The 140,669-nt window shown below is 46.7% G+C and overlaps 2 protein-coding genes and 3 long non-coding RNA genes across 8 annotated transcripts; 2 read left to right on the top strand and 3 right to left on the bottom strand.

The window, feature by feature from the left end:
- Positions 1 to 8,349: 8,349 nt before the first annotated feature.
- On the bottom strand, positions 8,350 to 80,972 carry SH2D3C (SH2 domain containing 3C). 4 transcript variants are annotated; one of them, XM_083422929.1, is made up of 12 exons: positions 80,815 to 80,972; positions 74,788 to 76,042; positions 50,454 to 50,493; positions 22,612 to 22,740; positions 20,615 to 21,063; positions 17,536 to 17,660; positions 16,150 to 16,721; positions 14,258 to 14,373; positions 13,711 to 13,882; positions 12,918 to 13,029; positions 10,600 to 10,806; positions 8,350 to 9,715 (listed from the first exon to the last, which is right to left on the bottom strand). In XM_083422929.1, the coding sequence occupies exons 1-12, from the start codon at positions 80,849 to 80,851 to the stop codon at positions 9,540 to 9,542; spliced, it is 3,390 nt and encodes a 1,129-aa protein (XP_083279055.1). In that variant the 5' UTR covers positions 80,852 to 80,972; the 3' UTR covers positions 8,350 to 9,539. The 4 variants fall into 4 exon arrangements, with proteins under 4 accessions (XP_083279055.1, XP_083279057.1, XP_083279056.1 ...); XM_083422931.1 differs by lacking the exons at positions 74,788 to 76,042; positions 80,815 to 80,972 and adding an exon at positions 70,534 to 70,971; XM_083422930.1 differs by lacking the exons at positions 50,454 to 50,493; positions 74,788 to 76,042; positions 80,815 to 80,972 and adding an exon at positions 37,309 to 37,499.
- A 5,082-nt stretch (positions 80,973 to 86,054) lies between these two features.
- Positions 86,055 to 88,636, bottom strand: LOC310669342. The gene is made up of 4 exons (XR_014507110.1): positions 87,425 to 88,636; positions 86,638 to 86,697; positions 86,508 to 86,565; positions 86,055 to 86,414 (listed from the first exon to the last, which is right to left on the bottom strand). It is a non-coding gene; the product is annotated as an uncharacterized lncRNA (long non-coding RNA).
- A 12,207-nt stretch (positions 88,637 to 100,843) lies between these two features.
- LOC310669382 lies at positions 100,844 to 102,109 on the top strand. The gene is made up of 2 exons (XR_014507161.1): positions 100,844 to 100,915; positions 101,151 to 102,109. It is a non-coding gene; the product is annotated as an uncharacterized lncRNA (long non-coding RNA).
- Positions 102,110 to 122,876: 20,767 nt separating this feature from the next.
- Positions 122,877 to 126,448, bottom strand: LOC310669337. The gene is made up of 2 exons (XR_014507096.1): positions 125,766 to 126,448; positions 122,877 to 123,032 (listed from the first exon to the last, which is right to left on the bottom strand). It is a non-coding gene; the product is annotated as an uncharacterized lncRNA (long non-coding RNA).
- On the top strand, positions 123,264 to 135,150 carry CDK9 (cyclin dependent kinase 9). The gene is made up of 7 exons (XM_083423124.1): positions 123,264 to 123,534; positions 126,456 to 126,537; positions 128,128 to 128,218; positions 129,579 to 129,745; positions 129,908 to 130,079; positions 131,848 to 131,996; positions 133,819 to 135,150. Exons 1-7 carry the CDS (start codon positions 123,344 to 123,346, stop codon positions 134,182 to 134,184), a joined length of 1,218 nt encoding a protein of 405 aa, XP_083279250.1. The 5' UTR covers positions 123,264 to 123,343; the 3' UTR covers positions 134,185 to 135,150.
- Positions 135,151 to 140,669: the final 5,519 nt, after the last annotated feature.

Consider the following 140,669-nt stretch of genomic DNA (forward strand, 5'->3'; position numbering starts at 1 on the left):
ACTTTTGGGGCTTTTGTATTTTTTTCTTAGGGGGTTCCCTTTTTGGGGGTTAGGTATGCCTATCCCTTTTATGGCCAGGTCTCCCCTATCTTTCTTCCCACGGGTGGGTGGGCTTTCTTGGATTCCTTTAGGGATGGGTTCCAGGGTCTTCCTCCATCTCAGGCGTTCACCCAAGTCTGGAAGAAAAGAAATGGAGGTACAATCATTGTTTTCAATGCAACTAGTTTGTCTATAATGGAGAGTCTTCATTTATTCCAATGTTTTATATCCATATTTAGAGCTTTCCAAACCGTACTATAATTAAACTGATACAACTTGTTTGTTCAAGTTATGGGCAATTTGCACCCCCAGATATCTAAAACTTCCTAGCTATTTGAATCTTCAACATTGATGTAAAAGTCTACTGCATATGAATGGGGTGGTGTATGAAAAAGCATTACCTCTGCTTTCTTAAAAGTATCTTGCAATCCTGAGACCCTGGAGAACTGTTCCAGCTCTGTACATAGTATTTTGCCTGCTGTGATAGGGTCAGAGGTACATAAAATTATATCCTCTGCAAAGAGGCCTGAATTTTGTTTTGCATTGGGTCACCCCAAATTCACCATCAGATCACATAGCATGTCCATGGCTACAGCCTGCACCAAAAAAATCACGCACCCACTGTTGCCTGGGGCTGCAATGGTACAAAAACGTGGTTACAAAGCATGGATCCACATGGATCCTCAGGATCTTTGCATAGGGTCACCCCAAATTCAACATCAGATCACATAGCATATCCATGGCTACAGCCTGCACCAAAAAAATCACGCACCCACTGTTGCCTGGGGCTGCAATGGTGCAAAAATGTGGTTACAAAGCACAGATCCACATGGATTCTCAGGATTTTTGCATTGGCCTACCCCAAACTCACCGTCAAATCACATGTCTGTGGCCACAGCATGAAGCACAAAAATGATACATCCACTGTTTCATTCAGAATTTTTTTTCTTGTTTTCCTCCTCTAAAAACTATGTGCGTGTTATGGTCAGGTGCGTGTTATTGAGTGAAAAATATGGTAAGCCCCACTGAAGGCCATTGAATGGGCCTTAGTCATGGCTTATCTAAGCCCCATGGGGGTACTGGGGCCTTGACTAACTGGGGTGGCTTTTTCAAAGAATCTGCCTTTCTCCCTTCTCTCTTGCTGTCTATCACAGCATCCACTTGCATGTATGTTACCATCTCTAAGTTATCCAAAGATTTCATCCATCCCCTAGCTATAAATCCTTAACTTCTCAACTGGCTTCTCTGTCTGCTTCATGGGACAATGAAGCAGATCACGAAAGCATCTAGATAGCACAATTTCCTACCTGCCATGTTGATAGGAATGCTGACACAAAAACCACAATTATCTAATCTGAGAGCACGCCTCGCACTGCTTACTGAACGACGTCCGGTAAGAAGTGGGCAACGGAATAGTGATGGTGCAAAGTTGTTTCCTGCTGTCTCAACGGTAACCCTGCAGAATGTGAGGAAGGGTCGAAGAGAATATTAGAATCAGAATCAGATGATATCATCATGGAAGGTGGAAGAGCAGCATGGGCATGAGAAAAGGGTGATCAGTTCACCTTTCCTGGTTGACCATTCATCTTCACAAATGCTTCCAACACATTTTTAAACATAGTCACCTGAATTTTCCTTTGGAGTTTGTTACTATCTTCCATGGAGACGATGTTGGAAAAAGAGAATTGTACTCTGGAGATGGCCAGCCGAGAGGAAGTTGTAGGAAGTACTCAAACCGTACGGTTCCTGCCTTTGTAACTTATCCCCATAATATCAAAATAAGCTCCAATAGACAAGAGGGGAAGACTCAAGAGCAGCAGGTGCAGACTTAGAGCACTCCAAGCCGGCTTTGGAAGGCACAGCATATTGAATGATTCCTGCCCTTCCCAGAGGAGGAGGAGACGAGCGGTGGTGATGGGTGTCTCCCAACTGAGGGGAACAGAGGCACCAGTGTGTGGAGGAAACAGGATGTCCTGGGAGGTGCGCTGTCTTCCAGGTGCTTGATTGACGATGTGGTGGAGAAGTTGCCAAGTGTTCTCAAGCCCACTGAGCACTACCCCTTCCTTCAGATTCATGTGGGTACAAATGCTACTGCCACACACAGCCTTTAACATATAGAAAGGGACTATGAGACTCTGGGCACGGAGCTGAAGAGCCTTGGGGCACAGGTGGTCTTTTCCTCACTCCTTCCTGTTGAAGGTCGTGGCCCAGGAAGAGAGAGGGGCTGTGTTGTGAGGCACCCACTGCGTGTCCCGAACCCCACTCGCCAATGCTATAAAGGCATCAAGGAGGACAAGGAACACAACTTTGAGGCAGTGTGGCATGACAAAAGCAACCTGAACAAATATTAGCTCCTCAACTAACCAACCAAATATTAGCTCCTCAACTAACCAACCAAGGTGTTTATACCCTGAGTACTGCTGGGATTATAAAATTGTCATCCCCAATGAGATAAGAAATGTCAAGTTATCCTGGATGCCAAAAGAATATGAAGAAGTTAGAAGTAACTTATGACTCCGTGGCCCTCCTAAAATCACACCTAAAACTAACCTGGAGATAAAAAAGATGGCTTCCAAACAGCTACTCATCTTCACGTTACCTGCACCGCTCTCCGTGTCTATTGTACAAGAATGCAGAATGTATCATATCCTAACAAGAAATCACAAGGTGTGCAAGAGAGGCTACACACTGGGCTGCCTTCCCCTCCTTTTCTCACCTGTCTATAAAGGCTGGCTGGCTCCCTCCCTGACCTAGCTGTGCTCTGGTGTCCAGGCAGAGGGGTGGATGCTGGTCAGCAGAGCAGGCTCTGTGACCTCAGTGAGTAGCTAAGGGAGGCATTGAGAGCTCCTCATTCAGGGGCTGTTTAAAAGGCCAGGCAGGCAGGCACCCTACAAGCTAGCTATGGTGTCCAGGCAGAGAGAGGCTGGTCAGCGGGACAGCCTATGCAATTTTACTGAATGAGACTCTCCTAAGGCCAGGCTGCTGCTGCTGCACCACCAGCACCAGGTAGAGATGCAGGCCCCTGAATGAGTGTCTCTAAGAATTGCCTGCCTGCAAGTTAGGGCCCCTCTTGCAGTGAGTGTGCCCTGATGCCCTAGGGTGAGTCTGCAAGGAAGAGGTGGGAACTGCTGTTGTTGCCTCTTGCCCTGGCTTGAAGCTTAAAAGTTAGAATATCCATTAGAGGCAGTGCTCAAGGTGAGCTCTGCTCCTCCTTTGCAGATGAGAGAATGGTGGGGGGGGGGGTCCCACCCATGTGGATGCGAGCCAGATTAGCAAGGCCTCTGCTCAAATCCTCTATACCGCAATCCAACAGGGAGATTTCAACCTCATTGGCCACCCCTAGCTCAGTTTCTCCACCTACAGCACCAAATTCCCTCAGCTTGTCCATGGGACACCAAAAGGAGCCATGTTGGGTTGTCTTCCCCCCGCTCCCAGGGTCCTCAGGATGCTGAGACCAAACCAATGAGCGAGTCTGATATGGGGACGTTCTGACTGAGGGTGCATCTTGAATTGGGCATGGCGCCAGGTCAGGGTGAACAAGAGTGCCATCAACAGGGACAGGATTGGGGTGAGACACATAAGGGGGAGGGTCATATTCTTCAGAATCAGAAAGTACTGGGGGCGGGGGCAGAGGGTTTATGCAGAGGAGCCTTTTCTAAGACTGGCAGAAACTTACAAGGCTTTGTCATAGCAGGTTTCAGTGTCAAATCATGAAACAATTCTCCACAGTCATGTTCCATCCCATTTCCAAGTGTTCCTAAGGAACTCCAACAATTTCAAAATAATGCCGTGATCTATCATTCCGAATTCAGGCCAAACAACAAGTTCACTGAGGTCATAAAGGGGCCATTCCTGCTGGCAAAATTGCCTTAATTTTTGCTTGGTCAAGTTGCTCCCCAGCCCTCCCGCCACAATGGACCAATTATTTAGTGGAATTGCACCCATCCCTGCCGCCCACCCTGCACCCATCCTTGCCCCTTCGGGGGAAGTAGCCAGCACCCACCCACCCATCCCTGGGTGGTAGATCACTGCTTGTTTTTGATATTGGATCGTAGATCACAGGCTACTTGAAGTTGGACATGCCTGCTGTATCAGAACGCCTCACATACCATTGGTGACTAATCAAAGGCATCTCCAAAAAAGATACCTTTGATACAATCTGGTCTCCCCTTTTCTCTTTTATTGAAGAGGAACAGGATATTTTAATGCCTTCATCACAGAGGTGTCTGTGGAGGGGATATATTCATTGAAAACGTTAGGTTTTTTCCATTTCTTTTTCAAAAAAGCCTACCTATTTGTTAAGTCTGGCACCAGAGGTCCTTCTCCGAATAGGCTTAATAAAAATTACTATTATTTATAAGCTGCCACGTGACTGGGTTGCCCGGAGGGATATGTTTTAGACATTTAAATATATATACCAGTATATATTTCCCAGAAATTTAACTGATTTTATATGCACTGTTTTTGGATTTTTACTGTTGCTACAATAATTGCTTTTATTTCTGATGTTTTTGATATAAAGTAATTCCCAAGATTACTTGCCAACAAAGATCCGTATAGTTAAAGCTACGGTTTCCCCAGTAGTGATGTATGGAAGTGAGAACTGGACCATAAAGAAGGCTGATCGCCGAAGAATTGATGCTTTTGAATTATGGTGCTGGAAGAGACTCTTGAGAGTCCCATGGACTGCAAGAAGATCAAACCTATCCATTCTGAAGGAAATCAGCCCTGAGTGCTCACTGGAAGGACAGATCCTGAAGCTGAGGCTCCAATACTTTGCCCACCTCATGAGAAGAGAAGACTCCCTGGAAAAGACCCTGATGTTGGGAAAGATGGAGGGCACAAGGAGAAGGGGACGACAGAGGATGAGATGGTTGGATAGTGTTCTCGTAGCTACCAGCATGAGTTTGACCAAACTGCGGGAGGCAGTGGAAGACAGGAGTGCCTGGCGTGCTCTGGTCCATGGGGTCATGAAGAGTCGGACACAACTAAACGATTAAACAACAACAACAATTCCCAAGACTTCACAGGGATATGGGAATCTAATCCATGTGTGCTACTTTGTCAACCTCTGGATCTATTTTCCAGAAAGTAGCTGAGTCATGAGTCTATGATGCAGCAATTAACTTCTGCCAGTTCAATCTTGTCGCAGGAACCCCCCCCCCCATCATTCAGTTTGTACAAACTCTGACACACACACTACATATGCTACGCTTCTGTTATAAATTCATAGAAAATCAACCATACATCGGATCTGCACCGTTCCACTTTTATTTTACTCCATGAAGGAAGGACTACAAAATCGGCAAGGTTTGATACAGGGCAGCCATAATCTCTTGAGCATACCAGCACATACACAGGAGCCCTGCCCAGTTGCTATGCCAACCCTGATGGTCCTAGATAGAAGACCATCAAGGTCACAAAGGATTTACATATGGGAGTGGATTCAACACGGACTGGAACAAAGGACAATAATCAGCTCTTCCCTCTGGGGGCAGGAAAATGCCAACTCCCCTTTGTCCTCTGGAAATGACTCATGGGGAGGGGGAAAGGAGGAACCAGCCAGGTGACAAGATACTCAGGTTACCTCCACAACTCCTCCCTCAACCCCTCCTTTTTGTGATGTGTCAATGATGTAGTCGTGATGTAGTTGTGATGTAGTTCTAGAGGTGTAGCTTGGGGGATTAGTAACTAATAAAAGTTGGGGTCTTCTTTTGTTCTGGGCTTCCATTTTGTTTCACCTGGTGGCAGGTGGGAGTCCTGTTGCGACACTCTTCAATAAAGACCAAGCCTACTGGCTGCTGTTTTGCTCTGGTATTCCTGGCTGGTGTCCTTGTTTTTTTGTCCAAGGGAGCCCTCGGATTTCTCCGTTAACAATCTCAACACTTGTTTCTTTTTTCCTTAATTTAATTTTCATATTCCTTCTTTAGGGACAACCATTCCATAGGTAAAGATGATATATCTAGCTTTCCCAACAAGAATTTTCTTCATATCTAAACACCCTTTGTCAAACTAAGGTTTAGACATGTGGGGGTGGGGTTGTTTAGTGGTTATTACATAAGAATTTTGCAGATATGTAATTAGGTTCTGGTAGGAATGTAAAACATATTTTGGTGATCTTACAGATAGCAGGGAGTCTCTTAAAATGAGGCAGATTTCCAAGTATACCAGGTGGAATGAGGCAGTCCCATTGACACAAGCAAATCTTAAATCAGCCTCCAATCTTGACCCTGGTTCACAGTCAGCATATAAACCTTGCGCATTAAGATTTAAGATTACAATTAAAGGAAAGTGATCACTTCCAGTACTTACAGCATTCTTAAAACTTGGCACCAGATTTAGAGATACCATTATGTGGTCGATTGTTGATGCCCCCATGCCAGATGTATATGTGAATTCACCATATTTATCTTCCTCAATGCTCCCCCCTCCCACATTGAATATCACCAAATCTGTTTACCATTTATAGATGAGACATTCACCAAAATGTTTCTAAATCACTCAATCTTTGGGGCCCAGTCTGGCATTAATCAATCAATCAATCAATATTTATTACGGCAAACAGCCAGTATAGTCTGGCATTAAGGTCACCTTCCAAAATCACAGATGCTTCTGGGAAAATATTTTGTACAAAAACTAATATTGCTATTTTGTTCTTCTGTTTTCATATCTTAGCTCAATACATTCTGTTACTTCACGTCTAACACTGTTTTAAGCCTCCTATTACACTGCATGAAATTTGTATCAGGATGGACAATCTGGAAAATCGTTCCTCTTTTAAATTTACATCCTAAAATAAAATAAAATAAACCGTTCTCCTCAAAAATCTGCGTTTGAAAGCTATCGGGGGGGGGGGGGGACGGTACTAAGAACACTGCCACCAATTGGCCAATAATTTGAATTGCAGTGCTGAGGTTAAAAAAAAACCCCTATCTTCTGGGGGTGGTCAAACTGCTGTTAGCCGCACCAAAATAACCTCCCTATGGTGCAAGCCTGGGCAGTATGTATGGAGGCTGTGGGCTGTCAATACGACAAGACCACCCCCTTGGCCTTGCTGATGTGGTCCAAAGGAAAGCAGAGCAATGTTGGGGACCAGCTTGGCTGCAGCAGTTGAGGGAAGGAGGCGTACAATGCACCACCCAACTATCTCACAGATTTTACTCTAGATTTATGTAGAGTTTACTCCTTAGGCTTTTCTTCTCCCGAAGATATCCCACAAGGGAGGCTTAGGATCGAGAGTTTTCCTCCCTCTCCCATACGGACTACCTTCCCAGGCTGATGAGTCCCATTTGCCCCTCACTTCCCTCTACAGCACATGCAGAAACCACTTTCTTGACTGTTGGTGAAATATACTCAGAGTCGCAAAGTGATTTCACGCTCTTTATTCAGCTCATAGTGGTGAGGAGGAATGAATGAATGTCCCCTCAAAGTATCTGCTTTATGTACATAATTTACACAATGGGCTGCACATGATTGGCTAATTCTGGAATTCTACTGTAAGCCAATCAGGTTGTGGATTCACTTATATCTGGAGCATGATTGGGTGGTTCCTGCCAACCAATCATACTGCTGCATTGTTCTAGGACCAATCAGACTGCTGCATACTGAATCCTATTGTTCTAGGACCAATCAGACTGCTGCAATTTGGATCCTATTGTTCTAGGACCAATCAGACTGCTGCAGTTTGGATCCTATTCAACTCAGTACATAACAGTTGGACACACTTTTGCTCTCATCCACTCAGTCCACCAGAGCCGGTCTTCACATGAAGGGAAACTCCCTTATTCACCAAGGGTTTAAAATCAAATGCACATGTAGTAATAACAGGGAGCAATTCTAACCTTATTCCCTCCAGCCTTTATGGAGTGGCAGAGAGTGCTTGTCCACACAATGGTCTCGTGAAGTAGGTTAAGCTGAGAGAATAGCAACTGGCCCAAGTTCACTAACTGAACATTGCGGTTGAGCAGTGTTATGAACTTGGTCCTAATACAGCGTGGCAGCAGCAGGAGGCCCTATTAGCTAAAGTGGTGCTTCAGGTTAAGAACAGTTTCAGGTTAAGAACGGACCTCCGGAACGAATTAAGTACTTAACCTGAGGTACCACTGTACTCATCTTTTAAGCAGGATGAGTTGGACTTGTTCAAATTAAATACATTGTCAGATGAGAAATACTCACTTGTGTGTTGCTGTTATTTTTAAAATGTCTTTTTAATATTTTACTGTGTAAGTCGCTTATGGGCACTTGAGTACAGAAGTGCAATTTAAAAACAATAAAGAAATAAAATAATTTGAAAAAATCTACCAAAGAACATTTCTTGAAGAAAAAAAGCATAAAAGTTTATTGTATGCAAAAATCAAGAGAAGACACTCCATGGTATATGTACATTAATTTACAAGAAAAAAAAATAAAGAGGCAAGTAATTATTTACAAGATGTCCCTTTTGAGTACAAATACACACATACGCACACTCACACTCCCAACGTGGATCTTTTTATTTACAAGCAGAAAAAGGCCCCGAAACAAACAAACAAACCCTGAAGCAAAGCCAAATAAAATTTTAAGATGTTAAAAGGTGGAAATGGGGACTCAGGCATATTATAAGCTTCAGGGGAGAGAGGCATATGCGACGGTCTGTCTACACATTATGAGGAATGCTGAATGAAAGGACATATCACTAGTTGCTTTTACCAAATGTTGGAGAGTGAATGATGGTCAGCAGCAGCCATGTCTTCCTCATTATGTGTAATTAAAAACCCCTAAGGCCTTATTTGCTAAATACCTGGAGTTGTGGCTTTGAAGAAACCCCGTGCTTAATTTACTGGACACAGGAACAGCTGTGAACATTCAAAATAGGGAGTCAGCACTGAATGGATATGCCAGGGGCCTTTTTGCCTTCATTAATTTTGATGGAGGACAAAACAAAGAGCTGACAAGAGACTGGCCAGTCTAGATTATACTTCAACAGCAAGGTAGCAAGGGGACCAGATTTCTGCTCTGGACTCAAATGCAATTGTGAGGTGTAAAGGTCCGTTTTGACCAGGTGCAGGTTGATGCAAGGTTCTACCTCATACTGATGAGTTTTTGAACCAACCATGAACCACTCTATAGGCCTTAAATGCTATTTATTCTGGCTATTAAACCAATCTGAGCAAAGCATCCTTCATACACTGCTTGAAAGGCGCCAGTGGTAGGTGAGAGGAGCCATGTCACTGCCAACCTTTGAAAGCAGGAAGCCAGCCCTGTACAGATCGTATGTTGATTGTCAGTAACTCATGCAGGAAAAGGCCCATTTTACTACAGCCAACTTCTGGGTTGGCTACTTTGTTCTTAAGATGTTTTTATGGGCAGAAACTAACCATGGGGCTTCCCCATGCCCAGCCTGAGATTTACTTCCCACAATGGCAACATCCTACCAAGGCTGATGTAGAGAGGAATGTGCTAGCAGCTCTCTGCACCCTGCTCTTCCCTTGCTGTTCGTGCCCAGAGCTCACATTGTTGGGCTACAGCTCACTAGATCGCACTGCCGGTTCCAGTTTGTGGGACAATGCTGTTAGAACTTTGTTGAACTTCTCGTAGCGCTCACTCTGGCTGCTCTCGGCCCCTCGGCTGCCCCACAGGAGGCGCAGCTGGAACTCTGTGCTGAAGATCTCAAGCAGCTCTGGCTGAGGCTGGAAGCCTGTAATGAAAGAACAAGCATGCTTGAAGCACGTTTCCAGTACGTTTCCAAGCACAGTTCAAAGTGTTGGTGCTGACCTTTAAAGCCCTAAACGGCCTCGGTCCAGTATATCTGAAGGAGCGTCTCCACCTCCATCATTCTGCCCGGACACTGAGGTCCAACGTGGAGGGCCTTCTGGTGGTTCCCTCACTGCGAGAAGCCAAGTTACAGGGAACCAGGCAGAGGGCCTTCTTGGTAGTGGCACCCGCCCTGTGGAACGCCCTCCCACCAGATGTCAAAGAGAAGAACAACTACCAGACTTTTAGAAGACATCTGAAGGCAGCCCTCTTTAGGAAAGCTTTTAATGTTTAACAGACCACTGTATTTTAATACTTTGTTGGAAGCTGCCCAGAGTGGCTGGGGAAACCCAGCCAGATGGGCGGGGTATAAATAATATATTGTTGTTGTTGTTTCTAATTCAAAGAGAGAAACCACATGGGAATGCTTAAGGGTCTGAGGGCACAAATATTTCTTATTTTGACAACAATTCCTTCTGGTTGGTATCCATATAAATTATGGGGATTGTTGTTGTTGTTTTGCACCCCCTTTTGACACCTGTAGGATGGAAACGCCTGTACCACCCTAACTCCAGCACTGACTGGTGATCCAGGAGGACCCCAAACATATTGCTACTCAAGGCAAAAGAGAAGATGCCACCGTCCCCTGCTACATTCCGCATGCAGAAGCCAAGTTGACAGGCAGATCAATCTTAGGTCAACATTGGCATCAGGATGCCTGAAGGCTGCAGGCTAGTTTAGGGAGTGCAGAACAGGCCACGGGGCACACACTGCTCTGTCTTCCCAACATGCTCTTAGCTGAGCTTTGTTCCACATGGCCTTCCTTACCCTGCAGCTTCATCTCTGCGTTGGTGTGGTACAGTCCACCATGATGAGCCACCATTCGTGCCGCTTCCAGGTGGGCCATGACTACCTCCACACCATTGTCCAAGTTTTCCCAGGGCTCGGGGTTTTCTGGAACTGCTGCGTCTCGTTCCAGAAGTGTGATGAGGGGCACTATGTGTGGGAAGGTAGTGTTGGACAATGGGGGGCCTTCTGGAAGAAGAAAGCAAAAGGATTTATTTATATGAGGAGCTGAGCTGTCACTGCATATCTTGCCCTGCACCATTTCCTTTTGACTAGCTGCAGCCCTTCAGAAATACTCTGTTTACAAGTTTGAGGTTCCTGGTCTGCACTATACTAATCCGGCTATGCCCACCAACCCTTCCCTGGCAATATTAAAGAAATTGCACTGCATTAGTCAGACCTCACCTGGAGTACTATGGCCAGTTCTGGGCACTGTGCTTAAAGAAAAATGTAAAAGTGGTTTAGAGGAGGATAATGATGATGGTCTAGATTCTAGAAAGCTGCTGCTCATCAAAGCAGGTAATGCTGGACAACATGGGCCTGGCATAAAGCAGCTTCCCATGTTTCTATGTCTCTCGCATGCAAATTCTTTGCTATGCGCACTGGATCACAGCATCGAATTAAAAGCAAAACCTTCACTGGAGGTTTTAAAGCAGAGGTTGGCTGGCCATCTGTCATGGACCCTTTTGCTGAGATTTCTTCATTGCAGGGGGTTGGACTAGATGACCCTTGGGGTCCCTTCCAATTCTACAATTCTATGAAATATTTGCTAATGCTCACACAAACAACACTAGACAGATAAATATACAAGGCTAGTTTCTACATGGTGCCTAGAGAATAACTTGCACCTTAATATCAGCAAGGCAAAGGAGATGGTGTTGGACTTTTGGAGGAAGAGAGGGGAACTAGCCCTGTTGTATATTGGGGTGTGTGTGTGTGGAGAGAGCCTCTTCCTTTAAATTCCTGGGAGTTTGCCTTAGTGAAGACCTCACTTGGAAAAACAATATAAACTCAGGTGGTTAAGAAGGCCCAACAGACTCCATTTTCTCGGGGTCTTGCGAAAGAACAATGTCAAACAACAATTGATGACCTCCTTCTACAGGTCCACAATAGAAAGTGTCCTCTCATATTGTATCACAGTGTGGTACGTTGGCTTGACAGCCACGGACAGAAAGTCTTTACAGAGGGTGGTGAACACAGCCCATGATATCATGGGCTGTCCCTGAGCCCGCTAGATGACATCGCAAGGGATCATTGCCTTAGGAGAGCGAGAAAAATTCTCAGGCACGATTCACACCCCGGCCAGCACCTCTTTAATCTTCTACCCTCAGGCAGGAGATACAGAAGTATAATCAGTCGTACCAACAGGCTAAAAACAGTTTTTATCTGTGGGCTGTTAGGCTGCTGAACGGAAAATAATACAGTGGTGCCTCGCAAGACGAAAAGAATCCGTTCCGTGAGTCTCTTCGTCTAGCGGTTTTTTCGTCTTGCGAAGCAAGCCCATTAGCGGATTAGCGCTATTAGCAGTTTAGCGGCTATTAGCGGCTATTAAAGGCTTAAGGGATTAGCGGATTAGCTGCTAAAAGGCTATTAGCAGCTTAGCGCTTCAGAAAAAGGGGTTGGGGAGCGGAAAAACCCTCAAGAATCGCAAGACATTTTCATCTTGCGAAGCAAGCCCATAGAGAAATTCGTCCTACGAAGCACCTCTGAAAACGGAAAACCCTTTCGTCTAGCGGGTTTTCCGTCTTGTGAGGTATTCGTCTAGCGGGGCACCACTGTATAGTGCAACTGACTTTCAGGGTTGGTGTGTTGTGCGACAAGCACACAGAGTGCAATGAGATTGGGGGGGGGGAGGCTCGGTTAATTTCATTGTACAAAGGTTGTACATTGACAATAAAGATATTATTATTATTATTATTAGTTTCAAAACTTAAGCATTTCTTTCATTTTGCTGTCTGAGGCAAAAGACATGATGGCACTCTACTCCAAGACGTATACAGAAGCCAACTGGACTGGTAGCTGAGTCTTACTCCAGTACTGCTGAAAGGACTGTGCCTTCCAGGTGCAGGCTGCATTGTACTCCCAGGTCAGTCCACTCCCCGCCCCTGAGTGACTGCTGCCTGAGACAGCTGCCTCACTTTGTCTCATCATAGAGCCGGCCATGTCTGTTAAGTAACAAACACAACATGTGAAACGAGATGATGCAGTAGAACAGCAGACTCTGTGTAACCTAACAGGGAGTGCAATCTGAGGGCAGGCTCACCAAGATGGGGGTTGGCTAGCTTGCTTCCAAAGCTTACCTTTGCCTTCGTTCAGGCTTTTAAGGAAAGGCTTCAGCTTCTTCTCATAGAGAATAGCTCCCTCCGTGTGACGTTGGCGTAGAACCATCCAGGTCTGCTCCAGACGTGAAATCTGAAAGCCAAGGGGTGAAAGGGAAATGTAAGGGGAGGGGCTCTGAAGCAGAGCTATTTATTTATTAAATTTGTATGCCTCCTTTCACCCAAAGATCATGGGACAGCTCACAACATAAAAATACAAAACAAACAAAAAAACACAAAACACATTGTGGGGGCTGCAGGTGAACAACCTATGCCTGGAAGGGATACTGGATAAAACCTGGCCTGGCTCACAAAGCCCCTGTACTGAGAGGTTTGCTGGGGTGATATATGGTGATTTGGGGTGTCCCTCTGGTTCCCTTGGGTTCCTTCTCATGGTTTCTAAAAGGGGCTTTGGATATCATCCAGAAATGCAAATAAGCGTAACAGCCTGGAAACTCCACTTTCTTTATTTCTTTGCACATCCACTGCAGTGTCTGCCTGGGGCTCATGCTGAGCCAAAACTGCACACCTGTCCTGGTTCAGTTCTTCAGGCCTGACTATGGAAGCACTCAAAAAGCCAGCGAGGGTGTCTTGCACACCTGTGTAATGGAGCTTCTGGTAGTATCCAAAGCCCAAACTCCTTCTACGAGGATGCTGGTAGTCCAATTTGCTGATGGACTTCAGGGGAACCCAGAGATCAGCAAAAATGCAGGCTGTGGGTAGGGGTGGGGCAGTGGCCAAAAAAAAGGCCACTTGCTTGTGCTCACACAAGTACCTGGGTCATTTCAAGGGCATCCATCACAGCAGCAAAACTGAACATGTTGCCCATGGTACTCTTCAGCTCAGCAGCCAGCTGGATGGTCTTGTGAAGAAGAGAGGCCCTCTCTTCCATGCTTCCTGTGCAGCCCAGAATATCCACAGCAATCATTATGGTCATGGTATGGAACCTAAGGAAGGAGAAGAGGGAAGGACGAAAGTGAGGAAGCCAGCTGGAAGCAAAGAAAGGGGTGTAGAAGAAGCGCTTCCGGATTTCTACTTCCCCAGCCAGCACCTTGGGCATTCAGAACCTTTGGGCAATGGGTTTCTTAAGGGCCTTAAGGGCTAGATATTTTTTTTTTAAAGCAAAAGCTCAGAGTGCCATAATGCTAAACTCTGCACCTAGTTTCACATTTCCTGCCCTTGAATCTCTACAGTGCTGCCTAAAAGGGAGCAGCCCTTATCTCTGCAGGAGAGACAGGCATTGCAGGACTGTGCTTAGCAATGAGGGACCTGCCCACCCAGCCCAAAGCATCTCTTTTGTTTGCCTGCCCCTCGAACTCTACCTTTCCAACAAATCAAGCCGAAGTTGATGTCCGTGGGGCAGGGTGAGTAGCTCCATCCCTGAGCTCACTCCCATGAGCCTTTGCATCTCCTTGGTAACGCCCAGTATCCTAGCAACCTGCGACAAAGAGGGGAAAGTGGTTTGATTTCCATCCTTGGATGCAGAAGGGAATCTTCACAATGCAAAGGATTGATGATAATGATGATGATGATATTTTTAGTTACTAAAAAAGTCACTGAAGAAGCAATTGTTATTTGTTAGAATCTCTGCAACCACAGATCATTATTCTTAATTGATGCTATTTCAGCTTTATATCCCACTTTTCTGCATTTTTGCACGAACTAAAAATAATTTTGTAAAAAAGCAGCAGCAGTGGGCCTAACGCAGAGCCTTGACCCCTTCACAATTCCTCACACTAGCTGTGTTGAGCATACAGAATGGCTTAGACAGTGCTGGTTTTTCCCTTTCCCAGAGTCCTTCATGCCTGTATAACAGGCAATAATTAAACAGGTCACAGAGCTGGGTCTGTGTCCTCTGGAGCAAGGGGTGTCTCTGAGCAAGAGCAAGGCAAGATGGAGAAATGCTGTCCTCCTGCAGGTTCCCTCACTCTGGCAACTTCAGCTGCTGTGCAAAACATCTGGGGACGGGCTCAGCAAAATTCTCTTGCGACGGGCTGTCGGCTTCAGGCTGGGAAGAACAGATAAGCGTCTGTTCTGGACCAGCCAAGGACAGGCTTACTCCTGGGGCAATTTTGGTAGGTCTGCTTGCCAAGCAAGTGAATAAACACTTGGCGCTGACAAGAGAGACGGGCATCACAGTGCAGACACTTAAAGCCCAGAGCATGCCATCCTGTGTCATGAGACTTCAAATAAATTAGCAGCCATTAATTTTCCATGAACCTGTGATTGAATTACGGATGGGCAAGGAAAATTGGGGCTCGGGGCACAAGCCCCTAGGGGCCCTTGGCATGGGGGTCTCTGGTATGCCCTCTCATAAGTTAGTGCCCTAACCACCACCAGGCAACCCTCCTTCTATGCCAGGACCCCTTCCCAGCAGGACTGTCCAGTGGAGGTAATCCTCCTATTGGCTCCAGGTGGTCACCACTTTAATTTCCTAACAAGGTCCCAGGCATATCGTCACATCAAATCAATGTGGAATATAAGACTAATGGCCAACCTACATGTGCTTTCTCTGAATATGCAGGTCAGCCCAGAGCTGATCACCCAAACAGAATTCCTAGTGTCCAAATGCAATGCGCTCTATGTGGGGCTACCTTTGAAGGTGACCCGGAAACTACAAGTAATCCAGAATGCGGCAGCTAGACTGGTGACTGGGAGTGGCCGCTGAGACCACATAACACCAGTCTTGAAAGACCTACATTGGCTCCCAGTACGTTTCCAAGCACAATTCAAAGTGTTGGTGTTGACCTTTAAAGCCCTAAACTGCCTTGGTCCAGTATACCTGAAAGAACGTCTCCACCCCCATCGTTCTGCCCGGACACTGAAGTCCAGTGTCAAGGGCCTTCTGGTGATTCCCTCACTGCGAGAAGCAAAGCTACAGGGAACCGGGCAGAGGGCCTTCTTGGTAGTGGCACCCACCCTGTGAAACGCCCTCCCACCAGATGTCAAAGAGAAAAACTACTACCAGACTTTTAGAAGACATCTGAAGGCTGCCCTCTTTAGGGAAGCTTTTAATGTCTAACAGACTACTGCATTTTAATACTTTGTTGGAAGCCGCCCAGAGTGGCTGGGGAAACCCAGCCAGATGGGCGGGGTATAAATAATAATTTTTTATTATTATTAAAGCAATGCCACCAGCACAGCTGGTACTAACTGGCCCTGTTCTGAACAAGAGGCAGCCCAAAGAGGCCACCAGCAACCCAAAATCCCATACCAGGCAATCCACTTGGGTGATATGTTTGGCCAGAGTCTTGGCGTCCACTTCTGCTAGGAGTTCCTTGACCTTCTTGAGCACTGCCATTTCCAGGGGCTTATTTTCCAGAGGGATAAGGAGTGACTGGAAGATAGCTGGGTTGAAGGAGGAGGTCCTTTCCACAACAGGGACAACAAAGCCCACACTGTTCAGGTCCAGCCTCTTCCTGGGCCCCACCTCCACATCAGAGCCATTCAGAGCAAGCCTTCTCTGGCCCTCGTCCCCTTTTAGCCTCTCAACGTAGCTCTTGGCTGGCATCTGCTTGCCCTCTGCAGTTGGCCTGTCCCACTGAACTGGGGAAGGAGGATGGAGCTGGCAGTAATGTCCTGTGTCCGGATCGCTATAGCTGCTGACCGAGGGAGACGGAGAGGCCCTTGAGTAGCCATGGGAAGGGGTTGAGTGGGGGCTGTCGGACTGCTCAGCCTTGCTTCCATTTCCTTGGCACAGCTGTGGTTCACTGGAGCGTCTTATGACGGGGGATGACGGGGTTATGCCACTGCCTGCTTGGCCAGCCTGTGGTTTTAGCCGAGTAACTGCAAAGAGAGGTAGAGAAAGGGTTTTTTTATTGTAAGAGAGGACACAGGCAGCAAAACAAGTATTTGGTTTGCAACGGTAACGTGTTATGAGGTCCACGCAATCATCTGTGTGTGCCCATGTTGCCACTTTATAACAATTTCACCAAAAATCTGAACATCCAATTCACTCAAAAATGGTGCCAAACGGTTGCAAATTCTCCCCTTAAACGTTTGGTGGTGGAAAAAGAAGTTTTTATCACAGGCCAAGAAATCAGCCCTCAACTACTTAACCTGCGGAAAAAGCATTGTGAAGTGTGGGATAATAATTACTTAACACAGCATAGTATAACCCCCACCCCCCAAAGTCAAATTAGAATGAACGCTCAATAGTTGACATCATATGATCTCCCTGCAAGTTTTGTGCAGAGAAATTATCATTTATTTGTATGCTGCCTTTCCAAAGCTAAAACTATGCTCAATGCCGTTTCCAACATAACTATAAACATAACAAAAAGTAGTCATAAACAATAAACAAAGCAACAGAAAGTACACAACCAAACTGAACAATTTCCACATAAATCAAAAGATAAAAATTAACAGCAGCAACCTCTGCCAAAAAAGTCCCCTAAACAATTACTCAGCCCATTTATGTAGGAGGACTTAATAAAAGATAATCTGGAAAAGACCAGAAAGTTTTGGACTAAAGACCAGGACAAAAATGCTTTATAAACAGTAGGGAGAAGTTCTCACATGCCATTGTGATTACTCTTTATTATACGTTGAATATTTCTCTCACCCTCCTTTTTATTTGCTCTTTGAAAACCGTTCCTACCTGTGCTGTAGGCTGCAGTTGCAGGGCTCTCAGAGATGGGAGACATTGAAGAGTGGAGGTCTTGGATTTGATCCACACTGACCGCACAATTCCGGATGATGTCTCGGTGATGTGGCAAGGAGACGCTAGGCAAAGGATAAAAGAAGGTGTTGGCACAAAATCCTCCCAAGAGGACCAAGCAGGGCCAAACTAAGGGGCCAGACCGGTGGAATAAGTGGGCATTGTTGCTTTGAGTAAGGCTAGGGACTCTGCCTGTTTGTAGAAAAGCACAACGCCCACATCAAGCTGACCTGCCTTATCTTCCCTCAATTTTAGTCGCCTCACTTTGCCAATGACATGGGCCTGTTCTGTTTGTGTGGTGCCCTAGTCTGGGTCCAGGATGCTAAGGTCTCCATCAGCTGGGACACTTTTTCTGTATGAGATGCATGGTGGCATCACCCAGCCACAGTCCTCATCATGGAGGATGGATTACCAAATTGCGTAAGCCAGCAAGGGAGTCAGTTCTAATTGAAGGCCACAGTACCGTAAAAGTAAAATATTATTCAAAAGCAGGAGTTCTATTTCACACAGGGCGACTTATGAGCCCCGGGAATATAGAGAGGATGACTGAGTTGCTTCAGACCCAGAGCAGCAAACCTCTTGCTATTGAGAAGCTTGGTTCAGCTGGAACTCCACACAAACCTGAGAACCATGGGTGGTATTCAACTAGGTTCCACTCAAAGCAGACCTACTGGAATTCAATGGACCTAACTTAGTCCTGCTCATTCATTTCAAAGAGTCTACACACAGCTGAACATTGCCCTTTGTTTACTTTGCACATAGCCAAACAAATGAGTGTGGTGCCATTGCCAAGGAACCAGAGGAAGCTTTAAAAGGACATTCTCCATAGTTTCATGTCTTCCCACCTACCCACAATGTGAACAATGATGAGTATAATAAGCCCACTGCAAGTGTAATGAGTCCCCATAAACTTTTGTTATACCTAATGCAAGTGTATCTGATATTTTATTATTTTTATTGCTGTCTATTTTGTTTGTTTGTTGTTGTTTTACTACATACGAGGTTTTAATGTTTCATGATTGCAAGCTGCTCTAGGATTACATTCTAGCTGGAAATAGTTTATATAAATAAATAATAAGCAAGTGGAGGTACCTCTATTCAGCTGTTTATTAATTCTGAGAAAGAAATTAAGAGGCTTCCCCCAACAAGCATCTTCCCCTGGTAGTTAAGCCTAAGGACTTATCCACACTTACCTTTAGCACAGGCACAGGCTCACAATTTAACAGGCACGGGCCCACAATTACAGGCACAGACCCACAACTTAACGCTCCATATAAAAGCATTGTTGTTGCCATGGAGTATTTCCCACGAAAACCTACTCTTTAGCGCTCAATCGGAGCAAACATCAATTTGGGTTTTCTGCAGGTTGCCATTAGCTCCAATTTGGCTTTAAAGAGCAGGTTTTTGTTCAGAAAGCTCTGGAGCGAAAAGAAGAAAGGGGAGGTTGCATTTGGTCACAGAGCTTTAAAGTGTGGACCATGTCTGGAAATAAGCAGAGGAAGGGTAAGTGTGGAAAAGCCCTCACTTGGGAAATTTCCAGGGAAATGCCTCCATCTTTTCCCCATGAGGGGCGCCTCAGTCACCTAGCTATGGGTTCTGATTCCCCCACACCTTCATCTGACCTCCCCACTACTCTGTGACAGGAACTGATTTGTAGGACTCAGAGCTAGAGCTCATTAGAATTCAGGAAGTAGGGTGGGAGTAGGATAGAAATTTAATGAACAAACTATATATTTGACCTCATCTTTGCTTGATTCTGAACCCCTTTCCTGTATGTTTCTTGTCTTGGCTGCTCTCCAAGATATCCAGGCACTGTCCTCCTACAAGCCCATGCTTGCCTATGCCAGCAACTTTGGACTCTACTAGGAAACTCAGGATATTGCTTCTTTTTGCCTTCCCTGCCTCAGGATAGGTAATTAACAGAGTCTCTCTCCACCTTCCTCTCCCTCTCTGTCTCTGAACCTTCATGTTGACCCAAATACCTGGTGCACTGCGGTCCATACTGCAACTCTGTCCAGTTCCCAAGACACACTCCATTAGGAGCAATCTCCTAGCCCCCTGCCCCCAATAGGAACCATTTCAGTTTATGGCCCAGGCAATGTGGGCCCGGGTACTTGATGGAATTTGCAATTACGAAATCTCTTGCTATTTTATATTTATGTACTTGCAGTTCAAGCCACAAAGCCGTTTCACTCAATGCCTGCCATCTTTGCGGAAATGAAATTATATTCATTTATATTGGTAATTTGTTGGTTCTTCCCAGTTCCCACAAGTGAGAAAAGCAATACTGGCATTTCTTAAGTAACTGTGTCTGTTGCAGTAACCTCAGTTCCATGCAGCGGTCTCCAGAAAAGAACCTTGAAGTTGTATGACTATGAGCAGGTGTTAAAGGATACAAGCTCATGATCACTCGTCTCCCTTGGAACCAGAGGGTTGTGGCTAACTAAGTTCTACTCAGAACAGACCAATTAAAACTAATGGGCCTAAGTTACCCACATGCATCATTTTCTACATGTCTCCTCTGAGGTCGAATGCAACCCAGAGCAGAGAAGACAATGACAACTAGAGGGGCTGAGAGAAATGGGCAGAGCCGCTGAGACAACCAGAGGCAGTCCACCACTGAGAGTGGAGTCCACAGTAGAAATTGCACAACTGCAAAGGTGGTTCTCTAACACTCATAGCTGGTCTCCCTTAACATAGAAAGCTGGATGCACAAGGGGGCTCTGCAACAAGCTGTTGCAGGATGCAATGTTTTTGGTCAGGGTGCCATCCAGCCAACCACACCCTCTTGCAGGATGCTCCATTCCATCTCCTCTCCCACTGGCTTTCTGCCTACCCTGCCCTGCAACAGTTAGCAGTCCCCTACCTAGGGCTCCCTCTGCCCCCTCATTTTGTCTTTCTGTAACTCTTGGGAGTTCCCCCAAGCCTGCTGATGCTGCCTCCTTGTATGTGGACGGTGCCATTCTGGCTACATGCAGACTGGCTGTTGGAGAACAAGTTTGCCATTGTACAGGCTTACCTGGTTGGGCACCCATCACCCCTTGTGATCTTGTCAGCCGTCAATCCGTCAGTCATGGTAATGCTCCTCCGTTTGATGTGCCCCCCTTTCTGGCTGGAGTGGCTGTGCGAGCCGCTGTGTTTCCCGTTGGCAAGTCCATAGCTGGCCTCCAAGTAGCGCAAGGGGAAAGTGCGGTTGATGGGGCAGTAGAAGATGGCCCCGCTTTGCTCAGAGATTGGCTTGCGGTTGCCCACGTAGAAGCGCACCAAGGCTGGCACATTGTCAAAGCTCTCCTGCTCGAAGAGGTACTGGATGTGAGTGCGGCCTTCGCTGGACTTCACCATCACCTTGTTGATCTTGAAGTGGAGGGGCTCATTCCGCCAACGGCAGGTCAGCACATAATCCCCAAGGCTGGTGAGTGAGTCGCGTATCAGGAAGTCCCCGTTCCTCTGAATCAGGCTCTCGGACACCTGAAAGGCCAGATGGAAGGTTTGTTTAAGCAAATTTGCAATGCCCTGAAAGAAAGTGAGAGGCTCTTTGTTTGCTCAGATGAATGGCTTTTTTAAAAAAACCCAACAGCTCCTCGTTTTGGAACGAGAGCAGGATTCCATTCTGAAGGTAATTTGGGAAGAACTGTGTCTCTGATCATGTGCAGAGAACACCACTCACCACTAACTAAAGTTCAGGAACACAGATTCCTAGGGTACCATGTTTGGACTAATGATGGGTCCTTGGTCTCAAAAGGTTGAGGACTATTGAGCTAAAGGGTGGAGAAACTTGAGCCTTCGGGGCAGGGGTGAGGGATTCCCCAATGGCGTGATCATTCTCATGTATCCCACATTAGTCCCATCTATTGGGAGTGCTGGCCTCTTCCAAACACAATTATACTGTTAACTGAAAGTCCTATCTTTTTACAGCAAGTGCCTCAGATTAGTGATCCTAAGCCTGAAGAACAACGAAAGCAGTCTTGTTTCCTATAATTGGCTGTTTATTTAATCTCTCTTGGATTCGTATCTTGTCCAGTCTTAGAGTCAGGATCCTAATTCTCCCTGTTGGAGAGTGAGCACACAGTGTGCTTGTAAATTCCCAGGTGTGCTCTACCAGCAGGGTGGGCATTGCCATTGCTCCCAGTAATTCCTGCAGCGTTGTGGTTGCTCTGTGGGCAACAGCACATCTGTGGCATCTGGTTTACAGCCTTTTCCACTCTAAGGGGGTGATAGCTCCCCACAAATGTCTGGGGTGGGGAGAACCTGTGAGCCTCCAAATATTGGGACTACAACTCCCATTGTCCCTCATTGGGCTGATGGGAGATGTATGCCAAGAAGAAGAAGAAGAAGAAGAAGAGTTTGGATTTGATATCCCGCTTTATCACTACCTGAAGGAGTCTCAAAGCAGCTAACATTCTCCTTTCCCTTCCTCCCCCACAACAAACACTCTGTGAGGTGTGTGGGGCTGATAGACTTTAGAGAAGTGTGACTAGCCCAATGTCACCCAGCAGCTGCAGGTGGTGGAGCGGAGACGCGAACCTGGTTCACCAGATTACGAGTGCACCACTCTTAACCACTACACCACAGTGGCTCTCTGTGGTACTGGAAGGCCACAGGTTCTCCTCCCCTGAGCTAGTTCTCTGGATGTTTTGCATCAAGCAGGGGATTTGAGTAAATGGTCTACCAGATCTACTCCACGAGTCACAGCCATAGCAACAATCCTGCTGTGGAGGCCAGGTTCCCACAGGTTGGTGGGAACGAGACACTCCTGCCAAAGGGTGAAGCTTGCTTGTGAACAAAGCAAGGGAGGGACACAGGTGCAGCTGGGGAATCCCATGTATAAAGGAAGGAGCTTTGTGACACTCCTGCTTCAAACCAAGGAGGATGAGGAGACCCAGGCAGCTATGATAGCATCCAGCTCAAGTCAAGGGGGCTCATAGATCACCCCACACCCTTCTTCACTGTTGCACAGACACAACTCATGGACACACAGGGCTTCCTCTAGCCAGAGATCTTCCAGCTGCCCCTCACCTCTCGGGGGATACGCCCATGATACCAGGCGTGGCTGCGGAGGTCCGTGCTGCTGAGTTTGAGCTCCTCTTCCAACTCTTTGTGAAGCTTCTCTGGTGATGAGTCAAGGATATATTTCTCCTTGGAGAACTGGGGGGAAGGGGGGAGAGAGAGAGAGAGGTGCCACCAAGTCAGGCTTCAGTGGTAGACACAATCAGTATGCCAGAGCCAAGCTGTGCCAGGTGTTATCCTGACTCTGGGTGGTAAGTAATAAAATCAACGACAACAATAATAAAAAATTCAGAATACTACAATATCCACAGAAAGGCAATATTTACTGAAACGGACATATCTGAACCACTTCAATTCTGATAGTCCTGGAATGCATGGGTGGACAAGTAGTTTTTAAGCAAGCACTCAGAGCATATCACAGTGAGCACATGGTGTATTTCTGAAGAGAAACTGTTCCACATGGCGGATGGAAGGACCAGGTGCGCAGCCTGGGAGTCATTTTGGACTCACAGCTGTCCATGGAGGCACAGGTCAATTCTGTATCCAGGGCAGCTGTCTACCAACTCCACCTGGTACGCAGGCTGAGACCCTACCTGCCCGCGGACTGTCTCGCCAGAGTGGTGCATGCTCTGGTTATCTCCCGCTTGGACTACTGCAATGCGCTCTACGTGGGGCTACCTTTGAAGGTGACTCGGAAACTACAACTAATCCAGAATGCGGCAGCTAGACTGGTGACTGGGGGCGGCCGCCGAGACCACATAACACCGGTCTTGAAAGACCTACATTGGCTCCCAGTACGTTTCCGAGCACAATTCAAAGTGTTGGTGTTGACCTTTAAAGCCCTAAACGGCCTCGGCCCAGTATACCTGAAGGAGCGTCTCCACCCCCATCGTTCTGCCCGGACACTGAGGTCTAGCTCCGAGGGCCTCCTGGCGGTTCCCTCATTGCGAGAAGCAAAGCTACAGGGAACCAGGCAGAGGGCCTTCTCGGTAGTGGCGCCCGCCCTGTGGAATGCCCTCCCAGCAGATGTCAAAGCGATAAATAACTACCTGACATTTAGAAGACATCTTAAGGCAGCCCTGTTCAGGGAAGTTTTTAATCTGTGATATTTTACTGTATTTTTTGTTTCTATGGAAGCCGCCCAGAGTGGCTGGGGAAACCCAGCCAGATGGGCGGGGTACAAATAATAAATTATTATTATTATTATTATTATTATTATTATTATTATTATTATTAGTATTATGTCACTACCAAAAAGACCCTCCTCTCTTCTGAGTAGTGGAAAGAGGGAGCCTTTATGGCTGAGGCACCACTGGGACACTGGCTCTCTTTAATCAGCTGCTTCATCTGTCAAGTGATCCAATATCTGAATGATCCCCTGAATCTCTAATCAGTGTTGTTTATATGCGAGAGGAGAACAGTAGAGGCAAGAAAGCAATTCATCCAACTGCCCAGGAGACCAAGTCACAGTCCCGCCCACTCACACCCAAAAAGAAAACTTTGACAAATGGTGTAAAAATGAATTGGAATTCCACAAGAATTTACCTCTCTCCTAACACCAGAACTCATGGGCATCCAATGAAGCTAAATGTTGGAATATTTAGGAAAGCACTTTTTTCATGCAGCACAGAGTCAAACTAGGGAAGTCGCTCCCACAGGAGGCAATGGTGGCCATCAACTTGGATGGCATTAAATGAGAATTGGGCAAATCCACAGAGGCCTTGCTTGTGCATCTGGTTGGCCATTGTGAGAACACAATGCTGGACCTGATGGGCCATTAGCCTCAACCAGCAGCCTCTTCTCCTTATGTTCTTCTGTCTCTCTCATATAATAATAATAAACTTTTTATTTATACCCCACCCTCCCCGGCCAGAACCAGGCTCAGGGCAGCTAACACTAAAAAAATACAATAAAACATAATAGAAAAAGAAAACCCAGTTAATTAAAATACGGGTTAAAATACAATTTAAAACGCAGCCTCATTTTAGTAGTAACCCATAAATCAAAACCATAAGGGGTGGGGAACATAAGGGTCAGACTGAGTCCAAACCAAAGGCCAGGCGGAACAGCTCTGTCTTGCAGGCCCTGTGGAAAGATGTCAAGCCCCGCAGGGCCCTAGTCTCTTGTAACAGAGCGTTCCACCAAGTCAGGGCCAGTACTGAAAAGGCCCTGGCCCTACTTGAGACCAATCTAACCTCCTTGCGGCTTGGGACCTCCAAAGTGTTGTTATTTGTGGACCTTAAGGTCCTCCGCGGGGCATACCAGGAGAGGCGGACCCGTAGGTAAGTGGGCTTTAAAAGTCAAAACCAGCACCTTAAACCTGACCCTGTACTCCACCAGGAGCCAGTGCAGTTGGTAAAGCACTGGATGAATGTGCTCCGTAAGGAGCCTCACCGCAGTATTCTGCACCTGCTGGAGTTTCTGGGTCAGCTTCAAGGGCAGCCCTGCATAGAGCGAGTTACAATAATCAAGCCTGGAGGTGACCGTCGCAGGGATCACTGTGGCCAGATTAGGGCGAGAAAGGTAAGGGACCAATGGCTTGATAGGGCGGAGATGGAAAAATGCCACTTTTGCTGTGGCTGCAACCTGCGCCGCCATGGAAAGGTAGGAGTCGAAGGTTACACCCAAGCTCTTGACAGAAGGCGCTGGCCCCCCAACCCCATGTCCCGACCCAGGCAGAGGACCTCTGTCTTCAAAAGATCTAACTTCAACCAGCTCCCACACAGCCATCCAGCCACAGCTTCCAGGCATCTGGTCAGTGTGTCCGGGGCTGAGTCAGGGCGGCCGTCCATCAACAGATAAAGTTGGGTGTCATCAGCATATTGATATAGATGGTAAGTGTGGGGAAAGAAGCTGTAATGTAGGCCCTTACTTACAATGTTATGAGTACCAATTCTGGAATGATTTCCCAGCTCCCTGGAGTGCTTGTAGCAAGGCCCAAGGGAATGGTTTTTAAAAAATGAATAGAACGTGCAAGCAAAATGAAGGGCCGAATCTTGCCCGAAGGAGGGGTGGTGATCCAGGATGGCAAAGCCTCCTGTGCTGGCAAAGCCTCTTTATCGGCAGGCGTCCTGACCCTGGTTAACCAGGCACCGGGAGCGATGCCTCAGTCACTCACACGTCATTGCCACTGGCTGGGAACCAGGCCAAGTGTAAACAGACTCGTCAGCTAACATGAGCTGTGAAGTGGTTTCTGCTGTGAAAGGCCTGTCGGCAGAGAAGAGTCAGTTGACAGATCAGCTTGGCTAGCCAACTCTGAGGCGATGCACCTTGATTGGTGCGCTTGAGTGCACAAAGGACCCAGTGGTGGAGTTCGGTAATTTTAGACTTATTCAGGGGTGGGGAGCACCTTCTTTAGAGGGAAATGTGTGTTATTTCACAGCCTGCTGCATTTCTCTACTCGTCCCCCTCCAGTTCTGCTGATTGTGACCCTCGCCTCTGCCCCAAAGTCAGTCCCTGCTTGCACTACTGATGGGAGGAGCAGGAACCTCAGGCATGCCTCTTGCCTGCCGCTTGTCCTACTCATTGTCCCAAGAGGGACATTTGCATTAAGCTACCCTTTGGGGAAAGAATCTTCCTTCTGCCTCTCCCATCACAGCAACCAAACACACAGTGCCTGACGTTAGGTCATTTCAGTCTGCCTGAAGATTTTCAGCAGGTTAGGGAATTGGTGATGCAAGCTCAGCAAAAGTCATTCAATGGGGTGGCAGGGAGGGTTTGAAACAAAGATCTCGTCAGTGGAAGGGCTCAGGTGGCTGCCGCAGAGCCTTCTGCCCTGTTCAACCAAGCGGCAGGTGGTTCCTCCCCTGCTTTCCTGATCTCCTCTCTCATTAGGCAACTCAGTACAGCAAAGCCACTACCACTTGTAATGAGACCATGCTGGTTTTGGAGCACTGGGAGAGTGGGGCAACTTAACATGCCTTTGGTTCAAATTAATGGGAAGCAGAAGCCTGTTGTAACCACAACTCTCCCATAAGTAACACCCATTTGGACTTACCTAAAGCAAGAGTAGCCTCTTATTAGGGTAAATGAAAACACTGCGAGCAGGTTTTTGAGCAAAGGTCTTCTTCAGGCTGGGTTGATAAGCAATAAAATGGGGCATAGGACGTGAGAAAAAGACATTGCTCCAGTCTGCAGTCCGTAAGATGAAGTGCAGGAAGGTGTTGACTTCAGCATTGAATTCAGTGGGACTTACTTCTGAGTAGACATGGTTGGAATTGCAGGCGAAAGGTTGTTTGTATCCAACGTTAGCCACATTCTGAGCAGACCCATGAACTCAATGGCATGACTAAGCTAGGTATATTAATCCCAATGGACACGATCAACAGTATTATTAACAATGAATTCCTTATGCCTCATTTATGCACCAACTATTGTATTAAGGGAGCAGAATACCCCCTGACCATTATCTGTATACCAGTTAGATAAAACTGTTTTATCTCCATTTCCCCTCAATTATGTGGCTATATGAATATTTCAGCTGCCTCTAGGACAGGCATCCCCAAACACGGCCCTCCAGCTATTTTGGGATTACAATTCCCATAATCCCTGACCACTGGTCCTGTTAGCTAGGGATGATGGGAGTTGTAGTCCCAAAAACATCTGGAGGGACGAGTTTAGGGATGCCTGCTCTAGGACATCTGGAAAGAGGAGATAGTACAGTATTAAGATACAGCACTACCAATTCCTTTCACGGAAAATGTCCTCAACATTTTCCAAAGGGCTCCTGCTTGCAATGTGCTTTGAAGATAGAAGATTAAGGCTCAAAGGCAGTGGCTTTATCAATGGCAAAAGGAAAATGAAAGAATTTGTGGCTGAGTTTAAGCCAGCTTCGAACCACACTTTGTTTCCTGATCATGCCCTCAACATTGCCTCCAATGCGAAAGATCTGGTATTCAGTGGGACATCATCTCTTACCTGCCACGCCCACCATGGCCCTTTTCCTGGTGGCCCCAACCCTGACAACAAAATGGCCAACATCCCTCCCCACCCTCAGTCTGGCCCCGTGCTTAATTTTCAAGGAACCTTATACCTTCCATACAGAACTGACGGGATCCAAACTTTGGTGAACGAGCCCTGGAATTTCTGCCAGGCTCTGTCCCAAATCACTACAGCGCAGATGGGATTAAGGTGCCAGGCCTGGACTAATCGCCCCTGATCTAGCCTACCTATTAGTTTTCCTTGTTCTTTGCCCTCCAAATCCTTAGCTCCCTGTAGGGATTTAATGAAAGCCCTTCTCTCTCTCTCTCTCTCTCTCTCTCTCTGTGTGTGTGTATTAGCAAGGTTGCCATTTTCCAACACAGATAAGCTAAGATGACTGTGTCACGGATTCTACAGAGGGGTGTAGGGTGTGTGGGTGTGGGTGTGTGAGTGAGAGAGAGAGAGAGAGAGAGAGAACAATAACCAACAAGAAGCAGCTGGCAAATCTGAACTGAAATAATGCGCTAGTAGGAAATTGCTAGACCTCCCACCCCCCCTCCCCACCCATGCAGTCCCAAAATATTTCTGACAGATTGTGCAGAGAGGCATAAACAAACCCCACAAAGGGTTAGCCCTGCTGCATGTCATGCCGGCTGGTTTAATGAATAATAATGACAGATTTAAAAAGGGAGTCTTCTGCATAAAGATGAGCTTTCCGCTAATGCCCATTTCGCTAATGCCCTTGTGCACCTGAGCCTTAAACATACAATCCCACCCTCCCCATTTCCCCAGCTCTCCTCCCCATCGCTGGTTTCCTCTCCCTGGAGGAGAGGCGAGGCAATGATGTAATGCCTCAGCATCGCTGAATCAGGGACTCTGGTGGGTGAGAAGTAGCAGGGCGATGCTCTGGGCAGGTGTGGCAGAGTGAAGGAGAAGTTCACTGTCAGAGCACCTGCCTTGCGTGCAGAAGGCTCCAGGTTCCATCACCAGCATCTCCAGGAGGGGCTGGGAGGGACCCCTGCCTGAAACTTTGGAAGGTAGCTGCTAGTCTGTGTGGACAATACTGAGTAAGTGGGATCAAGGGGTCTGCCTCAGTATAAGGCAGCTTCCCATGTCTTTTGCAGAGATGTTTTCAGGTCTTCTAACACCTTCCAGGTGCTAGGATCCCCGTATTAAGAATGCTGGACTAGGTGAGACCAGATTTCTCCTGTACTTAAACCCAAGGATGACTAAAACTGGACAGCCTTTTGCTTTGTTGAATTTAAGACAGACTGACACCTGGGATTCTGGGGTTAAAAAGAAGTAAATCACGCTGGGCTAAAATGAAAATAAAGTAGCCACATACCTTACAAGGTTGATTGGTTTGTTGTTGTTCAATTGATTTTCTATACTACCGTATCACAAAGTGCTTTTGCCAGCTTTCAAAAATAGCATCCAGAACACATTAAAACACTCAATAAAACCAGTGCACGACAGAGAGTTAAAAGTGTTAAGAGCAGTTATGAAAGCCTAAGCATAATTTTGTATAGCAGCTAGCCCTAAAAATCCAGCCTTAAAAATATTAATAATTAATAGTGAGGAGTCTCTCCTAAGAGCTCCTCTGGTGGGTCTCGCTGGGAATCAAAGAATCATAGAACTGTAGAGTTGGAAGGGACCCAAGCAAAAATCTCAACTAGATCATACATGACAGATGGCCATCTGACCTCTGCTTTAAAACCTACAAGGAAGGGGAGACCACCACCTCTTGTGGGAGTCCGTTCCACTGCCAAACAGCTCATCATCAGAAAGCTCTTCCTGATGTTTAGTCTGAATCTCCCTCCTTGTAACTGGAATCCATTGGTCCTACCCTCAGGAGCAAGAGAAGACAAGCTTGCTCTATCCTCCATGCGACAGCCCTTTAGATATTTAAAGATGGATATCATATCTCCTCTCCTCTTTTCCAAGCTAAAAATACTCAACTCGCTCCACTGTTCCTTGTGAGGCTTGGTTTCCAGACCTTTGATCGTCTTGGTCACCTTCCTCTGTACACCTTCCAGATTGTCAATAAGCTTCTTAAGTTGTGGTGCCCAGAACTAGACACAGATCACAATGTGTAGCTGGTGATATATCACGGTGCATTGCCTAGCCCAACTTTTCATGTGTACAACTAATAAGCCAGGTGTCCCCAAACGTATATTTGTGCAGCTGGAAGGGTACTCTGTAGTAGGTTTGGGTCTGGCAGTCTCTCCACTGAGCTAAATTCTCAGGGACTTTAAAGCAAGCCCCCCCCCCCCCCGTTTTAAGTGATAAGAGAGCTTAACAGAATGGGGTGGGGATTTGCCTCAGAGATGCATCCTGAAAATCAGAACTGGATACTGGGGCCTCTGCAAGGTGCACGTAACTCTGGTTCATTGCTCACCCTTCACCCCCTCCCACCCCAACGTCCTCCAGTGTGCTTGAACCCTTATTAAAAATAAATAGTAACCCCAGGTCCCGCTCTCTTCCCCTTCGGCACTCCCAGGGGGTGTCTAGGCCAGAGCAGATGCTGTCACCATGGCAACCCCCATGGTGACCATGGGCCACTGATGCTGTCACCATAGTGATTGCTGCTGCTGCTGCAGCCCCATATTTCCTCTGCTACAACTTCCTCCCAAGGAAGGTGGAGGGAGGACCCCTTCAAGGCTAACTTTTCTCTGTGGCTATGAGAATTGCAGGGTGGGGTGAAGGAATCATTTTGGGTTTGCCCATTCAGGCAGGATTGGGGAGAGGATGGAGTTTTGTGTAGGAGAGGAGGTGAGATGAGAAGAGGGCAACAAGTACCGTAACATACAGCCTTTGCCAACCTGGTGCCTTCTCCAGATGTTTTGGGCCACAAAACCTGCACTGGCTGGGGATGATGGTTGTTGATGCTTGAAAACATCTGGAGGGCTCAAGTCAAATTCTGCCCTATAGCATTTCACAGATGAAAACAGTGTATTCTGATAAAGGGGTCAGGGTTTGAGCCCCACATGGATGCATGGTTTTCTTTGCCGTCCCCTCATTTTCACTGCAGCTGCCTGCCTGACACTACATCTAAGAGCAAAGAGGTTGTGTTTGCTTTTGGTTCAATATATTCACATGAGGGCAGCGGGGTGGCGGCAGAGGAGAGGCATAGTTGCTTTGAACTGCATTATCAACAGTTCGCAATAAACCAAAATGGTAGGTGCTACACCTGCCTTTAGTGATCATGGGCATGCATTTACCATACTGAATAGTGGTGGATTGTAAGAAGCATGTGTGTCTCTCTGGCCAAGCCAGATTTGACTTCTAAAAGTCATTGGGGGTGGAGGGATTGATCTCTGGACCCTGGAAAAAAAATGACAACTCTGTGGCCATTTGTCCTAGTCAGATTTGAACAAGGCAACTCCCAAAAGGCACGACAGGGGGACGCTGATTTATCAAACATCTAGACTGCCAGAGTGCATGTTGTTCCATTTGCGACCCCCTCCTCTCATTCAGCTCAGCTGTCTCTCTGGATTTTTCCTTGCCTGCTCTACTCCCTCCTACCACTCCTCCCCTCCGCCTCACTGATGGACCTCCTGCAGAGAATAATAAGGGAGTCTGGAGGGCAACTGCGACTGAGGGCAAGGCAAGGAGCAGGATGACCTTGGTGTAGTAAAGGCCAAGAAGAAAAGAATAGCAAAGGAGGGAGGAGGGGATGAACGGAGTCCGAGGACAACAGCAACAGAATACCTCTGAGCTAGTTAGCTTTTCTAGTAGGGCAGTTTCCTGTACAGTTTGGTACCACTGCTCCATAGACACTCCTGACAGGTCCCTCCAGTGTCTGGTTAGGATACTTCTAGCTGCTGACAGTTAGTGACGTATGAGTTCCTTGTTGTGTGGGTGCTCATTACTGCCTTGGAAGATATTTAGTAGGGTCAGTTCTGGAATTGCTTCTATTACCTGTTTGGTTATTTTGCAGGTTTCCTGTAATACTGATATACACAAGCCAACAAGACAATGACATATTCCAACCCCCAAACACACACAAAATCAAAACACACTACAACCAATAAGCCAACCATGCCTTGGGCTCTCTTGGTTTCTGGCTCCACCAGCAAAAATAAGATATCTATCCACATGTCACTGATACACAAATTCTACTCATATACGATGTAAAGAATGAAAGTTGACTGCCCCCCCAACACCTTTCTTTCTCTTTCTTTTGTTGTTGCTGGTTCAAAAGCCTGAAGTTCTCAGAAACACACAGTCTATGCCAGCTGTGGAACACTGTGGCATGGGTGTGGTACCTGCCTATACCATCTCTTCTGAAATTGGTAAGAAATGGCAACACACACAGGTCATGAGGGGAAGATTCCTACAATGGGCCAAAGAACCACTCAGGATTTAAAAGCATGGAGTTCTATTTCATGATACGGTCTATGCTTGTTTAAGAGCTCTGTGCATCTGGTATGCGTTACAGAAGGTTTGTAACATGCAGGGAGCAGAGTTGCACATCTGTGGGAGGTGTGGTGGGAGCTCAACCTGGCCCGTCTTATTCTCTGTGTGATGAGGAATAAACAAGTGGTTCCTCCTCTCATTCAGCCAGGGTTCAGAGATGTCCAGGGAGCAGAAACGGCATGATGACAAGGCCAGAGTCAACTTTTGGAATGTGCAAGTGAACAAAGGCAAAGGGCTTTACTTTTTGAACCTGATAGGGGTGAGGTGGGAAGTGCGGGGAGACCCAGAAGCAGCTGCTTTATACACTGTTGAATGCTCAAGGTTCAAGAGAAAATTGGGTGGGGGGTGGGAAGGCACCAAACAGCCATGGGTGGGGAAGACAGATATGAGTGAATGTCCTTGGAATGTACTCCTTACTTAAATGCCTTTTTCTTATTTGCATATAAATAAATGCCGACAGCTCCCCCCCCCAGATGTTCCAGAGGGGTCTCCTAAACTGCAGCAGGGGACAAAGCAATGCCTGCTTTGATGCTGGTGCAATCCCCCCACTCAGCTACCTCGATGCAGGATGGTGTGTGGGTGTGTATATGCTGAATATAACGTACATCTATCTATCCATCCCTTATCTCACTCCAAATGCTGCATCCCTTTCCTGGTCTGCTATTGGCTAGCAATGATGTAATTGCTTCAAGCGCCGGGTGCGCTGCCATTGGTAGAAAGAGGCAGAGATGCTGCTGTCAGCTTGAAAGCCCCCAGTCATTCATGCAGAGTTCAGCATGCCAGTTTGGGCACAAAATCTGCACACATAAGCCAGCCAGCCTAGAAGCAGATTGAATGTCTGAGGAGGGGACAGTGGGTGGGGTGTGGCTCTCTCAAGCTCTTGTGCTGTGCGGGAGCAGGGAAGCATGCACACACAAGGGCACACACACACACACTTAACACTTATCACACCTTTCTTAACCTTTACATTGCCAGGATGGAACTCTGCAATGCTCCATTCAACTCCGAAACCTTGATCAAAATCAAAAGAGACCAATATTATAAAAACAGGCCCTGGCATGTAATGCTTTGGGCACCTTTGCCCTGGTTGTTGTGACAGGCTTCCAGCACCAGCCTCTTGATCACAATGAAGGATACGCAAGGATATATTTCTTGACAGGTTTGGCCGGAGGGTCGTAAGAGGAAAAGAATGTGCACCTCGACCAAGCACCGCCCAAGCACACCTGCAGCCATAGTAACGTGAGCTTTGGCGGTTGGAGAGATGCACTTTTGCATTCAACGCACCCCAAATGGGTGAGGTGTTACCCTTATACCCAAGGGGGGTGGGGAATCAATTGTCTCAAGTGTACGTAATTCTGCTGGATTCTGGAAGGTGCCATTCAGTAGTACAGCAACTGCTTTGCATGCAGAAGGTCCCAGTTTCAGTCCCTGCAGTCTTCAAAGGATTTAGGGCAGAGGAGCCGGGGTGGCAGTGGGGGACCTTCCATCCAAGACCTAGAGGAGTTGCTGCCAGTCAAAGGTCTTGGGAAACATGCTTGGACGCCTAAGAGGAGACTACTGTAGCAATCAGGGCCAGCCCAAGGAATGCTGCTTCCTGGGGCAAGAAGAATGGTGCCACACACCTCCATGTACCAAGTCCAGTGGCATTGTTGATGAGACAGCACTCTCCAGCAAACCTGAAGGCTATAGGCTAGCTTTAGTTGTGTAAGGCAGTTGTGAAAGGCACACACATCTCTGTTCTCCAGCACCTCACCATGGCTGCCCAGCTCCTTCTCATTTGCTGCTTGAGGCAGCTGACTCACTCTGCCTTATAGTATGACAGGCCCCAAGACCAACCAGATTTTAAGAAGGCCTTCTCCAAAAAAACAAAATAGGGAAAATACTAGCGCCTTTGTGCCAGTGCTTATAACTGAGGACCCAAGGGAGCCAATGCATGATAAAGATTTTACCCAGGTACTGGCCTAAGGTGCAGCCGCAAGGTACATAGGAAAGGCCACCAGGCAATTCACCATCTAGAGCCAGCCCTATCATTGGGCAAAGTGAAGCAGGGTAACTTCCAGGGCAGCTAGCAGTCAATCATTTTGTTGGGGCAGGCAGCAATTTGGCCTTTTATGCCTCAAAATGCCTTGGAGCCACGTCACTAATTTTTGGTGTACAGTACTTGAACACGATAAACTGAAAGCCACTCGAAATTTCTTGGAATAAGGTGGAGGCTCAAACACAGGACATCTGTTTTTTCCCACATTTTCTGTTTTAGCACACACAAGATTGTATTTGCACTTCCAGAACTGAAATGCAAAGGACATAATAGGAGCCTTGCTGGATCAGACCCAAGGTCCACCTAGTCCAGTATGGTGTTTACCACTGCAGCCAATGGGATACCTTCAGGAAGCCCACCAGCAAGACACAAAAGCACTTTGCATTCAGAAGCAGACTGAAAGTGGAGGCTGCATTTGTATGTGATAGGCTGGCCTCTCCAGCTAGCTCAATAAAAGAACGACACTTTGGACAAGGTCACAGAAACAAAGGAAAGTGGCTTATAGTGAGTCGGACCAATACTGGTCCATTTTGCTCAGTATTGTCTACGTAGCCTGGCAGCAGCTCTTCAAGGTTTCAGACAGGGAATTATTTCCTTTCCTACCTGGAGACGCTGGGGATTGAACCAGGGACCTTCTGCACACCAAGCAGATGCTCTACCTCTGAGCTACACCCCTTCAGTATTCTCAGGGTAAGAGACCCAAGCAAATCCTACAAAATCTGCCTCTCAGCCAGCTGCCTTTGTCTATTTCTCCTTTTGGAAAGCAATAAGAGCTCAGTAGGATTGCACCAACAGTCTGCTTCCCACAGAGTCCAATCAGATACTTCTGGCAAGCACACACCACCTCCCAGCCAAGCAGGACATGAAGACAACAGCTCCATTCCCGTAACTGCTACCTAGAGGTAGACTGCCTCTGAATCTTGAGGTTCTGTTTAAGAACTGTCACCAGTCACCCAAGGTGCACTGGGCGTGAATCATTTTCTAAGGGCCCAAAGTGTTACTAGAGGCGAGGAACTGATTTGGGGCCAGGGTGGGTGGTGTTATCTGCTTTACCAGGCAAAATATTTATTTAGGGGTATAAATCATTTTAAGATGATAGTGTCTAGAGATGACTGATGGGGTGTATTGGAGTAGACCACCCACCACACCAGGACAGGGTGTGTGTGGGTGTAGAAAAAGAGCGATGGACACACACGTCATCTAGTAGGACTTGGATTGGAGCGAGGCGAATACCGTAAGCAAATCTAGTGCTGTTGCTTTCTGGTCTCTGGATGACATCATGCTCAAATAATCAATTTCCCTCCTCAGAGAGAGAGGCGGAGGGGAATGCTGCAATATTTAAAATACATTTTGAAGTCAGAAAATCAAGTGAAGATGCTGTTAGAAGTCAGGAATCCAAATAAAATCAAATGAATTGTACAAATAGGTGGGGCCAGGGGACCTTTTAGAAAAAGGTCTGAATCCTAGGCAGGTACACAAGCACACACACCCCAGTCTGGAGAATAAAAGACTTCTCCAAGACCTTCGTCTGTTCCTCCACCTCTACCTCCCTGCTCCATGAGCCAAACACTCTTCCTCCTACTGCAAAGTGGAGGAATCAAAGGTTGCAAAGTACTCTGGATATCTCCAAAGCCAGGAGGTCGGATAATATTTCCCTCCCACCCCAGTCCTTGCACCCAGGCAGCAAGTGCATAGGAAAGTTACCTGTGGTCATGGGGCATTACTCCAACCCAAGCGCCTTCCCTGCATCAAAGCAAGCTACCTTGGCAGACCCCAGCTGGTCCTGGGCTGGGCAACCTGGTTGTGGGCACCCCAGGGGAGCTGCCCTGCCAGCTGCAATCAGGGATTGTGGATCAGAGAGTCTCTCCACAACCACAAGTACTACCGAGGCAGGCATGATAGCCCACAAGAGCAAAATAGATGCTCCCTGTAAGCAGTTTTGGGGTGGCAGGGGGGAGAGACCAAAAGTCAAAAAATGGGTGTCCCCTAGTGAACTTAAGTGGAGATGGGTGCAATTCTCACACTCTCCTTTATTTGGCACAGAGCAGAAAGATAGATACCTGTGGGGGTGATTCTGACCTACTTTCGCTCACCTTGCGGCAAGAGCCCCCCCCCCCCATTCTCCAGCAGGTGTATCCCCCTCAACACGCCCTTGGTTTTGGCAGCGCTAAGAGTTGGGCCTCTTCCACAGAAGGCACCTCCGCTCTTCACAGCTGATTGGGACCAGGAGACTGGGGGGGGGGCAGGGAATTCCCTGCTTCTGGGTCCCCAAAGTCCAGGTCAGATCAAGAAGGCTGGACCTCCTTGCAAGTCATGACCCACTGCAAACCTGGAGCAAAGGCAAAATCCTGTCCCTCCCAATACTTTGCACAGATTTCTGTCTCATAGAATGAATGGGGAAAGAATGCAGAAGCAAAGTTTACACACACACACACACACACACACACACTGTGTCACCTAGAGAATATTCAGAGATGCTCACGAATGGAGAGATCAGCTAAAGCAAAGTTAATTTCTTCAGCATGGAAAAGTTCTGCAGCCAGCTGCCCCCATCAGTGCTGCTGCTGGTGGTGGCACTTGGGGGTCCATGTACAACAAACCTCTCTAAAGAGGGTCCCCAATCCTCTGGATCTGAGAGGTCTTGAAAGTTTTCTATCTGAACTCGGGGGGGGGGGGGAGTCATGGTGAAAGGGCACCTCATACTTCCTCCCACGCCAAGGAGTATTTCTGGATGTGGTTATTCATTTTGACATATGTAACGCAAAGAGATGAGGAACTGGGGTGGGGTGGGGTAGGGACTCCCCCTCTGCACCTAGAAAGAATGAATAGAAAACACACACCAGGGGATTCCCGAGGGTGTCCTCAATAACAGTAACCCTGAAGCTAGACAGAGACCCCCACCTGGACCCTCCTTGCGGAGAGGGTCCCTGGCACACACACCCTCAGCAGAGATATTGGTAGCCAGGTGCTGGCGAGGAGACTCCCCTCACATGCCACTCCTTCTGTAAAACACAAAGAATGAAAGGAGCTCCCACGGAAAGAAATTCTCCTCTGCACCCCTGAAAGCAGAAGCACCCCAGCTCTGAGCGTGGGGGTTGGATCCTCATTCCCACAGAATGGCCCTGGATAGAAGACCCTGCTTTGTCTACACCCCCTAACCGGTGCTGGAGAGAGCGTCCCCCCGCCACTGTACTCCCCAAAGCAGAACGAGAGCGAGCAAAAGAGGGGGACCCCTTTCTCGCGCACACCCTCTGCTTGCGCGCCCACGCCCTCTCACCTACCCTCCGGGTGGTCTGGGGGCGGGCGGGCGGTTGTGGGGCTCCGCTCACCTGCACTTGCATGAAAGACCCCCGGTAGAAGCAGCAGGCGGCTGCAGAAAGGGCGCTCCAGAGGCTGCAGCGGTCCGTCATGGCTCCTCCGTCGGAGATCCGAAGCACCAACACGAGCCGCAGCTTCGGCGCAACCGGCTGATGCTCCAATCGCTCCCGCGGCTGGGCTTTAACTTCAGCCGCGGCGGCTTCCCAGATTACCTCATCCCTTGTCGTGGGGGCGGGGCTGGGAAGAGGGAGGGGAGGGAGCCCAGCCCCCCAGCCCAGCGCCTTCCTCTCCTGGAGGACAGGGGTGCGGGGATGAAGGATGGGGCAGACCCTCCAAAGCAGTTCAAAGGGTCCCCCTCGCCCTTTAATTCGAGACTGCATCTTTCCTGCTGTCACTGATCTCCAGCCCAACTTTTATTAATTTGTGGTTTTAAACCTGCTTCTCAAATGCCTAGATTGCAGGGCTGTGTATAAGAGCAGCAAGAACAACACAGAACAAGTGCACACACCTGAAGTTTATGAACATGGCTAATTTAGGGTCATGCATTTTAATGGGTCAAGGACCTAGAGGCAGGTTTTTAAAATAACGTAAGCCAAGCAGGCAGGGTTTCAGGTAGAGGATGCTTCTGGCCCTACCTGGAGATGTCTGGGACTGAACCTGGGACCTGTGCAAGAAAAGCAGGTGCTCTGCAACTGAGCCACAGCTGTTTCCCGATAAAGTAAGGTTACAGTCCTCCTCAGGACCAGCCTTCTCATTAGGCAGAGGAAAGCAGCGGCCTCTGGCAGCAGATACTGGAGAGTAAGGTGTCATGGGCGGAGCTGTGACTGCCACCTAGCTTGTCCTGCACCCCCTAAACTAGGCTCCCGTCCTCAGATGTCATTGGGGACACTGGACATGAGAATGTGGAAGCAAGGGGTCATCCACATGTCCGAGCAGTTTTGCCTTTGCTCTGCTGCTCCCCCCCCCCCCGGAAAACCCATTCTTTACCTATTGATCGGAACAAACTGCAATCCACAGAAAACCCAATTGCCATTTGTTCTGATGTAGTGCTAAAAATCAGATGTCACTAAGCCCCCCGTTTTGACTGCCAGTCCGCTCAGCTTCCATGTGTAGAAGGGGAGGTGGCACCATCTCGCACTTTGCCTTGAGCATGTCCTGGACAAGACACGATTGAGGATCTGAACAAAGGGTTGAGTTAAACTGAAGCAGCTGGAATTGACCAAGTCAGACTTTGGATTCCTCAAGCTCAGCCCTGTCTTATCAAATGGCATACCACAGAGGAGAGGTCTGTCAGATACCTAAATGGAATAGTTTATGGAATCTCAGTGTATCTCTGAATGCCACCATCAATGAGAGGACTCTTGCTTTCACTGCCAACCAGAGCCTGCCCAACCACATAAGTCACCCCAGGCAGTCATTATAAGGTGCAGCTGCCAGACCCCTGCCACATGGCAGAGGGTGCTGAAGGCTGACTCTTGCATGGCCTGTGTGAACAGTGACAACATCCAGTACTTTGCACTTGGCATCTTTTTAGCAATGTTGCAACTGATTTGGGAGAGGTACAACATGGCTCTCACATTTTGGGGTGCAGCAACTGAGAGAGCCTCCTTGCGAACAAGGAAAGCACTATCCCAGCGTGTTGTGAAGTGAGGCGTTATCCACACTTACCTTTCCTCACAAAAACAAAAAGCCCCACTATTTAAATTTCAGAAAACCCAAGTTGACATTTGCTCCAATTGAGTACTAAAGAACAGGTTTTCATGGGGAAAGCTCTGGGGCAAAAAAACCAAAACTCATCCAAACTCAATGAACTTTTAAGTACCGACCTGTGCCTGAAAAAGGTAAGTATTGATAAGTCTATGGAAAGGATTTGGGGGCAGGTGTCCAGAGCCCCACTCAGCAGAATGAGCAAGAGGCCTCCTCCCCCCCCCCCCACAAAAAAATAAAATCAGCAGAGCTGTCACATTGGGAAGCAAATGGACCCATGACCATCTTTAAAACACAGGAAGCTGCTTTGTATTGAGTCAGATCATTGGCCCATCTACCAGGCGATGACTGAACCTGGAGCCTGTATTCAAAACAGATTTCCAGAGTCTAAAATTACCACACTGCACCACTGTTTGTGAGGGCCATTAGCTTAACAGCTTTAAAAGGGGATTAGCCAAACCTTAAGATCTCCTTCATAGGTGTCGGTGCCCCTGCCAAATAAAGTGTGGCAGCTAACCAGAAGGCCTTTTCGATCGTGGCTCCTTCGTTATGGAGCCACCTTCCCAGGGACACTTACCTTGCACCACCTTTGCCACCCTTTTGGTGCCAGGTTGAGAGACTTTTCTGCTTTAAACAACTCATGACATCCTGGCCCTCTCAGTTTTATCTCCCCCCTTTTTTTTCCTTTACTTTGGGTGAGTTTTCTAGTTTGTTGCACAGGAGTGCCAAATCCACTTTAACTGCACCTGCCAAATGTGCTTGAACCCCACCTGGAAAATGGTGAGAGTCTGGAAGCATCCCAAGAAACTTGCCGTCAACACTCCCCATCCTATTTATCCTGCTGGCCAGCGGCCGCGGTGTACAGGGAGGGACAAACTCTTACCACCCCGCTTTCACAGCTTTAAGCTCTCGTCTTAACTCTGAGACTTGTCCCCTGCCAATCCCACGTATGCTGCCAGATTCAATGGGGGCGCCAATCTTCTAGTAAGCACATCATCGCCTGCTTTTTGGCAGCAGATGCAAAAACTTCTGTGACTCCAAGCTGGATGAAGATTGCAATCTTAAAATTCCATGCATAATGTCAGGCATTAAACTTAATGCAGGGGTTATCCTAGGTTTGCCCTTGAGTAGCTTCTGTCGATGCTGCATAATACATCATGCGCACGCATCAATGTACTTCTTTAGTTTTCCAATCTCTTGCACATATTGCCAATTCTGTCATCTCTTGATTCTGCTGCGAGCTTCCAATAAGCTCAAGCAAGGTACGTGTGTGTTTGCAGCCTCTATTCCCTAACTGAGGTTCTTTTGTGGGAAAATAACATTTTCTGAACAATGAATTTCAATGTCACTGTCCTCGTTGATTTCGGTGGGGCCTTCCTGGTAGACTGAGCCCAAGGGAATCAGGTCTGAAGGTTCCTTATTTTGCTGCTCTCTACAAACGGCAGCCTATCTTGATAGGGGCCATGGACATTGTTAGGGGGTGCCTGGGGGGGGGGGCGTTGAGTCCCTGGGGTTTTGCACCAGGCTCTGATATCTTTTCTCTTGGTTCCCTTTTTAGAAAAACTTACATTTCTATTGCAGCCACACCATAGATTTGTATAATGGCATTACGATACTGGCCATTTGATTTTCAGTTCTTTTCCTAACTATCTCTAATGTGGAATTTGCCCCTTTCACAGTAGCTGCATACTCAGTTGACACCTTCATTGAACTATCCACTATGACAGGGACCCTGAGGACCTTCTAGTTCAACCCTCTGCAATGGAGGAATATGCAGCTGTCCCTTACGGGGGTCAAACTTGCAATCCTGGCATTATCAGTGCCACGCTCTAACCAATGGTGCTATCTTAGTCTTGTTCCTGCTCAATCAGTCTCCTTTATTGGCATAGAAAGAATATATTAAAAAAAAAAGTCCATAGCACCTTAGAGACCAACTAAGTTTGTTCTTGGTATAAGCTTTCATGTGCATGCACACTTCTTCAGATACACACGAAAGCTTACACCAAGAACAAACTTAGTTGGTCTTTAAGTTGCTACTGGACATTTTTTTTATTTTTTAAAATATATTTCAACTGTGTCAGACCAACACGGCTACCTACCTGAATCTGGCAAAGAAAGTGTGTGTCATATACCTGGATCAGAACACAACACAGGTAATGAAACATAGCGGGAGATTTACATTTTCTTCATGTTGTGAGTTGCTTTGAGTATAGTTTACTATGGAAAGGCAGAGTACAAATGTGTTGTTGTTGATGATGAGAGAAACCAAATCAGCCTCACAACCTTATGCTATTTGTTTGAGGCAAAGCACCTTACGTTGCCGGAGATGGGGCTGCTCTGTCTTGCCTTCCCCCTTTCCAGGAGCTGTTTCACCACCCCCACCCCCATAGATGCCAGCTCCCTGGGGCCCTGAGCACCCACAAAATTGCCCATGAACAGGCCAGGCACCCACAAATTCCAGTGCTAGGGCCATGAATGGCACAGTTAATATTTGAATAGTACTGCTCATTCCCTTACGTAATTAATTCAAACAAGTCAAGTGCAATTTCCCGGGGGAAAGGACACTGCAAACACACCTAAAAGAGAGATGGAAGCAGAGTATGTCTGATTTGTATACTTTTTTATGTTCAGCACCCAGAAGACCAGTATGGTTTTCACAAGGGACCAGCCGGATGCCCAAGGGGTTCAGAAAGGAATATTAATATTCAGACAGCTGTAAGGAATGGAGCCTGTTATAGTCAGTGCTGGATCGTCTGAGCTAAAAATAGAAGATAATCTTTGCAGAACAAAAACATTCTTTGCAGAACAAAAGTCGGGATGAATGAAGGCCCACTTGGTCCAGAAACCTGTTTCCCACCATTATCAAAGAGATGCTTCTGGGAAGCCCACAAACAGGGGGTGCTCAACAGTGCTCTCACAGGCTATTATTCAATGTTAGTCCCTCTCATGAGTAGACCCTTAGTGGACTTGGCTAACATAGGTTCATTAATTTCAGCAGGTCTGCTCTGAGTAGGACTTGGCTGAAAACAACTTTGCTGTTGTCTGAGGGAGGGCAGTCTTCAAAGGTATATTGGGGTTTTTTTTAACATGGAGGTTCTATTCAGTTTTATAGCTAATACCTGTTGGCAGGCCTCCCCTTTTCCCTCGGAAAGTCAGCTAAGCTGGTGGCTGCCACCAACTCTTGTGAATAACTTAAGGAAACTGGAGTTCCAGCCTGTACTAATTTTATGCAAATGAGCTTATTGTCACTACTGTGTCTGCCATTATGGCCACCACCTCATATCTTTGTATGGTGTGTGTCAGGTGATGGTGACTGAGCAAAGTCTTCTGCTTTTTGCCAGGATGGGGCATTTTCTTTTTCACTTCTTACCACGATTGGATCCACAGTTTTTTATATAAATCCAATTGGCCAAGCACAGTGGTTCTCACTTCTCAAAGAGTGTGTCGTGTGCCACACTGCTGTGACAGGAGAAAATGGAAAGTGTGGCAGGAAGATTCAAGGACAATTGGAGAAACATTTATACATTTCAGTATAGTATAGTATAGTATAGTATCAAATTAATTACTTCCCATTTGCAGAATATGGATAGATATATTTTCAAAATGAGAGCAAGAACATCAAGTGATACTAACATAAATGAGATTACTCAGCAAAAGCAAGCTCACAACTCTTAATGAGTTTGTAGACATACTTAATGTACATATGTAAGAGGCTCATTTATAATTATATTTTGGGAAGGATTCCTATTCTTATGTAGCTGCATTGTTTCAAACTTTCTGGATGTCCCATGATTGTGTTATAAAGTAGTTGTGTTCTATGTTATAAATCAAGCACTAGGAGGAGTTGCTTTTCCTATGTATTTCTTATCAATAAAAAAAAATGGTGTGGCATGAGTAAATTTTTATCCTGAAAGTGTGGCCCAGAAAAAAAGTTTGAGAATCACTGGCCTAGTGTGAGAAGGGTGTGTGGCACTGGGCTGAGCTTGGCCACCACTGAGCTTGGCTTTGCATCTAGTCCAGCACCCTGTTCTCACAGTGGCCAACCAGATGCCTCTGGGAGGCCAATAGGCAGGACATGAGTGCTATGGCAACTCTCGCCACTTCTTATTTTCTGGCAACTGGGATTCAGAAAGCTGAAGAGTTACTGCCTCTTGCTGCTCATCTTGAGTGTCCTTTAAATGAGGGATGGGAAGAATATTACTGGCACAAAAACGGAAGCAAGAAGAATTACTGACGAAAAAAGAATGGCAGATGAAATTGATGGACTATGCAGAATTATATAATTTAACAGGAAGGATTCGAAACCTGCGGGACCAGAGATTCTTAGAAGACTGGAGTAAATATATGAACTATTTGAAAAGTAACTGTAATGAACAGATTACGCTAGCAGGACTGCAATAAGTTTTGTAAGGAGGACTGTTTGAAATATTGCAAGAAAGACTATGAGGAGAATTATTAGTTGATAATAATTAAAAGTAACAGAGAAATTAATAAATTAAGAAATGCAGAATAAGTGATAAAGAACGAAAAATCATCAGAGGTGTTGACGGAAGTCTAAAACATTGTATAAGATAAGGAGTTATGTTATATAAAATATGTTAAAAAAACCAATAAAATGTATTTTTTTAAAAATAAAATAAATGAGGGATGGGAAAGTCCCACAGATGTTGTTGGACTATAACTCCCATCTTCCCAAAGCACTAGCCATTCTGGTTGGGGCTGATGGGAGCTGGAGTCCAGCAACAGCCAGAAGGCCACAAATTTCCCATCCCTCCTCTAAACCTTCTGCAACAGCAGCTCCCATGTTCAGTCTCAGCCTAAAATACTTCACAGGCTAGTAAGAATAAGACAGAGGGGCAGGGGAAGAACCAGGTGCGCTAACCTGAGCTGCTTGGACGCAAGGCGGCGGCAGTGGGGGAATATGGTAAATACATGAATGCTGGGACAAGCAATGGGGAACATCATTGCCTGTGTACTCCGTTAGTGAGTTTCAAACACAAACTCTTCTTTCATCCATTAATGGGGACAGAGAGATGGCAGAACAGATGATGGTTGAAAGATGGGGAGAGAAGTTGGATTGGAAGAATCTGATTGTGATTCTGTCCATGGAGGCGCAGGTCAAATCTGTATCCAGGCCAGCTGTCTACCAGCTCCACCTGGTACGCAGGCTGAGACCCTACCTGCCCGCAGACTGTCTCACCAGAGTGGTGCATGCTCTAGTTATCTCCCGCTTGGACTACTGCAATGCGCTCTACGTGGGGCTACCTTTGAAGGTGACCCAGAAACTACAACTAGTCCAGAATGCGGCAGCTAGACTGGTGATTGGGAGTGGCTGCTGAGACCACATAACACCAGTCTTGAAAGACCTACATTGGCTCCCAGTATGTTTCCGAGCACAATTCAAAGTGTTGGTGTTGACCTTTAAAGCCCTAAACGGCCTCGGCCCAGTATACCTGAAGGAGGGTCTCCACCCCTATCGTTCTGCCTGGACACTGAGGTCCAGCGCTGAGGGCCTTCAGGCGGTTCCCTCACTGCGAGAAGCCAAGTTACAGGGAACCAGGCAGAGGGCCTTCTCGGTAGTGGTGCCTGCCCTGTGGAACGCCCTCCCATCAGATATCAAAGAGATAAACAACAACATTCAGAAGACATCTGAAGGCAGCCCTGTTCAGGGAAGTTTTTAATGTGTGACATTTTAATGTATTTTTACTCTTTGTTGGAAGCTGCCCAGAGTGGCTGGGGAAACCCAGCCAGATGGGTGGGGTACAAATAACAAATTATTATTATTATTATTATTATTATTATTATTATTATTATTATTATTATCTCCCTTGTCGTAGGTGGTTGGTAGGGAGTGGGGTGCTCCTTCCCTAGACAGATACAGAACTTCTCGGGAGAGGCGGAGGTAGTTCCTGTGGGGAAAGACACATTCCAATGTTGGAAAAGGACAGGCCCACCCCGGAAAGGGGGCACCCATGCCCCACCCCATTAACCCGCCTGTCCGTCAAAGGCTGTGTCTGGTTTCACTCAGGCTACAGAACAGTGCCTGGGTTTTTCTGGGCACAGAATAAGATTTCCCCATGTGTACAGCCCGCAGAAATGTCAGCTTTCCTCACTTCCTCTCTTCCTAATCCTCCCCCCCCCCCCGGACCCCCACTCTCCTGGGACCCACCAAGCGGTGTGTTATTTAACATGACAGGACCTGGGAGCAGCCTGGACTTTAAGAACAAAAGGAAAGAAAGCACAAAGAAAAAAGGAGGGAGGGAGAAGATGCAGCATTGAGCCACATGGATTGGGCTTTAATGAAAGAAGCACCCCAACACATGAGTCAGGAGATGTGAATATCATGTATAACTGCACATGGGAGAGCAAAGGGGAGGTCTATGGGCTAGCTGGAGATAATGGACATAACCTAAGCACATGCATAATTTTGAGGGACCTCAAAACGCACAGGTTCCACTTCTCCCTCAAAACACAGGTTTTTTCCTGCAAAGCCTTTGCTGTAATATTTGATTCCCAAATACAGCCAGAGTGAAGCACACTCATCCCGCAGTACCCTTGTCTCTCCCTCACCACCATCAAATTTAGACTAGGGACTTTGTGGCACAGCCCCACTCTCTCCTGCTTATTGTTCCCCCTATTTCCAATATTAAGGTTGTGAATGTCATTGCTCATGTAGTTAAACCAGCACCTCTCACACAGCAGGTGAAGGCTTCAACAGGCTTGGAGGAACTCCAAAGTTTGCAGTAGTACAAATAAATATTCAGAAGAAACCCAACAGCAGGGGTCAGCAAACTTAGGTCCTGGGGCCGAATGCAGCCCCCCAGGCTTGTAAATCCGGCCCGTGGACACTTGGGTTGTGAACGTGATCTATGCGGGATGCACGTCTGCAACCTGCAGCGCCTGCAACCTGCAGTGGCGCTTCTGCACATGTGTGGGTTGCGATTCGGCGCTTCTGCGCATGCGCGACTGCTGAACCGCAGAAGTAACCCGTTCCGGTACTTCTGGGTTTTGGCAGTCCGCAACCCGAAAAAACGCAACCTGAAGCGTCTGTAACCCGAGGTATGACTGTATTGCATGGCTGGCTGGCTGGCAGCAGAACATTTTGTTGCAGGTCCCATGTGTGGTAGCTATTTTACGGATATTGTAGATCTGTATCTGGTGAGCAGAGGGAGGGAGCAAGCTGCATAAGCCCTCCAGGAAGCAATCACTGAACACTGCAGAAAGAGCTCCACAATGAGGAAACAGCAAAGAATCAAAGCGGTAAAGACTAAAATTAAATTAAATTAAATTAAAGTTGCCATTGCTGCTGCCATCGCCACTGCTAAACTACACAGGCTTTGGGGAGCTGCAGAAAAAGGGCTAGGAGGAAGCAGATCTTTTGGCTCCCCTTACATCTGAACCAGGAGCCCTGGGTTAGTTTCTCCCTGAGAAGCCACAACTGCTAGCCAGCCTTAAACAATTGTTCATTTGTTTGTTATTTATTCCAACAATTTATATACTGCTTGACACTTTAGGCAGTGGTGCAGTAAAGTCATTGCCATGGCTTGTCAGGAAGCAACAAACCACAATCTGCTTCAGGTATAACAGGAGCCCACAGAAGAGCAACTGGACAAGGACTCTGTGCTTGCATGCGCTTGGTTTGTGGTAAGCCGTGATAAGCCAGTAAGGTAAAGGGACCCCTGACCATTAGGTCCAGTCATGGCCAACTCTGGGGTTGTGGTGCTCATCTCACTTTATTGGCCGAGGGAGCCGGCGTACAGCTTCCGGGTAATGTGGCCAGCATGACTAAGCTGCTTCTGGAGAACCAGAGCAGCGCACCGAAACGCCGTTTACCTTCCCGCCGGAGCAGTACCTATTTATCTACTCGCACTTTGAGGTGCTTTCGAACTGCTAGGTTGGCAGGAGCTGAGACTGAGCAACGGGAGCTCACCCCGTCGCGGGGATTTGAACCGCCGACCTTCTGATCGGCAAGCCCTAGGCTCTGTGGTTTAACCCCACAGCGCCACCCGCGTCCCTCGATAAGCCAGTAACCTTACATTATTGTTCTGTGCCAATGGGGCCATCTTAGCCTAACTATTGCAAAGAGTTGTTTGTGATGATAACATATGGGAAAGACAAGATACAAATAAAAAATGTAGCTGAAATTGTTCTCTGGCGTTGTTAATATTGCTGTAAGACTAGCATCTGGTTATTGGAGATTTGGCGGTGCTGGTCTGCTGCTAATATTTTGCCTTTGAGGCAATACCTGTCTGGGACTTGACAATGAGGAAAGTAATGGTAAAGGGCACCGGAAAGTGTGTGATAACATTTGCTTTGCGGCACAACATCTTCAAAGCTCCCTGCAGAAACGTTCAATAAATAGGTCACCTTGCTCCCTACCTGTAACCCAAAAGATGTTTGAATATTTATTTGCTTGGACGTTTTTAAGTTTTAAAAAGACCTGTAAATGGTGTGGGGTGGGTGTGTGTTTACATCAGAGGGAAGGCACCTTTTTCTAAGGGATTCTTCTAGCTGACTACATGTTTTGAGCCCCTGCATGGATTTTCAAGCAATTCCCGGAATATAACAATGGAAGTTTGGATGCAAGAAACAGCGCTCAGCGAGGCTGACCTGCAATAAACTTAGCAGTGCAGGCAAACAGCAGGATCAAAGTTTAGCCAGTGCCATTGTGGGCTCCTAACCAACCCTCAGGAATGTTAATAGTTTGCTGGCGGATAAGCAGCAACTTCATGATAGATTTGAGGAGATCTGCATTCCTTTCCACGTGACAGCTGGAGAAAGGGCTGACGCTTGCCTTCAGCAAACAAGGCCGTTACAAAAGCCCCAGGGGTCACCTCCATTGACACCATGTTGTACACCAACCTTTTCCAAGCTCTCTAGACATTTTGTACTAAAATTCCCAACAGTCCCAGCCAGCACAACACAGGTATGGCCAGCTGAGGCTGATGGGAGTTATAGTCCAAAAGATCTAGAAGCCACTAGCTTGGGAAAAGTCGCCATAAACAAATTATTATTGTTATTTATTAAATTTGTACATTACCCTTCATCCGAAAATTCCAGGGTGATTCACAACAGAAAAGGGTAAGCACAACCTCAGATAGGCCTTCACCACCACCTCAGGTGAACAAATGCAAATGTCATGGACTGCCTGGATGATGGGGAGTGGTGGGAACCCCCAAGAGAACCCCAAAAGGATGAAGGCTCAGAGCCCAAGAGTGCGATGGTGATGAGTGGTTGGAGGGACAAGAGGGAACAGACTGGGAGGAGGAGCTGTCAGAAGCTGAAGAGGTAACAAGCTTTAGTGAGCAGGAAGAGGCTGCGGCAGAGGGCAGTCCGGAACTGGAGGCAGAAGCGGAGGCTGGAACAGAGGGACCTGGGCCTGGCGGATCAATGATTTCCCCTGTACGAAACAGCTTGTAGGGTTTCTCATCCCTCTAGACAGGAACGGGTAGCCTGCGCCCCCTCCTCTGTTGCTTATGAAGGGAGCGGGTGGCACTGTGGTCTAAACCACCAAGCCTCTTGGGCTTGCTGATTGGAAGGTCAGTGGTTCGAATCCCTGTTGCTCTGTCCCAGCTTCTGCCAATCCTAGCAATTCAAAAGCACACCAGAGCAAGCAGATAAATAGGTACTACTGCATTGGGAAGGTAAAGGGAGTTTCCGTGCTCTCTGGCTTCCATCACAGTCCTCCATGCACCAAAAGCAATTTTGTCATGCTGACCACATGACCTGGAAATCTATCTGTGGACAAACGCTGGCTCCCTCTGCCTGAAAGTGAGATGAGCGCCATACCCCATCGTCACCTTTGGCTGGACTTAACTGTCCAGGGGTCCTTTACTTTTACCTTTACCTCTGTTGTTTGGCTTTGGTTCCCATCATCCCTGACCACTAGTCATGCCAACTGTGCTTGACAGGTGGGAGTCCAGCAATAGCTTGGTACGGCTACTTTCTGGGCCTAGCCCTGCCAAGCCTGGAAGCTGATGCTGCCTTGGACGAGCAGCACAGGAATGCAGAGCCCTCGGGATCTCTACTCTCCCAGTGCTCTGGACATCCCCACCCAAGGACTAGAGCCCCTTGCCTCAGTTGTCTTACTCCAGCCCTCTTCCAGTTTCTCCCTTCGCTTCCCTGTTTTCTGCTCTTGCCACCCTACCCAACAGTCAGTCACAGTCAGCCTATTCAGAGGCAGTTTTAGGGTAGCACAATTGGTGCAACCATAACAGTGCTGTAGAATGGAGCACAAGAGGCATGGGGGGGCACCAAATTTTAGCATCACACAGGGCACCGTTGACATTTGAGAGCCCGAAATCCGGCACTGACATATTTTGTTGCTACTGGACATGCTCAGTTCTCATCAGGCTGTTCAGGGGTTCTCCCTCCCTTAGGGTTCCCCCTGTTAATTCCCCCCTGCAAACCTTGTGGTCCCAAGTCTGGTGATACATCCCCCCCTTTTTGTGGGTGTTGTTGTTTCAGTTGTTTATGGATTAAGAATGAGAGAACTTAATTTGCTATTAGTATTAATAATAGCATTATTATTAGTCCAGGAGCATGTCCAAACTGCAGACCTGAGCCCATCCAGCACAGACTGAATTCTTATTCCCTGATCTGCTTTCCAACTGACCAAAATCACCTCTGTCTTGTTTGGATTAAGTTTCAATTTGTTCACCCTCATCCAGTCCATTACAGGTGACAGACATTGATTTAAAACTGAGATAGCTTCTCTGGATTTAGGTGGAACAGACAAATAGTGTGCAGGGTGTCATCAGCATACTGTTGACACTGAACTCCAAAACTCTGGACAACCACTCCCAGCAGCTTCACGTAGGTCAGTCAGTAGAGCATGAGACTCTTAACCTCAGGATCATGGGTTCAAGCCACACATTGCAGGGGGTGGGCTAGATGGCCCTTGTAGTCCCTTCCCACTCTGCAATTCTATAATTCTACATAAATGTTAAATAGCATGGGAGACAGAGCAGAACCCCCAGGGGACCCCAGCACTACCTTCTGGGTAATAGTTTTCTGAGCAATTAACAAATAAAGCTAGAAAAATTATGGGACACAATCAAATAAACATGAAAAGCCGATAGCTGAGGCCTCATACTATGCAACTGTAGAGATCATGATGATGACATTTACATCTGTGCTTACACAAGCAGTAATGGTCTTTCCCAACCATGTTATATTTAAAAGAGGCCCAATGAAGTTGATGGGTATGACTAACTGAGGTGCTTCATTTTGATGGGTCTACTCCCTATGTGCAGGAGTGATTATGATGAGACCCACATATGCAAATGATATAAATGCCAATAATCATGCATGCGCATTGTTCAACAAACTTTTGATTATTGGTGCAGATGGAGATGGGAGTCAAAGATGCTTCTCACCTGGAGTGCTATTTGGTTTAGAGATGGCCCTAGTTTAGGCATGCAAAGGGGGATGGCAATTGGTTTCCTACCTTAACGTATTCACTGCTGGACCCCAGTCCATCCTGGTGCCTAGAGAAGGAGAGAGAGAAATCAAAAGTGAGCCTCATTAAAAAGTGGGTGAAAGAAAATGCCAAAACAGAGGTAATATCACTGATGGCTGTTCCAGGGCAGGGGAGCAGCAAAGAGATTGCAGGCCGGGAAGTGCATTCACACTATACCATGGACACCATACTGTTAGGGTTGAAGCCTGACTCCTTCAGGATGTGTTTGGCTTATAAGAACTCCTTTTTAGATTTAATGGATGTCTAATAGTAAAGTCTGGTGCCGGTTCGCCAGATGCAGCTTGTCACGCTGGCCACGTGACCCAGAAGTGTCTGCGGACAGTACTGGCTCCCGGCCTCTAGAGTGAGATGAGCGCACAACCCTAGACTCTGTCAAGACTGGCCCGTACGGGCAGGGGTACCTTTACCTTTACCTTAATAGTAAAGTCACTATGATTGTGATTATTGCTATATGACGTGAGACTATATTTTTATCTTATTGTTATCTACACACAAAAACACACAAAAACACGCACATACACACACACACACACACACACACACAAACACACACACAGAGAGAGAGATTTTCCATATTTATTGGTTGCAATTTATTGTTTCCATGCCAAGAGATGCCCTGGATTTAGTGTGATAAAGAATTGTATAGAAATAATGAAAATAAATATAAACCATTAAAAACTATAAGCTATATCGAGCCATCCCAAATCAAACAAAAGAGCAAGTTTTTCATGGTCATAGTTTTGCATGGTCATGTACATAACTACAGGTACTTTGCCAACTTTTATCAGGCTGTTAACATTGATCTTGGTTGTCTTACAGTTTCCAGTTTTGAAGCAGCTAGGATTCCTGCTGAAGGAAATGTGGTTATTGCATGAAGATTTAACTGGCTGCTTCAGGGACCATTTTGAACACTAGGTCATATTTTTCTTTCTCTGGAGGCTGTGCACTGCCAGTCTTGAAGTAGACCCTTGCTTCCATGCTACTGCTCTTTGGTGCTGCTGAGGCCTCGCCTTTTGTCAGTTAGCTAGAATAGGAATTAAAAAACTGTGTGCTCAAATGGTGGTTTGTAGGCATTTGCCATTTTTGATGCTCATTACACTGCCAGAGAGCAGTGGCGTAGCGTGGGGGGTGCAGGGGGGGCCAGCAGCACCGGGCGCAACATCTGGGGGTTAGGGTTAGGGGGCGCAAATCCACGGGTTAGGGAGCGCAAATTACTTGCCTTGCCCCGGGTGCTGACAACCCACGCTACGCCACTGCCAGAGAGGCAAACTGGATGAAGGCAGGCAGGGCAGCAGGCAAAAATCCAGGAGGGGGAAATGATATTAGAAGGTGCTCTGGAGGTGTTTGGAGAGCACAAGCTTCTTGTTCCTTGCCCAATAAAGCAGAGGTAGGGCTTTATTAGCTTTTAAATCAATTTTATCGAAGGTTTTCAACATATTATACAATAAAAAACCAAACTAGTCTGGAAAGAAATAATAAAGAATAATACAGTGGTACCTCTCGATGCGAACGGGATCCGTTCCGGAGCCCCGTTCGCATCCAGAGCAGAACGCAACCTGCATCTGCAGGTCGCAATTCACTGCTTCTGCGCATGATATCATTTTGAGAGTCTGCGCATGAACAAGTGGCGAAACCCGGAAGTAACACATTCCGTTACTTCCAGGTCGCCACAGAGCACAACCCGAAAATGCTCAACCTGAAGCAACTTCAACCTGAGGTATGACTGTATATAAAAAAGAAATAAAACAAGAAAGAGAGAAAATAAAATAACAATAACGATCCCAATAAAACATAAAATTATAAGTATATGTAGGTCTCCTATCACCATTTTGTCTTAATCTTCAGTCAATATATAGTGGACTCTCCAGATACGAACTTAATTCGTTCCAGGGGTCCATGCGCACCCCAAAAATTACATAGAGGCGCATTCCTGTGCACGCTCGCGGCATGATTAAGCACTTCTGCGCATGCACGCGTGGCAAAACCTGGAAGTATACACTTCCGGGTTTGCCATGGCCGTAACCCGAAGATTCTGTATCTAGAGGGATACGTAAGTAGAGGTACGACTGTATAGAAACTTGAATTATCCTATCTCTCAGCAACTACTTTCCTTGTTGTTGGATTCAGGTAGAGCTGGAAATTAAAAGCGGGCCTCTTATTTCCCACAAATTCATCAGGCAGGCACCCTGGTTTATATATGCCTTAGCTTTTCTTGGAGTAAGACCTTGTCCTCAGTGGGGAAACCCAGCCAGATGGGTGGGGTATATAATAAATAACAACAACAACAACAACAAAACAACAACAACAATCCTGCATCAGGAACTGTGGGGTATGAAGCTTCCCCACTGAGGTTTGAGGATTTAAGAGAGAAAAGGGGCTGGTGTGACTGGCTGCCCTTAGCATCAAATCTGCTGATCCTGCTGTTGCGTGGCAAGTTCCCGCTCCCCCCCACTGGAAATAAAGACATGATTTAAGTTAATGGGCGAAAATTGGCCACAACTTTATTGGCTACAGAAGTGAGCGGTATTGGCTTAGGCATTGGTCCTGTCGACTATCCGGCTTCAGCCCGATTGCATGAAGACCGGAAAGGGTTAACCATCAGAAGAGGAAGTCCTGCTGATGCACATCAACTAGGAGCTCCCCAGGGTCACTGCTCAGGGGTGTGCCTTAGGCCCACACCTCCATAGGCTTCGGACAAGGCAACGCCACCCGGAATCCTTTACCAGACTACCCTTTGGTGTGGGGGAAGGCGATGGCGCTTCCTCCCCCTTCTCATCTACATAACAATACCCTTACCAATGCCTAACCGCCAATGCCAAGGAGTTGTGACGATTTGCTACGAGGCAGGTGAAAAACCAAATGGCTGGAGCCAATTTGCCAAGTGGAAAAAATTCCTACCAGGCCCCTTGACGGCGACCAATCGAAGTGCATAGCAATGTCAAAAAGCCTGCCTAAAGGGTGGGAGGGATGGGAAACCGGATCAGCTGGAGCGACGAAAGATGAAGATCCTCGGGCGCGCCGGCCCTAAATAGCGCAGGCCACGCCTCCTGAGCTAGCCGATTGGCTGGCAAGGGAGATTCCCTCAATCTCACGGGAGCTGTGAGCCAGCCCCCGCGCATGTGGGGGAAGGCGTGAAGCCCGCAACCCCACCTCCTCTCCAGCTCAGAAGTGGCTTTCCCAGATCCTACCATTGCACCTTTACTCCTTCTACCATTTTCTTAGCGCTACAGTATCAAGTGCACTGTGGGAGGTCCATTTTGAAGTGGGTGACTCTCATTGGCATGGGATTGTTGTCACAGTGAAGGGCCTCTGGTTGGCCAAAAACCATTATATAAATGTAATAATAATAATAATAATAATAATAATAAATTAATAATAGCAGCTTCTTATCAAGGTAGCATGCCCTTCAACATTTCACAAATGAATCAACTGTAACTTGAAGAACTTCTGCTTGAGCTTGCTTTCCCCTCCTCCCTCCTATTTCCTTCTTCTTCATGTGTTGTATCTTTTAAAATTGTGAGCCTGATTTCATGGGCTGTCTTAATAACTGTTTTTTGTAAGTCACTTAAGGGGCCTTTTTGGCTAAACACCAGGGCCAGGTGCTTCACAGAAGTCCATGACACATTTTGCTAGGGTTGCCATATTTCAAAAAATGAAAGTCAGGACACAAAAGTTGTTGAGCTTTTCTTAATTTTGCCCAAAGTTGTTGAGCAAAAAAGAAAAAGAAAAATGAAGTTATTGAGCTATTTTTTGAGCAAAATCTAGACTTCCAACATGAGTTGTCATAATCCAAATTTTCCCGGGCATTTTTAGCGATTTCCGCCCAGACACTGCTTTGATAATAATAATAATAATTTTGACTGCCATATTCCAGACATATGGCAACCCTATATTTGCAGATGTTAATTCCTATGCATGATGCAAACTTAGGCTGACTTTCAGAGGGAAAGCTGACTTTTAAGCAAAGCTTCTTTTTTAAATTTAAGATTAAAGAAAGCAGGGAAAGATCAACAGATCTTGCTACTTGTGCAAAAGATCTGGTCTTAGGTATCCTTGGCTACCCCCTAGCAATACCACACCTAAAAATTTTGTGCATGCTTGTTAAACTTCTATCACCCTGTGTTTAAAACCATGATGATGGCATTGGCAAGTTGGGAGTTGTTGGGAGCTCTGAGAAGGAAAACCAAGAGAAGGTGGGACTGGAAGTGGTCCGGATCACCAAACTTCATTTGCAAATTACCATATTTTTTGCTCTATAAGACTCACTTTTTCCCTCCTAAAAAGCAAGGGGAAATGTGTGTGCGTCTTATGGAGTGAATGCAGGCTGTGCAGCTATCCCAGAAGCCAGAACAGCAAGAGGGATCACTGCTTTCACTGCGCAGCGATCCCTCTTGCTGTTCTGGCTTCTGAGATTCAGATTATTATTTTTTTTGTTTTCCTCCTCCAAAAACTAGGTGCGTCTTGTGGTCTGGTGCGTCTTATAGAGCGAAAAATATGGTAGGTTTGGATCAGGAGTCCATATCCTGGCCAATTCTACTAAAAAGTCCTGTGTTTAGTTGCCTTTAATTACCTCTGCACTTTTCAAGTTTTGGAGAGGGAAGCAGGCGGATGAAGGGACTGGCTTTGTTGGAGGATTGTCTCAATGCAGGGCAAAGCTCAGTTAAGCCGCTTCATAAATACAGCAAGAACGACAACATAGTTGTGTGAACCTCCCAGAGCTACCTGACTCTATCCAAGTGCCCGATCTTTCCAGAAACTGGTCTTAACATCACTAAGAGGATTGGAAAGGAATTAAGGCTGAAAGGACAGAACACCAAAGCTGAAAGGTCCCAGAGCAGGATTGGCCGTAGTAAATTCTACCCCCTGCAGCTGTGCCCTGTGGACTGCTGTTTTCCTGATGGCTGGTGCCAAGAGACACCATGGCCAGGCATCTGCTGAGGACCCATAGCCCAGCAGACCCCACTGCATCTATCCCCCTTTTTCATGGGGTGGGACCAGCAGAATGCCTGATCTGGCCATGGTGACGCATGCCCTCGTTACATGCCCTTGTAGGACTACTGTGACATTAGCTATGTGGGGTTGCCTTGCAAAGGGTTTGGCACGTTCTGCTACTCAAGTATGCTGCAGCCATACTGCTGACTGGGGGCAGTTACAGGGAACATGTTACTCCTCTGTTAAAATAACTTCACAGGCTACTGTCCATTTCTGGGAGCCATTCAAAGTACTGGTTATGACCTTTATGTGGCTTGGGAACAGGTTATTTGAACAATCATATCTCCCTGCCCAAACCTGCCCAGATGCTAAGATCCTTGGGTGAGCACCTTTCCTTGGTCCCATCAACATCAGAGCCACGACTGGTGGTGTCATGAGAGAGGGGCTTTTCTGTGGCTGCCCCCAGATAGAGGAATTCCCTCCCATCAAAGGCTAGGCTGGCTCCCTCCTTGTTATTCTTCTGATGGCAGGCAGTCAGGCCTTTGGAGGTGCAGGTGATGATGGCCACTGGGCAAACCATACATTAACCATATGGTTCTAAATGTGTGTGACATATTCTTTTTAACTAGCATGTTGTCATTACATTTTATTTCATAATTACATTTCAAAATGTTGGGAGCCGTCTTGAATCCCAGCTTGGGAGAAAAGCAGAACATAAATACACCAAAAGAATAAATGGAAGACATGGCCTGCTTGCTTCATTGGCTCTCTGACTGGCAATGAGCAGGAAGAGCAACAGCTGGGGAAGAGACAAGCTCCCTGAGGGAAGGTGGCCCATGAGGGGTGCCTAGCGCAAGAGCCCCCTGAAAACTAGAGCTGGACCTGGTCATCCTTGTTCCAGGAACCAGGCAGAGTGTGGCAGCCACCTCAAGTGGCAGATGCTGGGGGGACAAGGAACAGCAACAAGATTTTGTAGGACAAAGCTGAATGTGCTATGAGACCTGCCCTGAACCCACTAAGACAGGCTGCTACCCTTGGGTCTGGTAAAGAAGGCTATCCTACCACAGTGTTAATGCAACTGCCAGTCTGCACTACTTCTATATGTGGAGTGGCAGGGTGCCATTTCATACTTTGCTTCAGGCAGCAAAATGTATTGATCCAGCCCTGCAAGGACCATTCATGTCAGACACAGCAAGGGCAGGATCTATTTGCTTGCCTTTTCACTAAATAGCTGCCCCCCTGCCATTTCTGGAGCACTTTGATGACAGTATGACAGGTGACTGGGAGCGGCCGCCGAGACCACATAACACTGGTCTTGAAAGAGCTGCATTGGCTCCCAGTACGTTTCTGAGCACAATTCAAAGTGTTGGTGCTGATCTTTAAAGCCCTAAAAGGCCTCAGTCCAGTATGCCTGAAGGAGCATCGTCACCCCTATTGTTCAACCAGACACTGAGGTCCAGGGCCAAGGGCCTTCTGGCGGTTCCCTCGCTGCAAGAAGTGAAGCTGGGAACCAGGCAGAGGGCCTTCTCGGTGGTGGCGCCCACCCTGTGGAACGCCCTTCCATCAGATGTCAATGAAATAAACTACTATGACTTTTAGAAGACATCTGAAGGCAGCCCTGTTTAGGGAAGTTTTTAATGTTTGATGTTTTATTCTGTTTTTAATCTGTTGGGAGCCGCCCAGAGTGGCTGGGGAAACCCAGCCGGATGGGTGGGGTATAAATATTAAAAAATAAATAATAATAATAATAATAATAATAATAATAATAGTTGTTGTTGTTGTTGTATCTGTGTCCAGGATGCTGGACCAGATGAGCCTGATCAAGCAGGCTCTTCTTGTGTTCTTATGCTTAGCACTTGCATCCAGTACTCCAGAATCCACAGACCCACAGAGGTCACTTGGCTCAGTGGAGCAAGAAAGGCCATCACCCAGCCTCAGCTCTCTGGAATTTAAGGCTGTTTCTTGCAAGAACTTGCGTCAAATGCAACTTGGAATCAAAAGGGAGTGGGATTAATGCCTACATATCCTGGCCTTGGTGAGTTCAGCTGAGGCCACAACAGCTGCTTGTGAGCCCTCCCTCCAGCAGGGGAAATGGGCAGTCAAATGGTTACCTCTCTTGCATGAAATACCCCAGGGAGAAAACTTCAGGGATTTAATGGGACCAGTGCTGCTGTTGTGTGGTGACAAATGAGAAGGCCTTCCTCAGCTCATCTTCAAAACGATATTGTAGAGCTGAGAAAGGCGTGGAAAAGGTTAGAGCAAAAAGGGAGCAACTTCCCTATGCTTATCATGTTCAGAGTTTGTTTGGAAGAAAATGTGGGTATGCTAGAGGTTTACAAGATTATGGATAGGTTTGAAAAAAGTGGATAGAGAAAGGTTTTCCATCCTGATAACGCTAGAACCACATGGGGACCTCAAAAGACGGCTGGATGTTAGCAGACTAGGAACAGGTGGAATGAAGATACGCATCTCCAGATAGGGTGGGAGAGGGGGTTTGTCTGAAATCCCAGAGAGCTACTACTAGGCTTGGGCGATGTCAGCTTTCCAACAGCCAACAGCGTGTCACCAGCCAAACATCACAATCTGGCAATCTGGTGATACACTGTGATGTTGAAAGGGAGGAAGAAACAATGGTCCCAGCCCCACAAGATACTGGGTTGAAATCATCGCTGCTCTCACTGAGCAAACTAAGGTGGCTTCATCCCGGTGCCTCGCAGGGCCAGGACCGATGCAGCTTGTTCCTCCCACTGGGAGCTTCACCCTCCCAGGCAAGGCAGCCACGCAGCAGTAGTCAAGCACTCCGTTCACAAGGCTGCCTCTGCCTTCACAAGGGTAGAGGAAGAGGTGCCCCACCCGTGATATGACAGCAGCTGAGGCAGCTGTTCACACAGTGGCTGTTATGTACTGAGTTGAATAGGATCCAAAATGCAGCAGTCTGATTGGTCCTAGAACAATGCAGCAGTATGATTGGTCCACAGGAGCCACCCAATCCAGCTCCAGGTGGAAGTGAATCCACAACCTGATTGGCCTACAGGAGAATCCCGGAATTAGCCAATCACATGCAGCCCATTGTGTAAATAATGTATATAAAGCAGATATTTTGGGGGAACTTCCATTCCTCCTCACCACTATGAGCTGAATAAAGAGCATGAAATCCACTCTCGACTCTGAGTATATTTCAGTGGGCTTGGGCCACTGCCGCCTTGGCGTGGGCAGACAGGCTGCCTCTTCCTCCTGGGAACAAGCTCCATAGGCCCTGGCCCCAATATACCTTGTTCTCCCTCAGTTGTATGATGACCAGGGCGTGATGGTGGTTTCACCCAGCATTATATTGCGAGGGAAGTTCCTCTGCCTCCAGCACCCAGCTGCAGCTTGTTTTTCCCTCAGCGCACTGGGCTCTGGTGGCAGAGGGACTCAGGAGCAATGGCAGTTTCACTCGCAATATAGTGCCAGGTGAAACAGCCATCATGCCAGTCCTGGGTAATGTATCACCCAGGTCTAGCTACTAGCAGTCAGTGCAGACAATATTGAGCTAGATGGCGCAATTGTCTGACTTGTTTATAAGGCTAGAGTGACAAAACTAGAACAGGGAGACCAGGGTTCAAATCACAGGAAGCATGTGATGTAGGAAATTGCCTTACACTCAGTCAGACACAATGCTCAGTACTGTCTGCACTGACTGGCAGCAGCTCCCTGGGGTTCCAGACAGGGAATCTTTCCCAGCCCTCCCTGGAGGTGCTGCTGGGGACTGAAGCTATGACCGTCTGTGTGCACAGCAGATGTTTTGTCACTGAGCTACAGTTCTTCCCCTAAAGCCTGCTCCTTCTCCATGAACAGAGGACATATCCTGTTCCTTTCACATTTTACTTTTGCAGTGGTACCTCGGGTTGCAAACGGGATTCGTTCCGGAGCCCCGTTCGCATCCTGAATAGAACGTAAAGCGCGTCAGTGTGTGCGCGAGTCGCGTTTCGCCGCTTCAGCGCATGATGTCATTTTGAGCACCTGCGCATGCACGAGCAGCAAAACCCGGAAGCAATGTGCTCCGTTACTTCTGGGTCATCGCAGAGCGCAACCCGAAAATACTTATCCTGAAGAATATTTATCCCAAGGTATGACTGTAATTTACCCAAAACAATGGGTAATTTACCCAAAACAAGGACAGATTTCTGTCCTTGAAATCTACACATTTCCAAATTTTGTGAAGAACTCCTCCTCCGACAACAACAACAACATAGTGTATACTACAAGAAATGTGCACTAAGACGCTGCTGAGTTTCTATGAGGGCTTAAAAACAAACAAATCACAAACTGATGCAGAAATATGATGGTTTCAGTTTAAGACTTGGGCACTTAGAGATAGTGAGCAACTGAAAGTGACAGGTTCTTCCATCCCATTGGCCTAAACTGCTCATAAACAGTTGCACTGAAGCAACGTTTAGCGTTACTGGTCCCCGGGTGACGCATATTTTGACTCAGCACTGGGTGTTTTTTTGTTTTCCCCAGCTTCCCTTGGGAATGGGGAGGAAGCACGGATCTAGATGCACATGTTTCCGCTGGCCCTTCCTGTCCTGCTCGGCCCTCCTCCCATCTGTTTCCCTGAAATGTTCCCGAATGGCGGGAACATGAAGGAACACCTTGCAGGGCGGAAAAGGGTGGTTGGTGAAGATGACTGAAAATAACTCACCGGATCTTGGGGTCAGGAGCCAGACAAGGCCTCCATTCACGCTTGCTGGGGCCAAAGGGTGGCTGCTCTCAGCCCCACTGCACCTCATCACGGACTAATTTCTTCGCAGGGAAGCAGGTTACGGCTAAACATCAGGAAGAGCTTCCTTCACAGTAAAAGCTGCTCAGCTAGGGAACAGGCTTCTATGGGTGGTTGAGAGGTTTATTTTACAGGGGTGCTGTGGTTGCAAGATCCCTGGTTTTCATCAGGGGGTGGATTAGATTACAGTAATTCCAAGGCCGCTCCTCATCCTATGATTATATATAAAGACTAAACTCTGAGAACAAGAGGTGATCTGTTTACGACCGGCAACAAAGGTTGGCACAGTTGTGCCTTTTAAAAACAGCAACCATTGCATCCTTGATCAAGAGCCTCTTGGCCCCATGCTTTCCAGGCATGGAACAAGCACACGTGTGGATGAGCATTTATCTTCACGCCCAATACCACTTTTTGCTTTTGCTTTGAATGGAGCTGAACCCTCAGATGGAAGCAAGGGATGTCTGCTCCCAGGGAAACAGGGAAAGACTAGGCACTAAAGCAACTTTTGAAATGAAGTTGAAATTGGAGAGATCCCTGCCCATCAGAAAGCCAAGTGGACACGGACAGTTTGTCAGGCACAAATGCACCTGATGTTTAAATATTAAAGATTGCACCATCTTATCTATCTTAGAAGATAAATATACAGGTCAGTTTTTATGATTACTACAGTAATAACACCCAGAGCATATCTTTTGACTTTGGGATTCTTAAAATATACATGCCCATGTCTAAAAAACAAACAAATTCAAATCAAATATTTGAGCATAGGATTATAGTTTAGGATGCAAGTGGCTCTGTGGTCTAAACCACTGAGCCTCAGAGGGTTGACGGTTTGAATCCCTACGATGGGGTGAGCTCCCGTTGCTCTGTCCCAGCTCCTGCCAACCTAGCAGTTCAAAAGCATACCAGTGCAAGTAGATAAATAGGTACCGCTGCGGCAGGAAGGTAAACGGCGTTTCTGTGTGCTCTGGTTTCCATCTTGGTGTCCTGTTGCGCCAGAAGCGGTTTAGTCATGCTGACCACATGACCCGGAAAGCACAAACACCGGCTTCCTCGGCCTGAAAGCAAGATGAGCGCTGCATCCCCAGACACCTTTGACTGGACTTAACCGTCCAGGGGTCCTTTACCTTTTACTTTAGTCTAGGGTAGCCATGTGTCCTATTTTGCAAAGGGCAGTCCTTGGAAAGGCTGTTGAATCAAAATCCATTTTAAGGGTAAAGAACCCAAAGAACCGACCGCAGGAGGAGATTTGCCCATCAACCATTGGCATCTGAGGGACAGCATATTCAGCAGGCACTCAGCTCACCTGGTCACAGTCTTCCCCACTAGAGTGAGATGTGTTGTATTCCTACTTAAACTTCCTATACATTACCATAAGCACATTATAGCTTCTAATCTAGCTACCTCCTCTGTGGGCAGGTACCTAGGGCAGATTGCCACCCTGCCAAGTCACTGCTTCAGGGCAAGATCCTCCCTGTGAACTCTTGACAGTGCACCTATTTGCAAACTTCTCGCACAGAATTAATGTGAGAATGGCATGGCGGGCTGCCCAGTACACTGTGGTTTCAGAGCGCTGAATGCACAACACAAGCTCATGACGGGACTGGAAAAAACATATTGGAGGTGGCTGTGATTGCCATCTTCAAAGGACTGATTTTCACAGGACTGACTCTAAATACGGGCTTTCTGAAGCACCATTTAATTTGGAGCCTCCTCTTTCAGAGCCTGCCAGCTGTCGGGTGGGGGGAATTTGTTTCACACGCTGCAAGGACAGCAACTGGGGAGAACCATGAGAAAAATTCCAGGGCAGGAGGGAGTGAGGGCTCCAGGCAGGAAATTGGGAGCATGAGAGCAACTGGGGAACAGAATTTAAGACGGTCTTAAGGAACTCCCTGCAAAGGCACAAGGCCCCTCAGCTTGTGAAATGCAACAGTTACATCTTAAGTACCAGTGAGGCCCCCCCGTCCCCCCCCCCGCGCGCAACTTGGACTTCCACTCAGTTGCCACAAGGGAAGAATGAAAATACTATAAATAACCCTTTCCGTCTCCTAACTGTAAGCAGATGTCTTTGGCTGTGACTTCATCCTGAGATGAGGCCGGCTTGTGGCAATGTTCAGGGAGTCATGCGAATGAATGGCCCGTGGGATTCTTGAATGAAACTAAACTTTCTCTCTCTTTTTTTTTTTGCAGCCGGTCAAAGTGCCTGGGATAAATTCCAGTACTCTGTTTGGAAGGAGGCTCTTCAGCCTGGGAGCACCAGCTGGCCAAGTTGTTATGGCCCTGCCTGGGCCCTTTTGGAAGCTCAGGTGTGGAGCTGGGCAAGGATGTGAAAGCCTGGGCAGTTTTCTGAGAGCTCTTCCATATTTGAACTGAAGTGGCAAGGAGTGGGGGAGAGCCATCGGGTTTTAAGTGTGAGAACACCTGGTTAGGGGGGACGTGTGTTGGTTGGGGGGGGATTGAAAAGAGAGGCTGACTGGGACTCCTTTGTTTCCCTTCCTTCCAAAACAAATGCAACAACTGAAAGCTGGGGTGTGGGTAGGTGTGAACCTAATGTTAATGTTGCTAATGTTGCTCAGAGTAGTCCCACTGAAATGAATGGGCATGAATAAAGGCTTGTCCATGCTTCCTTTTGTGCCATGTTTCTAAGCACAGGTCTGAGCTTTCCAGGTCTGCATCCAAGCAGGGGTTTTTTGCTCCCGTCCTGGGTCTTTCGATAGGGAAAAAAATGTTTTACTGCTAATTCAAAACAAACAGCAATTGGGTTTCCAGCAGACTGCCATTTGCTACAATTCAGTGGTATAAAAAAAAAAGCAACAGCTCAGACATGGAAAGCCCAGACCTGTGCCTAGAAAGCACAGCGCAAAGGTAAATTTGGATGTGTGATGCATGACAGCGAAACGTGGAAGGCATTTTTCAGCTGCAATAAGACTGCCTAAATGAAGCTGTTTCATTGGAAAAATCAGGGAGATGGGTGTATATTTTTTCTGTACTGCTGTAAGCTGCCTTGGGCTGACTATGCCACAAAAAGCAGCCTATTATTGTGCATATAAATTAGAAGTAAATGAATAAAAATAAACCTGCCTTTTAAGAAGTTGTGCATGATCCGTCTCTGAAAGCCATTTTCTGGTTGGAGGTGTAGATTACAACTGCAAGTGGAATGAACCACTTGCCCCAGAATACTGTTTGATGTTTAAACCTCTTCCTTCTTCTCATACCTAATAACTTGTCAGGGGCTTCTGTCCCTCCCTTGGAATTGAAACCTCTCCATCAGGCAGGAGTGTGACAGAGGTCCCAGCTGAGGAAAGACTCCACCTTTAAACCCTGGCAGCAGATCCATAATCAAGCACTCCCGCTTTTACAAAGCACTGCACAACTAATGTTGGGGTGATGCCAGTGGCGTAACGTGGGTTGTCAGCACCCGGGTCAAGGCAAGTAATTTGCGCCCCCCCTAACCCGTGGATTTTAGCACTGATTTTAGCACTGCGAGTGCGAGCGCCCCCCCCAGATGTTGCGCCCGGTGCGGCCGGCCCCCCCTGCACCCCCATGCTATGCCACTGGGTGATGCAAGGTCTACTACAGAGCAGAGTAACAATTTTGTATTACTGAGATAAAAACAACAACCTGTTTATCTGAAAGGGCCCTGTTTTGCTTTAGGACCAGCAAATACTGAATGAAAACAAGGGATGAACTGTAGCTGAGAACCACAGAGCAATTTTTCCATGCTAGAAAGTTCCTAGAGAAATTATCTGCCATAATGACTTGGCAAAAATGGAAGAAACCTCTTGTGAGAAAGTTTTGTGAGAAAGTCTGTGTAGCGATTTCAGTAATTTAGAGACATTTCCTTACAGGAAGCATTGGGATGGGAGTTTAGAGACGAACCCTAGAGAGTTCGGGTGAGAGGGTTGTATGTAGCTGCTAACTGATAACATCACTGTGTTTAGTCTTGTCTTCAAGAATAAGAGATGCCAAGATTAAGAGAAAGTGCCTATCTCCAAAAGATTCCCCATATTCCAAGAACATATCTCAATATTGTTCCTGGAGAACAGTCTTTTGTTTTGCAAGCATTTCGCTCAGGGAGGGGTACCCATGGTCTTCCACAACTCCTGTAATCTCTGACCACTGGCCATGCTGACTGGGGGCATTCATGCAATCCTCACAACAACGCTGTAAATCAGGTTAACACAATTCAGACAAAAAAGACAGTGTTCAGTGCCACTCATGAAGGGGACTAGCTTTTCTTAAAAAAAAGATGTATGTGCCTTTTGATTATAGAGGGTAAACTGGATTTAGCCACGTGGAGGTTTAACTTTCAAGTTTCACTCTCCCTCCTGCGTCTTTCAAATAGCAACCTACAGACTCTTAGCTCTCTCTTGCCCTTCACAACCGATCTCTTTCTTTCTCTGACTCAGACTCATGTATTTTTTTAAAAAGTTTGAAGCACACAGACACATACATACAGAGAGATTCTTCAGCCACTCAGCCGTTGGTGGAAGGGAAACCCCAAACGGTCTTGAGATGAAAAGGTGGGTCAGTTCCCCCAGCCCGACATCACCACATTTCTTTATCAAGCCTTAAGGTTATGAGAGAGGGAAAGGGAGAAAGAGAGAGAGAGAGAGCTGTCCTTAAGGGAGCCAGCAGCACAAACTGTCAAAGGAAAAGCACAAATATAGACCCCTAGATGGCTGGGAAAGGGCAGGCGGTTGGGCTGCGAGGAGGAGGACAAGGCAGAGAAAGAGGAGCAGGGAAAGGAAAAGGTTAACGTTCCTGTGAGTGATTTTTCAAAATCAAATTACCAGCACTGGGGAGGAAGGTGAATTGGGACTGTGGCACTAGGGAACCGGGTGAGTCAGCGGGCTTTAACTGGAACCAACTGCCAAATACCTGCTATCTGCTGTGGATAAAAATACCCCTGAGCGATAGCCCTGATCTGGTTCAGAGTCCCCAGAACCAGCTTAAAAAGATATTGCCCATAAGGGCTAGATACAGTGGTACCTCTTAATTTGTTCTGGAGGTCTGTTCTTAACCTGAAACTGTTCTTAACCTGAAGCACCACTTTAGCTAATGGGGCCTCCCACTGCCGCTGGGCCACCGGAGCACAATTTTTATTCTCATCCTGAAGCAAAGTTCTTAACCTGAGGTAATATTTCTGTGTTAGCGGAGTCTATAACCTGAAGCGTACGTAACCTTAAGTGTATGTAACCCGAGGTACCACTGTACTGGAATATAATCAAATCTAGTTCAGCCTTTAACCTCAGAAGTTTATTTATTAATTGACATTTATATCCTGCCCTTCCCAGATAGTTTTGCAAACTATAGAGAGGTGCACCTATCCCCTTGCATGGGCAATTAAAAGTGGCCTTGAATTCCACCTGACCATGCCTTTAAAACACTCTCATAACACTACGATGCAGCCATGGCTTCACCGAAAGAATCCTGGAAATGGTAGATGGTTAAGAATGCTGTGAACTGTGGCTCTGTGAAGGGTCCCCTAACAGCTCTCAGCACCCTTAACAAACTACAGTTCCCAGGACTGGTTTTTCTGTGCTGCTTTATTGCCATCTGGAGGGGCACTCTTGTGCCATAGCCCCCCAAAAGACTTGTGACAGAACAGCAACAACCTAGAACATTTGTGGTATGAAAAGTTACAGGATTTCGGTAGGAAATGACAGGACATGCACTGATTGGAAATGAAGCAGTCTATCAACCCCCAAACCTCTGCATGCGCAAGCACAAAAGTCGGATCAATCTAGCGCAATGCTATCATGATGAGCACAAACCATCACAAATGCACAACAGAAGGACAACTGAAGGTTCTATTAAATTGAGAGCGTTTAGTAAAACCCTCTTTCGCCTTTGTACCAACCATCTTCAGAAACATTCTGTTTCCCTGCTCCTGTTACAGCTTCCCCCATGTGATGTGGCTGAAAAGCCATTGATGGACTATATGGAACTTGCCGAACTGACCGGGAGTCTCCAAGACCAGAGAGAAGAGACGGTGGAAGAAGACTGGAAGAAGTTTAAGGAATATTTGAAAAAAGATGTTAACATTTAAAGCTTAGAATAGCTTTGGAAGTGGATATAGGCTGTAGCGTTAGAAGTAGAAGATAGGGTATTTTAAAATAGTATTATTTGTAAGTGATAAAATGTGAAGTTATTTTAAATATGATAAAAAAGATGGTTAGAAATTATGATATATGTAAACTGCTAAAGCTGAAGTAAAATGAAAATCAGATAGGTAGGACTTGGGGAAGCCAACTTAACAATGTTTAGGAAAATAAGGATATGACAAGAATTTGTGCGTATTGTTTGTCTTTTCTGTCTGTGTTTTTTATTTGTGTTATAAAATGAATAATTTTTTTTGGGGGGGGGGGTGGAGAAAAACCACTGAGTAGCTAAAGAAAGCAAGTGTGCGCAGCAAAACTTCCACAGTCCCTTTCCTTCAAGGAACAGCTGACTTAGAGCTGAGAAGAGGTGCTGGCGTTGGAAGAATGAGTGCTTAACCCTTTTGCTTAATGCTTTTCCTTTCTGCCATCTTCCTGCTGCAATTCCCCCTCCCCCACACTGAAGTACAATACCTGTGTTTACCTTCACAGGGTTCCAGATGTTGTATTTGCAATTATTCATGTAGTTCAGTTCTCAGTTACGGTAAACCACGAGCTAAGCGTCAGCTCTTCATATTCAATATTCAATATTCATAACAATACTGGCCTATTTTACAGAGAGGGCTGCTGTAAAGATTAATACTGAGACAAGATAAAGACGAAGTTATTGGGTCACTGGGGAGAAATATACCATGAGCTGACTCCAGGTTTAGGGTTGTAGCAAATGTTAATCCTATTCAGAGTAGATCCACAGAAGTTAATGGGCATGGCAAGTATTGGATACAGTGCAAAGTTGTACTTAGCACAGATCCACTGAAACCAATGGGATTTAAGGTAATAATGAATAGGTCTTAGAAGTGAGAGTAGCTCAGTCAGTACAGCATGAGACCCTTAATCTCAGAGTTGTGGGTTTGAACCCCTCATTGGGCAAAAGATTCCAGCATTGCAGGGAGTTGAACTAGACCCTCGTGGTTCCTTCCAACTCTACAATTCTTGATTCATCCCCATGTAAATTTTAAATGTACAGTATTGCACTTTATGGTGACACTGCAGCTTCGCACAGATCTTACCTGATGATGGTGTGAAGATAAGCTGGCTAAGGAGGAAACAGTATACCTCCCTTCAGGGCAGGAGCTTAGTTTAACTTAGTGACTTTCTGCCCCCGTTTCTAGGAAGTCTGTACTTCCTCAAAAACTTAGTAGAGAATCTAAACCAGAAGACTGATAATGGTAGGAAGATGCCACCATAGGTGCCAACTCCCTGGGACCCTGGGTGCCACGCACCCACAAATTTCAGTGCCAGAGCCACACACACTGCATGGCACCCACAGCCCTGGGCACCCTGGGGCCAAGTTGGCACTCCTGGATACCACAGAAACTAGGCAACACCCTCCGCTACTCAACCTTACTTAGCAGGGTGAGTTTGGATGTTCTTAAGGGGCCCCCCAAAAACCCAAGAGCCACTCCCACCTGGCCCAGCATGAACTGGGAATCCAGTAACAACTACAGATCTAACAGCTTCCTCAGCCCATAGGTTGTAATAGCTCTTTGGGAGGAAAACTCAGCTATACGGTGTTAGCAGGCAAAATCCTACATGGGAACATTGCTCAGTTATGCACGCTGATCACTAACATCAGCCCAACATGCAGCTGAAACCGGTGTGCAAAAGATTAGCTGACTCACTAAGGCACCTCACTCCATCTTTCACTGCTTTATTACTCAGCAGCTTGATGACTCCAGTGTACAAACTGTCTCCGCTGGAAAAATGGCTGTGAGCCAGTGAAATGTTAGCTGCATGACAGGAGTCCTACTGGAGTTGGTGGATGAAGTTAGTTGCTGCTAGCTCAGGTCCCATTGCTTTTCATGGGACTTAGAAGTGGCGAATTTCACGTGGATTGCATTAGAATTCTACCTGTGGTGAATGACCCACAATGAGTCAGCCCACACATAAGTCACTTAATGCTACATATTTAACAGTTACATTTAGGCATGACCCAGGCTGGATCTAGACCAGAGGTAGGCAACCTAAGGCCCGTGGGCTGGATGCGGCCCAATCACCTTGTAAATCCGGCCCGCCGACGGTCCGGGAATCAGTGTGTTTTTACATGAGTAGAATGTGTCCTTTTATTTAAAATGCATCTCTGGGTTATTTGTGGGGCCTGCCTGGTGTTTTCACATGAGTAGAATGTGTTCTTTTATTTAAAATGCATCTCTGGGTTATTTGTGGTGCACAGAAATTCATTCATCCCCCCCCCCCCATACAGGCCAGCCCTCCACAAGGTCTGAGGGACGGTGGACCAGCCCCCTGCTGAAAAAGCTTGCTGACCCCTGATCTAGACACATGAAAGAAGCATTTCAGTGAAACACGTTGTAAATATAAACAGGGAAATCTGGTAGGGAAAGATGGGACTCCGCAGTGCCATCTGGTGGCACAGTGTTCTATCGCATATACAACACATATAAATCGCTACGATAACTGCTTTCGTTTCTGATGTTTTTGATCTGTTTTATATTTGTTTTATGGGTCTCTTTTGTAGGCTGCCTTGGAAATCTAGATTAATAAAATTATGTTATTGTTTTTCAAATGGCTTTTTCTTTACCAATCCAGCTGAGTCCCCAGATTACGACCAAAGACCAATTTGGGACGCACAAAAGGACCAACAACATGTCTACAACATCACTTTTTAAGGTCTATTTTCAGTGACACTTATCAAAAGATATATGAAAGTTCATACCCAATACAAAGTATCTTTTTATAATACACCAGAATAAAATAAATACTTTAAAAATCTAATATAAAAGGGAACAGGAACAAAGAGGGGGGGGGGGGAGAGAGAGAGAGAGAGAGAAAGAGAGAGAGAGAGAAGGAAATGGGAAAAGATAAAAAAAATATTTCCAATTCTGGCTGTCAGCTAAATACAGTATTTACCCATTAACATTCAGCTATTCTATTTTTTATAAGCCAGTATTTTTTCAATCTTCAGATCCAAGTTCATTTTCTCTTTCACATGAAAAGTCCAAAAGAAATTTCCAATTCTTAATAAATGTCAATAATAATTTATATCTAATTAAACATGTTAACTTTGCCATTTCAGCTACAGTAAGTCCAATAGTTTTATCAACCATTCCTCCATAATAGGCAGAGCTGTATCTACCCATCTTTATGCATATCTACACATCACTTTTCAAAGAATCCAGATTTGCATCTTATCCAGCTATTAGACATCCATCCCATCCAAGCGTTGCAAGAAAAACATTATCCACACATATCCCAAGATTAAGGAAGGGTGGAAGTCAGGAACCCACAACTCTCTCGCACAATGTGGTGCCTTCATTTAGGGCGGACATGTTCCCACTCTGCCAGTTTTGCCAAACCAAGACCTTTGACCTTCAGATTGAGAACTATACCTACACCAAATTCCTCTTTTTCTCAACCATTGCCACTTTTCTACCCTGGGAGCAAAGTAAAGTGTGGGCATTAATATTCTACAAACACCTCCGACAAAGTAGACTTTTGCCTGGTAATGTTTATGCCACCACAGATCAGTCTCGAATATGCCAGAAAACTTTATTGTCCTTCCTGATACGGCTGAAAAGCGGAGGCAGCCTATATAAATGGGGACAGGCGGAAGCTCACCGGTACAGCAGCCCATATACTTTGCAAGTTCAGTCTGTGGCCTCTGTAGAAGAGACCCCTGTTGGAAACTTTAGAGAGCTGTTGCAACCCGGAGTAGAACAGAAGACGATATTGAGCTAGGTGGGACAGTGGTCAGACTCAGGTTATATATCTGGCTTTAAACACAGCTAGGTTGTTCTTTTGTCCAGTGAAGCTGAATTGTGGGGAAATGCATCAAAATGCTGTAATTCATTTTTTAAAAATAACAAAAACAGGATAGATATGGGCTGCAGCTAACATTGTATATATACATCTTCTTGAGCCAGCGGTGGGAGCGCACTGGATGCAGGGCAAACAGGAACACACACTCAGTTGCCTATGTCACTAAGTGGGGGTGCTACGTAGCTCGGTGGCAGCCGGACCACATGCTTTGTATGCCCAATATGCCTTGAATCCCCAGCATCTCTGGGTAGGACTAGGAAAGGCCCTTTTCCGCTAGAAACGCTGGAGGGATTTTGCCGGTCCGTGTGGACAATGACAAGTGGAAGAGGTCCACAAGGCAGCTTCCTATGTCCCTATATTCCAAGTCTGACCAACTCCCTCTTCCTTCTCAGGATGGCTGGTCTTGCTTACTTACCTGGTGTGATATCGCCTGCCCACTTCTGTCATCATCTGGTCCTGTGCTGTTGAACCTCAAGAGGAAAATATGCTTTTCTCCCTCACTGTCTTGACCGCGCAGGTTTCTCAGCCGCTCCGGTCTCTCGCTCTGCCGGCAGTGAACTTGTGGAAGTGTGAACAGGAGTCCCTCCCTCTTGGTCTCTGTCTCTCCTCCCCAAAGCCCATGTCCTTCCTTCCTCCCTCCCTCCCTGGAATGCAGAGCCAAGCAGAGGCCTGAGAACTGAGAGAAATTCCTCTTCATTAGCACACTTCTGGCATCTGCTGCCTGCGTGGAGGCTTTTCCATAACATGAACCGCCTGAGAAAACAAACCTCAAACTGTCTGTCTCTCTGTATGTGTATCTGAGAGAGCTGTTAGGAAGGGGCATGTTATGATAGTTTGCTGCAGGACAGGAGCGTATTAAAAAGTAATGGGTGTTGTTAGGGGGTGAGCAGGGGTCCCTCCATCTCCTGCCCCTTCCTACCCTTTTTACACACACACACACACACACACACACACTTTGCACAGTTGAATTTAAGCTTGTGCAATTAAAATATATCAAAGCACTCTGGCATAACTAGGGATGCAAGAAGGCATAAACCTCCATTCATATTTGCTGCACATGCCATCGTTTCTGTTTCTGCTGCAGTTTGACTTCTGACAACAACAAAAAACTACGTTATTCGTCTCTCTGTTCACTATGGCGAAATTTCATGTAATTGATTGCATAATTAACTATGTTATAACTACTTTATTCCACACTATTCATTTCACTGCAAAGGAAACATAATGCAAATGGGGGAGTAATTAACGGGCATATCATTATGATGACAGGAAACAGTGACCATGGATCATATTCACTGGACTACTTTCCTTCCATACATGGGACAAATAAGCAAACACCAACAATGCCCGCTCCTTTTTCTGTCAAAATCCCCTGACGACCCTATCCATGATAAATCAATCTTTTTTTTAAAAAAAATACCAGGGGGAAAAAACAAAACTTTTTCTGGTTATTAATGGGATGGGGAAATGAACTCAAGATGCTGGATAATAATTGATTGGTGGGGAGGCATACAAACATCAGGAAAAATTACCATAATCTTCCTCCTCATCAAATTTATTACCTCCCTTCATCTGCTGGTCCCAGGGAAGGTTACAACAACTTAAAATTCAAAATTAAAAACAATTAAAACATAATTACAATTACAGGAACAGGGCAGTCCCTGAAAATGCACATCTCAAAGACCAGGGTAAAGAGGTGCGTGTTCAGTATTCACGGGAAGCTGTATTGTGAAGAAGACAGACATCTCTCACACCGGGAATTCCATCTAACCCCAGACTTCCATGGGAGGTGGACCGACCAAGAGGGTTCCCTCTGTTGATCTTAAAACCAGGGAGAAACTGCAGGGAAGGAGGCAGTCTTTTAGGTATTTGGGGCCGTAGTCATTTAGGGCTTTAAGCACTAACAGGAGCACCTTAAAATGGGCACGGAACTCAATTGGTAGTCAATGCCGCTGTTTTAGAACAGGGTTCTATGGGTTCTAAGGGCAGCTCAAGCCAATAATCTAGCCTAGAGGTCAGCAAATTTACCGCGCCTCGGGCCGGTGCATGGGCCTCCTCCAACCCAGATGTGCACCAGAAATAACACCTGTGCATGCATGCGCAAATAACGCTTGCGCATGTGCACAAGCTATTTATGGTGCTCCTCATATCCGGAAGTGGGCAGCCACGCAGCGCAGTGCCAGTAAGAGAGGGCGGGGGCAGCAGGTGGCGAGGGTCGCCGTGGGCCAATTAAACGAGTCCCTTGGGCCTTATCCGGCCTGCGGGCCTTAGTTTGGGGACCCCTGATCTAGCCACTGCATTTTAATCCAGTTGAAGTTTCTGAGTTGTCCTCAAGAATAGCCACATGCAGAGTGCACTGCAACAATCCAATCTGAAAGTTACTAGAGCATGGAGCACTGAATGCTTGATGAGGAGCAGACATCGTGTGACCTCTGCACAAACCTTGTGCAAAATGAATACGCACAAAGCACATACCACGAAGGAGTCTGGACACAACACTGTCACACTCCTGCCTCTTACAGTCAGTTATGTAGAAAATAAGAACCATCCAGAAATCACACAGAATAAGCTTGGCCCCTGAATCTGCAGTGAACAACATTTGTGATTCCCGGCTCATGATAAGTATTACAGAAGCACTCACAACTCTGGCTTCAGGATGCGCGGTCCATATTTGTCTCATAATCTGACATCTGGGCATGAATGATAAGAAATCCGCATTCTACACACTACCAAAAATATTATCTCTGTTGTTTTACACACCACCACAGAATCTGTTTTGATAAAGGGCAGTTTGAAACAAAGAAAAGCCAGCCCTGATGTTAACTCTGTTTCCATCATGTAGGGACCAAGTCAAGAATACCAAGTCACAGCATTGGTCTGCCCAGTTTAGCACTGTCAACCCTGATTGCCAGCAGTAATCCAGGGTTTCAGTTGGGGCGTCTCCCAGCCCTGCGTCAGGGATTGAACTTGACAGCTTTTGCAGGCAAAGCATGTTCTCTGCTACTGAGCTATGTTCTTACCCATCTTTTATGAGCAAATTCATCTACACCCAGAGCCGTCTTCCCCACTGGTGTTAGTGGTTCGTTGCGCCAGGGCACCGGCCTCTTGGGGCACCCTAGCGAGTGGGGGAGCTACGCGGCTTTGCCGGCAGCCTCCCCTTTCCCTGCACACCCGCCAGCTGCGCCCTGCCAACTATATGGCTCGCGAACGTGCAGCTTCCTTCCCAAGCCTCCGCAGGAAGAGAGCACCACGGCGCCGGATATGCTTAAGACTGCCCTGTCTATACCAGCCACTTCTCACACAGTTCCTCCAAATATATGCCATTGGTGTCTGGAGAGATTGGCTCCTAATCAGTACCTTTCCCCCAGTTTTATATTCTACTTCCAGTTTAGTTCCAGAGCAAGCTAAGCCATTAAACGGATTGAGGGGGCTGCCACGGGCAGCTGAAACACCCAGGGCGCCCCCCCCCACCTGCACCAACACCGGTGCAGAAGTGGCTCCAGTATTGGTTGAAATATTTCAGAGTGCTCAGGATTTATTGCAGTTTTGGTGAGATTTTGCCGAAAATTGGTGCCACCGTGCCGCTTCTCCACCAGTGACAAATGTGCAGGTATTGGCAGGCGACCCATTCCCTGGGTTTTTATAATAAAAGAGGTTTGGGTGTCTCCTCCCCAATCACCTCCCGACCCCTGAGGCAGCTTTCCAATATCAGAGCTGGCCTGAAAGGAAAACGTCTGAGGTGATGGATGGGAAGGGAAGGAGGGTGGGGAAGAGGTTCAGCTTTCCTCACCTGTGCCCACTTTGGAGAAGAAAAAATTACTGCCACCCCATGCTTGAAACATGTATAGTCATACCTCATGTTACGTTTGCTTCATTTTATGTTTTTTCAGGTTGCATCCCATGGCGACCTGGAAGTACCAGAAAGGGTTACTTCCGGGTTTCGCTGCTCGCACATGCACAGACATGCAAAATGCCATCATGCGCATGTGCAGAAGCAGCAAATCGCAACCTGCGCATGTGCAGAAGCACTGCTGCGGGGTGCGTTCCTTTCATGTTGTGAACGGGCCTCCGGAACGGATCCTGTTTGCAACCAGAGGTACCACTGTACAGGACAAAAACTGTATCAACGAACATGGCAGCTCCCATCTTAAGTAATATTCTGCCCCTGAGAACAGCAAAGGAGTGAACTGAACGCACCACAGACCTACAAGAACTGAACTACAGCATTCAAAAACACAGCGTGCAATGAAGGTGTGCCATTGTGGACACACGAGCTAAGATCTAATCTACTGCATCCTGATATTGTAACAGTGCCCACTTCAAAAGCCAGGAAAAAGATCTGCAAAAACTAGGCCCCTTCCCTATTATCTGAGTGTACGATGGGCTTTCAAACAGCACTTTCTGCCTTTGGAGGTTACCTGCCTCTGTTTTGCCCCACGACAGGGCTAGCCAAGGTAGTGCTCCTAGGTGTTTTTGGGCTACAGGTCCCACAATCCTGTTATTGGCCATGCTGGCTGGGGCTGATGAGAGACAGAAGCCAGTCACATGTGGAAGGAGCCACTTTGGCAGCTCCTATCCAAGAGAAATACAACCTGAGAGCTGCTGTGTTCACACCAACACTGTTCCTTGAATGCAGTTCTTCAGCCACAGATTATTTCTCTTGTCTTACCTCTTGTCTGAGTGTTCTTGAAGGGCTTCCTCTCCAGTCGCTCGCCCTCCAGACAGGATAGGTTCTTTGGGAGCTTCCATATTGGCAGCTTTTCGAGGGACCTGAAAAGAATCCTGCTCACACCTCACTGATTCCTCTTTGGACTGCCTCTTTGACCACCCAGAGTTGGCTCTTGGCAAGGTCCCCAAGTGGCTGTACATATCACCTGAGCAAGCATACGGGGACGGGCTTTTTGGCACAGTATTCAAGTTGTCCTGCGCAGTTTCAGAGCTGAGCTTCCTGGGCACATGGGGAGAGCCCTGCTTGTTCCTCTTCATGTTTTCTTTGGGTCCCTCAGGAGTCTGCCTGGGCTCAGGAAGAGAGTCTGAGGTGTTGACCACAACAGCCTGCCTCATGGTTTGGGAGTGGGCCTGGCTGTGTTTGGATTCAGATGGGGGCATTTTTGCATTCTGCTCTGTGTCCATAGCTATCATAGGAGCATCATTTCTGGGAGAAGGTGCCACAGCTATCAAGCTGGGCTCTGGGGCGGTGGTTGGCTCAGCCTCCTGAGGGGCCCCTTTGCCTTTGGCCTTTCCCCTCAACTTTCCAGAACTGCTTCGTGGAATGGTCCCCACGTGGCTGGACATATCGCATGAGCGGGCATGCTGCGATGGGCTTTTGGGTGCAGGATTCAAGTCGTCCTGCGCTCTCTTGGAGGAGGACTTCCAAGGCACCTGAAGAAAGTCCTCCTTTCTCCTCACTGTTTCCTTTGGGAGTCCTGCAGCAGAAGCTTGCCTGTGCTCTGGAAAAGAGTTTGAGGAGTTGACCATGGTGGTGGGCCTCACATATTGGGTGTGGGCCTGACTGTGGTCGGCTTTGGGTGGAGGCAATTTTTGCTTCTGCTTTGCTTCCTTAGCTACGAAAGGAGAGTTTTTGTGGGGAACAGGTGCCAGGCCAATTTGTGACGCTGCATCTTGATCCTTCTCCTTGGGCGTGCCTTTGTCTTTGGCCTTAGCCTTCGACTTCCTGGAGCTGCCCCTTGGCATAGTCCCCATGTGGCTGTACATGTCGCATGACCGAGCGTATGGGGACGGACTTTTGGGAACAGTATTCAAGTCGTCCTGCGTGCTTTCAATGGTGGTTGCCAAGAAACCATTTGAGGACAGGAGCCCCCCTCCAGGGGCCTGTGGAGTGCTGGGAGCAACAGAGACACGCCGCAAGGTGAACGTCCGTGGAATGCTACTCAAGCTCCCAAATCCTTTAAACCTAAATAATTCTGGAGAAAGCAAAACAAGAAGACGGTTGGTGGTTTTGAGAGGGCACATTCCAGAAGATTCTGTATTAGTTAGTGCCAATGAGAATATCAAACTAGGGACATCGGATTGAGTTTAAAAGGGTATTAGCAACAAAGCGGTGAAGGAGTATGGATAATTCGAAGGTTAAAAGGTATAAAATCAAAAGGTTTAATACATTAAGATATTAAGAAAAGATTAGGATATATTAAGATATTAAGATAAAGATTAAGTTAAGATAGAGGGAAGGGATTTGCTGATTAAATATATGAACTGGAATACAGTGAGGGGAGGTGTGGGAAATAAGTAAACGCAAGGAATATTATGAAAATGGAATTGTTTTTATTTGTTTTGTGTGGTTTTTTTGTCATTTGTGTTGTTGTTTTTGTTGTTTGTATTTTTGTATTTCTCTTTTGTTTTTTCTTTCTATGTAAAAACCTTAATAAAATATTATATATATATATAAAAAAGAGAATATCAAACTAGGATTGAGGTTTGGAAGACCCACATGCAAAGTTCCCTAGGTCACCTTTGACTAGATTAGAATCTGGGAGACCAGGGTCCATGTCACAGCAACACAGGAAGCAAATGACATAGGAAACGGCCTTATACTGAGTCAGAGCATTGGGGTTTGTCTAGGTCAGTATTGTCTACACTGACTGTCAGCAGCTCCCCAGGGTTTAAGGAAAGGGCAGAGATGGCCCAGCCGTTGGGCAGGGTGAGGCAGCCTCCCAGACACGGGCATAGCCAGGATTAGGGGGATATTAGGGAAGCAGGCTTTATGTTAGGGGGGCAGAGCCAAATTATTTTTTACCGAAATAAGTATTTTTATTTATTTACTTGATTTAGGAAGGCAGTTGCCCTCCTGGCTATGCCCATGCCCCCAGGTGGCATTCCTGTGGCCTGCCCCACCACCGCCATCACTGGCAGGGAAGCACCACTGCCACTGGCTCCTATTTTGGGTGAGATTTGGGTGCGATCTTGCCTGAATTTGGTGCCGCCCAGCAGGGCACAGGGTGGTAGCAGTGGCTGGGCAAGACAGCACTTCCTGTTTCGCCTCAAGCAGTGAAACGGGCCCCACCGCTCTGAGTTGTATCCAAGTAAGCCCCACTCAGAGTAGGCCTACCGATATCAATTAAGTTACCGTAGCCATGGCCATTGATTTCAGCACATCTGCTCTTGAGACCAATAGGATCCTCCCCATAACATTTGTTAACATTTTAATTAAAAAAATACTAACACTTGTATTGTTTTAACGCAGCGTGGAATATTGGGTGAACTTGGACCACTTGTTATCGTTCAGCCTAACTTACATCACAGGGTTGTTGTGAGGATTATAATTATAATTTATTATTTATACCCGCCCATCTGGCTGGGTTTCCCCAGCCACTCTGGGCGGCTTCCAACAGAACACTAAAATACAATAACCTAATAAACATTAAAAGCTTCCCTAAACAGGGCTGCCTTCAGATGTCTTCTAAAGGTATGATAGTTGTTTTTCTCTTTGACATCTGGTGGGAGGGCATTCCACAGGACGGGCATCACCACCGAGAAGGCCCTCTGCCTGGTTCCCTGTAACTTGGCTTCTCACAGCGAGGGAACTGCCAGAAGGCCTCAGAGCTAGACCTCAGTGTCCGGGCAGAACAAATGAAAGATGGGGAAAGGCGGGAGAAATTTACATGCCACGCTGAGCTCTTGGGAAGAAAGGTAGGGTATGAAATGCAATAAACCAATGTTTGGGGATATACAAGACCACAACACAATTTCATATACTAACTCTCCCTATTTACCAGGGACAGTCTGTTCATTCCTCCTAGTGAATTAGACTCCTAAAGCGGTAGAATGACTTGTGTTGTTTCTGACTGCAGGAAGGGAATCACAGAATGATAGAGTTGGAAGGGGCCCTGAGGGTCATCTATTTCAACCCCCTGCAATGCAGGAATCCTGCCCAATGCCGTCCCTGGGTGGACTTGAACCAGCAGCCAGCCACACTGAACAATTGCACCACTGATCCCCTACATTTCAAAAACCTTGCAAGTAAATAATTAAACACACTGTTCATTCCCGTGCTAGTTTTCTACTTATGGGGATGTGTGTTTTGGGGTTGTTTGTATAGAAACGGTAAAATAAATGTGATTCTCTTGCTGGCATGAAGTGCTTGCTTCATTCCACTCTGAACTCAGCTGGGCCTGCCACACTGGCAAGAGAGATACCAGAGTCAAGAAGCCTAAGAAGGGAGACCAAACTGGCAAGAGATGAGAGATCGGGGGGGGGGGGGGGCTGTTAAACTGGTTTGTGTCGGGTGGAGACACAGGCATAAACAATCCCTCAGGGAAGGCTGGGAAGAAATTTCCAGGCCAACCAGCCTCAGAAATCTATGCAAAGGGACACCTGCTGTCACTGCCCTCCCTCTTCTCACAGCAAAACACAAACAGCTGCGAAGGAAAAGTGTGGTTCTTGGCCCAGCTGCAGAGAACAACTGATTACATGCCGATATAGTCAGTCTCCGCAGTGATGTTCAGAGGCATCGAGTGCAGCTGCTGTGCCTCAGGGCAGGTCTTTGGAGGGGAGGTCAGCAGGAGGAGCCCCCCAGGTGCAGCAGGCCATGAAGAGATGCATACTGTCTTCTAAAACGGGTCTCCCATCCTTCCACATAAACCATTAACCGCACCCCTGCCTCTTTCCATGCTAGCTATACTGGTAATTGCATGTTAACATCTTCCACCTTCTACCAGCTGCTGGGTGCAATCTGTGCTAAGGGGATCAGCATTTCTGCAGAAACTGGTGCCCTTGGGACCACAATTCAGTGTCTTTAAAGCTTCTGCTCTGATTAGCCCCATTATTTAGTTTCTAGTCCTCAAGAAGCTCAAGATAGCCTTGAAAGAGCAGGGCAAAATTGCCCTGGTAAAAACTGAAAGGGAGCGGAGGTGGATCGATTTTTGAAGGCTGAGGAGGCTGGGCTGCAACATGCTTCTTTGCTGCTACGCCTTGTGCAAGTGCACATAATTCTGCCCTTGCCGGCACAGTACATCCCAGCTTTTAAATGCCCTCCAACATTTCTCCAATGAAAATAGCAACGTCCTATTCCATTATAATAATTTTATCATTTATATGATACCCATTAAACATGAAAAACAAATCCCTACACAGGGCTGCCATCAGATGTCTTATAAAGGTTGTATAGTTATTTATTTGGTTTGGGGGGTTGCATTATTCCATACGCCCCAACATTTCTCCAATGAAAATAGGGGTGTCCTTAGGAAAAGCGGGACATCCTGGGTCAAATCAGAAACTCGGACGGCTTCTGTAAACCCAGGACTGTCCCGGGAAAATAGGGGCACTTGGAGGGTCTGCTTTTATTAGTTGCAGAATGTGGGTTGCCTGTGCAAAGAAGCTTTAGGGGTTTGTTGTCTGTTTATTGTAAAATCTGCACAGCACCATATCTGATGTTTGTTCTGATGGAGTTCAAAAAACTTTAACTCCACAAAGTAGATCACACAAAGTAGATCCCACTCCAAAAGAAATGAAAGGCACTGAAAGTAGCATAAGGCACACAGGAACCTGCTGTGGAGTTTTGCCTCAATGAGGTCCATTGGACTGAGATGCCTTCATCCAGGGCATGGGTAGATAATATCTGTACGCTGTAGCGTGTGCTGCTGTCTAACAGTGACAAGGATGCATTGTCCGCCCCGCCCCACCAGACTTAATGTGGAGACTGTCAGCTGTGTGTGGTGGTGCATCTAGACCACTGTAAGAAAGCAAGCGACAGCTCATATATTATCTACCCACTTCCTAGATGAAGGCATCAGACCCCTGTGCATCGTCTCTTGAGCTAGCAGCTGACACCTGCTCATGTCAAATACAATGAGTTCGCTCGAGTTACATTTGCAATCGCCCCAAAACAGTATGGGCTAGCCTCTCACAGAAGGACTGCAGCTCAGCGACAAAGCAAAAGTGTTGCATGCAAAAGGTCCCCCGTTCAATCTCTAGCATTTTCAGGTGGAGCCGATAAATCTCCTTCTCTGTCTAAAACCCTGGGCAGCCACTGCCAGTCAGGGAAGACAACACTAGTCTACTAGATTGGCTCTGGTTTGATTTGGTATAAAGCAGCCTTCCTTTGTTCATATTTACATCAGCCCTGATGAGGACTGGAACCTTAATGAGTGCAACTCAGTGACAGAGCACCTGTGTTGCCAGCAGAAATTGTGAGGTTCAGTCCCTGAGCCTCATCTGAAAAGCTGGAGAGCCTCTGCTAGTCAGTGTAGACCAGCTGCTGTCCAGATGTTCCTGGACTCCAGACCTTATCACCCCCATAAGCAGCAGAATTTAGAAGGTGCCACACGGGACACTCATGGTGTAGGCAAGGCTGAACTAGATGGGCCAGTGGCCAGGCTTCGTATAAAGCAGATTCCTACGTTCATGCAGCCTTTTCTTGTTCCAGAGCCGCTTTTCAGGAGTCCTGTGCCTTTAAGCAGGTGAAAATGCAACAGGTGCAGCAAGTGTTTCCAGGATGGGTGAAAACTTCTCTTGTTGATTTCCATATGCCACGCACTGGTTTTCAAAAGCACAGGAGCCCTATTGGTGGGTGGGGGAAAGTTGGCAACTTAGCCACCACACAGGTTTGGGGAGAAGCGACCCCTGCACACCTCCTGCACAACCCCTCTTTCCTGATGTCTTTTGCAGGCTCAGCCTCCAAGGCACTCAGATTTAAGCAAGCATCAGAGTCCAAATCTGTGCTGTTCTGCCGGCTACTTACTTTTAAAGCCTCCTCCTTTCTTCTGGCTTTCAGCCATCTTTCAGGTTCTTCTGGCAGGGTGCTGCTAGAAGGAGAAGTGTGCAAAAAGTTGTAAACGTTCATCAAGCTTTCCCTTCCGCACTGAGCCTCCCTTCCTTTCCCACACCCTCCCCCACTTCTCTTGCTTTCTATTTTGCTCACATTTCCTCTGTCATTGCACAACACCCGCCTACACAGACACACAGAAACACACACACAGAGGGGCCTATTCAGCATCTTTTCCTCACCTCCTTTTTTTTCAGCTGCACAGAACAAAACCCTGCACTTGTGACTTTCAAAAGCATTTGTTTCACATGCAAAGGTCTCAGACTCAGTCCTCAGCATCTCCAGGCAGGTTGCAGAGACCCTGCCTAATGATGATGATGATTTATTATTTATACCCCACCCATCTGGCTGGGCTTCCCCAGCCACTCTGGGCGGCTTCCAACAAAATATTAAAATATAATAATGCATCAAGCATTAAAAGCTTCCCTAAATAGGACTGCCTTCAGATGTCTTCTTAAAGTCTGGTAGTTGTTGTTCTCTTTGACATCTGGTGGGAGGGCATTCCACAGGGCCGGTGCCACTACCGAGAAGGCCCTGTGCCTGGTTCCCTGTAACTTGGCTTCTTGCAGTGAAGGAACTGCCAGAAGGCCCTCGGCGCTGGACCTCAGTGTCCAGGCTGAATGATAGGGATAGAGACACTCCTTCAGGTATACTGGACTGAGGCCGTTTAGGGATTTAAAGGTCAGCACCAACACTTTGAACTGTGTTCGGAAACGTACTGGAAGTCAATTAAGATCTTTCAGGACCAGTGTTATATGGTCTTGGCGGCCGCTCCCAGTTACCAGTCTTGGTGCCGCATTCTGATATCCTGTACAGCTGCTGCCAGTCAGTGTACAGAAGGTCCAGGCCAGAGAACTTAGAATCAACACTGTAGAGTTGGAAGAGATCCATAGGGTCATCTTTTCCATGCACCTACAATGCAGGAATAACAGCTAGCAAAAAAACAACAACCCTAAAATGAGGAAGAGCCCACCACCTTCTGAAATAGTCCATTCCACTGCCCAACAGCTGTTACTGTCAGAAAATTCTTCCTAATGTTTAGTCAGAATCTCCCCTCTTGTCATTTGAATCCATTGGTTTGGGTTCTCCCCTCTGGAGGAGAAAGCAAGCTTGCTCCGTCCTCCATGTGACAGCCTTTCTGCTTCTTTCCGTCAGCGCTGGTAGATGTAAAAGGAACTAGACCCAAACATGGATGGAATCCCAACATTACAGGATTATAGCATTTATCTTTGTGATGATTCCAACTGTCATCAGCTCAGCTGTGTGAAAGGACAACTGCATGGCAGGAGTTATAAAGGAAACTGCCTTATGCCAAGTCAGAACACTGGTGCATGTACCTCAGTATTGTCCACTCTGAAAGGCAGCAGCTCTCAAAGGTTTCATAATAACATCAGAAGAGCCTGTTGGATTAGGCCAGTGGTCCACCTAGTCCAGCATCCTGTTCTCACAGTGGCTGAACAGTTGCCTGTGGGAAACCAGCAAGAAGGATTTGAGCGCAAGAGCCCTCTCTCTTCCTCTTGTGGTCTCCAGCAACTGGTATTCAGAAGCGCTGCTGCCTCCAACTGTGGAAGCAGAGCAAAACCACAACTGCCCCTGAGGCAAGAGGGTAACTCCATCAAGTCCCCTCCTATGGGGATTCTAACTGCTTTCAAGACTCAGGCTCCATCATGGCAGGAGCTGGCCTCTCTTCCTAGACTGGATGCTCCTGGATCTGATCAGCTGTGGAGGTGGGTGGGTGGGGGCAGAGAGGATGCTTGTGTGGGGAGGGACTGCTCAGGAACAAGGCAGCCAGAGCCACGGCATGGGTTGCAACTTTAAGGACTGTAAGCAGTAAGGAGAGCCAGTGTGGTGTAGTGGTTAAGAGCGGTAGTCTTGTAACCTGGTGAACCAGGTTCGCTTCCCTGCTCCTCTACATGCAGCTGCTGGGTGACCTTGGGCTAGTCACACTTCTCTGAAGTCTCTCAGCCTCACTCACCTCACTGAGTGTTTGTTGTGGGGGAGGAAGGGAGAGGAGAATGTTAGTGCTTTGAGACTCCTTCGGGTAGTGATAAAGCGGGATATCAAATCCAAACTCTTCTCTTCTTCTTTTTCTTCAGTGCCGGATTTATGTATAGGCTAAGTAGGCTGAAGCCTAGGGCCTCTAAATCTAGGGGGGCTCCCCAGCCCACCTGCCCCCCAGCAGGCAGCCTCCCCTCTCCCAAAATTGCAAACCCAAGACTTCACGCAGGGGCAGGGCAACTCAGGCCCAGCAACTATAAGACTCAGAGCCAGCCCGTGGGGCCCAATTTGAACTCTGGGGCCCAACTTAAAAAAATAATAATTGTGGGGCCCCAGTTCACAGCCCAAGTCTGCAGAATCTTAGAGATATAAATAAAATCCATCTAGATTGCCCTGGTGCAGGGGGCCCTTAGGAGCGGCCTGCAGGGCCCAGTTTGGCCCCATTGCTCCAATTGCCTTCAGGCCAGCCCTGATGAGACTGTGCAGTGGTTGGACGGACAAGTCGTGCCCCTTTAGGTCCCTGGTGCCACTATTCAGAGTACCAACTCCAGGACTCCAGAGCTAGCAGGCCCAGAGTCAACAACCAGCTGCACAGCCTTCCCCAGCTCAAGGGTCAGGTCTCTAGTGGTCAGTGGGAGAGTCGGAGTAGGGGGCCGGCTGGGGCAGATAGACCAGGCAAGCAAGCTCTGCCAAGTCCCTTCCATTCCTTCCTTCCGTCCTCCTTGTCTTGAACAGAGCAAGGCAAGCACATGTGACTGGCACTGGCCTCACCCCTCCCAGGCAAGGAAGTCTATGTTTCACGCTGCACAGAGCCCTGTTGGTGCCTGCAGCATGCAGTGCAGATTGCCCACAGGCAGAGAGAGGCCTTGGGGATCAGGGAAGGCAGCAGGTGGAAGGGATCCTCAGAGGGATCCAGAACTACCTGTAGTAGGCAGGAGGCCAGGCTGCAGGGTGGTAACTGAACCTCATCCTGAGGGAAAATAAGTACAGGGATCAGTTCAGGGACAGGGGAACTGGGTTTTTTGTCTTATTTTATTTGTGCCCAGTGGTGTTTTCCTTTCTGTGTTTGGTTTAAAGTGCCTTTTTGTGTTTAAAATCCTGTTGTAAATAGTCAATGAAATCTTTATTCTTTGTTTAAAAGCCTAGTCTGGTGCTCTGACCACAGAGTCTCCCCCCGCTCTGTCCACTACCAGTGCCTTAAGAAGGGTCCTGGGAGGGGGAAAGCCCAAAAATGTGCAGGTGCCAACCCTCCAGGAGAAACCCAAAGGGGTTTTCATCTCCAAACCCCAGGAGTCAGCCAGAGGGGTCTCACTGCCCCTCCAGAAAGGCATAACGAAGTCAGTGAGCAGTGGCAGCTACTGAAGAGTGAAGCCCACCAAGTTTATGCAGTTGAAGATTTTTTTAATTTTTAGATTCTAATCTGAGCATGAGTAAAAGATTTGAAAGTGGTGCTAGCAAGCTCAAGAGATTAGAGATTCGAAAATGCTATGATAATGAAGTTAAGACCAATCACTGCTTTTGTGCATCAACCACTCATTGAAGCAACAAGAGCCAGCAGTGAAGCTATCCAGCCTGAGCTAACTACTAGCAAGCAACCAGAAAAAACCTCCCTGAAAGACTTAGCTGGATATATATATATTACCTTGAGTAATATCCCCATGTATGACTTATCTCGTGGGTAGGCAAACTAAGGCCCAGGGGCTGGATCCGGCCCAATCAACTTCTCAATACGGCCTGCGGACGGTCCAGGAATGAGCATGTTTTTACATGAGTAGAATGTGTCCTTTTATTTAAAATGCATTTCTGGGTTATTTGTGGGGCATAGGAATTCATTTTTTTTGTTTGTTTTTTCTGGCCCCCCACAAGGTCTGAGGGACAGTGGACCAGCCCCCTGCTGAAAAAGTTTGCTGACCCCTGACTTAGCTGGATATATTACATTACCTTGAGTATGACTGAAGTGTTAGTTCACCATATAATTCTACATGGGAATATTATACAGTGGTACCTCTGGTTACATACTTAATTCGTTCCGGAGGTCTGTTCTTAACCTGAAACCGATCTTAACCTGAAGCATCACTTTAGCTAATGGGGCCTCCTCCTGCTGCCGTGCCGCCAGAGCACAATTTCTGTTCTCATCCTGAAGCAAAGTTCTTAACCCGAGGTACTATTTCTGGGTTAGCGGAGTCTGTAACCTGAAGCGTCTGTAACCTGAAGCATATGTAACCCGAGGTACCACTGTACATCTCACTGTAGTGGGGAAGACTGTGGCCTGTGCGTTTGTGCTTAGTCTGCTGCCAAGGTGATATCTGTTGATGGGCAACTTCAGTGCCCCTGCTCTTCCTTCTGTATCAACCAGACCTGAAATGCACAGCCATTCAAATAGAGGACACCTTCATACAGAGAATGGTTACCTGTCCACATCCTCTGATAGCCCTGAAAACTGACAACTGTCTTCTGTAAAATAGGACACCTGAGCATCTTATATTTGCTGTTCTTCTTCGCCTGATGAGTGAACATGATGCCATTTCTCTTTCATCCCGGCCTTTTCCACATTCTGCATAATCTAAATAGGATCCATTTGTTTGTATATTTAGGTTACTTCCTAAACAAACAATGCAAATTAAGAGACAGTCTCTCTCTCTCTCTCTATATATATATAAAAGATAAATATTTTGTTCCCTATGTCTGGGAGTGCTAGAATGGGAAGCATCCATGTAATACAGCTTATTTTAGACACACACCAGTGATGCATCAGGGGAGCACCTTGCTTGATTTAGTTTTTTTGGGGGGAGAGATAGATAAAGAGATAGAGAGATAGAGAGAGAGGTTGCATTGGAAGTAAGCAAGGGCACCACAGGGGCTTGAACCCCGTCCTGGAAACCAGGAGTGCCAACCACCAGAGCCTTTTGCTTTTTTTTTCTTTTGCTTTTTTTGGCAATGCAACAAGGTGAAAAGCAAAACCTGAGCGAACACTCTGAATACTGAATGTTCTCTCAGGAAAAAGAAAACCCTTAAGAGTTATGAAGTTGCAGATAGAACACAATCGAGGTTTTATCCCTTGCCAAGCAAAAAAAAAATTTTTAATTCATTTTACAATACAAGAATATAAAAACACATAACACAATTTTTCACAAATACATTTTTTGGAGTTCCCTCAGCTCCTCTACAAATCCTCAGTTTTAATCCTTCTTCCGCATTTCTTAGTCTATTATTGCCTTTTATTAAAAGCCTCCTCCCTCTTATTCCCTTTTTTACAATATTTCTAATATTATTTTCACAGAGCCTCTTGCAAACCTACAAACGTTAATTGTTCATCACAAATACTTTTCAAATAGTCTACAAATTTACTCCAGTCTTCAGTGAATCTGTGGTCTCGTAGGCCTCGGATCCTTCCTGTTAATTTGTCAAGTTCTGCGTATTCCATTAACTTCATTCTCCATTCTTCCATCGATGGTAATTCTTCTTGTTTCCATTTTTGGGCTAGCAGTATTCTTGCCGGCCAAGCAAGGGATATTCACCTAGATGTGTTTAAGTCACAGAGTGTCATTTTGACTGCCATTAATTTGCAGGGCAGAACAGAGAGAGAGGCTGGTTCCAGTCTTAAAACTCACCTTTTTGTTTGTCCCTCTGAAGTGTGAATTCATGGGCCTGGAAGTTCCTTCTGCTGGTCTGCAAAAAGTAATCTGGACTCATTAGCTTGTCCCCAGCCTATTCCCACCACTTCCAGAGAAATGTTCTTACCAAGCTGACTTCTGCAGGAGGAGCTGGCTTCCCCTGAGTGTGGTGGGCTCTTGGACAGAACTGTGAAGAGATCAAGCGAACGGAAATGGAGAAGCCAGCACAAAAGGATTGTACTGAAAAAGATCACTAAATTGTGGTGTGAACTTCACTTGCTTGCAAAATTCTATTTCTTGTGTCACTGAGATGCACCTGGAAGAGACTAGGGTCTTCAGCAGCCCTCCCCTCCAGATACAGAGGAGCAAAAACAGCAGGTTACCTAAAGCAGTGCAGTCAAGACGCAGATATCTCTCAATCCTATGCTGCAGATGTTCACTTGATGTATCAAGAACTCTGACACTGCCGTACAGTGGTACCTTGGGTTAAGTACTTAATTCGTTCTGGAGGTCCGTTCTTAACCTGAAACTGTTCTTAACCTGAAGCACCACTTTAGTTAATGGGGCCTCCTGCTGCTGCCGTGCCGCCACTGCACGATTTCTGTTCTCATCCTGAAGCAAAGTTCTTAACCCGAGGTACTATTTCTGGGTTAGCGGAGTCTGTAACCTGAAGTGTCTGTAACCTGAAGCATATGTAACCCGAGGTACCACTGTACTTGTCAATTGAGCAGGCAATCTGCTTCAGGCACAGTAGCTCTGTGAGGTCTGTCAAAAAAAGAGCTGGAACAAAACACAGCTCTACGTGCACAAGCTGTTATTTATGTTTTTTCCTGTATGGGCCCACGGCCGTAATAAATAAATTGATTGAAAAAAAAAAAAAAAACCAAGGCTGGCTGTCCCACCAAAAGATGTACCTTACCATGTGGCGATGGCACAGGAAAGGGCCTCCCCTGCAGCGGTGTCCCGACAAGAGAAGTCCCTCCAGGTAGAAGCATGGAGAGTGACTGCATTAGGCTTTCGAGTTCGCAGCTCTTCTGAAAAAGGGATTGAATAACCAACATTGCTCAATACAAGCTCTTTGGAATATTTGGTTTACATATTTGATGTATTATTCCATTTAGAGCCTACCTTTTCTCCAACAGGCTCAGGGTGCTTAAATGGTCCCCCTCACTGCGACCTGAAAGAATCTTTGTACAAAGAGTTGCAGGCAGACCACAACACATATTTTCTCCTCAGCCAAGCACAAGATACTCACCTAGTTGACCGTCAGCCAGAAGACACACAACTGTATTGCTGGTATAATTACAATAGAGCACTTAGAGATTAAAGGTAAAGGTAAAGGGACCCCTGACCATTAGGTCCAGTCGCAGACGACTCTGGGGTTGTGGTGCTCATCTCGCTTTATTGGCTGAGGGAGCCGGCGTACAGCTTTTGGGTCATGTGGCCAGCATGACTAAGCTGTGTCTGGCGAACCAGAGCAGCGCACGGAAATGCCGCTTACCTTCCCACCAGAGCGGTACCTATTTATCTACTTGTACTTTGACGGGCTTTCGAACTGCTAGGTTGGCAGGAGCAGGGACCGAGCAATGGAAGTTCACCCTGTCATGGGGATTTGAACCACCGACCTTCTGATTGGCAAGTCCTAGGCTCTGTGGTTTACCCACAGCGCCACCCGCGTCCCCCTGGAGATTACTTGTTAGTTATTCTCACCGCCTCTGATAATACAAAAGTATTGCAGCAGAAGGTGACTAAGTGAGACGTTACAGACAAAGGAAGAAGTTTGCTACACCAGGTTTTTTAATATATTACCTTAGGAACAGAACTACTGGCAAGAATCAAAGTTTTAGTATTTGTCAGAAACCCAACAACTATCAACCCTATCATGCAAGTTTTCAGCAAAAAGCCAGTAATACAATTTTGGACAAATTAAATTTCTAATAAAGTCTCAGCGTTAATGGATTGTGTTTCCCGCATTAAAGAGACCTGTTTGCACCTCAGGCAAAGAAAATTGGGAGCTACATGCCTCCTTTATCTACAGGATATAGGGGTACAGATCTCTATTCCAAAATGTTTCACAAATGTGGGTTGTCAAGATTTTGCGTGCCCCATCTGGTCATTAGTGGAACAATCAGCCACCCTCTTATTTACGAGTGAAAATGGCCAGTCGGGATTCCTAAGTTTTCAATAACTTCTCAGTCAATTCAGCCTTATTTCGTGTGCCCCACCACACCCCTCTGGTCATTAGTGGAACGTTCAGCCACCCTCTTATGTATGAGTGAAAATGGCCAGAGAGTTTCAAATATTTGCACCCAAGGCAAAAAAATGGGAGCTACATGCCTCCTTTATCTACAGGATATAGGGGTACAGATCTCTATTCCAAAATGTTTCACAAATGTGGGTTGTTATGATTTTGCATGCCCCATCTGGTCATTAGTGGAACAATCAGCCACCCTCTTATTTACGAGTGAAAATGGCCAGTCAGGATTCCTAAGCTTTCAATAACTTCTCAGTCAATTGAGCCTTATTTCGTGTGCCCCACCACACCCCTCTGGTCATTAGTGGAACGTTCAGCCACCCTCTTATGTATGAGTGAAAATGACCAGAGAGTTTCAAATATTTCAGCCTTACCATTAGCAGACAAGGTTTTCTGCCCTTTATGTACAGGAAAAAATGGTCAAGGCTCATTCCTACTTATTATGAATTTGTATGTGCTTAAACGTTTGCTGGACTTTAGCATGTTTGAAGTTTTGTTTACAAATAGCTGACAAAATGGTGGAAACCCCTAAATACCCATTCCAATCCTTGCAGACACATTTCCTTCCATACAGCCACAGATTCATAGGGTTGGAAGGGACCCTTAGGTCACCTAGCAGGAAACCCAGTAGCTATCTACCCTATCATGCAAGTTTTCACCAAGAAGCCAGTAATACCATTTTGATCAAATTAAATTTCTAATAAAGTCTCAGCATTAATGGATCGTTTTTCCCGCATTAAACAGCCCTATTTGCACCCCAGGCAAAGAAAATTGGGAGCTACATGCCTCCTTTATCTACAGGATATAGGGGTACAGATCTCTATCCCAAAATATTTCACAAATGTGGGTTGTTTTGATTTTGCGTGCCCCATCTGGTCATTAGTGGAACAATCAGCCACCCTCTTATTTACGAGTGAAAATGACCAGTCAGGATTCCTAAGCTTTCAATAACTTCTCAGTCAATTCAGCCTTATTTCGTGTGCCCCACCACACCCCTCTGGTCATTAGTGGAACGTTCAGCCACCCTCTTATGTATGAGTGAAAATGGCCAGAGAATTTCAAATATTTCAGCCTTACCATTAGCAGACAAGGTTTTCTGCCCTTTATGTACAGGAAAAAATGGTCAAGGCTCATTCCTACTTATTATGAATTTGTATGTGCTTAAACGTTTGCTGGACTTTAGCATGTTTGAAGTTTTGCTTACAAATGGCTGACAAAATGGTGGAAACCCCTAAATACCCATTCCAATCCTTGCAGACACATTTCCTTCCATACAGCCACAGATTCATGGGGTTGGAAGGGACCCTGAGGTCACCTAGCAGGAAACCCAGTAGCTATCTACCCTATCATGCAAGTTTTCACCAAGAAGCCAGTAATACCATTTTGATCAAATTAAATTTCTAATGAAGTCTCAGCATTAATGGATCGTTTTTCCCGCATTAAACAGCCCTATTTGCACCCCAGGCAAAGAAAATTGGGAGCTACATGCCTGCTTTATCTACAGGATATAGGGGTACAGATTTCTATTCCAAAATGTTTCACAAATGTGGGTTGTTAAGATTTTGCGTGCCCCATCTGGTCATTAGTGGATCAATCAGCCACCCTCTTATTTACGAGTGAAAATGGCCAGTCAGGATTCCTAAGCTTTCAATAACTTCTCAGTCAATTCAGCCTTATCTTGTGTGCCCCACCACACCCCTCTGGTCATTAGTGGAACGTTCAGCCACCCTCTTATGTATGAGTGAAAATGGCCAGAGAGTTACAAATATTTGCACCCCAGGCAAAAAAAATGGGAGCTACATGCCTCCTTTATCTACAGGATATAGGGGTACCGATCTCTATTCCAAAATGTTTCACAAATGTGGGTTGTTTTGATTTTGCGTGCCCCATCTGGTCATTAGTGGAACAATCAGCCACCCTCTTATTTACGAGTGAAAATGGCCAGTCAGGATTCCTAAGCTTTCAATAACTTCTCAGTCAATTCAGCCTTATTTCGTGTGCCCCACCACACCCCTCTGGTCATTAGTGGAACGTTCAGCCACCCTCTTATGTATGAGTGAAAATGACCAGAGAGTTTCAAATATTTCAGCCTTACCATTAGCAGACAAGGTTTTCTGCCCTTTATGTACAGGAAAAAATGGTCAAGGCTCATTCCTACTTATTATGAATTTGTATGTGCTTAAACGTTTGCTGGACTTTAGCATGTTTGAAGTTTTGCTTACAAATGGCTGACAAAATGGTGGAAACCCCTAAATACCCATTCCAATCCTTGCAGACACATTTCCTTCCATACAGCCACAGATTCATAGGGTTGGAAGGGACCCTGAGGTCACCTAGCAGGAAACCCAGTAGCTATCTACCCTATCATGCAAGTTTTCACCAAGAAGCCAGTAATACCATTTTGATCAAATTAAATTTCTAATAAAGTCTCAGCATTAATGGATCGTTTTTCCCGCATTAAACAGCCCTATTTGCACCCCAGGCAAAGAAAATTGGGAGCTATATGCCTCCTTTATCTACAGGATATAGGGGTACAGATCCCTATTCCAAAATGTTTCACAAATGTGGGTTGTCAAGATTTTGCGTGCCCCATCTGGTCATTAGTGGAACAATCAGCCACCCTCTTATTTACGAGTGAAAATGGCCAGTCAGGATTCCTAAGCTTTCAATAACTTCTCAGTCAATTCAGCCTTATCTTGTGTGCCCCACCACACCCCTCTGGTCATTAGTGGAACGTTCAGCCACCCTCTTATGTATGAGTGAAATTGGCCAGAGAGTTACAAATATTTGCACCCCAGGCAAAAAAAATGGGAGCTACATGCCTCCTTTATCTACAGGATATAGGGGTACAGATCTCTATTCCAAAATGTTTCACAAATGTGGGTTGTTAAGATTTTGCATGCCCCATCTGGTCATTAGTGGAACAATCAGCCACCCTCTTATTTACGAGTGAAAATGACCAGTCAGGATTCCTAAGCTTTCAATAACTTCTCAGTCAATTCAGCCTTATTTCGTGTGCCCCACCACACCCCTCTGGTCATTAGTGGAACGTTCAGCCACCCTCTTATGTATGAGTGAAAATGGCCAGAGAATTTCAAATATTTCAGCCTTACCATTAGCAGACAAGGTTTTCTGCCCTTTATGTACAGGAAAAAATGGTCAAGGCTCATTCCTACTTATTATGAATTTGTATGTGCTTAAACGTTTGCTGGACTTTAGCATGTTTGAAGTTTTGCTTACAAATGGCTGACAAAATGGTGGAAACCCCTAAATACCCATTCCAATCCTTGCAGACACATTTCCTTCCATACAGCCACAGATTCATGGGGTTGGAAGGGACCCTGAGGTCACCTAGCAGGAAACCCAGTAGCTATCTACCCTATCATGCAAGTTTTCACCAAGAAGCCAGTAATACCATTTTGATCAAATTAAATTTCTAATAAAGTCTCAGCATTAATGGATCGTTTTTCCCGCATTAAACAGCCCTATTTGCACCCCAGGCAAAGAAAATTGGGAGCTACATGCCTGCTTTATCTACAGGATATAGGGGTACAGATTTCTATTCCAAAATGTTTCACAAATGTGGGTTGTTAAGATTTTGCGTGCCCCATCTGGTCATTAGTGGATCAATCAGCCACCCTCTTATTTACGAGTGAAAATGGCCAGTCAGGATTCCTAAGCTTTCAATAACTTCTCAGTCAATTCAGCCTTATCTTGTGTGCCCCACCACACCCCTCTGGTCATTAGTGGAACAATCAGCCACCCTCTAATGTATGTGTGAAAATGGCCAGAAAGTTTCAAATATTTGCACCCCAGGCAAAAAAAATGGGAGCTACATGCCTCCTTTATCTACAGGATATAGGGGTACAGATCTCTATTCCAAAATGTTTCACAAATGTGGGTTGTTTTGATTTTGCGTGCCCCATCTGGTCATTAGTGGAACAATCAGCCACCCTCTTATTTACGAGTGAAAATGACCAGTCAGGATTCCTAAGTTTTCAATAACTTCTCAGTCAATTCAGCCTTATCTTGTGTGCCCCACCACACCCCTCTGGTCATTAGTGGAACGTTCAGCCACCCTCTTATGTATGAGTGAAAATGGCCAGAGAGTTACAAATATTTGCACCCCAGGCAAAAAAAATGGGAGCTACATGCCTCCTTTATCTACAGGATATAGGGGTACAGATCTCTATTCCAAAATGTTTCACAAATGTGGGTTGTTTTGATTTTGCGTGCCCCATCTGGTCATTAGTGGAACAATCAGCCACCCTCTTATTTACGAGTGAAAATGGCCAGTCAGGATTCCTAAGTTTTCAATAACTTCTCAGTCAATTCAGCCTTATCTTGTGTGCCCCACCACACCCCTCTGGTCATTAGTGGAACGTTCAGCCACCCTCTTATGTATGAGTGAAAATGGCCAGAGAGTTTCAAATATTTGCACCCCAGGCAAAAAAAATGGGAGCTACATGCCTCCTTTATCTACAGGATATAGGGGTACAGATCTCTATTCCAAAATGTTTCACAAATGTGGGTTGTTTTGATTTTGCGTGCCCCATCTGGTCATTAGTGGAACAATCAGCCACCCTCTTATTTACGAGTGAAAATGACCAGTCAGGATTCCTAAGCTTTCAATAACTTCTCAGTCAATTCAGCCTTATTTCGTGTGCCCCACCACACCCCTCTGGTCATTAGTGGAACGTTCAGCCACCCTCTTATGTATGAGTGAAAATGGCCAGAGAATTTCAAATATTTCAGCCTTACCATTAGCAGACAAGGTTTTCTGCCCTTTATGTACAGGAAAAAATGGTCAAGGCTCATTCCTACTTATTATGAATTTGTATGTGCTTAAACGTTTGCTGGACTTTAGCATGTTTGAAGTTTTGCTTACAAATGGCTGACAAAATGGTGGAAACCCCTAAATACCCATTCCAATCCTTGCAGACACATTTCCTTCCATACAGCCACAGATTCATGGGGTTGGAAGGGACCCTGAGGTCACCTAGCAGGAAACCCAGTAGCTATCTACCCTATCATGCAAGTTTTCACCAAGAAGCCAGTAATACCATTTTGATCAAATTAAATTTCTAATAAAGTCTCAGCATTAATGGATCGTTTTTCCCGCATTAAACAGCCCTATTTGCACCCCAGGCAAAGAAAATTGGGAGCTACATGCCTGCTTTATCTACAGGATATAGGGGTACAGATTTCTATTCCAAAATGGTTCACAAATGTGGGTTGTTAAGATTTTGCGTGCCCCATCTGGTCATTAGTGGATCAATCAGCCACCCTCTTATTTACGAGTGAAAATGGCCAGTCAGGATTCCTAAGCTTTCAATAACTTCTCAGTCAATTCAGCCTTATCTTGTGTGCCCCACCACACCCCTCTGGTCATTAGTGGAACGTTCAGCCACCCTCTTATGTATGAGTGAAAATGGCCAGAGAGTTTCAAATATTTGCACCCCAGGCAAAAAAAATGGGAGCTACATGCTTCCTTTATCTACAGGATAGAGGGGTACAGATCCCTATTCCAAAATGTTTCACAAATGTGGGTTGTTTTGATTTTGCGTGCCCCATCTGGTCATTAGTGGAACAATCAGCCACCCTCTTATTTACGAGTGAAAATGGCCAGTCAGGATTCCTAAGTTTTCAATAACTTCTCAGTCAATTCAGCCTTATCTTGTGTGCCCCACCACACACCTCTGGTCATTAGTGGAACGTTCAGCCACCCTCTTATGTATGAGTGAAAATGGCCAGAGAATTTCAAATATTTCAGCCTTACCATTAGCAGACAAGGTTTTCTGCCCTTTATGTACAGGAAAAAATGGTCAAGGCTCATTCCTACTTATTATGAATTTGTATGTGCTTAAACGTTTGCTGGACTTTAGCATGTCTGAAGTTTTGATTTTAAATGGCCGAAAATATGGTGAAAACCTCTAGAATCTAGATACTCACTCCAATGCCTCTACCAAGCCGCCTCTACCATTGCTATCAGTAGGTTCATCCTCAAAATGCCTTATTTGTTTTTTTCACACTGAAATCAGCAAGGCAACTGTTACAAGACAAAGGAAGCAGTTTGATGCATCAGATTTTAAAATGGCTATTCTAAATGTATTACCTTGGGAGCAGAAGTGCTTGTGAGGATCCAAACATGGATCCTTCTGGATTTATACACATCTGAAGGAATAAAAACTCAACAATATTTTGGTGAGCCTCTTCTGCAGTTGCCCAGTAACTACAATTAGTATAATACTCTCACCTGTAGTTGGTTGCTTTTTGCTGCTGCTTCTTTTGGCATTCTCAGTTATTTCCTCCTTTTTTTGCTTCCCCCAGAACTAATTCTTGATCCTAGTGGCTTCCAAATCTTTTCTTTTCAATAGTTTTCATGCCTTCATTCTGTTCTAACTTCACCAGTCTGAAGTGGCTCCTGGAATGCTTGTCAGTTGCCTTGATTCCCATCAGGGAAAAGAGTGGGGTATTAACAATAACAATAATAATGATGATGATGATGCCTCTTCCTAGCTTCATATGCCAAATGCCACCACTTTTAAGCCAGCTGCTCAAGAGGGTTTGTTATTCTATTCCTTGGAAGCCACATTATAAATAAAATGAAGTTCTGCCCATTAGCAAAGGAGCTTATCTATAGTCCCCAAGAAGGTATCACAAAATGACCGCAAAGCATTTTTGTCAACAAGGCAACCTGAGATAACATAAAATTAAAAGGAACTATGTTGTCTTCTCCCCCTCTGCTTTGCTCTTTATCACATGCACAGCCTTCTTTCCCCCTGGATCCACCTACCCTTCTCACTTCTAAGTCTTACCTATGTTAAAATCTTCCCAATCTTGGTTTGTCTAACTTCTGGAGTGAAGTTCTGGAGCGAATGGTCGCAGACCAGATCCAGGTTTTCTTGGAAGAAGCTGATTTTCTGGATCCATTTCAATCAGGGTTTAGGCCTGGTTTTGGCACAGAAACTGTCTTGGTCACCCTGTGTGATGACCTGTCAAGAGAGAGACAAGGGAAACATGTCCCTGTTAATTCTTCTCGACCTCTCTGTGGCTTTCGATACCATCGGCCACAGTATCCTTCTGGAGCAACTCTCTGAACTAGGAGTAAGTGGCACCAATTTGCGGTGGTTCCAGTCCTACTTGGATGGTCGCTCCCGGAGGGTGTTACTTTTCAGCCCCGTGGAACCTCCAACGGGTTCCGCAGGGCTCAATTCTATCCCCCATGTTGTTTAACCCTGGGAGGTCGCCTGCTCTGGATGGGGTTACACCACCCCTGAAGGAGTAGGTTTGTAGCTTGGGGGTACTCCTGGATCCTTTGCTGTTGCTTGAGGCTTAGATCACCTCAGTGGCCCAGAGTGCCTTCCATCAGCTTCGGCTGGTGGCCCAGCTACACCTCTATCTGGACAGGGATAGCCTAACTACTGTTGTCTATGCTCTGGTAACCTCAAGGTTAGATTACTGCAATGTGTTTTGCATAGGGCTGCCTTTGAAGAAGGTTCGGAAACTTCAGCTGGTGCAGAATACAGTGGCCAGGTTGCTCACTGCAGCAAGACGGTTTGAGCATATTACATCAATCCTGGTCCAACTGCACTGGCTACCAATTAGTTTATGGGCCCAATTCAAAGTGCTGGTGTTGACCTATAAAGCCTTAAACAGCTCAGGACCACAATACTTCAAGGAAAGCCTCTTCCCATATGAACCTAACCGGACCCTGAGATCATCTTCTGAGGCCCTTCTTTGTGTGCCTCGCCCATGTGAGGTCCAGAGGGTGGCAACACAAGAAAGGGCCTTCTCTGCAGTGGCTCCCCACCTGTGGAATGCTCTCCCCAGTGAGGTTTGCCTGGTGCCTTCACTATATACTTTAGACACCAGGCAAAAACGTCCCTTTTTAACAAGGCATTTGCCTGACCTGATCTACATCCTATACCCTTTTTAAAATGCTGGCTCTTTTTTGGGGGTGGGGTTATTGTTTTGATTTTGTGTATTTGATATTTTATGTGAACAGCCCTGAGACCTTCGAGTATAGGGCGGTATAGAAAACAAACAAACAAACAAATAAACAAACAACAACTTCGGCAACAGAAATCCCAGCCTTCTATTTTCTGTATTTATTCTTCAATCTGCTTGAAGCAGACTTCATATCCACCTACTGTCATTTCCTGTGCTCCTTTTCACATCCAAAGACTTGTTGGCTGAAAGGTAAATAAACTCGATTTCGCCCCTCACATTCTTTCATTTCTTAGTTTTCCCTTGTATCTCTTTTTAAAGTTGTAAATAATAATTTTTCTGTGCCTTACAATTCCTTTGTTTACTTAAAAAAAAATACTAGTTATAGTTTTGAAAAGAAATCTAACCTAAGCTAGTTTTAGTTTCCATTTTAAACCTATTCCCCCAGCCTCCCTCTCTGTTATGTACTAAGCTTGGATCCTAGAACAATTGGCAGGTAGGATCCTAGAATGCAACAACCGGATTGGCCTGCAGGAGCAGCCCAATCTGATTCCAGGAAGAAGTTAATCAGCCTATTAGGCTGGTAGGGACCTAGGATGCAACAACTGATTGGCCTGCAGTAGCAGCCCAATCAGGCTCCAGGAGGGAAACATAATCAACCAATCAGATGGGACTCATTGTGTAAATAATGTAAATAAGCCTGAGGTTTGAGGGGAAATTCATTTGCTGTTTTTCAAGCTGCAATAAAGAGCGTGAAATCACTACTTGACTCAGAGTATATTTCACCCTCCTAATCCCTCTGCTCATTAGCTCCTTCACCTCTGACCAGTGAGACGGCTATAGCCAGGGACAGTCTCACTCACTAGAATCTGGCTCGCTCCTTCCACCACCTGTTGGTCATTGTTGTTGTTTAGTCGTTCAATCGTGTCCGACTCTTCGTGACCCCATGGACCAGAGCACGCCAGGCACTCCTGTCTTCCACTGCCACCCGCAGTTTGGTCAGATTCATGTTTGTAGCTTCGAGAACACTGTCTAACCATCTCGTCCTCTGTCGTCCCCTTCTCCTTGTGCCCTCCATCTTTCCCAACATCAGGGTCTTTTCCAATGAGTCTTCTCTTCTCATGAGGTGGCCAAAGTCTTGGAGCCTCAGCTTCACAATCTGTCCTTCCAGTGAGCACTCAGGGCTGATTTCCTTAAGAATGGATGTGTTTGATCTTCTTGCAGTCCATGGGACTCTCAAGAGTCTCCTCCAGCACCATAATTCAAAAGCATCAATTCTTCGGCGATCAGCCTTCTTTATGGTCCAGCTCTCACTTCCATACATCACTACTGGGAAAACCATAGCTTTTACTATACGAACCTTTGTTGGCAAGGTGATGTCTCTACTTTTTAAAATGCTGTCTAGGTTTGTCATTGCTTTCCTCCCAAGAAGCAGGTGTCTCTTAATTTCGTGGCTGCTGTCACCATCTGCAGTGATCATGGAGCCCAAGAAAGTAAAATCTCTCATTGCCTCCATTTCCTCCCCTTCTATTTGCCAGGAGGTGATGGGGCCAGTGGCCATGATCTTCGTTTTTTTGATGTTGAGCTTCAGACCATATTTTGCGCTCTCCTCTTTCACCCTCAATAAAAGGTTTTTTAATTCCTCCTCACTTTCTGCCATCAAGGTTGTGTCATCTGCATATCTGAGGTTGTTGATATTTCTTCCGGCAATCTTAATTCCGGCTTCGGATTCATCCAGCCCAGCCTTTCGCATGATGAATTCGGCATATAAATTAAATACGCAGGGAGACAATATACAGCCTTGTCGTACTCCTTTCCCAATTTTGAACCAATCAGTTGTTCCATATCCAGTTCTAACTGTAGCTTCTTGTCCCACATAGAGATTTCTCAGGAGACAGATGAGGTGATCAGGCACTCCCATTTCTTTAAGAACTTGCCATAGTTTGCGGTCGACACAGTCAAAGGCTTTTGCATAGTCAATGAAGCAGAAGTAGATGTCTTTCTGGAACTCTCTAGCTTTCTCCATAATCCAGCGCATGTTTGCAATTTGGTCTCTGGTTCCTCTGCCTCTTCTAAATCCAGCTTGCACTTCTGGGAGTTCTCGGTCCACATACTTCTTGAGCCTTCCTTGCAGAATTTTAAGCATAACCTTGCTAGCGTGTGAAATGAGTGCAATTGTGCGGTAGTTGGAGCATTCTTTAACACTGCCCTTCTTTGGGATTGGGATGTAGACTGACCTTCTCCAATCCTCTGGCCACTGCTGAGTTTTCCAAATTTGCTGGCATATTGAGTGTAGCACCTTAACAGCATCATTTTTTAAAATTTTAAATAGTTCAGCTGGAGTACCATCACTTCCACTGGCCTTGTTATTTGCAATGCTTTCTAAGGCCCATTTGACTTCACTCTCCAGGATGTCTGGCTCAAGGTCAGCAACCACACTACCTGGGGTGTACGAGACATCCATATCTTTCTGGTATAATTCCTCTGTGTATTCTTGCCACCTCTTCTTGATGTCTTCTGCTTCTGTTAGGTCCTTACCACTTTTGTCCTTTATTATGGTAATCTTTGAACGAAATGTTCCTTTCATATCTCCAATTTTCTTGAACAGATCTCTGGTTCTTCCCATTCTGTTGTTTTCCTCTATTTCTTTGCATTGCTCATTTTAGAAGGGCTTCTTGTCTCTCCTTGCTATTTTTTGGAATTCTGCATTCAATTTCCTGTATCTTTCTCTATCTCCCTCACATTTTGCTTGCCTTCTCTCCCCCGCTATTTGTAAGGCCTCATTGGACAGCCACTTTGCTTTCTTGCATTTCCTTTTCATTGGGATGGTTTTCGTTGCTGCCTCCTGTATAATGTTTCGAGCCTCCATCCATAGTTCTTCAGGCACTCTGTCCACCAAATCTAAATCCTTAAACCTGCTCCTCACTTCCACTGTGTATTCATAAGGGTTTTGGTTTGGATTGTATCTTACCGGCCCAGTGGTTTTTTTATGTTGGTCATAAGGACACATAAAAAAGTCCCTCAGTCCATTAATACAGTGGATACAAATGTGTATTAGTTCCCACCCCAGTCCCTAATAACAGGGTTGCTGGGGTACCAACTTGAATAAAATATTGGGGGGGGGCAGTAAGCACCACCCTCCATAATCAATCACATGACATGGTGCACCCCCCCCATTTGAATGGCAATACCCATCAACTTTTTTGGGGGGGTCCCAGCCCCTTCAAATATTTTATTGGGGAGGGGGCTTAAGAAGAGTTAGCTCTTAAGTTGGGTTATATGTTGTTCCTGGATCAATGTCTTTGCTTGCTTTGCTATGTGTAGCACCTGCTGTGCCTTTGAATGGCATTTTGCCCATGTATCACACTGATCTGAGCATTAAAGATTTTGGGAGACTCTGCAGCCTGAGTTCGAATTCTTCACTGAGTGGGAGACGGGAAATTCTCCTCTACTGTGTGCTTTTCTGGAGATTCTCCTGAGCCTCCCATAGCCAGTTTTTCTTGGAGGGGGGCGGTGTCTATGCTCTTCCCTTTCCCTATAATAAGATGTTCTTGTTCCTCCCATAATTTCTACCTAGTTGTAATTGAAAGTGGCACCATCAACAAACATCTCCCAAGGGATCACAGGTAGAAAATTGTCTTTCTTGCTTTTATTTTTTAAAATCAAAATCAAAGACTTTTCAATTCCGAAATTGGAAATATTATTTAACACAATATGAAGAGGTGTTGATGTGCAGGGTACAGGGAAACATTTTTGTATTGGATTAATTCCCAAACCCAGATAAAATAAAGTAACGGTTTCAATTCCTTTTGCCTTCTTAATCTCCTGAATCAAGATCAAAAAATGTTCACAGCAGTCCTGGTCAAAAGTTTGAGTTGTAGGGCTCCACCTATAGGAACATTGCCCAGCTGCGAGGTGTGGAGGCCTCTCCCTACAAGGCCCTTTCTACCTAGCCTAAGGGGCAGGGCCCACACTCACCAGCCCCACTGAAGAGGCTCCTCATGAGGCCGGAGGAACATCGCCCGGCTGTGAGTCTGAAGGCCGCTCCCTGAAAGGCTCTTTCCATCCGGCCTATGGGGTGAGGCCCACACTCACCAGCCCCACTGAAGAGGCTCCTCATGAGGATGGAGGAACATCGCCCGGCTGTGGGGCATGGAGGCCGCTCCCTGCAAGGCCCTTTCTGCCTGGCCTAGGGGGCAGGGTCCACCCTCACCAGCCCCAATGAAGAGGCTCCTCATGAGGATGGAGGAACATCGCCCGGCTGTGGGGCATGGAGGCCGCTCCCTACACAACCCTTTCCACTTGGCCTAGGGGGCTGGGCCCAGACTCACCAGCCCCACTGAAGAGGCTCCGCATGAGGATGGAGGAACATCGCCCGGCTGTGAGGCATGAAGGCCTCTCCCTGCTAGGCCCTTTCCACTTGGCCTAGGGGTGAGGCCCACACTCACCAGCCCCACTGAAGAGGCTCCTCATGAGGCCGGAGGAACATTGCCCGACTGTGAGGCATGAAGACCTCTCCCTGCAAGGCCCTTTCCACCTGGCCTAGGGGTGAGGCCCACACTCACCAGCCCCACTGAAGAGGCTCCTCATGAGGCCGGAGGAACATCGCCCGGCTGTGGGGCATGGAGGCCGCTCCCTGCAAGGCCCTTTCCACCAGGCCTAGGGGGCAGGGCCCACCCTCACCAGCCCTACTGAAGAGGCTCCTCATGAGGCCGGAGGAACATTGCCCGGCTGTGAGGCATGAAGGCCTCTCCCTGCAAGGCCCTTTCCACCTGGCCTAGGGGTGAGGCCCACACTCAGCAGCCCCACTGAAGAGGCTCCTCATGAGGCCGGAGGAACATCGCCCGGCTGTGGGGCATGGAGGCCGCTGCCTGCAAGGCCCTTTCCACCTGGCCTAGGGGGCAAGGCCCACACTCAGCAGCCCCACTGAAGAGGCTCCTCATGAGGCCGGAGGAACATTGCCCGACTGTGAGGCATGAAGGCCTCTCCCTGCAAGGCCCTTTCCACCTGGCCTAGGGGTGAGGCCCACACTCAGCAGCCCCACTGAAGAGGCTCCTCATGAGGCCGGAGGAACATCGCCCGGCTGTGGGGCATGAAGGCCGCTCCCTGCAAGGCCCTTTCCACCTGGCCTAGGGGGCTGGGCCCACACTCACCAGCCCTACTACGTTAAATATGTATTCTGTAGTTGACCTCCTTTGTAATGTTCTATTTTGAAATCTTTAAGATAATATTTAAGTTTTCTGTTATGTTGCTTTTACTTTATTCTCTACATTCGACTTTCTTCAGACTGTCTTATTTATGTTTTATTGATTTAATATGCTATAAACCACTTTGAGATTTTTCTTAAAAATATAAAGCAGTATAGAAATTTATAAAATAAACATCTGCCCACTTCCAGGCTTGTGGTTCTTGAAGATTTTCCAAAAAGTGTAACTAACCACTGACATAATATCTGCAAGTTCCTTTAGTACCCTAGGGTGCAATTCACCAGGCCCTGAAGACTTGAATTAGTTTCAATGGGCTAAGGCTTCCTTTATCACCTCTTCACCTATCTTGGGATGCAACTCTGTCCATTTATCACTTAATCTGCTTTTATGAGGTCAAGCACAGTTTCCATTGTGTGAGAAGACTGAAGCAATCCTGTCTGCTCCCTGTCACCTGCTAACACTTCTCTGTCCTTCACAGCGTGAACCTATCATTTCCTGAACACAGCAAAACACACACACACACAAAACTACCCTCCTTTTGGTTATTTTGAACACTTCTAATAAGCCTTACACACTGTGAGCTTTAGCCCTGCTGATAATCTGTACAAGCTTTGGCTATTTATCTGAAATTGTCCTCAGTGATTTTCCCTTTCAGAACTCTTTCTTTCTGAAGCTCAAGAGAATACAGTCATGCAAGGGTGTCAGGCCTACAGGTAAATTTTACAAAGTCAGAAGCTATGTGCTTCATCACCCCTCCTCACACCCAAAAAGAACTCATGAAGGTCACCAAAATAAAACTTTGCCACACCAAGTTCAGATACCTAGGGGTACAAATAACCAGAAACCTCAATAAATTGTACCTCTATAACTACAAGCCCCTGTGGCGACAAATTAACAAAGACCTAAAGAGATGGAATAACATGAATTTCACTCTCTCAGACAAAATAGCCATGATCAAAATGATCACACTCCCAAAACTAACCTACCTATTCCATACCCTCCCAATCAGGATCCCCTCAACCCAACTCCACAGTTGGCAGAGAAAACTACACTCTTTTATATTCTCACATAAAAAACCAAGAATAAGCCCCAAATACATGCACCTCCCCACCTCAGAAGGAGGATGGGGAATCCCCAACATAGAAGCATGTTACATTGCCAACCAAATATGCCATATAATCCCATATATACTCGAAGATGAGAAAAAACAATAGGTACACCTAGAGAGGGACACAATTGAAAATACCTGCACCACAACATACCCACTCCTCCCAAAAAACTAAAGAAAATTCCCACAACACTTAACAGGTACACACAGACCATGCTCAAAGCGTGGAAAACAGAAATAGGCAAACTATCCCCAACCCCATCCCCACTAATCCCCCTGGCGTACCAACCATTATTTCACCATGCAGCACAAAACCTCCAGATAAAAACCTGGTGAACCAAAGGCTTATATCGCCTAATAGACTTTTATTAAAATAACAAACCTTTGTCAACACAAGAAATACAAGACAAACTAGAAGACACACAAATGCCCTGGTTAGCACAACACCAACTGTTGTTGTTTAATCGTTTAGTCGTGTCCAACTCTTCGTGACCCCATTGAACTATAAAATGGTGATTTTCTTGAGTCAAAATGAGAGTACCTCTAAACATTTCTTAAGAAAAAAAAGCACTGCATTATCCCATCACTTCACTTATCACCGAAAGTCCAATCTCAGGTTGTTACGCAAGACCTACCAATCAACTACAATTGCACAGCTTGAATTTTCCAATACAGTGGTACCTCGGGATGCGAACGGGATCCATTCCGGAGCCCCATACACATCCCGAACAGAACGTAAGAAGCGACAACGTGTCTGTGCATGCGCTGGTCGCATTTCGCCGTTTCCGTGCATGCGCATTACATCATTTTGACCGTCTGTACATGCGCAAGCGGTGAAACCCGGAAGTAACGCACTCCGTTATTTCCGGGTCGCCGCAGTGCGCAACCCAAAAGCGCTCAACCTGAAGCGTATTTATCCCGACGTATGACTGTAGGTGTTTGTTCCTATTTTGGGGTGGGATTCTATCTGGAAGCACCCTAAAAATCTATCAAATTCTACAGTAGGTTCAATAGTCACACCTCCGCAGCGAACATTGGGAACTGTAGCTCTAGTGAACAGATTAGGAGTCCCCTAACGGCTCTCATGGCAAGCTACAGTTCCCACAATTCTTTTGGGGAGAAACTCTCACTGTTTAATAATAATAATAATAATAATAATAATAATTTTATTATCTATACCCCCCCCCCACATCTGGTATCATAGTGTTTTAAATGCATGGTGCAGATGAGGCCTGTGATTGTGGGGGCCAGATAGCAGGATGCACTTGATGATCCCGTTGCTTGATTATGATAGGTATTATGCCTTGTTTGTTGATAGCACAGATAATCCTCCTTTGTGGAAGTATGGAGCTACAGTGGTGCCTCGCAAGACGAAATTAATTCGTTCTGCGAGTTTTTTCATCTTGTGAATTTTTCCGTCTTGCGAAGCACCGCTGTGCATTGATGGTTTCCCATAGGAATGCATTGACGGTTTTTAAAAAAAGGTGCAAGACGTTTTCGTCTTGCGAAGCAAGCCCATAGGGAAATTCGCATTGCGAAGCAACTCAGAAAACGAAAAACTCTTTTGTCTTGCTAGTTTTTCGTCTTGCGAGGCATTCGTCTTGCAAGGTACCACTGTATTATGGTGATTTGTGTTTTTCCCCTCTCTTTTACCAGCATAGACAATGAGGCCTATGAGGCACCAGCATATGAGAAGGTTACTTATTGGGACCAACTATGTGGACCAGAGGTCAGCAAACCTTTTCAGCAGGGGGCCAGTCATAGCTATCAATGTTTTCCTTTTTTTTAAGGGAAATTCCCTTATTCCGAATAGGATTCCTCTCAAGAAAGGGGAAAAGTTGACAGCTATGGGGCCATTCCACTGTCCTTCAGACCTTGTGGGGGGGGGCGGACTACAGTGGTACCTCTGGATGTGAACGGGATCCATTTCGGAGCCCCATTCGCATCCAGAAGTGAATGCAACCTGCGTCCACGGGTCACGATTCGCCGCTTCTGCGCATGCACGTGACGTCATTTTGATCGCCTTCACATGCGCAAGTGGCGAAACCCGGAAGTAACGCGCTCCGTTACTTCTGGGTTGGCACAGCACGCAATCCGAAAAAGCTTCTTCAACCCGAGGTATGACTGTATATTGGGGGGGGGGGGTGAACGAATTCCTATGCCCCACAAATAACCCAGAGATGAATTTAAAATAAAAACACACATTCTACTCATGTAAAAACACCAGGCAAGCCCCACAAATAACCCAGAGATGCATTTTAAATAAAAGGACACATTCTACTCATGTGAAAACACGCTGATTCCTGGACTGTCCACGGGCCAGATTTAGAAGGCGTTTGGACCGCATCTGGCCCCCGGGTCTTAGTTTGCCTACCTATGATCTGGACCATCACATCCAGTCCAGGAACAACCCCAGTGGAGCCCCCTCCGTGCAGCGTGGTCATTGAGCCTCCTGCCCATAGAGAGACTGTGGTCGAGGCATTCAGTGTCTCGCTGGCCCCAGGCACACGGCTGCCTCGGAGGCAGATCTGCAGTCGAGGTTCCGACTCAGGTTACTCATACCGCCAAAACTGCAGCGATTTGTCTCGGATACCCATGAACTCAAAGGTGTTGAAGAGCAGGTGGGACACCTGGACCCCCTCACACCCCCTCCTGCTTATGAAAACGCAACTGTGGAGGAGGTCTTTGAAAAAGAATTTCAGCCCCCCAGGCTATGAGAACAGTGCACCGTGGACACTTTTTCATCAGACTTCCTTCAGTGGTCGTCTTGTTGCAATCCATATAAATTCAGTAAATAAATAAAATAAACAAACAGTGGATTTGTCCTGGGGTAAGTGGCAGGGCAAATGGCAAAAGCCGCTCTCAAGACCCGCGATGAACTTTTGCGCTTTCACCTATAGGCATACAGCAGAGCACTCTCTGTCTCAAACAGACCTTTATCAAATTATATATACAGTGGTACCCCGCAAGACGAATGCCTCGGAAGATGAAAAACCCGCTAGACGAAAGGGTTTTTGGGTTTCTGAGGTGCTTCGCAAGACGGATTTTCCTAAGGGCTTGCTTCGCTAGATGAAACAGCCCTGCCTCTCCTGTCATGGCGACGCCCGCACGCTCGCTTCCCCTCTCCTCCGGCTCCCTCCCACCTTCCGGCTGACCTTCTGGCTGCCTCACGCCGCTGCCCACCACCCTCACGCGCTCCCCTCAGGAGCCAGCGCTGCAGCCGGAGTCGCGCTCCTGAGCCCAGCCGCCCTCCAGCAGCCACGTCGCGCGGTGTGCACAAGGCGCGGGTGAGTCCAAGGACCGGCTGCGGCAGCTGCCCTGCTTCTCCCCGCCCCCCCCCCCCCCGCTGTGGTGCTTCACAAGACGAAAAAACTCGCTCTACGAAAAAACTCGCGGAACGAATTAATTTTGTCTTGCGAGGCACCACTGTACAACAAAAAAATTCAGATGGCCTTTCCTAATGTGGAAGCAATCTTGCGGCTATTTCTTAGCTTTATGGTCGCTAACTGCTTGGGAGAGAAGAGTTTTTCAAGACTCAAAATAATTTAAAATGAATTAACAGCCACCATGTCTCAAGAGAGGTCCACACTGAGCATTCTGTACATTGAAAGTGACAAACTTAGACAAAGAACTTTTGACGAAGTTTTGCGTGATTTTGCTATGAGGAAGGCGAGAAAAAAATATTTATAGTCTTACTGTATTTGATGGTTGTAGTTTAAAATATGTATTTTAAAACTGACTGTTTAATGAGAACCTAAAGTAGAATCTAAAAGTGCCGCACTGTCAAGCAATCATGATCATATTATTTACACTTCTCAGGCAATATAATTTGTAAACTCAATGTTGTTGTTTTTTAAAATAATAACATTACAACTTCATTTTCCTAAAAAGTAATGCTGATTCCACAAAAGGTTTACAAAGTTCAGTTACTGCAGAAGTTTTTCAGTGTTAATTTTAACATTTATGCATTTCTTTTTTTTAAATCTCCATGGTATTTAACAATAACATCTTATGTCCTTTAGAGGAGAAAAAAGAAAATTGCAAAATTTTAAATACCTGTCATCATCCTTGTCTTCACTCAATTTTGTTTATAACACTTCCATTTTCTTCTAGTCGTGAGCAAGTGCAGTAGCACAGGACCTCTCTCCATCTAGATCCAGCCCTGACTGAGGGAAGCGGAGTTGTGTATGAGCCACTCGGACAGCCTTTTCGGCTTAAGGGTGGGGTATAAATTCTGTAAACAAATAAGCTGCAAGTAAGGGGGGGAAGAGCAGTACCTCTTCAGACTGCAGACCAGGTTGCAGCTCATATCTCCCCCGCCACAAACACACACACACAGAGAAAATCAAGGTTGTCCTTGACATTTTGAGATGCAGGGGATTTAGCACAGGTAGGAACATTCGCTCATGTTATTCTTCACTTGGCATTGGGCGAGTGATTATCATGAGTGGATCTGTGTGCATTGCTGTTCTTAATTATGTTTAGAAATTGCCTCTTCTCTAAGGAGTTGAGAGTGCAGTATGTAGCTGCCATTCCTATCTATTTTATTCTCACAACGTGGGTGTGTGGCTAGCCCAAGAACACTCTGCAATCTTCATGGCTGAGTGGGGTCTTTTTTTCTTTTTAAAGGTTTTTATTAGGAATATCAACATAACATTTTATCAAAACACTTATCATCCTTAATTCCCCCCCCCTATTTTTTCCTCCTCCCTCTCCACAAAAAGAACCCACCCTCCCCTCCCCCCCCAGACTTCTCTCAGCTCCTCCCTCTGATTTTTTCAATACATATACTTCTCTGCATATTATAAAATTATAAAGATCCTTAATTTATCTATCTATGTGTTATTAAAAATAAATTTGTATATGTTTATTCAAAACCTGCCAAGGAGTCCAATTCATTTTGTTGTTTCTTTAAATACTTTGTAAAAGGTTCCCATTCTTCTTTAAAGTCACAGTTGTCCTTGTCACACAGTTTGCGTGTCAGTTTCGCCAGTTCCACATAATCCATCAGTTTCTCTTGCCACAGTTCTTTAGTCAGGATTTCTTCGTTCTTCCATCCTTGTGCTATTAAGACTCTTGCCGCCGTTGTTGCATACATAAAAATGTTCTTAATTTTCCTTGGCAGGTCTTTTCCTACAATCCCTAACAAAAATGCTTCAGGTTTTTTAACAAATGTTAATTGGAACATTTTCTTCAACTTATTATATATCATTTCCCAGAATTTTCTAATCTTACTGCAATCCCACCACATAGGATAAAAAGTCCCTTCTTTTTCCTTACATTTCCAAAACATGTTTGAACAAGTTTTGTACATTCTTTCTATCTGCACTGGTGTTATATAGCATCTATACGTCATTTTCATATAGTTTTCTTTCAACAAAGAACAATCTGTAAATTTTAAGTCGGTTTTCCACAATGTTTCCCAGTCTTCAAACATTATATTATGACCTATATCTTGTGCCCATTTAATCATGACTCTTGCTCTTTTGTTTCCCAATTTTGCAGAATACTATATGCACCTTTCAATAGCTTTACTTTCCCTTCTCCAACTTCCTTCTGAAATCTAGATGTGGTATAACTAAATCCTTTCTTTTGGTCTTCTTAATAGATCTCATGTAGTTGCCAATAGTGTAACCAGCTCTGAAAATGGTCTTTTATTTCTTCATAATCTCCTAATTGGGACATGGGTGGCGCTGTGGGTTAAACCACAGAGCCTAGAGCTTGCCGATCAGAAGGTTAGTGGTTCGAATCCCCGCGACGGGGTGAGCTCCCGTTGTTCGGTCCCTGCTCCTGCCAACCTAGCAGTTCGAAAGCACATCAAAGTGCAAGCAGATAAATAGGTACCGCTCCAGTGGGAAGATAAACGGTGTTTCTGTGCGCTGCTCTGGTTCACCAGAAGCAGCTTGGTCATGCTGGCCACATGACCCAGAAGCTGTACGCCGGCTCCCTCGGCCAGTAAAGCGAGATGAGCGTCGCAACCCCAGAGTCGGTCACAACTGGACCTAATGGTCAGGGGTCCTTTACTTACCCTTTTTGTTATGTACTGAAGTTCTCACCCTGGGCCAGCAGGGGAATACTGTAGATAGTTTTCACTCAGGTCCACGTCAGTTATTTTAGGCGGGAAACCCTGGGTTGTTGTTGCTACAATGTTGACAGCCGGCTCCTATAAAAGTAGGCCGACTGAGCTGTTTGCTGTTCAGTTCTGTTCCAGCTTACAAAATAAAGAGCTGCTTTGGAGAAATCGCTGTGTCGTCTGCCATGTCTACCCACTACTTAACACTGGCGATGAAGGTGGGATCGGTGGACATAAGAGCACAGCCAGATGCGGCCATCCTCTGAACTGAGCTGAATCACAGAGCGAAATCACTGAGTGAAATCACTGGACAGAACCAATTCAGAGCTGACTGTTCTGGCTAGAGCACTGTGTTCCATCCATCGCCCTTCACGCCGGCATCGGAATCATGGCTTCACTTGTGCCTCTACCGCCGTTTGCGCCAGCCTCTGAATCATGGGACTCCTACCTTGCTCGGTTCGATTACTACCTCCAAGCCAACGAGCTGACAGCAGTATCAAATGAATGGAAGCGGGGCCTATTCCTCAGCCTCTGTGGGCCTGACGTGTTTGAGACGGCCCAAGCATTGGTTGCGCCTGAAGCAGTCCAGGCAACACCATGGGACATGATCCAAGAGAAGCTCCGCAGCCACTATGCGCCAAAGCCGTCCAAGATTGCTGCCCGCCATGCGTTTTACCACCGGAGCCAGGCAGAGGGGGAGTCAATCAGCAACTACACCACTGCTCTCAGACAGGCTGCAATGCACTGCGAGTTCCGAGACTTGGATGATGCCCTGATGGATTGAATCGTCTGCGGGGTCCGGGACATCCATCTGCAACAGCGTCTCCTCGCCAAGCCAGACCTCACGCTACAGAAAGTCATTGAGGAGGCTGTGGCCTCAGAAGCTGCTGAACGCTCTTGCCCAGGAGATCCGCAAGTCCAGCAGCCCGCGTCTTGCTAGGAAGCCAGTTCCAGTGCATCATGAAGAGGCCAGCAGTGATGAGGCATCCTCCAGTGAAGACAATGACGTGCACCAGACAAAGCGGGAGCGCAGGAAGTTCCAACAGAAGTCCAAGGGCCAACCGGAATGTGCCGGCTGTGGAGGCAACCATTCCCGTGCCAAGTGTCAATTCAGAGACGCCATCTGTAGGAAGTGTTCCAGAAGGGGCCACATCGCTAAGGTCTGCCGATCGGCTCCACCTGACACCCCCCCTTCACCGACTTGCAAGTCCAAGTCTTCACTCCAGTCTGCCAAGGAAAGCTGTTTCGCTCTCACCAACTGCCGCTGCCCGTCTGGAATCACGATTGGCCAAACCGACTCGTCTACGTGACGCAATCTGAACGTCACGGTGCTCATTGAAGGAGCTCCATGTGACATGGAGATCGACACCGGGTCTGCCCTGTCCATCGTGTCTTGGAGCACCATCAAAAGACTAGTACCCAGAGTGTCCAAAAGGCAACTCGACTCTCACCGCGTACACCTGAGAGACTACCAGGGAAACAACATTCCCGTGGTAGGCGTTGGCCTGTTCCGGATCGCATTCAAGGATTTTTCGGGTCTGCTCCGGTTGGTGGTGGTCGAAGGTCAGCGGCCAAGCCTCCTAGGGCTAGACTGGTTTGATGCCCTTGGCCTGGAAGTCACCGGCATCAACTGTATCTCTAACACAGAGACTGAGGGTCTGATCAAAGACTTTGCCGAGGTTTTTGACGGCACTTTGGGGCAATATACAGGTACGCCCATCTCCTTTAGCCTTGATCCACAAGTCGCCCCCATCAAGCTAAAGCCACGCCGGGTTCCCTTTGCTCTCAAGGCTAAGGTGGACGAACAACTGGACAAGCTGATCGCCCAAGGAGTTTTGGAGCCGGTTGACCACGCCAAGTGGGAAACCCCCATCGTCACGCCTGTCAAGCCAGACGGGTCGGTGAGAATCTGCGCTGACTACAAGTGCACGATCAACAAGGCACTTCAGCAGCACGCATATCCGGTTCCTGTTGTCCAACACCTGCTGCATTCCCCGGGTGAGGGTAAGGTCTTCGCTAAGCTGGACCTTGCCCAAGCCTATCAACAACTGCCCGTCAATGATGCCACTGCTGAAGCCCAGACGATCTTCACCCACTGAGGGGCATTCCGTTGCCGCCGGTTGCAATTCGGGGTGAGTGTGGCTCCTGGCATCTTCCAAAGCCTTATGGAGCATCTCCTGCAAGGGCTTCCGGGCATGGTACCATATTTTGATGACGTCTTGGTGTCCGCAGACTCACACCAGCAGCTGTTCGAGCGCCTCAGTGCCGTGCTGACCAGGTTCCAAGAGGCCGGGCTCAAGGTAAAGAGGGAGAAGTGCCAGATCGCCGTTCCACAGGTAGAGTTCCTGGGCTATCTTATCGACACCTCCGGCCTTCACCCGACCACATCCAAGATCCGCCCTATCCAGCAGGCCCCCATCCCAAAGAACAAGACGGAGTTGCAGGCGTTCCTGGGGCTGCTGAACTTTTATAACATGTTCCTGCCCCACAAAGCCACGGTGGCTGAGCCTCTTCACTGACTCCTCAGCACAAAGACGCCTTGGTCCTGGGGTCATCGGGAGACGGCGGCCTTCAACGTGGTCAAGGCTCTCCTTTCATCGGACAGTGTGCTGCTACAGTACAGTGAATCCAGGCCGCTGGTCCTTGCCTGCAATGCCTCACCTTTTGGCATCGGCGCTGTCCTTAGTCACCGTTTTCCAGACAGAAGAGAAGCACCGCTCGCCTAGTTTTCCAGGACGCTATCTCAGATGGAACGGAGTTACAGCCAGCTCGACAAGGAGGCACTGGCACTTGTGGCTGGAGTGAAGAGGTTCCATGAATACCTCTATGGCAGGACTTTTGACCTCATCACTGACCATAAGCCGCTCCTAGGCCTCCTCGCCGGTGATCGTCCAACTCCACCGGTCCTCTCGCCGCGCATGCTGCAACGGACTGTTTTCCTGGCTGCCTACCACTACCGGCTCGTCCATCGCCCGGGGAAATCGATGGGCCATGCTGACGCCCTCAACCGTTGCCCTCTTCCAGCGTTTGCGGAAGACCCGGCTCCAGCTTCATCGCTCCTCCTGATTGAGGATCTTCCGGCAGCGCCTGTATCGGCTGCCACTGTGGCCTCCGCATCTGCCCAGGATCGCACCATCAGCCGTGTGCTCAACTGGGTGTGGAGGGGTGGCCACAAGGGCCTTTTGCATCGGAGTTCCAGCCCTTCGCAACCAGACAACATGAACTCTCGGCTCATCGCAGCTGTCTGCTGTGGGAAGACCGCGTCATGATTCCCCAAAGACTCCGTCAACGCATCCTGGAGGCTCTGCACGTTGGCCACCCGGGAATTGTCAAAATGAAGGTGTTGGCTCGGTGTTACGTCTGGTGGCCTAACATGGACGATGCCATCACTGCCTGGGTGTCCGCCTGTCAAGCGTGCCAAGAATCAAAGCCTGCACCACCGGCAGCTAAGGGACACACCTGGGAGACGCCAAAGACACCCGGGTCGAGGGTGCACATTGATCTGGCTGGCCCCTTTATGGTAGTGGTAGACGCCTATTCCTAATGGCTGGAGGTGGCCCTGGTTCCCTCCACCACTACCGAGGCCGTCATCCGGGTGCTGCGAGGCCTCTTTGTGACGCATGGGTGTCCTGATGTCCTTGTCTCCGACAACGGACCGCAGTTCACGTCAGGCACTTTTGAGCAGTATCTTTTGGGGCTGGGCATCCGCCATGCCCTAACGGAACCATTTCATCCATCCAGCAACGGGCAAGCGGAGAGAATGGTGCGCTTGGCAAAAGAGGCACTGGCGCGCCTGGACCGGGGAGACTGGCACGAGCGGGTCGCTGAATACTTGTTGGTGCAACATATCACCCCTCATGCGGCCACAGGGCGGAGTCCTGCTGAACTGCTTATGGGCCGCCGCCTCAGGTCACAGCTCGACCGGCTGCACCCGGACTTTGCCGTGGCCGAACCCCCAGGCTGTGCCAATGCACCACAGTCATTTGTTCCAGGAAACCAGGTCTTTGCCCAGAACTATGTGGGGGACATTCCTTGGGTGCCAGCCACAGTAGTGGGAGTCACTGGACCTCGCTCGTACCAGGTGGCACTCGAAGATGGACGCTTGTGGCGCCGGCACATAGACCAGCTTAGGCGCAGGGTTGGGGACTTGGACACTACCGTGGTGCCCCCAACTGCGCTCGTGGCTCCAGAAGAGACACTTACAGATGGCGAGACTTCACCTACACCTCCCTCGCAAACTGCCAGCGTGGAGCTGAACCAAGCCGCTTCAGAGGGTCTGCCAGACTTACCACAGACTCAGACCACTCCACTTGCGGAGGCTCCACCCACAGCAGCGGATCCAGGGGATTTGGTTTCAACGCCACCTAGGGTCGCACCACAGCCTCAGCAAGAATTGGGTGGCCACCTGGACTTGGCTACCAGTCCCCTGCGGTCTGGCAGAGTTTCCAAGTGCCCAACTTATTTAAAGGACTATGTTGTTGGACATGTATCACTGTTGGTCTAAGTATGGGAAATGTAACCGATATGCTTTTGTGCCTAATTGAACCATTACGCGTAGTGCTGTATATAAGGAAACCATTACGATTGTAACTAACGCCTTATCTCGGTGGGGAGGGGTGTTATGTACTGATGTTCTCACCCTGGGCCAGCAGGGGGATACTGTAGATAGTTTTCACTCAGGTCCACGTCAGTTATTTTAGGCGGGAAACCCTGGGTTGTTGTTGCTACAGTGTTGACAGCCGGCTCCTATAAAAGCAGGCCGGCTGAGCTGTTTGCTGTTCAGTTCTGTTCCAGCTTACAAAATAAAGAGCTGCTTTGGAGAAATCGCTGTGTCGTCTGCCATGTCTACCCACTACAGTGGTGCCCCGCAAGACGGAAAACCCGCTAGACGAAAGGGTTTTCCGTTTTGGAGGTGCTTCGCAGGACGAATTTGCCATGGGCTTGCTTCGCAAGACGAAACTGTCTTGCAATTCCTGGGTTTTTTTTTCCGCTCCCCACCCCCTTTTTCTAAGGCACTAAGCTGCTAATAGCCTTTTAGCAGCTAATCCGCTAATCCCTTAAGCCTTTAATAGCCGCTAATAGCCGCTAAACCGCTAATCCGCTAATGGGCTTGCTTCGCAAGATGAAAAAACCGCTAGACGAAGAGACTCACGGAACGGATTCTTTTCGTCTTGTGAGGCACCACTGTATTTAACACTTTTAATTTCCTTCTTGATCCTCAACATATGTAAGCCACTTTCCTTTCTTTCCAAGTGGTTTGAGCAGTAAAGATGGCTGAGTGGGATCTGATGAACCTGGATCTCCCCTCTTCTACTCAAATGCTCTGATCACTACACCCCACTGCTGTTACAGATTGCAGTATCCCCATCATGCCAACTCTCTGAATAAATACCCCTGGGACTTGAAACAAAATGTTTCACTATGGAATGCTCTGTGTTCAGGATTCTGGCCTCGCATACCACCCCCTGCCCACCCACTTGCTCTGGTCTCACTCCCCCACCCACCTTATAATTTTCTTTTTTCCTCCCTTAATGGCGTTATAGATTGAGAGCGGAGGAGACCCCCAAACCCTAGAAGTTAATGAATGGTAGAATTTTGATTATTTGGGATGTGAAGGGCGTGATGCAAACTGCAGAGGAATTCCTGGGCTAGCCTATGCCAAATGACCTGACCAAGCTAAGGCCATTGAGAAACAGTAGAGAGTCATTGAGGGCTATTGGAAATGTAAGAGAACTGTGTTCCCCCCTTGCCCTGAGGTGTAAACAGAGATTGGGGAATGGAAGGTTGCCAGGGTAGGTGGACCTGAAGGGACAGGAAAAGAGAGGTTTGGGCAACTGTTCCTGGGAAGAAGAAGTGGGGGAGACTGGTATCCATCTTTGGGCAGGCTGGCTGAAGGCTGGCTGCAACTGCTGTGGGGAACAAGCCCCTCTTGAAATGACTATGCGGTAAGGTCTGGACTCCCTCCAGGTGTAAATAGGTGAATAAACCACATTTCTCAAACGTATGACAGTCCCCGTCATTTCTCGATCCTCCAAAGGAACGCAGACCCTGCGTGAGTGCCTGGAGGCCCATGGACTCTTGCCATCACTAAGCAGAGAGGGGGAGGCATCCAAATTTTGTAACGATATTTTTGGTACTTCTGCAAATCTTGGGATTTCCCCCAAGTCTGCTGATATCTCCCTCTTTTGTGCTGATGGTGCTGTTTCATCTGCAGAGCCTGCCCACAGCCTGAACCGCAAAAATAGTAGGAATGGCAGCCTAACTTCCTGACAGGCTTCCATCAAGAGTGCCTGCTGCGGCTGCCTTCTTTTATTTTATCAGACATAAAACAAAACAAAAAAAAAAATCCCAAGCTCTGTCAAAAGCATTGCTAGGACATTAAAAGGGTTGGGGCATAGTGCCATGACACAAATTTGCACAACAGGTGCCTGCATAAATTCAGGAACCTTTTAGAAGGAAAGCCACACTGTGTCAGCAGAGTAATAATAATAATCCTAAGGAAAAGGGAGGTAGAGACGGGAGATCTAGGGCCTGGTGCAGAAGACCCTGGAGCTGAGATTCCCTGGGCCCATGCCCTCACATCACTTCTGAGGTTTCCACATGGGATGACACTCCCAGTTTCCATTCACATCCCCACTGCCTGCAGCCTTGAACAAAACCAGCCAGGCATTCCAGACCATCTTGATGGTGTATCAGCAGCAAAGGGAGATAAAGGGAAGGCAGAGGAGAAGGGAGCTGGATGTAGTTGTTTGCAAGGTGGGGTGGAGCCACTGCATCACCTCCTTATTAGGAGCAAGAATAATAGAACTGTAGAGTTGGAAAGGACTCAAAGGACCATGTAGTCCAACCCCTTGTAATGCAGGAATAGGCAGCTGTTCCATATAGGGATTGGACCTGCAACCTTGGCATTATCAGCACCACGCTCTAACCAATTGAGAGTGGGGAGGTTGGTGCAGTGCAGATGTACTAGCAGAACTGGCTCTGCAGGTGTGTTTGCATTGAGTCAACCTCTCTGCTGCCTCGTCCTCCCGGTATGCAACAGGGATCTACCCTCCCAGGAAGCTGTGTCTCCAGTGGCTCCAACACTTCCTGCTGACCACTTCTAGAACTTCAATGTTGTTGGCAGAGTAGGTAAATTGCAGCTAGGAAGCCAAATCATATACAAGACTGACTCTTTAATTGAAATTAAAACAGTATCCAAACACTTATTAAAATATTCAAAAGCCTATATACTTGAAGAAAAGCCTAAACTTGCAGAGGGGGAGTGGGTGGCACTGTGGTCTAAACCTCTTAGACTTGCTAATCAGAAAGTTGGCAGTTCGAATCCAAGCGACAGGGTGAGCTCCCATTGCTCTGTCCCAGCTGCTGCCAACCTAGCAGTTCGAAAGCATGCCAGTGCAAGTAGATAAATAGGTACCGCTCCAGTGGGAAGGTAAACGGCGTTTCCGTGCACTCTGGCTTCTGTCACGGCATTCCGTTGCGCCAGAAGCAGTTTAGTCATGCTGGCCACATGAAGCCAGCTCCCTTGACCTGAAAGCAAGATGAGCGCCCCAACCCCATAGTCACCTTTGACTGCACTGAACCGTCCAGGGGTCCTCTTACTTGCAGAACGCATAGCTAAAGAATAATATATGCAAAGTATTTACATTCACATGGGCTTAGCTTTTCTTAGTTGAAGATTATAGCTTCTTCCTTAAACATTCAAACAGTGTCTTTCTCTCTTTCCAATACTTGCACTCAGCCTTCGGCACGTGACGCAGCCAGGCCAGGCAGTTCCTTCTGAGAGGTTCCCACTTTCTCCTTCCAGCAGACTTCTCCTTATTTCTGTACTTATTTCTGTCACACTCACACAGAAACATCAGCACTCCTCTCCTCTATTGCGTTTAGAGGTAGAGTTATCCAACATTGTCTAGGGGGAATTTTACTTTTTAAAATATGGCAACCCTAGCATGTCTCTTCTTCAGTGTTCAAGGAGATGCAGCCATTACAGTCAAGTCACTCCCATGTGACCAAAATTAAACAATCACACTAGCTACTGGGGGACAATCCAGAATTAAACACACAGTAATGCATTTAAGCATTCCCAATTTAAGTAAAGTAAATAACTATACTTTACAAGTGATGCAGCTATTGTTACGCACCACCCCAAGCTCTAAGTGGTGGAAGAAACCAGGTTCCAGGTACTCACTCAGAGTTCAGCTTCCTTGGAGTTAAGGGTGGTATACTGTGTATTCAGGATAAGTGGCTTTATTTACACATATGTATACTCTGAGCATAGGATGGAGGGGCTCACTGCATGAACACCCCAACAGATATTGCTCCTTCATTCATCACAATTTTGGATCCAGGCCAGATCAAGCACATCTTTCTGTCTCTAGCTCCTTGTCTACCAGACACGTGTGGGAGAGAAGGCCCATGCCTTTGTCCCATGGCACAGAACAACTTATTTGGTCATGCTAATGATGGCACTTGACTAGTCAGCCACAGTCAGTGCCTAGAAGGGGCTAGTTTGGCAAGCTTTCTTTCTTTCTTTCTTTCTTTCTTTCTTTCTTTCTTTCTTTCTTCTTCTGCCTTTTTCCATGACAGGGACTGAAGATGGCTTACAGATAAAATAAAAACAGCTTTAAAAAGTTAAACATTAATAGTATTAAAACAATATATATTATCTATTAAAACATGCAGATCAGTACAATAAAAAAAAAAAAAATCATAGCACCAGTTCTTTTATTGAAAGCCATCAGTTCCCAAAAGCCTGTTGGAACAAGTAGATCTTCACTTGCATGTGGAAGGATGGCAAGGAGGGAGCCAGTCTGGCTTCTCTAGGGAGGGAGTTCCTGAGTCTGGGAGCAGCCACCACTGAGAGGGTCCTTTCCCCCATCCCCACCAAGGGTGGCAGGACCGAGAGAAGGGCCTTGCCTAAAGATATCAGAATCTAAGCAGGTTTGTATGACAGAATGTGGACTTCCACTCCCACTGGAAGGGGCTCTGGGCATCATACAGACTGACACCCACCCACCCAAACTCACAACAGTATAACCTGCAGGGCAACTAAATATAAAACAAAGCAATTTTTAAAAGAAGAGCCTGGCTGGCAGATTCAGCCAGCCTTACTGCAGCCAGAACACTATGCCAGAATGACTATGTCACGCTGTGAGAATGATGTGAAACCCACAAGGCTGGCCACAAAACCACAGCAGAGAGTATGCTTGTGCTGAGCCCATCACCACTTCAAGCCTGCTTCCTCTTCACTCTGTGTCAGCAAGGCATGCTTGGATGGTCAGAGGGCATACAGCATGTGCTCAGGGCCATCTCTTAGTAGAGATCAGCAACCGAGGGTTGATATCTCTGTTTGATGCACATCTCAAGGAGAATGCAAAGCAGAGAGAAAGAATTTTCAGTAGCGATGCCCCCTTTTGCTGATTGACAGTGGAATGGACCTCAGGAGGTTGTGGACTCTCCTTCCTTGGAAGTTTTTAAGCAGAGGTTGGATGGCCAACTAGTTGTTGTTGTTTAGTCGTGTCCAACTCTTTGAGACCCCATGGACCAGAGCACACCAGGCACTCCTGTCTTCCACTGCCCCCCGCAGTTTGGTCAAACTTTGAGAACACTGTTCAACCATCTCGTCCTCTGTTGTCCCCTTCTCCCTCTGCCCTCAATCTTTCCCAACATCAGGGTCTTTTCCAGGAAGTCTTTCTTCTCACGAGGTGGCCAAAGTATTGGAGCCTCAGCTTCAGGACCTGTCCTTCCAGTGAGCACTCAAAGCTGATTTCCTTAAGAATGGATAAGTTTTATCTTCTTTCAGTCCATGGGACTCTCAAGAGTCTCCTCCAGCACCGTAATTCAGAAGCATCAATTATTTGGCAATCAGCCTTCTTTATGATCCAGCTCTCACTTCCATACATCACTACTGGGAAAACTATAGCTTTAACTAGACGGACCTTTGATGGCAAGGTGATGTCTCTGCTTTTTAAGATGCTGTCTAGGTTTGTCATTGCTTTTCTCCCAAGAAGCAGGCGTCTTTTAATTTCGTGACTGCTGTCACCATCTGCAGTGATCATGGAGCCCAAGAAAGTAAAATCTCTCACTGCCTCCATTTCTTCCCCTTCTATTTGCCAGGAGGTGATGGGACCAGTGGCCATGATCTTAGTTTTTTTGATGTTGAGCTTCAGACCGTATTTTGCACTCTCCTCTTTCACCCTGAATTACAGGGGGTTGGACTAAGTGACCCTTGGGATCCCTTCCAGGTATAAGATTCTATGATGCAGCCTAGAATTAGAGACTGTGCCTGTGTGGTGCTAATTTCTCCTCTGTCCTTTCAAGCCTCTTCTGGTTCTGGGGAACAAGGTGGGAGAGGAGCTTGTCACAGCAGGAAGGCGAGGCACCTGTGCCTCTTCACCGGCCAGACTCATCTCTGCCTCTTGGCCTCTCTCCTCTCCTGCTTCAGCTTCTGCCTCTGATTCTGGACTGCTCTCTGCTGCACACTCTCCCTTCTCACTAAACCCTGTTACCTCTTCTGCTTCCAACAACTCTTCCCATCTTTTCCTTCTGACCACTCATTGTCATTCCACCCCACTCCCATGGCTCTTCCCTGGGGGTTTCCACAGCTGGTCCCTCCCACCATTCCTCTGTTTCCATTCAGTCCCTGACAATCACAGGATTGACTCATGTTAAGCTTGTGTTCCACAAAGACCCGTAGATCCTTTTCACATGTCCTCCTAGCAAGCCGGGTGCCTCCCCATCTTAGATTTGTGCTGCTGGTTCTTCCTGCAGAATCTGGCATTTGTTTCTTTTGAAATTCATTTTGTTAAGTTTTTTATAATTGTTACTAAAGATTTCTTAGTTTACAAAAATAAGTGTGCTGTATTTTTTTCCGCAGCTTGTGTTTTCTACAGATCAGTTTCATTTGTTGTGAGGCATTGATGGTGCCTGCAGTATTAGGTCAAGAAGAAAAGAGGGGGAGGGGTCAGGTGATTGTGCTTCTATTCTTCTACTGAGTGTATGTGTGGGGTTTTGTGCCGGTGTCACGTGTGGGTTATTCATTTTGCTAGTTTCATCCAGGGAGGCTCACCTGGCGCCCCCTTTTACGAGGAAAACAGGAAGCTGCTTTCTGCAGAATCAGAGCAGCAGTGAGAAGAGAAGGGATGGCAGTAGCAGAGCCCAAAGAGGCACCAGCTTTTGAGCTACATCTCAGAAAAAAAGGAACAGTGCTGATGAAGGCCATGGCCTTGGAAAAGATCCTGCTGGGCAGATAATGAGGTTTGGAGGGGTGCTTTCAGTCCAAGGCTCTCTATCCCTGTTAAAAGAAAAACAGTGATGCATATCAAGGACATAGAATGCTCTGACGTGCTCCACAAAGGATCAGAATAAACAGTTTGTCTATTCAGTGCTCTAACACCAGACAGGCCCCCCGGACTGAGATGTGGGTACCTCTGCAACCCTCAGTCCTTTTTTTGGTTGTGTGGAGGTTCATGGTGGCACAGTGCCACAGAGATGTTGGATAGCTGCTGGGGCATGACAGGAATTCCCGACTTCCTTTGGTCCAGGGCACAAACTGATCCATTGTTTTCGCACCAGAGCTGAAAGATCTGATGGAGTGGGGAGGAAATGTGAGCAGATTGGACCCAGCCTGAAAGGAAGCCAGATGATTGGGCAACCAGCAGAGCAGAGCACCGGTCTGTCCAAGGGTCAAGAAGTCGGCAAGCAGCCTGAACCACCCCAGGGAAGGGCCAGCGATTCCAGGATTGGCCTTGTGTGTTGCTCTAAATGGAAATTCCCCCTTGCTCCACGAGGGAATATGTTTATTCAGGGGCAATGCCTTTCACCACTTAGCCTTCTGCCCTAGCTCCACAAAATTAATAGATGGGTGATTAAGAGCTCAACAACAACAAATCTTCATGAACTACCTGTTTTGACCAACAACTCCCCTCAACCCAATTCACTGCATAATTTTATGTTTTTCTCACTTTGGTTCTTTTAATATAATAATAATAATAATAATAATAATAATAATAATAATAATAATAATTGTACCCCATTCATCTGGCTGGGTTTCCCCAGCCACTCTGGGCGGCTTTCAACAAAGATTAAAAATACATTAAAATGTCACACATTAAAAACTTCCCCGAACAGGGTTGTCTTCAGATGTCTTCTAAATGTCAGGTAGTTGTTTATCTCTTTCACACCTAATGGGAGGGCATTCCACAAGGTGGGCGCCACTACCAAGAAGGCCCTCTGCCTGGTTCCCTGTAGCTTTGCTTCTGGCAGTGAGGGGATCGCCAGAAGGCCCTCGGCGCTGGACCTCAGCGTCCAGGCAGAATGATGGCGGGTGGAGACGCTCCTTCAGGCATACTGGGCCGAGGCCATTGAGGGCTTTAAAGGTCAGCACCAACACTTTGAATTGTGCTCGGAAATGTACCGGGAGCCAATGTAGGTCTTTCAAGATTGGTGTTATGTGGCCGCCCCCGGTCACCAGTCTAGCTGCTGCATTCTGGATTAGTCCCCCCCCCCATTCTGGATTAATTGTAGTTTCCGGGTCACCTTCAAAGGTAGCCCCACATAGAGCGCATTGCAGTAGTCCAAGTGGGAGATAAGTAAAGCATGCACCACTCTGGCGAGACAGTCTACAGGCAGGCTGGGTCTCAGCCTGCGTACCAGATGGAGCTGATAAACAGCTGCCCTGGACACAGAATTGACCTGTGCCTCCATGGACAGCTTTGAGTTCAGAATGACTCCCAGGCTGCGCACCTGGTCCTTCAGGGCCACAGTTACCTCAATCAGGACCAGGGAGTCCTCCACACCCGCTTGCTCCCTGTCCCCCAAGAACTGTACTTCTGTCTTGTCAGTGTTATGGTAAAATCTGGGCACGAGGTTGCTCTGCCACCCAGCTCGTCGGACTAAGTCCGCGGGTCCCTGCGGAGGAAAATGAGTTCAGCCGGAGACAGGAGCAAACTGCAGAAGATCCATGTTTATTGCGCAACAGGTTCAAGGTGAGATTGAACCGTGAGAAAGGGGTGACATGAACTTTTGAAACTTCCCTCCATGTCCCAGAATACAGTGCAAAATATATCCCAGTTACATCATGAATACATTAAGAAGAGGTTGGGTTACACAGGATTAACATATGGAGGAGGGAGGGGGGAATATGCAGAGCTGGAGATATGCTCAGATAAGCACATCCTGAGTACCCGTGATGAGAAGACAATGGTCCATGTATGCATAGTCTGCCACCTGGCATTGCCAAGAGGAAAGGCTTGGCAGAGTGATTTGACAGGATTAGGGTCTTGATAGCTTGCTTGAGGGATTATGGAGGACAGGGGAGGTGTCATGGAGTCCTAGAGAAATTGAGCAAATTGGCACGTTGATTTTCTATGAATTTTATAGATTTTAGTCCCTTTTGACATTGACAATTGGAAATAAATGGATATGTTGTAGCGAAGAAGGAGGTAAAGAAGACATGCGCCCCCCCCCTTCCCTATCATCAGGATTCAACCTCAATCCATTACTGCATCACTGTCCAGTACAACTGCTGCCTTCAGAGGCCAATGGCTCAGGGCTCTGGCTTTTGTGTTGCCAGCAGGGACAGCTAACATTGCCCTCCAGGTGTGATTGAACTGCAGTTCCCATCCGTGGTTGGCTACAGTAGGGGGATGACTCACTCATTGCTCCTCCCACGTCTACCTCTGGCCACACCCACTTTTGCCTCTGGCCCTGATCACTACGGATGACAGTTGCCCACAGAGAAATGCAGCGCTCAGGCTAAACAAATAACAAAAACAAAACACAACTCATTTTATTTAGCCCATCAAAATGTCACAAATAGCTTTCGCCGTTCTCAGAAACTCTGGATCAAGGCTGGATGGTAAACAGGTTGGGAGATGGAAATAAGAGTTGCCTGATGGATTGATGAACCTGCCTTTTGAGGGTACAGGACCTGTAAATTATGCAAAGGGGGGGGGGGACCCGAGTTAAAATAGAAGCAGAAATTTACCAGGGTCAGCTCCCCCTATCCCGCCCCATCTCATCTGTTGAACCCCCACCTTTCATGCTAAAAGGCGACTGTTTGGCTCCCTCTTGAGGCCTGCGCGCTGCACTGCAGGTTCCCCGGCGGGGCGGGGCTTTCCCTGGGACCTGCCCCGCCCCGCCCGCTCGCCCGCCTACAAAGCCCGGCGTGCCTCGCGGCAGCGAGTCCCCGTATCCCGGAAGTGGCGTTGGTGGCGGCGGCACGAGTGGAACTGCAAAGAAATGGAGCGGCCGGGCGGAAGCGTTCCCGGAAACGTGCCGCTGCGCCCCTCGGACGGCGGCCGGCGGCAGCCAGAAGAGATCAGGGGCGCCGGCTCCGCCATGGCCAAGCAGTACGACGCGGTGGAGTGTCCCTACTGCGACGAGGTCTCCAAGTACGAGAAGCTAGCCAAGATCGGGCAAGGCACCTTCGGGTGAGGCTCTGCCGGGCGCCCGTCGCCCCCCTGCGGGGAGCCCCCCAACCCGCCCTGCGCCCCCTACCTCCCCAGGGACCCCCCCACCCCCAGCAGGGTCCCCCACGTCCGAAAAAGCTCCCCGGTCCCTGCGCCACGGGCCCCACAGGCTCCCCCACTGCTCCAGCCCCATGGGCTCCTAGCACAGGCTCTCAACAGACGTCCTTCATGCAGGCTTCCCTGGGGGGCCGCCCCCTTTCCTCTCCCCTCGGCTCTCCCATTGCCTCGCGTTCATTCTGGCCTCCCCATACATGGTTGGCTTCCTCTGTTCTTCCTGTTCTAGCCCCACCCCTCCTGATTAGTTGCCTCCCCAAGATGCCCTCCGGTCAAGCTCCCACCGCGGCGGCGCGAGGTGCCCCTTCCTTTCCCCCTTAAGCTCCTTGCTGCCCTCCCCAAAAGTCGTCTTCTTCGCTCGTGCCTCTTAAATAACTCCCCTGCTTCACACACTGAATTGCTTCCACTGCGTCAGCTCCCTTCGCTGATTGCAGACAGCCTTTATTAATTACTGTTATGGTATTATCTGTCCCTTGGAAAAGACCAAGGCATCGTAGGTTGTTCAGATCCACCCCCGTTTTATCACCTTAATAACCCCAGGAAGTAAATTGGCTGGAGAGAAAGTCTTGCCTCTGGAAGCATTTTGCTATGCCTCCACTCTGATTAAGATCATAAAAAGAGGCAGAATGTGGCCTGAGGGGACCCAGGTTCGAATTGCATGAGAGAGGGACAACAACCATCTAATCCAGAGGTTTTCAAACTTTTTGAGTCCACAGCTCCCTTGACCAACTGCATTCTTTCTGCGGCACCCTTGTGGGGCTCAGGAGCCCAGTTATGGCACCCCTTGCCTGCAGAGGTAGCAGCCCCTGAACCCTTTTTTAACACCCTCCCTTGTGGAGTGTTCCCTCAGACTCCTCTCCTTTCCCCTCTCCTTGGGTGTCCTCTGGACAGCTGCTGCTGCTGCCCCTGGCCTCTGAGCTGCCCACACTGCGCCAAAGAAAGGTGCCTCCTCACACTGCCCCATAGGGGTCTGGGAAGAGGATGCCCCCAGCCTTAGTGGCCCAACGGAGACTGGCCAAAGGTGAATGTGAGGCCAGCACCTTACCCTGGGAGGTAGCACCGGGCACTCAGCTCCCAGGCAGGCCTTGCATAAAGCAAGCACAAGAAAGGCCAGCCCAGCACCTACCTGCCTGCCTGGCCTCCCGCTTGTCTGTCCATTTCCAAAAGCAAGGGCTGGTGGACTGGCAGGCTGGGCTTCTTCACCCACTTGCTTGCTTGCTTACTCCGAGGCCACCTCAGCTCCTGGCAACCAGCACCCCCTGGCAAGCCCCAGAGGCACTATTCCCCTGGCGAGCTTGGAGCCAGGGCTGCTACAACAGCTGCACAAGCCTTTGGGAGGCAGAGACGTGAGAGGGCATCAGAGAAAGGAAGGAAGGAAAAAGGGATAGAGGACAGTGTTGCCCATGGCACCCCGACCATCATTAAAAGCACCCCAGGGTGCCATGGCACACTGGTTGAAAACCCCTGATCTAATCCATCTTTGAATCCATTTAAATTAGGTGCCACAGCATTTTCCTAGTGACAAGGAGTTCCAAACCTGAGCTTTCCTCAGGCCAAATACATACATTTGTTCTGGGTGTATTGCAGTTCGCTCTCCCCATTTTAGGCAGAATTTGCTGAGCTTTTAAGTGTAGAAGGCCTTTTCTTTCATTTTTCTCTCTTCTCAGTTACCTATCTCCTATAATTTTGTCTACCAGACTCCTTTCACACTCTGCATCCACCTTATTCCCACCCATACTCAGACTGCCAGTTTTTAAAATCTCCTTTCTCTTATACTTTTCCATTTCACTTGCTCCTAAAGCAGCTTGCCTCTGATATCCCCTTCTTTTCTGTTCCCAGTTTGTTTGTTAAATTAGATATTATTATTAACCTTTCATCTTGCTTTCTAAATTCTTTCAACACTAAATTCTTTACTTTGCATACAAGAAGTTGCTGGTTTTCAGGCCTTTTTCCAAACCAAAAAGCTTCACCACAGCTAGTGGGTGGGACTGGTAAGTGAGGAGATAGGGGAGTGGCTGTACCACTGAGCCCCCCTGAAAGTTCAGCTGTGGGTCCTGGCCTGGCGTCTGAGAAACCCTGTGGAAAACTAGTTATATTTTAGACTAGAAGTGCCAGTTGATGCAATGTTGGGACAGTACCTGCTTGATGGTGGTCTCCTGTTCTTTTGTCCAGTTGCTCTCAAATAATATGTGCCTGCTTGCTTGGATTATTCATGTTGTTTTGTGTCCTTCTGCAAAACCTTCCATGTGCCTGACATAGGATACCATCTTAACACATCTGCCAGTTTCAAGTCTTTCCTTCCTTCCTTTTCTTATCAGCAGGATACTGTAGGATTCAACTTCCCTCCCACATGCACTTTCTTACATCTGGCGCACATACTTTACAAAAAACAGAACAAAACTCGAGCACTTTTTGAACAGTGCCTGTTTGTTCCAAGGGTACCTCATCAAGTGGCAGCTCCACTCTGTGTACATGTGCCCAAAAAGCCATTCGTCGTGTGTATACCTTGGGTGAACAAGACCCAAGACTCTGCCACTTGTGTGGGCTTTTTTATTTTTAGGAGGGTAGCTGCACTTTCCCTGTTTGATTAGATGAGGACTGCACAGGAAGATTAGGAAGGTGCTGCTGGATTAGGCCTGAAGCTAAGCACGTGATAGCACTGTTGTTCGTCTCCCAGCAACTGGTGTTCTGAGAGATGTTGCTCTGGAACCCAGGAGTTCCAGTCAGCATTTATCCAGCAAGAGTTAGTCAGGCGTCTCTGGGGAGTTTGCAGGTGGAAACACCTCCAGGTCCTTGGTGAATCTTAACACTTCCCATTTTCTCTACAGGGAGGTATTCAAAGCAAAACATCGTCAAACAGGCAAAAAAGTTGCATTGAAGAAGGTGTTGATGGAGAATGAAAAAGAGGGGGTAAGTTTGTGCTGTGTTGGGGTGTGTGCGTGTGTAAGGGTGATTATGAGCAAGGGAGGTAAAGTAGCTTTGAGGTGCATCTTTGGAACAGAATGTGGGTGCAAAATTGGGTGCAGCAACCTGGATGAGGGGGAGGTGGGTCCATCTGTTGTAGTGTTGTGTTTCAAAGTGTAGTCAGGCAGATGCTTCCAGGAAGCCCTAATGCAACAAGTCAGCAGTCTTCCTTAGTTATCCTTGCATTTACCATTCAGCAGTATGTTGCCTCTACAAAGACCTTTGGCGACATACAAGAAAGGTGACTGCCTGCCTGGCCTCTGAAAGGGAAAGTTTCGTTGTGGCTCTCAGGACTGATCCCACTTGAGAAACGCACTCTGTATGAATTTGTGGCATCAATTTTTTTAAGGCCATCTAAGCCAATTGCTGTCTCACCATCTTGCAGCAGTGGATTTATTCTGCTGTACAGTGGTACCTCTGGATGCGAACGAGATCCATTCTGGAGCCCCGTTCGCATCCTGAGTAGAACGTAACACGCGTGTGCGTGGGTTGCATTTTGCCACTTCCGCGCATACACGTGACGACATTTTGAGCGTATGCGTGAGCGGCGAAACCCGGAAGTAACGTGTTCCATTACTTCCGGGTCGCCGCGGAGCATAACTTGAAAACGCTCAACCTGAAGCATATTCAACCTGATGTATGACTGTATCATAATTCCTTCTGTTTCTGGTGTTCATACTGTGAGAGGACTTGATGCTTGTGTTGCCCAAATGGCATGTGGAAGAGGGGTGAGTCTTGGCAGGAACCCTAAGGCTTGCAGAAGTAGAAACAATTTTTTTGACCAAAACCCCAAAGAGGAGGCCCCTCAATGGCTGCCAATTAGTTACTGGATAAAATTCAGAGTACTGGCATTGGGGTACAAAGTCCTATACAGCTTTGGACCAGGGTACCTAGAGGATCGCCTTATTCCTTGCATACCCAACTTAAAATTGCAGATGCCATTCTGTAAGGAGGTCCATTCCACACAGTGTCAGAATGGAGTCTTTAGGTTGGTGGCACCTACCCGTTGAGACTTCCTCTTGTTTCATATCAGACAGGAACCTCCTCCGTAATCTTTTTGGAGCCTGCTAAAGACATTCATCTTTCAACAGGCCTTTTAAAATCTTTGTCCCAGTTGGCATCTGTCTTGAATACGAATTGATTTTATTTACATGGTGTTTTTAAAAACTTTTTAATATCATTAATTGTTTTAATATATGCAGTTGATTTTCTATGTATGTGATTGTTTTATTACATTGTTGTACTATAAACTCCTTTGGAAGTCCTCAAGGGAAGAGATTCATAGATAAAAGTAAATAAAACGAGAAGAAACTTTGCCAACCATTGGGTTTTTTTCTGAAAAGAAACAAGCCAGGTTTTCTAGTTTGCATGTCATGCTAAGTCAAAGCTTGTGGTCTGTTGCTCCTGGAAGGGCAGAGCAACATGTTACAAACTATTATATACCGGTGCACCTCTGGTATATAATAAGCTATGGTTTAGCATAGATCTCTAGCATTTATTAAAGTTTTCTAACTGACTGTCCGGGTTATTTTTCAGTTCCCCATCACAGCCCTACGGGAGATCAAAATCCTCCAACTACTCAAGCATGAAAATGTTGTGAATCTCATTGAGATCTGCAGGACCAAAGGTAAGAATTGTGGCTGCAAAAAAAGCGGTTTTTATGATTTGCAAGCTCTTATGAAAGCTGGAGATAATAATCGCAATCCAAGGCATTGAGAAATCACTATCCCGCAACTCATATGATACGATTGATTGATTGATTGATTGGTTAGATTTAGGCATATGCCATCCTTCCACACTAAAAAAAAAAAAAGTGTTCCAAGACTGCTTATATATATGAATGTAAAAACAGCAGCACTATAAAGATATGAATCAAGAGCAGGTCCTGGTGGTTTCTGCATGTGCTGTAGAGGGAAGTGAGGTCAGATAGGGCTCATCAACCTGGCAAGATAGCCCATCCAGAAGAAGGAAAACTCTGAACTAGGGGGTGGAGGGTAGGGGATGTGGGATGTGTGTTTCTCCCCCCACAAATAAATAACAATAATAACAAACAAACTGCCCAGGCTTGCACCCTGGGGAGGACACTTTGGTGTTGCTAATGCAGCGGTTTGGCTTCACCCCTGGAGACACACTCCATTGTCTCTCAAGATGGATGCCAACACCAACAAGTCAATATGGTGCCTTCCAGAGGTTGCCGTGCTCAGTGTCCAAGGTAGCTCTGTGTGTAAATAAATCTGTATAAGTTGCATGTGTTTTGGTCTTGAGTACTGGCATGCCCTAAGGGACATGGGTGGTGCTGTGGGTTAAACCACAGAGCCTCTTGGGCTTGCCGATCAGAAGGTCGGCGGTTTGAATCCCCACGACGGGGTGCGCTCCTGTTGCTCAGTCCCTGCTCATGCCAACCTAGAAATTCAAAAGCACGTCCAAGTGCAAGCAGATAAATAGGTACTGCTCCGGCGGGAAGGTAAACGGTGTTTCCGTGCGCTGCTCTGGTTTGCCAGAAGCGGCTTAGTCATGCTGGCCACATGACCCAGAAGCTGTACGCCGGCTCCCTCGGCCAATAAAGCGAGATGAGCGCCACAGCCCCAGAGTCGTCCGCGACTGGACCTAGTGGTCAGGGGTCCCTTTACCTTTTTTACTGGCATGCCGATCCCTCCCGATTGTTGGTGAGACTGGCAAGAGCTGATGTGCATTGTATTCCCAACAGCTTCTGGGGGCACCACATTGGCTACACCTGCCACCTGTGGGAGGTGGTTCTGTGAGAGAGGGCTGTGCAGAGTGGCAGCATGTGAGGGACAGAAGCAGTTCTCATTTGGGGAGGTGGGAAGGACAGACATTTTGCTTTGCATTTTTGGGTGGATCTGTGAGTACTAAATCTTTTCCTTCTATGTCAGATGGTTTTCGATGCTGTATCCTTGCTCCTTAACGAGCCTTGAGCCTTTGAAGGCAAGACTGTGATTGCAGCTGCTTCCTTTTAATTCCTACAGCCTCCCCGTACAACCGCTGCAAGGGCAGCATCTACCTGGTATTTGACTTCTGCGAGCATGACCTGGCTGGACTCCTCAGCAATGCCCACGTCAAGTTTACACTTTCGGAGATAAAGAAAGTCATGCAAATGCTTCTGAACGGCTTGTACTACATCCACCGTAATAAGGTGAGGGGGGTTCTTCTCTGGTTGAGACTTTCCCCTACTCCTAAGCTTCTTGACCTGAAGGAAGTTGGGAACTGTAGCTTTGGAATTTTCTGCCTGCTTCTCAGGATGCACCTTTTTTATAAATCTTTTTTCTACACCTACCCAATTGTTTTCCTTCTCCAGATCTTGCATCGGGACATGAAAGCAGCCAACGTGCTTATCACCCGCGATGGTGTTCTGAAGCTGGCCGACTTTGGCCTGGCTCGGGCCTTCAGCCTGGCAAAGAACAGCCAGCCCAATCGCTACACTAACAGGGTGGTGACTTTGTGGTATCGTCCTCCGGAGCTGCTTCTGGGTAGGCAATAATTTGGGACGGGGGGAGAATGGCCTGTTTGTGCTTTCCCCTTCAACCTCTTAAAGGAGCTTTTTTGTGTGTGTGTCCAAAAACCGCATTCCCTTGTGGGCAGCCTTCCAGGGGCTGCATTCTAGTGATGGGCAGGGACAGAGGTGGGTGCAGGTAGAGCAACAGATATGATTTTCAGTAGGATACATTCCAGCCACACAGCCATTGGAGGCATTCATATATATATGTATGCATTCCCCATACATACTGGCAAGCAAGAGGCAATATCACATTTCAGTGGCACATTGTAGTTGGGCAAAAGCACTTCAGGGGAGTCCATCACAGCAAGGTCTGTATGGGAATTGACCTGAAGAGAGGGAGCCTGCCCTGGGCAGAGTTCAAAGGGATGGAAAGAGAAAGGGCTGGAGGGTTTGTTACCCCTGAGATCTTACGCATATAATAAAAAGGTATGGCTGTGGTCATGCAGCAGTTTGTTTGGCTGCCAGCGGGTAGCATTGCAGACTACAGCATGACTACGGACCTGCTGGGAGGGAGGAGGGAGCTGGGTTTAATAATAATAATAATAATAATAATTTTTTTTTATTTTATTGTATTTTATTTATACCCCGCCCTCCCCGGCCAGAGCCAGGCTCAGGGCAGCTAACACCAGTAAAATCATAATGGGGGGGGGATACAGGTTAAAGTGCAATTTAAAATGCAGCCTCATTTTAAAAGTAGCCCATAGATCAAAACCATAAGGGGGTGGAAAAACATAAGGGTCAGACTGAGTCCAAACCAAAGGCCAGGAGGATGGGGTTTACAAGTTCCTTTTTGCGTATTCATAGGACATTACGTTTTTAAAAAGATAATCAACTTTACTCCTGCATTTAGCATTGTGTGTGTAAGGCCTGAAAAAAAATATAAGGATGAACATGCCTGTTTGCCGCCTTTCTCCTCAGCATGGAGGTCTTCACAACCACATGAAGCAGTGTAGTGCAGACAAGCACTTACTGTTTCTGGCAGAAGGGATCTAAATTGTGCTCGTTACTACTAGCCTCTTAATTGACTAGTGAAGGATTTGCCTTCTGCATAGGAAGCTGCCTTCTACTGAGAGACCAATGGCCCCACCTAGCCCAGAACTGGCAACACTCACTAGCAGGCATCTCTCTAGGGCTTCAGGCAGGGCTCTGCTACTTGGAGATGCTGCTGGGGGTAGAACCTGGGTCCTTCAACATGCAAAGCAGGTGCCCTACCGCTGAGCTATAGCCTTTGTGCAAAGCAAGTCTGGGAAAGAGGATGTATCACTCCATGCCTTCTCTGCTGGCCTTTTGCATTTCCATGCTTCTTCCCCCTCCTCTTGATCTTCTGCATGGAATTGCTCATCACAAAGGATGATTAGACAATCTGTAAAAAGAGAAGACTGTTATCTTGATTCTTTTAAAATTTGCATTGTAAATTGCTGAGATATTGTAAAGAGATAGCCTACTTGTGCTTTTTGTTTACCTGAGGAATCTATGCCCCGCCTACTAACCAAAGTTCTTGGCGCAGTTTAACAACCGTATTTAAAATGCAATACAATAGACAGTTTTCTAGGGCTTTAAAGATCCACACCATGCGTTGTTAATCCTACTTAGAGTAGACCCACTGGCTAACATGGGCACCTTAATTGCAACCCTAGGATTTCCAGTTGAGACTGGAAGCAAATTGCTAATGTGTTTTTGAAGCCGTGTTGTCCAGCAAGCCTGGTTTCTTTGATATTAATTAGTTTCCTTGTGTTTAGGGGAACGAGATTATGGACCACCCATTGATCTCTGGGGCGCAGGATGCATAATGGCAGAGATGTGGACCCGAAGCCCCATCATGCAGGGAAACACAGAACAGCACCAGCTCACTCTCATCAGCCAGCTTTGTGGATGCATCACCCCGGAGGTATGTTCCCTAATCTTTCAGGTTAGAAAATGAGCCCCCGCCCCAGCCTGTGATGAAATCCTGCCCATCCATGATAGGATATTGCTTCCCACATGCTTGAGCAAGAGCTGGATTTAGTAGGTATGGCATTTGAATCTCTGGATCATATTTAAACTGCTGGCATGATCTTTGCTGTTTTTAGAAACATGGGAAGTGGCCTTATTTAGGGTCAGAGAATTGGTTCATCTACTTCACTGCACTGAGTCTCTCCAGCTGGTTATGCCCCTGTTGAGAAATGCTGGGGGGGGGGGGGGAGTGAGCATGGTGCCTTTTCCATGCAAAGCACAGCAGAGGCCCTCACATACTTCCCACACTTTGATTATTTTAATTCTGAGATTAATACACTCTTTCCGTTTTTTAAAAAAGTTTCCTAGCCTAGGATAATTCATAGCATTTAAGGCTGCCTTTCCTGCAAGAAGCTCCACCAAGGAAAGTGGAACTTACCTCTGAGAAAACCATGTTCACATTCTGTTACGGGATAAAACACTTTGCTGTACAGCACAGCAAAACAACATCCAAGCTAATTATGCTTTGTGTACAGTTTTTAAAATTAAATCCGAAGGAGGGTAAAATATAGAGGCCTAGGGAAGCGATACAGCATATCATGTGAACTTCTCTGGAGTGATCATGGTTAAGGTTTCATGACTGAGGGCCTCTTCTTGTGCTTTGCCATCTGCCTCCCCTTTGCTGCTGGGGCATTTGGAAGAGGGTCTGCAAAGGAGGTTTTAACTTCACAGGCAAGCTAATAATGGGGACGGGTCATCCTTGGGGACCAGGCATGTGATGTAGGCATCACCTCCTTGAATTGTGCTCAAAAGCTTGCCTTGTGACCAGTGGAGCTGTTCAAGCTAGGAGTGGCCAATGAGGTACCCTCCAGATGTGATGGACCTCCAGCTGTTATCAACCACAGCTGGTGATAAGGAATGGTGGTAATTATAGTCCTGGAGGGGGGCAGCATCCTCAACACCCTGGGTTTTGGCACTAGCAAGGTGTGATTCCCATTTCCCTTTAGCAGTCCAGCAGTTTCTGAACAGACTTCAAGGGAAGCCCCATGAATTGCTAGGACAGTAATCTTAAGTGATCACTTTCAGTGTTTCTGTTAGTTTCTTTACAACTAATGTAGAATAGAATAGAATAGAAATTTATTTGTCATTGTCCGTATATACACAGTATACACAACAACGAAAATCAAACACCCACCCAAAGACCGGCTTCACATACACATTTGCACGTACCTCCAACACTCTCATCCCATTCAGACATACATAATCCAGAATATAACATGACCTATTCAGCAATGATAAAAATAAAAATAAAACACAAATCACTAGAAACCGGTCTCCGGAGTGCCGAGCCGCTGCAAGTGCTTGCGCCGCCATCTTAGCACTAAGCTGAAGTCACTTTGTGGTACAAACTCACAGCTTGTGTTGGGGCCACATTGGGGGGGATTGTGTATAAAGCTGAAATCATGTATAGTCTGAACAACTGCCGTGCAACCATCCCTACTTTTTTGAAGACGGTGCATTTAGCGGGCCTTGTCCCCGATGCAAGGTGGAGAGCTTAGTGGCTGTTTCTGCATCAGAAAAACCTGGCACAGAGAAAGCTCTCTGCCTTGCATCCAATTTGGTGGCCATTTCTGCATCATGTGGGAACAAACCATAGTTTGGTTGTTCGAAGCAGTGCTTCCTTTTGCCTGGCCTGATGGGGATTTTTGACACTTGGAAACTGAAATGGTTATCAGTCTCCCTCCTCTGGATTTAATGCTTGTCCGGTTACTCCTTAGGTGTGGCCAAACATGGATAAGTACGAGCTGTATGAGAAGCTGGACCTGCCGAAAGGGCAGAAGCGCAAGGTGAAGGAGCGGCTCAAGGCGTACGTCAAAGACCCATATGCTCTGGATCTCATAGACAAGCTGCTGGTCCTGGATCCTGCCCAAAGGATAGATAGCGATGACGCCCTGAATCACGACTTCTTCTGGTCTGACCCTATGCCCTCTGATCTCAAGAACATGCTCTCCACCCATAACCAATCCATGTTTGAGTACCTGGCTCCTCCCAGGAGGAGGGGTGGACATATGCCACAGCAGCCTGCCAATCAGGGCAGGAATCCAGTGGCGACGAATCAGACAGAGTTCGACAGAGTGTTCTGATGGCTGTGGACCAAGAACAAGAATGGAGTACTGGTTTCCAATGGAATAACGAAAATGATTTGTTTCAGCTGGTTTTTTTTTTTTACTGTTGCAAAGCAAAACAAAACGAACAAAACAAAAACTGGTAGGAAGAGAACAAGACAGCTGCAGGTCTGTGTTTTAAGAGCTACAGGGCTAGATTAAACACTGGAAAGGTGTGTAGAGTTCTGCCTAGCTGGGCTATCACAGACTGAATTGCAGCTTTTCTGTGCTTGTTGATTTCTAAAGTACTGAAACAATCTCGATGAACTTTTTTTTTTTTTTTTAATTCATTGGTTCTATGAATTTGCACTGCTAGGAAAGTGTGTATCTGGTGTGCAAGAGGATGGAGCAGACTGGGTAGGGTCTTGTGTCCGAGAACGGCTGCTGACTTTGAATCATACCGTGGGGCCTGCCCACTTCTGCCACACACGTGTTGTGGCAGTGGGTTGGCTAGGGTGGCCAGGAAGGAAGCTGCAGATATCCCAGGCTTTGGTAACAGAGGTAGCCTTCCCATGGTGGCAGAGAAGAACGTGGACCCATCCTTGAGCCACTGTAGGATGGCCATCTAACCATTGTTTCTTAAATAGGGGTCTCCAGCTGTTGGACTACAAGTCCCATCATGCCTGGCCACTGGTCCTGCTATGGATGATGGGAGTCGTAGTCTAACAGGTGGTGAAGCAAGTTTGAGAAACGCTGAATTCTGATCTTTTTGCTGCACCACTACGTAGGTCTGCCACGGATTTTGTAGGCTTCAGACTTTTTTTTATTATTATTTAAAAATCCCAACAGCAGGCAGTAAATGCTTACTTACTTGGACCTAACAAGGCAAGAGGTCTGATGACTTTCCACCCTGGGTATGGGTGGGATACTTATCTGTATTATACTTTTATCATGTTCTGGTCTTTTTTTCTAAATAGCTCAACTGTAATAAAATGTATTTGCATATATATCTGGTACTGTGTAAGAGCTGCTTTATTTTCTAGATTGCAGAGTTAGCCAGCGGTGTGGTAGTTAAAAGTCTCAGATTAAGTGTGGAGAGAGTGGAGTGCAAATTCTCCCTTTTGAACCTGTCTGTCTGTCTCATATGTCTGCACACATACACACACAATCTCCTGGCTTACTTCACTTCCAGGGTGGATGTGAAGATAAAATGAAACAACTATGTATGTCATCTTGAACTCCTCTGAGGGAATGTGGGATAAAAGAAATCACTAATAAATAAATACCATTCTGATCAGGAGGTTTGGCACGAAGAGGGCTGGTTGTCTTATCTTCTCCTCTTGGAAGTTACAACTGCGATCGTTCTGTCTAGTGGAACACCCAAGGAAGAGGGCATATTGGGGCTGGAAGGGGGCCTGCAACCTCCCCTCTGTATCACATCCAACCACCTGCCCGCCCTCAGATGATGGCTTTCAGACAGTCAGATCCTACCTCCACACAGCTCTAAGGGAATTACAACTAGAATAATTTAAAAGGAGGAGTTAACCCACATTAACAGTATCGTTATATTGCTAGACTTTATTTGGTATTGTAAAATGTGTATGAACTCTCCCAAAAAATAATTCTTTGGCCTGAAATTAGTTTAAAGGGGCATGAATTTCTGCCTTTGTTTCTGCCTTTGGTTTTTGGGTGGATACTACCAGATTATACTGCTGCACTAAAATATACTGGGAATCTGGTTTTATTCTATGTGGCGACAAACGCCTCCTCACTAGTGAACCCAGCCAGATGGGAGGGGTATAAATAATAAAGTTGTTGTTAATCTATATAAAAATGAACCACCATCGGCAGACAAATGCTTCTCATTTGCTTATTTTCTCTGTGGCTTGTACTTCTCTCTGAAATGTCAAATCATAGATTGGATGAGAACATGAAACTAGCTACCAGGGTAGTTTCTTACGCAGCTCTGACAGAATAGTGCCTCAACATTTTACTCAAATCCCTGCTGCTGTTACTTCCAGAGATGGGGGAAAAAGGCAGCTGGGAATTGTGGCCACTAGATGGTCTAAATGGACTTTGCGTGGTAGGGTTAAAATGTGCGTAAACCAGCCAAAGTCAATTGGAAGTTTAAGGGTTTCAAATACGTTTGCTTTGCAAGGTTGAGCAGGGTGGAGAAAAATGTGGAACAGTGCTCACCTTGTGCAGGAGAGGAAGACTGTCTTGGTATGTCAGAACACAGCAGTAGAGAAGTGCAGTGTAGTGGTTAGAGCAGACTTCCTCAACCTCAGCCCTCCAGATGTTTTTGGCCTACAACTCCCATGATCCCTAGCTAGCAGGACCAGTGGTCAGGGATGATGGGAACTGTAGTCTCAAAACATCTGGAGGGCCGAGTTTGAGGAAGCCTGGGTTAGAGTGTTGGACAGGGACCAGGGTTCCAATCCCTGTTGACCAATCACTCACTCTCAGCCTAAGCTTTCTCATAGGGTTGTTGTGAGGATAAAATGGGGAGCAGGAAATCTATGCTGCTTGAAAGAAAAGTGGTACACAAATGTAATTAATCAGTGTTTTTTTTCTGGGGGGATGCAGGGGTATACATACCCCTAAATATTTTGTGAATCTAACGGGAGAAGGAACTTTTTTAAAAAAGTTTCTTCGCTAGCACAGTGAATTGTCAGTTCCTTTCCTAATCCCAATGGCAGCTTCATTTCCTGTCACGGTGTTTCCTGAGTCTCGGATGGAAGCGAGCGTTTAATGTGTGAAGTAGGAGTTGGAATCCAGCATGGTGATTGGTTAGTTTCGTTGTTACCACATCCGATGGCAGCTTCATTTCCTTTCCAGGTGATTTTCTTGAGTCAAAGTGAGAGTACCCCTAAACATTTTTTAAAGAAAAAAAAGCACTGTAATTAATAAAATAAATAGATCAGGAACATGCCTGTTTACTGATGAGTACTGACTCAGTCATGCTCACTTCTTGGCCATTCAATGTGAGGGATTCAGATATGCCTTAAAAAATTTCAATGGCCATATATGCTCTTATATTAAATGCTTGCTTGAAGCTTTCTATTTTTATTAGGTATTCTGTGGTTTTATATCTTGATTTTATTTTGTGAACCACCCTGAGACCCCTGCGTATAGGGTGGTATATAAATTCAATAAATAAATATAACAACAACAACAAATTTTGAAATATATCTCAACCATTGAGTTCCAAAGGTTTTATGTCTGGGTCATATTGGTTAACAGTTTCCTGTAAGATGAAAAAGGGAAGTTGAACTAGACACTGAAACAGCTTGTGGTTTTTAACTACAGCGTTTTGAAGTCAGAAATAAAGGGTCCTCTCTCTCTCTCTCTCTCTCTCTCTCACACACACACACACACACACACACACACACAAAATCTTAGTGGGTACTGTGAATTTCACAGTAGATTCCTGCAGTTGTGATAGGAATTTTATGGTCTTAGATATATGGTAATGTTCATAAGTGTACCAACCAAGCACATACATAGATCATCACAGGAAGACCAACCTGGAACCATTTTGATTCCTAAACTGACCAAATGTTTTCTCTACAAGGTCAAAGTGGGAAACCTCCCCATTGTCTCTTTTCTCACAAATCCTGTCTTAAGGGCACATTTAAGATATGAATAGGGTGTGAGCCTGTGACCTGGCCCAGGAACTAAGTATTTATCATTACAAAAGAATGGCCAGGCTCCCCAGGCAATCCAATCAAGTAACCTGCCAGACAGGAGATAAACAACAATACAGTGGTGCCCCGCAAGACGAATGCCTCGCAAGACGGAAAACCCGCAAGACGAAAGGGTCTTCCATTTGCAGAGGCGCTTCGCAAGACGAATTTCCCTATGGGCTTGCTTTGCAAGACGAAAATTGATGAAAATTCTTGCGATTTTTTTCCGCTCCAAAACCCCTTTTTCTGAAACGCTAAGCTGCTAAAAGCATTTTAGCAGCAAAACCGCTAATCCCTTAAGCGTTAAAAAGCCGTTTTTAGCCTTTAAACTGTCAATAGCGCTAATAGCGCTAATCCGCTAATGGGCTTGCTTCGCAAGACGAAAAAACCGCAAGACGAAAAGACTCGCGGAACGGATTCTTTTCGTCTTGCGAGACACCACTGTATTCTCTGGTTGGCCTCTGTTATTTTCTCCTACCAATAGGGAACCTATTGTAAGGACTCTATATGGATACCCCATAAGGGAAAAGAGCAATTTTTGTTTACAACAGTGTTTGTGCTAGTGGGGAAACTTGGTTCCTGTGACCATGACTATCCAATCTGAGCATCACATTCATTCATCATTTATAAACTGCTTAATATTTTTTTAAAAATCTATTTAAGTGGTATACAGCTAAAAACAACAACATCTATGGTTCTATAACTATGACAAAAAACAAAAACAAAACCAGTAAGATAGCAATATACACACACACACATATGAGAGAAAAACTAAAAAATGAAAGCATATGAAAGTGATTAAAATAAAAGTTGAGGGGAGTCAAACCTGTAAAACAGGGTCCAAGCCTGAACAAAAAGGTTAAGTTTTCTCAATAAATCTGAAGGGCATGATGGCTGCTGCTTCATATACAGCAGAAGGTGATTGCTTTCCATAGCTCAGGGGAAACAGCAGAAAAATGCCTGTTTCCCAGGTCAATGCTCTATGATATTTTGCAGCGCCAGAAGTAAAATTTCCCAGGAGGATCAAAGTGAACTTACAGGTCTATACAGAGGGAGATGGTCTTTCTGGTAACCTGGACCCCAGTTGTTCAGGGTTATGTGCATAAACAACAGGACCTTGAAACATGGTCCTGTGTGCAGTTCCCTCAGCACTGGTGTAACATGTACCTGTCCAGGTGATCCACTCAACAACCTGGCTGCAGTTTTTGGCTTTTGTGACCTTGTTAACGGAGAAATCTGAGGGCTCCCTTGGACAAAAAACAAGGACACCAGCCAGGAATACCAGAGCAAAACAGCAGCCAGTAGGCTTGGTCTTTATAGAAGACTGTCGCAACAGGACTCCCACCTTCCACAAGGTGGAACAAGATGGAAGCCCCGAACAAAAGAGAACCCAAACTTTTATTAGCTGCTAATCCCCATGTTACACCCCCCCCCAAACGGTTACATCATGAAAGGGGAGGTCTTGTGGCAGTAATCTGAACATCCTGGACCCTGCCCCATGGTTCCCCTTGCCCTCCACCAAACACCCATCAAGTGTAACAAAAGAGATATTTACATTTCCCTGTTTCCCAGCCAAGTTAATCACACCCTTTTGTCTTCAACTGGATTTGTTATTTCTGGAATCGTTATCTGTCTGGCACTCAGGTATCAGGATGCCAGGAATTATCACTCAGGCAGAGGGGCTGCTGAGTAGCTGAGCTCACATCTCTATATGAATTTCTGAAGTTTTCCCAGTGAGCCAATACAGAGATACATTTATCAGTGAATTCTTACATTTGTTATCGTGCAGCAAAAGCCCTTTGCATAGATAGGAAGAAACCGTGATGAAGTGTTTTGTGGGGACAAATCACAAAAGTCACAAATGTGATTGTGCTGATTTTGGTAGTGAGCTGCATGTGCATGATATCTGCTGAAGGGGCAACCCCCCCCCAACCTATACATAAATTCCTGCAACAACCTGGACAGTCACAACAGTCCTGTAATTACTTAATATTATTACTTAGTAGATGGGGGTGGGGCAGCTGAGAGAAGAGTGGCTTGCCTAGGGTGATAGGAATTTTGGGGTCTTAGATATATGGATATATAGGAATTTTGAGGTCTTAGATATATGGTAATGTTCATAAGCATACCAACCAAGCACGTACATAGATCATCACAGGAAGACCAACCTGGAACCATTTTGATTCCTAAACTGGCCAAATGTTTTCTCTGCAAGGTCAAAGTGGGAAACCTCCCCATTGTCTCTTTTCTCACAAATCCTGTCTTAAGGGCACATTTAAGATATGAATAGGGTGTGAGCCTGTGACCTGGCCCAGGAACTAAGTATTTATCATTACAAAAGACTGGCCAGGCTCCCCAGGCTATCCAATCAAGTAACCTGCCAGACAGGAGATAAACAATGACAGGAGAAAAACAACATTCAAATTTCTGTTTTAGAGCACCTTTTCTGTGATGTATGTATGATGTTTCTGGGGGTGGTCTTGATCTACAGGGTGGCAATTTCAAAAGTATTTATTGCACGCCATTTTTCTGGGTTCCTCCTCTCTCTTGTGGGTGAGGGGAGCACCCTGTTGCAACAGATCAATAAAGATCAAGCTTACTAGCTGCTTTGCTTCTCAGTGTTCTCTGGTTGGCCTCTGTTATTCTCTCCTACCAATAGGGAAGCTATGTAAGGACTCTATATGGGCTCTTGGATACCCCATAAGGGAAAAGGGCAATTTTTGTTTACAACACTAGGTCTTCTACAAGACTGTGGCTGAGGTGAGATGATCTGAATGATTATTCTATGGCTTCTCCCAATAGAGTCCTGGGAACTGCCGCTCACTAAGGGTGCTGGAA

This window comes from Podarcis tiliguerta (assembly GCF_965153285.1).
Source record: "Podarcis tiliguerta genome assembly, chromosome: Z".
Classification (NCBI taxonomy): Eukaryota; Metazoa; Chordata; class Lepidosauria; order Squamata; family Lacertidae; genus Podarcis; species Podarcis tiliguerta.

Bases quoted from the DNA above. Each gene is read 5' to 3' on its own strand.
- SH2D3C (XM_083422929.1), bottom strand. From the start codon at position 80,851: ATGGCTGAAAGCCAGAAGAAAGGAGGAGGCTTTAAAA. The intron at 50,494-74,787 runs GTAAGACAAGAG...CTCCTTCTCTAG, and splicing joins CAAGAACACTCAGACAAGAG to GCACCAGGATGGACTGGGGT. The intron at 22,741-50,453 runs GTAGGAAACCAA...CCTTCCCCCCAG, and splicing joins CCAGCAGTGAATACGTTAAG to TTCTCCAAGGAGAAATATAT.
- CDK9 (XM_083423124.1), top strand. From the start codon at position 123,344: ATGGAGCGGCCGGGCGGAAGCGTTCCCGGAAACGTGCCGCTGCGCCCC. The intron at 128,219-129,578 runs GTAAGAATTGTG...TAATTCCTACAG, and splicing joins TGAGATCTGCAGGACCAAAG to CCTCCCCGTACAACCGCTGC. The intron at 129,746-129,907 runs GTGAGGGGGGTT...TTCCTTCTCCAG, and splicing joins ACTACATCCACCGTAATAAG to ATCTTGCATCGGGACATGAA.